This window comes from Cibotium barometz, chromosome 12, assembly GCF_041138505.1.
Source record: "Cibotium barometz isolate CiBa-2024 chromosome 12, ASM4113850v1, whole genome shotgun sequence".
NCBI lineage: Eukaryota > Viridiplantae > Streptophyta > Polypodiopsida > Cyatheales > Cibotiaceae > Cibotium > Cibotium barometz.
Window position 1 is genome coordinate 17,222,703 of NC_141057.1, and position 139,736 is coordinate 17,362,438.

General features: G+C 40.0%; 2 protein-coding genes across 3 annotated transcripts in view; one reads left to right on the forward strand and one right to left on the reverse strand.

Annotated features, from left to right (window-relative positions):
- Positions 1-24,836: 24,836 nt before the first annotated feature.
- LOC147633143 (agamous-like MADS-box protein MADS1) lies at positions 24,837-121,641 on the reverse strand. The gene is made up of 8 exons (XM_086805688.1): positions 121,604-121,641; positions 121,177-121,498; positions 93,782-93,860; positions 41,205-41,266; positions 41,021-41,120; positions 40,796-40,837; positions 40,641-40,704; positions 24,837-25,138 (listed from the first exon to the last, which is right to left on the reverse strand). Exons 2-8 carry the CDS (start codon positions 121,458-121,460, stop codon positions 24,837-24,839), a joined length of 933 nt encoding a protein of 310 aa, XP_086661814.1. The 5' UTR covers positions 121,461-121,498; positions 121,604-121,641.
- A 15,942-nt stretch (positions 121,642-137,583) lies between these two features.
- Positions 137,584-139,736, forward strand: part of LOC147633144 (MADS-box transcription factor 23-like) — a 73,958-nt gene continuing 71,805 nt past the window's right edge. For both annotated transcript variants that reach the window (XM_086806167.1, XM_086806168.1), the window contains exon 1: positions 137,584-138,071. In XM_086806167.1, coding sequence (XP_086662293.1) covers positions 137,722-138,071 — 350 coding nt within the window. In that variant the 5' untranslated portion in view covers positions 137,584-137,721. The remainder of the gene's footprint in view (positions 138,072-139,736) is intronic.

Sequence of the window (139,736 nt, forward strand, 5' to 3'; positions counted from 1 at the left end):
TGTTCCCCTTTCCCTCTTGTTAGTTCTTGTGTGAGAGAGAGTGTGTGTTGCAAGGGTGGAAGATCCCTTGGCCCTTCTCCTTGCCATGTAGCTAGTGAGAAGGTGTGAGGTTGTGTTGCAATAGAGAGGTCTGTTTGGTTGAGGGTTTGCATATTGCTTGGAGGAGGATGGACAGAGTCCTATGGTCTTCTCTTGGGTTCATTGCATGTGGGATGTCGAGAGAATTCTATGTGCGAGAACCCTTAATCTTATCATTGGGATTATTCATGGAAGTGAAGGTATAGTTGTGTTACTTGTTTCTTTGTTCATTTTATTCATTAGGGTTTTAGGTAGTGATCTTTGTGTGTCACTTTTTTGTGTTTTTTGTTGTTCTCTTTATTTGGTGTTTTCAAAATGTTTTTTGATTTTTTGGGTGTTTTTTATGTGAATACTTGCATGAAGTGTAGGTAGTTTAAATGCTTGTACAAGTGTGTTTCCTTTGGTATAGGGGATTATGCACACAGTTATCAACTATTACAATGAAGCATACAGCATCACGTTATCACTTTACCAAATTAAGAATTACATTTTTCACTATTCAACTTATCAATGTTCACAACACAAAGCAAAAACTTGAGAGCATCACAAAGTGAAAACTTGATAATAATGACTTTGAAGATGAATACATGATAACCAATTTAGCATGCACTCCTCTAAGGAACTATGATTGTGTATGAAGATGAGTGTGCATGGATGCATGTATATGCAAGATATGATAAACCAAATATATGCACAAGGATGGAATGGCCTAATTTTGGAGTTGGTTCTCACAAACATGAGTGACCTCAAATCAATGTAGTCTAGATTATTGTGATTAGATCAATGTGTTAATGGATTCAATTGTAGATGTGTGTAAAGCTCAAGTGGCTGCTATAAAGTTGAGTGTAATTGTGTAGCTCTTCTGAATAAACCAATATATTGTGCACTTGGAAAACTCTGTGAAGCTTTATACCCCTGAGGGCTCATGCTTGTGAGGTTCACACCCATGAGTCTGATGCTTGTGAAGGTTCACACCTGTGAGGCTCATGCTATCAGGTTCATGCCCATGAGGCTCATGCTTGTGAAGGTCCATGCCCGTGAGGCACATGCTTGTGACATTCATGCTCATGAGGCTCATCCTTGTGAAGGTTCACATCCCAAGAGCCACACTAAGGAGGCTGAAGGCACAACTCCACTTATTAACACCTAACATGCAGAAAGATGGGATCAACCCAATGATTCATTATGGATTGGGAAGTGTGAGGAATACACCTCAGGAGAAACATTGAGGAGATCGAGAGATATGAAGCTCACATCAAACTAGAAGTCCAAGGACAGAGAACTCACACTTTTGGAGAGGCAACACAAAGAAGTCCGAGAGGCACGAGGCTTGTTAAATTTGGAGCAATGTGACGAGCTATGGTGGATCAAATGTAAGAATCAACATAATTAGCAAGTGATTAGATGATTAAGATGAGATTAGTGAGAGCAATTAATCTAATAGCTTAATGTAGGCATGGATACTCAAAAACCAATAATTTCTCATTAGGCTAATACCTCAATTTATAGGTTTTACATCCACAAGATGCCAAGCATCTAATCCCACTGATTTCTCCTTGATTTGTACCACCTCCCCTACATTTGGGGGCACCTTTTCCTAGAATCTTTCCACACCCTTATATTCACTCATGCTACCCTTGATTCTCTCATCAGTAGATTCCTCTCACCTTTTCACTGCTACCCACTTAATTACAGACTCCCTTTTAGAGTCTCTTTCTAAGGACTTGTTCCCGCACACCCCTATTCACCTACATATTTTAACACCTCCCCTCAAGTGAATAACTCTAGCACACCTAGACCCTATAGCAAGTTTCCCTCTTACTTGGTAGCCCACGACGAGTGCCTCAAGTCCCTAACTCATAGTCCTTGACACTCTCTCTCTATGTGTCCAAGGCTACTACAAGTGCCCATGACCTTGACTAAAGTGCTCACACATACATCTACCACATGGCCTACATCATTGGTGGCCCAGAGGTGGTTTTACTCTATTGGGGTAGGTTACATTGGGTTGTGGGGTTTCTCTCTCTTCCTCTCTTAGAAAAGATGTCCTGACTCTTCTACTTTAGGAGTCTCCATGAAGTTTGCCGATGTCGATCCCTCTTCATTTGGTTTGTTGTAGCAGTCTCTAGCCATGTGTCCTGGCTTCCCACAGTTATGGCAAGTGAAGGTCCTTCCTCCTCCCCTGTCTCTTCCTCGTCCTCGACCTCGTAATAGTCCTCCTCGGGTGTAGAATGCTCTCTCCTTTCCAGTTGTTGGGTCCAACCCTTTCTTCTCTTTGACTTTATTCTCTTGCTCTAGTAGAGCTCCTTCTATCTCATGCAGCTTCAAATATGGTACATTCTTTAAGGTTGCCACAATGTTCTCATACTCTCCTTTGTCCACACTCTTCAAAAGCACTGCTAGTGCCTCATCATCCTCTACCTTCTTACCAATGGCTGCCAGTTATTGCTTAATGCTTTTGTATTTGTTCAAGTGTGTGGTTAGAGGTTTACTTTCCTTCATATCAAGTTTGTAGAATTGCATTAGCAGATTTATCTTTGATTTTTTTTGCTTGAGTGCCAAATAATTTATTAAGTTCATCCTATGCATACTTAGCTTGTTGTATCCCTGCAATATGGTGAATGATTTCATTATTTAAGCTGAGTGCAATGAGTCCTAATTCTTTCTCATTCTTGCTCTTCCACTCATTCTCCCCATGCTCCTCTAGACATTCATCTCTTCCCTCAACTAGCCCCCATAGATTCTTCCTCATGAGTAGATACATGGTCTTTGTTTTGCCATATATGGAACTGCTCCTCGTTAAATTTAGCTATTTCTTGTGTATTTCTCATGATGATGTGAAGGGGGTCTTACCTCTTGATCCAATTCAAGATTCAAGGGCAGTGTCTACCCTTTTACAACTCCAATCTAATGTTTAATGATGATTACAACAAGTTTATCAGCATGAATTCACCAAAAATTACATAAAGCCAAGGGTAACTCACATATGTACTAAATGGTTGGAATATCAAACCATCTCCAAATTGCAATCTAATGTGATAGGGATCTGTATCAAATACCCAATGGTAAATTTGAACCATCAATTGTATCAAAATATAATGATTAGTGCTAATTAATCACTGATTAGTAAAATAATATTCTATTTTGTGTGTAGAAAATAGAGTGTACGGGGAGGCTAGATCTGGTGCCTTAGAGTTCAAATGAGGTCAAATCCTTTAAAATACACCAATAGCAGTTAGTCTAGTAGAGGATCAAGCCAAGAAACAAAAGATTTGACCAAAAATTGAATGCTTAATCTCTGTTTTACCAAAGTCACTTGCAGACTTGATGCAGAGCTTGATGCCACTTCTCCTTGAGGAATTTCTCAAATCTGAGATCACCAACTTGTAGAGCACCCTTGAAAATCGTTGGGGCTAAGAGGAATTAGACCAATTTACCTTGTGTAAGTGTAGATCTCCAAATTGCTTTAAAAAAGTGGCACCTGTAAAATCACAAATTTCGGGAGTTCTATGCAGCGATCTGACAAATTGAAGTGATGTGCTGAATCGTGGGGAGTATAGTTATGTGTGGCTAAGAGTTCTTTGCTTAATTTTAAGGCTGGAAGGAGAGGGGGCTCCTCCACCAGCTGGGGGTGCAGAGAATGGTTGAAAAGAGAGTAAAAATAGGTTTGAATCCTAATCATGATTAGTAAAGTAATTAGTAGGGTAATTAGGCTCAAAAATCAGATGAATCCTAAGCTTGGCTCTAATACCATGTTAAATTTACAGCACATGTGATGAGCTATGGTGGATCAAATGTAAGAATCAATATAATTAATGATTAGATGATGATTAAGACAAGATTAGTAAGCAATTAATCTAATAGCTTAATGTAGGCATTGATACTAAAAAACCAACAATTTATCATTAGGCCAATGCCTCAATTTATAGGCTCTACATCCAAATGATGCCAAGCATCTAATCCCATTGATTTCTCCTTGATCTGTGCCACCTCCCTTACATCTGGGAGAGACTTTTTCCTAGAATCTTTCCACACCCCTATATTCACTCATGCTACCCTTGATTCTCTCATTAGTAGATTCCTCTCACCTTTTCATTGCTACCCACTTAATTCCAGACTCCCTTTTACATCTGGGGGAGACTTTTTCCTAGAATCTTTCCACACCCCTATATTCACTCATGCTACCCTTGATTCTCTCATTAGTAGATTCCTCTCACCTTTTCATTGCTACCCACTTAATTCTAGACTCCCTTTTACAGTCTCTTGCTACTAAGGGCTTGTTCCCACACACACACCCATTCACTTGCATATTTCAACAAGGCTTCCATCCATGAGGCTCATGGCCGTGAAGAGACCCGTGTGAAGCTAGGTAAGACCCTAACATATCCACTATACCAGATGCTAGTGTGAAGTAAATGAGGAAATTGAGATTCCTTCACTTCAATGTAATAAGACAAACTGCCCAACCACAAGAAACTAATGCATATGTGTAGTAATAACCTACCAACCCACCACTCTAATCAATTAAAACTCTCTACTAGTGGATGGGGGCATCAACAAAGCCTTTAGTCACAATTGTCGACGCACAATAGGGGCCTATAGTGAGTAAAAAAGAACATCAATTAATAAATAGATGTTAGATGAATATTAAGCCTAAAATGAGTAAAAAGGAAATTAATTAATGAATAGATGTCAAAAGAACATTAATTAGTCAATTTTCTTCTATTATGGGGCCTATTAGTCATATGAAGGTGGCATTTGTAAGCTAAGAGAAGGCTCATCAAATTAAACATTGCCTACGTGAATGTGGAGTTTCCTTTTCCATGCTTAAATGAAATGCCCTCCACACCTTAAATGGCAAAGCCTCCACATTAAAAATCAATCTCATGACCATCTATTCTGAAAACAAGGACATGCATGCTATGCACAAACGTCGTATCCACATTTTTTTGCCTCGTCGTGCCTAGGTTTTTTTTGGCTACCTTCCTTACGCTAAAATCACACGAACTAGCATTACTGTTGATTCAGGAGATGGTAGTGATGAATTGTTCCTTGTCTTTTTTTTCCTTGATTTTTATCCAACCACATAACCCCTCTCACTTTATCCTAGCCTAATCCACCCTCATAGGCTAATCCAACCTTATACTAACTATATGTTAATTTATACGAACATCATAATAGTTTAGATCCTAATTAATATTGCTTAGCCTAACACTAGTTAATTACTAACTTAATACTACTAAATACTAATTTAATTCTCCTAACTGCTAGTTTATACTAACTAGTGCTTCACACTAACACTATCTAGAATACTAACCTAACTAAACTACTTAACTAATCAATAATAGCAACAACTAACCCTAGCTACTAACAAGAAAATTAACCCTAACTCCTAACTGTGGATGACTTCGTCGGTCCTCGTCTCGCTAGGGAACTCGAGGACTACCGACACAAATACGAGGATTGGGAGAAAGGGAACATGGCGTGGATCCTCTCAGGGAAGTATACCCGCCAAGGATGAGACAACCTCACTAGCTAGACATGCAAGACCTATGCTCTACACTGTACCGTGCTCTTCGACCACACCGAGCACCACGGTATCCCTACAGGTCGTCTCTCACTCACACTACACCTACCACTGACCACTCACTCACCTCACTCACACAACAGGATAGAAAACCCACCACAAGAGTGTAACATTGTATACCAAAATGCCAAAAAGAATGATACAAGAGAGACTGTGCTCCAATAGAGAGAATTTCATAGACCAAAGAATGTGCTACTAGAGAGAATGTCCTCTCCATCAAAATGTAGTACGTGGTCGAGAAAGTGCTCCCCTTAACTAGAGAGAATGTGCTACTAGAGAGAATGTCCTCTCCATCAAAATGTAGTACGTGGTCGAGAAAGTGCTCCCCTTAACTCCTCCTTGGGTATCTTGCCCTGCCTTGGGAAAGAGAAAGGGGTGTTACCTCCATGAGTACCCTCGGAGTTGGCCATGCACATCATCGTAAGCGCCACTGGTAGTCAGAGGAGCCGATGGCTGGAGATGTCGGAGGGCATCGACGATGATGGCAGTCAGAGATGTCAGAGGGCACCTGTCGATCATAGTAGAGGTGATGGTGGTGGGAGGCTCTTGGTGGAGTGTGGAGGACCTGGCTTCCTGTCCACAGGTCTCCCACTACTACTCATCTCATCATCCCGGTCAATGCCATAGAAAAAACAGGTGGCTCTCTGGCAAGCTAGACATCGGGCAAAACATCCAACAGGCGGGCTCCCAGGCATACCTCATACAGTGATCTTTCCAGGCAAACCTTCTGGAGAGATATACAAATAATAAAAATGATTCGATTCGACTCCTGGACAACTTCATCGAGCAAGCTAGCCGTGGAAAAAATGATTGAACTGAGAGCTTTTGGACACTTTATCCAGTAAGCCATTTTTGTATATTACCTGTCTGTATTACCATTGCAGTTCACCAAGCTATCATTACTTGTATTACCACTGTCCTCCCCGGGCAAAGCATCCGGTGGGAAGGTTACTCTTATACCAACAAAAAGCACAAAACCAATTTAAACAATAATCACCATTGGCCACTTTGTTCAGGCAAAACTTTCGACACGAAGTTCAGGCATACAAAGATACAAAATGAAACCTGGCCATGGCCAGTACATAAAAGGTCCACTTCTCATTAATGGAAAAGATCCACTCATGAGGGAAAATTGGGGGGGGGGGCTCTAAGAACTTCACTTGAGAATATTCTTTCCAGAGATGGGGCCACGATAAAAAAAAGAAGCAAATCTACTCGAAACTCTTCGGACTTGGCATATTTAGAACCTACTCTTTGAGAGCTTTCCAATGGTATATAACATGATGGGGTTTGGATATGGGAACGGAAAGATACCGAGAAGATTCATTTCTTCCAGGAATGTGGTGGAAGATTCTTGGGAAGAAAGGAATCTTCTCGGGATAGATTCGTTTCTTGTAGGAATCTTTCGATAGATTCTTGGACCGAGAAGAAAGGAATCTTCTCGAGATAGATTCCTTTCTTGTAGGAATCTTCCAATAGATTCTTGGACTGAGAAGATTCCTTTCTTCCAAGAGTCTTCCAATAGATTCTTAGAAGAAAGGGATATTCTCAGTATCTCTCCGTTCCCATATCCAAACCCCATCATGTTATATACCATTGGAAAGCTCTCAAAGAGTAGGTTCTAAATATGCCAAGCCCGACAAGTTCCAAGCTGATTTGCTAAAAATTTTATGTGCCCCCATCTTTGGAAAGAATACTCTCAAGTGAAGTCCTTTAGAAGGCCCCAAAATGATCCCCGATTTTTCCTAATGTCTCATTAACAGAAAAGATGCACTTCTCCCAAGCATCATTAGCATGTGCCAAGGCAGCCTCCAACAGAACTTGCGCTTTAGGAGAATTAACTTATAAACTTCCACAGAGATGGCCATACCAAGGGCTCTACAGCCAAAGGGTTGAGGAGAGTTACACATGCTGTGTTATGGTACATCATAGCGGCGATGAAGAAACGAGTGTGCCCTTCAAAGTTTCTCTGCAACCTATCTGCACCCCATGCTAGAAGCTCTTTGACACATTCAGTTAACCCATCTCGGTCTGTAAAATGCAAAGGCATGCTCCCAAATCTGAGGCTACTTCAAGATTATCTGAAGGCAGGGCAGGTGCCCACTTTTTGCAGTGTAGTGAATGCAAGTCCTCCCATGGGATGCATCAAATATGAGGACATTAGCTCCCCCTTCCACCCCACAGCTCAAGGTAAGCTACTCTTCCATGCTTGCAAGCAAACAACAATGGTGTCTAGTTGTGATGATTCAAGGAATCCACCATAAGCGTGTGTGGCCCATGATATGAGAGAGTTGGCTGGTTGGTGGGGTGGTCGGTGAGGGGGGGGAGAGAGAGAGACATTTTTCATTTTTTTTCTTGTTTTGTTTTTTTTAAATGGGGAAAATACTAGACGAGGGGGTTTTTTTTTAAATGGGGAAAATACTAGATGAGGGGTTTTTGTTTTGTTTTGTTTTGTTTTTTTTTAATTTTTTGGTTTTTTGTATTTAAAAAAATACTAAGAGAGGGATGCTTTTCTTTCTTTTGTTTTTGTGGAAAAAATGCTGAGGGGGATTTTTTTTATTTGACCGGTGAGAAGAGGGGTTGTCAGTGAGTTGGGGGTGGAGAGAGAGAGAGAGAGAGAGAGAGAGAGAGAGAGAGGGATGAGGGGGGTCGGTGGAGTGTGTGAGAGAGAGATGGTTTGTGGGGGGCGTGTGCAAGAGAGAGAGGGGGTTCGATGAGGGAGAAAAAAAAGGGGGGGTTGGTGAACTGTAAGAGAGAAACATTTTTTGTTTTTGGTTTTTGTTGTTTTTTTAAATATATATAGAGATGGAGACCCGATACTTGGTATCTCATGAACACCAGAGCGAGTTGAGGTAGGTGTTTCGCTCGAACCACCACCCTTGGCTGGCCACACTTCCCCACAACCCGCGCTATGAAAGACAAGGGAACCCCATCTTTGATTGTGCATTAATTGAGGGTTTGAAGTCTACACAGATCTTGATCTTGTTGGGCTTCTTTTTTGGAATCACCACTATAGGTGACAACCACTCGGAGTGCTTAATGGGAACAATGATACGTGCCTCTTCTATCTTGTCCAGCTCTTTCTTCCCCAGTTCATGATATTTTGGATTCATGTGGTAGATGCCCTTCCTGACTTGCCGACTGCCTTCTTTTAGTGGAATTTTGTGAGTGCAAAACTGGTTGGTTATACCCCTGGAATATCCTTGTAGGTCCATGCAAACACATCTTGCAAGTGTTCTTTGAAAAAGTCGGTGATTATCTAAAGAGTGGGAGGGTCCTCCCAGAACCAAGCTACCACTAAGATGGGATGTGGCTCCTTGGTTGTGCCCAAGTTCAGCTCTCTCACCTCCTCGTGGTGGTGGTAAGTGGTGGGTGGAGGAGGAGGAGCGATGCCTAGTGCTGCTTGTGATAGAGAGATAAGGGGTCATGGGCTAGGGTGATGTCCAAAGGGAAGTCACCAATGCGTTCCTCTGTCCACCCAGTGGCAAGGGTTCCTCCCTAGTCTTGAGGTGCTCTACCCGCCCACCGCTCCTTTTTGTGAGTGCATCTAGGAGGGGTTATAGGTGCCTATGATGACTCCTCTTGACAGACCTTCTTTCTAGGTTATCTTGAAAACTCTGGCTCCCCTAGACCTATGACCTCGATCGCTTCCTATTCAAACACAAGTGTTGAGGAAGAGGCCAGAGCAAGCAAGGATTGTGTCCAATCCCATACTATTGTTGCTTCTGAGAGCTCTTCTTGTTGGGACACCGCTTGAATAGGGTCTGCATCGTCCAACTTGATTATGTCCACCATATTGCACTGGAACCCCTCATAAGAACTTAGCCAATTCCATAGCGGTTCTGCCTCCTCTCCTTCTGAGCCGAATGGATCCCAGGTCTCCTCCAATGGTAATCCTTGCCATTCCTCCCGCTCTTTCTTGTCACTGGTTCCTTCCTCTCGAATGCAAATCATGTCATGTAGGGCGCTGCACCTTACACTCTCATCGGGGCCTTTTTCCAAGGGCAAGGTCACAGTCCCCTCCGGGTTAGGGATATGCAAGTTGTCCAAGCCCCAATCATGGATCACCTGAGCTGCCCTGAACTAAGGCCTTCCAAATGAGCAAGCTATAGGCCCCTCTAGCCGGTGGGAGGTCTAACACCACAAAATTCATTTCAAATACTAATCCCTCAAAAGTGGTCAGAACTTGCCTGACTAGTCCCAAGGGCATCACTTCCCTATGGTCTTCCACTCTGATGGTGAAGGGATCTCGCTTAGGAATTCGGAGACCCAAGGCTTTCCTAGTAGCTTCAGGCATGAAAACCACCATCCACAATGGCCCCTATAATTTGAGTTCCTCCCACGGAGACTGTCACCCTCGGGCTTCGGTGATCAGCTACTTCTGGGATGGTGAAGCATACCCTTTCTTGCTGCATGGGCTATTTCCCACTACTACTAGAATTGGCTTCACCCCTCGTTGCATTTGAAGGGCCACCCAATGCTGGACCAAGCCTAGGAGTTGCTCTCCTATTTCTTGGCTCAAACCATATAATTTAGGAAGGGTGATTTCCACCTTTGCCCCTGCCAACATTGTCTCCCAATGTAAATTACTAACCTTGGGTTGAGTAGACTCCTCATCCGCCTTTGAAGGTGTGGTGGTTGAGGGAATGGCCAAGGTAGGCACCACTTCCTTCTCCATGGGTGGTGTTTGAGTGAATTCCTCCACACGGCCTCCTTATAAGCTTGCTCCACAATGGATGGGTAGACGATACCATCCGGGGAGGAGTTGGTGTCTTTGGGACTCCTTGTTGGGATCGGGTGACGGCTGCCCCACTATTGGAAGAAGGGTGTTGGGTTTGGTTGGTGTGACAAAGGAACTGGGAAGAAGTCAAAGCACTATAGGTTCGGGTCACCATGTAGTCTTCGGCGAAGGGATTAAGCGGGGTGGCACCTTGCTTAAGTTGTTGTTGCATAAGTTGGAGTGCCTTGAGGTAGTAGCACGCCTTGTCCTCATGGCCCGCCTTTGAGCAAAATGAGCAATATTTCTTGGTGGGACCTTGCTTAAGTTGTTGTTGCATAAGTTGGAGTGCCTTGAGGTAGTAGCACTCCTTGTCCTCATGGCCCGCCTTTGAGCAAAATGAGCAATATTTCTTGGTGGGACAATCACTTGGAAGATGGCCTTGGGAACTACATACTGGGCACCACCACGGACTTGTCTTGGGATCTTTGGCCTTGAGCTGCTCAATCTCCATTGTCAGCGTTGCCACAGGCGTGCTATGACCTTTTGAAATCTTTGAGCTCCTTCTTGAGCTTGGCTAGCTTGTCCAGGGAAGCGGATGTATAATCTACCACTGGGGCTAGAGGAAGAGTTGGAGGAGCTAAGGACATGCCACGGATAAGTGGGGACCAAGAGGAGGTACTATGCTTTGCCATGAGGCGAGCATTCTCTACTTGTGTAGCTCTATCTTGGAAGTCTTGGAGGATGCCTTGGGGTGGAAAGGTCTCTCTAATCTTCATCGTTGTTTGAGTAGGGAGTGCGCGAAGCACCCACAGTTCTTGTTGCAGCATGTAGTTTCCAAGATCTTGGGGTAGCTGAGCGACCAAAACTTTAGCTCTTGTGACAAGTTGGGCCACTGACTCCCCTGCCTTCATGGAGAGTTGTTTGAGATCTTAAGTAATGAGGTCGAAGTATTTCACCAGTCAAAAGGTAGCCAAGAACTGTAGCCTAAGGGTGGCCCAATCTGGGAAGTGATTTGCGGGGAATTGATTGTACCATCGATCTGCACTTTTCTCTAGTGTTTTTGGGAACAAGACCAAGCGTACATCATCTTGGTTGATCCCTCTTGAGTCACACATAGTGGGAAACTGCCACACATGGTCTTCCACATCTTCAATGATGGTACCTTTGAAGGTTGTTAGTTTAACTTGCATGCCGTTAAGGACAGTAGCCAATGGCTCTAGTGCTGGTGGAACCACCATAGGGTTAGAAGAGGAAGATGCTGAGGGAAGAGTAAGGAAACGAAGAACCCTACAAACGACTAGTTCGAAGAGGAGAACGAAGGGCTGAACTACCTTCAAAAGCTCTAGTCTTGAAGGGCATTCACAACACTCCTCTCACCATGAACAAAAATCACCAAAAAGGAAAAGGAATTTTTTTTGAGACTATCCTTGACCTCTAGGAGAGTCCCCATCGTGATTGTCAAATTTTGTCTTAGTTGTGGATGACTCCACCAGTCCTTGCTAGGGAACTTGAGGAATACCGACACAAACACCAGGGTTGGGGGAAAGGGAGAGTAGATCCTCTCAAGGAAGTATACCCGCCAAGGATGAGTTGACCTCACTGGCTAGACGTGCAAGACCTATGCTCTACACTATCTACCGTGCTCTCCGACCACACCTAGTACCGCAGTATCCCTATAGGCCTCTCAGTCACACCACACCCACTAGTAACCACCCACTCACCTCACTTACACAGTGAGATAGACAACCCACCACAAGAGTGTAACAGTGTATACCAAAATGCCCAAAATAATGATACAAGAGAGATTGTGCTCCAAAAGAGAGAATGTCATAAACAAGAGAATGTGCTACCAGAGAGAATTTCCTCTCCCGTCAGAGTGTAGTACACGGTCGAGAGAGTGCTCCCCTTAACTCCTCCTTTGGTGTCCTCCTCCTAGCCCCAACCCTCATGAAGATCTTCCTTCGGGAAAAGGGAGATGGTGCTTAAAGAGGATCTCACCCTATCTTGGGAAAGGGAGAGGGGTGTTTCTCCATGAGTACCCTCAGAGTTGGCCATGCATGTCGTAAGTGCCACTGGTAGTTGGAGGAGCCGATGGGTTGGAGATGTCAGAGGACATCTGTGGTGATGACAATTAGAGATGTCAAAGGGCACTAGCAGTCAGTCGAAGGGCATCGGTGATGACAGCATTGAAGGCAGACAAAGGGCATCGCTGGTGACAATGGTCAAAGCAATCAGAGCGGTCGGAGATGTTGGAGGAGGGCACCGGCGGTCGAAGGGCATCGGAGGTGGCGGCGGTTGGAGAAGAGGTGATGGTGGGAGGCTCTTGGTGGAGCATGGAGGATCTGGATTCCTATTCACACTAACACTAATCACTAACATAAAGATTAATTCTACTTGCTAAATACTAATCAATAGCACACTAATAGAAACTAAAAAACACTAATTATTGATGGAAGAGAAAAAACCTTTTAACAAAGACACTCATAACCACAAAACTCACACAACCTTATCCTAAGCTACAAAACCAATAAAATTCCACTCAAATCAGACGAAACACCCTCAAAATGCCACAAATGGCCCAATCTATCTAAATCAATCCCCACACATGGGCCTTTAACCATGTGGCCAAGAGAAACAAGCCCTACAAATGAGTCAAAACAAGTGCTAAGGAAAACAACCATGCTCCCTAATAGTGGCACCAATGGAAAGCCCAAACACACAACACTCACTAACAACAAGAAGCTAACCAAGTGAAGAGTACTCACCTTTTGCGTGTCGTGGGGAACTTAGTAGCTTATCCACCATCTCATGGAAGAGGTAACCACATGAATGCAAGCTATCACTTGTGAAGACCCACCTCCTATCCACCGCAAAAGTTGTTTATGTAGGGCTTGGCACTCCTCGTTGTTGCAAGACCATTCTCCAACATGCAAAGATAATAGCTCACTCTCACTCTCATACACACTCACTCTCACCTAAGAATTACCAAGAGAACAAGAGGATAGGGTAGAGAACTAGAGCATGCACGGAGCAAGCGCACTCAAGGGAATGTCCCTTTCTCATTAGTTAAAGTCACCTATATACAGGCCACTTATTGACCATGGGTGTTCACACTCACTGAATTTGGGTGCCCAACACTTAGAAAGTAACCTAATGAGAAGTAATTAGAGATCTGTCATGAAGTGCATAGGATGCTGGCTTTATACAAGCCATGCCATTTCTTTTAAGTACAACATGAATTGTAAATTCAAGATTAGGGCATGCTACATGCATCTAGAGTCCTGATTTGGGTAGACATGGCATGATTTAACAACCAATTAATAGTTCTTGATATCCGTTAATGTGTTGGGGGAGTCTTGCCTCTATAGCTCCTCGTCTAAACACACCACTATAGGGAGGGCTCTATAAACTAGCACCACAACACCATCACAACACAAATCTAGAGCACCAATTAACTCAGTTGATATCCTCTGACCTTCAGCTACACAGTTGGGCACCTTAAAACCCCTCAAACTAATTCATCTTACTCCTCTAGTTGTCCTTCGATGTTAGATCCGACCTCCAATAGCTCTAATCTTCACTCCTACGTCCTCAAATGACCTTTTCTGACCACCAGTTGACCAAAAACACTCCCAACTGACACTTAGTTGATCAACTTTTGACTATAAACTGAATTGGATAGCTTGCTCTGCTGACACTAGCCAGAAGTGCTCTCCTGAATTAGCTCCCTTCCCCCTAGCCATATCATACCTAACTTGTCTTCTTAGAGGCTAGTCCAGCCCCAAAATCAGATGTCATCTCCACCAGTCTTGTCCTGCCCTCATAGAAATTAGCTTCCATGGCCTCCCAAGGATAAGTGGGTAAGCTTCTGACTTGGCTGGCATCACATGTAGATCTAATTCAGCTTTCTGTCCCAAAACATTCACTTGAAGCTTCTTCACAATCCCTAGGCATTTGATCCTTGTAGTGTTAGCCATTCTAACTTTGATTTTAGATATAGTGCTCCTACCTTCAATCTCAAAGCTTCCATTATCTGCTGGGTCATCACACATACCTGTGCACCACCGTCTATATACACTTTTGGGACTCTGTGTTTATTCACCTAGGCATCCATGATTGGAAGATAATCTTTATCCCCTTTCACTTGCACTACATTAGTCTGACTTCCTCCTTTCTTTCTTTCCTGGAGCCTCTTGTGATGACTAAACTTACTCCACATTCTCCTAAGTCTGGGGCATAACTGTAAGAGCTGGCAGACTAGGTCCCTTTTGCTGAAGATCTTTCATCAAATCATCATATGCTTCGTCATGACCACCTAAGGGAAAATCTTGTTTACTTTTATGTCTTCTAGACCTAGTTTTCTTCTTACTTTCCTTGGGATGATCTTTCACCTGCTTCCTTTTCTTCCTTCTGGAAGGTCCTGGCTCATCCTCAACCTCTATTCCTCTGGTTCTCTTATTGGCTAAGATGTCAGTGCCTCTTTATACATCCTAATCAAATTCATCTCTCCCTGTCTAGGTCCTGGCTGTTGAGCCTGTGGTACCTGTTTGTTTGGCATTTCCTCTTCCCTCTTAACATCATGTCTATCTTCTCTCCTAGGTTCCAAAGGATAGATATCACCTCTCATCCTCCTAGGGTAAGGGCAGTGAGCAGATATATCACTACAACACATCGAGAGTGTAGGAGCATTTTTGGAAGGAAAATATCGGGGGTTTTTAAGATGCTCAATAGTGATCTCTCGCTGCTTTGCAGCGCTTTCTCGTTGCTAAGCAGTGCTGCCCAACAATGAAATATCATTGCTTAGCAGTGCTTTTTTGCTGCCCAACAGCGAAATGACATTGCTCAATAGTGTTTATAGTAGTGAAAAAACGTTGCTATATTGTAGAAAATATCTCGCTTTTTTGCTACTTCATTTGCGACCGCATAGTTTTATCTTTTGAATACAATAAACTTGTACTCTAAGTTTTTTTTAAACAGATTTTTGCCTTGTCTATCACTTCTACCTCTCCTACCCTATCCTCCTCGAGAAAGGTATGTCTACTATTTTTATTTATCTCCTATGCAAACAAGCTATCAATTCTACCTCTCCTGCCCTATCCTCCTCAAGCTCAAGAAAGGTATGTCTACTATTTTTATTTATCTCCTATGCAAACAAGCTATCACTTCTACCTCTCCTGCCCTATCCTCCTCAAGCTCAAGCAAGGTATGTCTACTATTTTTATTTATCTCCTATGCAAACAAGCTTTCCATGAAACCTATCTTTTTAGTATTTTCTATCTCTTTTCTCTCTTTTAAGTTTTTATTTTCTTCTTTTTTCCTAATTAAGAGCTCTCCATTAAAGCTTCACGTGGTAAGAGATCTTGATTTTTCTTAATACCTTTTTTTTTTCTTGACTTGGTTTAATTTTGTAGGTTTCCAACACATACAAGCCTCACAAGAGATCTCTTTCTTGTATGTTTGTTCTTTCATGCTTTTACATATTTATAGGGTTTGTAAGTTTTAGGGCTTTTAAGATTAGGGTTTGTTATTGATACATTTTTTCTTTATTTTGGTTTGATTTTGTAGGTTTTCAACACATATAAGCCTCACAAGGTAAGAGAACTATTTCTTGTATGTTTCTTCTCTTATGCATTTACATGTTATAGGGTTTGTAAGTTTAGAGTTTTCAGATTAGGGTTTGTTTTTTTTCCCATGCTCCATGCTCCATGCATGCAGATAGTTACCTATGTATGCCAGTAGCATCTTATGGAAGCTGGTAGTAACCAATGCATGCAGGTAGCTTCCAAAGCATGCCGGTAGCAACCTACGCATGTTGGTAGCAACCAATGCATGGCAGTAGCTTCCTACGCATGCCGGTAGTATCCAATGCATGTCGATAGCATCCAACGCATGCCAATATCTTCCTATGCATGCCGGGAGCTTCCTACGCATGCCGGTAGCAACCTGCGCATGCTGATAGAAAAAATAATGCATGCCGGTAGCTTCCTACGCATGCTGGTAGTAACCTACGCATGCCGGTAGCAACCTACACATGCCGGTAGCTTTCTACGCATGCCGGTAGCTTCCTAGCTTCCTATGCATGCCGGTAGCTACCTATGGAAGCCGGTAGCATCAATGCATGCTGGTAGCTTCCTACGCATGTCGGTAGCTTCTTATGCATGCCGGTAGCTTCCTATGCATAAGAGTTTTAAGTATTTATGTTTTTTCTTGGATGGCAAATAACTGGAGGCGTGATGTTACGTGAAGGAGGAGTCGATATCCCAACAATATTTGTAAGTATATATTAGCCTCAAATTGTATCTTATCTTTTGTAATTAAAGAAGGTTATCTTAAATAACAACTTTCTAAAATGTTCATTTATTTGTATGTCTATAGCTTGAAGTAGTGGACTGCCCCCCTACGCAAGATGAATATGATTTTGCATTACAACGGGGTTTGTAAGCTCTATTTGATAGGGTGCAAGACGAAGGATATATTGTTATTACTAGAGGAGATGCTTGGCGAGCATGACAAGTAAGTACATTCCTAAACCCTAAACCTCTTTATTTTTGTAAAACCGATTCTCACTTGTATTAGTTTTATTGTGTTTTAGGATCAGGTAACTAGAAACGGTGGCGTAAATGTCCATGCCTGTAGCAATGGAAATGTGAGAAGCGAAGGGGCTCGAGCTGCAAGGAACAATCATAATTTCACAGCATGAGATCTAGATAGCCCCTAGCTCCATAGGTTTTATTACGCTTTGTGTTATATATGAGTTTTTTTGAATCATACACTTATGTAATTCCGCTAAGTATTGTAATTGAATTTTGACATTCCTATACCATGAATTGCAAATGTCTTTTCTTTTTGGTATTTGTCAATTTTTACATTACATTTGTTCATGAAAAGGACCTGGAGCCAATTGGGGAGTCTTATGCAGGCCCAATTTTTTTTAATTCATTAGGAAGTGAATGGGGTCTTCTTGGGCCCTTTAATTTGCCCAAGCCTAATCAAGGTGATTAAGGAATAGCCAAATGGGGGATTGCCATGTGGACTGAAATGTTGGGTTTTTAAGAGAGGTGTAAGAGTGGTCAAAGGGTGCACTTTTTTCCCAAAAGGGGGGAGGGGGATAATTTTATAATTTTCGGACCTCCATAACTTCTACATACAAGCTCCGATTTGAGCGGAGATTACAGATCCGTGATCTACGCATCAAGAGCTTTCCATAGATATGTTACATGATATGGTTTTATCCGCTAGATTTTAAATTCCATTTTCCCTCCAAAATTCAAATTCGAATAAAGTAGCCGTTTTGAAGCTTCTAATTAGAAAACGTTTCTTCTTAAGAGAAAAGTTTGACTCCCTTAAACTGCCAAATAAAAGGGCCCAAGAAGCCTTCCATTGAGGTCCTAATGATGCAATACTTTCGCTACCTGAGCAGTGAAATAGCGTTGCTAGTTTCGTTGTTGAGTAGCAAACCCATTGCAGCAAAAATAGCAGCGATATAGGCCTAACATCTCCATACCCTTCTAGTTATAAAAGCTCTACTATTTTTGCTGCTAAACCCTCATTCTATTATAGTGTATGACCCCTCTCCATACAATTGAAACACTAAACATTCAAATTTAGTCCTCCTCTTCCCCTACCTCTTAAACCATCTCTGCCTCCTACCCTAGGAGCATTTCTGCCCCCTTGCAAGAGATTTAAGTTAAAATTTTCCATTTGCTGAGTCATATGGTTGATTCCCTACATGCATTGATCTGTGACCACTGGGACCACTGGAGAACCTCTACCTTCCTCTACTCTTCTCTCCCCATGCATAATTGGTCTTCCTTCAACATGAACCTCTCTTTGCTTCTGAGCCATCCTCTATAGCTTCCAGTCTTTCTCCCTAGCAATCCTCAAGGCTTCTTCATCAGCTCCACTTTCTCCCTAAAATATGCATGAAGAGACTGAATGAACATTTCCTTCTTTAAGAGGAAATGGTGGATGCTATGTTCCCAAAGAATTGTCCCATCTTCCCCATAAGTCCTTAAAGTGATCTACAAACTTGTCAAAAACATCAGATAAGTTATGCTTTAAATTTTGAATCTCCTGTAAGGCGTCCAGGGATTCATTTTGCTTGTAGTGCTGCACCAAATCCATCTTAATGTCCTCATATGTTTGACCCTAGTTTGGCTGGTATCTCCATGTATGCAAACCACCTTTTGAAATCGCCTTTCAGCAGCATGGTTAGCAAACTCAGCTTGTATCTCGCTTGTCTTCATTCCTCTTGTTACCAAAGGTGAAGGTTGTAAGCTCCATCCTTGCCAAGAACTCCCCTAGATCTTCATGAGCATGACCATGAAACATAGGATAGGTCATCATAGTAGCTATCCCTGCCACGAACTCCTTTGGATCTTCACCACCATGACGAGCATGACTATGAAACATAGGATAGGTCATCATAGTAGCCATCTGCACTATTGAAAACTTTCTTCAAGCCTACAAGTAATCTAAAGGGTGCTTTCAAAGTCCTCCTAAGTGGGGGCACCAAAAAAATGATGTGTCGGGGGAGTCTTGCCTCTATAGCTCATCCAAACACACCAGCACAACACCAGCACAACACAAATCTAGAGCACCAATCAACTCAGGTGATATCCTTTGACCTTCACTTGACATAGTAGGACACCTTAAAAACCCTCAAACTAATTCAGCTTACTCCTCCAGCTATCCTCCCATGTCATATCCAGCCTCTAATAGCTCCGATCTTCACTCCTACATCCTCAGCTACCATTTTCTGACCATTAGTTGACCAAAAACACTCTCGGATCTGACACTCATCTGATCCACTTATGACTATAAACTGAATTGGATAGCTGCTATACTGACCCCACTCAGATATATGTCCACCAAGCTCCCAAAAAAGCCCTCCAATATCAACAAACTTCAAAATTCCTTACTTCAAAACTTTACTGATCTTATCAGCTCTTCCCTGTTGACTTTCTACTTACTCTAGAATACCTTCCCCTTCTATTCTACTTCAAAACTTCACTGATGCTATCAGCTTTCCCTTGTTGACTTCCTAATGACTCTAGAATACCTTTCCCTTCTGTTAGTAGTAGCTGATGCATCAACATCCAGTGTAGAAAACAAAGTATCTGCAAAATATGTACATGATGATTGGGCTTTCATTGTGCAATGCAGTTATGACCCTTTGCATAAGGATGTATGCATGGCTATTATAAATGTATGGCTATTATAAATGTACATGTCTAGTATTTTGATAGTGGTGCTAGTAAGCACATTACTTCTCATGGCATTTTGTTCTCATCACTTGAATTTCCTCCACAGGGAAACATTGTAACATATGCAGACAACTCCTTATATCTTATTAAAGGAGTTGGTAAAATTTTTCTCACTGCTGCAAATGGTGGATCAATCACGCTTTCTGATGTATTATATATTGTACCATGGATCTTGTTATCTATCCCTCCCATTACTAAGGCTAGATTAGTGGTTTAGTCTGAGGATGACAGATACATTGTTCATGATCCCAATGAACAGCAAGACAATGGTTGCTTCTAGTACTTTATCTCATGGACTTTACAGGATAGATGCATATGAAAGACAAAGGCATGTTGTATGTATAGTTTTTGCCACAAAGGTAATGGGTGCTACTAAGCTATGGCATGCTTGCTTTGATCAATTAAACTTTGATAGTTTGTTGTGTTTGCATAAACCTGACATGGTGTCTGAGTTGCCACATGTTGAAGCCCCTATCAAACATGTTTATGAGGTTGTATTCTTGGAAAAATGCAGTGCGCACCATTTCCCAAAGGCGATTAGTTAGAGCTGTCCAAAAATTGCAGCTTATACATTAGTGATGCATGTATTCCTATGAGGACACCATATGTTAGGGGCTACCTCTATTTTGTCACATTCATTGATGATTATTCTAGACATACCTAGGTATGTCCACCATTGAAACAAAAACAAGAGGTTTTTACAAACTTCATGATTGAATAATATTTTTATTTTCTATTTTCAAAAAATCAAAGGTTTTTATGTGCTTTAGGTACTTTGTTGCTATGATTCAAAATGCTTCTACATGTAAGATTAGTACTCTACATATTGATCGAGGGGGAGAGTGTATGTCTAAGGGAGGGAGTGCCCTATACACCTCAGCAACATGGTGTAGCTGAATGTAAAAACAAGTCTCTCATGGACATGGCATGTTGTATGGTCAAGAGTCAGGAGTTACCTCATGGTTTCTAGCTAGAAGCAATCTTGTGTGCAACATATGTTTTGAATAGGTATCCTACAAAGGCTTTGCGTATAATTACGCATTTTGAAGCTTGGAATGGCAAAAAACCATATGTGGCTCATTTACGCATTTTTGGTTGTCTTGCTTATGCACTTGTGCTTGATTTAAGGATGTTAAATGTATTTTTGTGGGGTACAACTTAAAAAGTAAGGGTAACCATCTCTATCATCCTGTTACCAAGTGGATTCTTGTGGGGTAGAGATGTTGTATTTGTGGAAGATTCTGCCCTTGCTTTCATGTAAAAAACATCAAAATGTATGTTCGCAGGACATATTCGACACTCTCCTTCCATTTTTCAATGTAGGACACATTGATGTAGATCATTTGGGTAATAAAAAAAATGCTGAAAATCAGCCCACACAAGTTACAAATCAGCATGTTTTCAGCCCACAAATCAGCCTATTGATGAGGCAAATGTAGATGATGTAGTTGTTGAGAAAATTAAGGAAATTGAGGAGTCTAAAAGTATGCCAAAATGGCTGGTTCAAACACTATACGATAGCAAATTGGCCCTACTTTGCCTAGTAGAACACATGTAAGCTCTCATCATGCATCTCTTGTTGATGTAGGTTATGTTCTTAATGCTAGTTTATGTGACGAAGAGGAACCTACCTCCTTTGATGAAGCAAAGGAGTCTGAAAATTGGATGAGTGCTATGTAATCTAAGTATGATTCGATACTCAAACCTAATACAGGGGATTTGGTAAACTTCCCTCTTGGTACGAAATGGGTTTATAAGCTCAAACATAGAGTGGATGGTAGTGTTGAGAAATATAAAGCTAGGCTTGTTGTTGCAAAGGGTTATGCGCAAGAGAAAGGCATTGACTATGGTGAAACCTCTGCACCACATGTCGTATGACTACCATGCGGACTATTATTGCATTTGTAGCACATAAAGGTTAGAAGGTACGTCAGTTGCATATCAAAACTGCTTTCTTGAATGAAGATTTGCATGAGGAGGTTTATGTATCTTAGCCTCATGCTTTTGTTCAAGAAAGTCAGGAATGAAAAGTATGCGAATTTAAGGAAGCTTTACATGGTCTGAAGCAGCCTCTTAAAGCATGGTACAAAAAAATACATGCATACTTAGTTGCACATGGTTTTTACAACAACCCAACTGACAGTACCCTTTATATTAACGAGACTAAGGATGTTTTATTGGTCATTGTCTTATATGTTGATGAAATGCTGCTCATAGGTCCTAATGATGATCATATTTCAGCTTTATATATATAAACTGATTTAGAGAAGTCTCTTGAGATGTCAGATCTTGGACCATTGCACTATTATAAACTGATTTAGAGAAGTCTCTTGAGATGTCAGATCTTGGACCATTGCACTATTATTTATGCATTGAGTTTATGGAGCGTAATGATGGTATTGTTATGCTACAGAGGAAATACATAGATGCATTGTTGAAGAGTTTTAATCTTGAAGACTGTAAACCTATGGCTACACCTATGGAGCTAGGTTTACGACTAAGTCTTGAAGATGCAGGTGACTCTTTTAATGCTATTTTGTATCAAGAAGATGTTGGATGCCTTACCTTTTTATGTAGCACAAGGCTTGGCATTCACTAATGTGGTCTCAATATTGAGCAGGTTTATGCACAGCCCAGGCATAAAGCATTGATAGTCTGTCAAACGGGTGCTCTGTTACCTTAATGGTAGTAAGAACTTTGGGTTATTTTATCCCAAGGGGGTAAATCACAACTGCATGCATTTACAGACTTATACTGGGCTGGATGTCTTGACACACGAGTGTCCACGAGTGTTTTTTGCTTTTGCCTTGGTGATTTATGTATATCATGGCTCAGTAAGAAGCAACCCACTGTACTTCTAGCTGTGAAGTTGAGTATAGAGGATAGTGTTTACAACTACAGTTGAGTGTGTTTGGCTAAAGCCCCTTGCTAATTTGGGTATTGGTGAGTCCTCAGCCACTACCATCTTCACCGATAGTCAGAGTGCTATGGTAGTTGCAAGGAATCTAGTTTTTCATGCTTGCACAAAGCACATTGAGGTGCACTATCATTATGTCATGGAGAGATGCTTTGTAGGGGAAATCAGCTTAGCTGATGTGCCAACACATGACAACTTGGCAGATTTTTTCACGAAGGCTCTCCCACGAGAGAAGTTTGAACCTTTTCGCAAAGTTTTAGTAAACTCACTTCCCTTTGGGGACCAGTCTGAGCTCCTTATCACAATCCAAAGAGCTTGGCACATCTTTATATATCTAGTGATAGCTCACCCCTTGTTCACATCATCACTCCCATGGGGGATTTGTAGCCATATTTGGTAGTGATGTGTGTGAACACACTAGGAGGTTTTTTAACCCCGTGCTAGTGTACATCCATCTTGGGGTATACTTATCTTCTTTATACAACACATATTTATTATTTATCTATCATCTTATTGTGTGCTCCCTTAAGCTTCTCCATTGTGTGTGTGTGCGCATTTCTGCAACCCTATTTCCAACATTAATACCTATTAATTACTTTATTTATATTAATAGAACTTGCATTCCACGTCAGATTCATAGTTCTATATGTACAAGAGGTAGGCATAATTGAGCTATACTCTACTGCATTATTTGACCTATGCATAATGTCATACATTTAATATAAGGCATTGGACCTTATGCATAAGTATTAAACCTATGCATAAGGTCTTATGTATATGGCCTAATAAACTTAGACCTAATATATAATGAAAAAGATGCTAAAATAGAATGGCCAAATACCGAGGCAGAGAACTTACGTTCGTTAATATTACCCTCGATTAAAGCCTCGATGTGTTGTTTGATATACTGATGGTTTAACTAGCTTTGACCTATGCATATAAACTCTCGATATTTTTATCACTGGGCCAATGCAAATATTTGCAATTGTTTGAGGGAAATCTCTAGAATATTTCTAACGTATTATTTTTAATGCTTTTGCTTTTCAAAGTTGGAGGAGAAGACCTATAAGAATGTGGGTTCCACAAGTTCATAACCATAAGAGGAAATGTGGAGCACCATGAATGTTATAGTTGAAGGTGTGGATTGATTTATAGGTGTAGAATAAAACTTCCAAATGTGGAGCACCATGAATGCTATAGTTGAGGGTGTGATTGATTTATTGGTGTAGAGTAAAAGTCCCAAATGGAAATCTAAAAAGGGAAGATAAGATAAAGCATGGATAATAAATGTCTCTTATGGTATTTTCCTTTCCAAACTACACTATCTTCACACAACACTTTCTGCAATGTGGACATACAAATGTCTTTTTTGTCTTCTTGAGGTTAAGCAGAGGTGTGAATGAAGAAATTATATTTTCTGATTGAAAGTTTGTGACTCTACTTTAGTGGTTGGTAAAATTTTTTCAAAGAAAACACACGCGTCCTCTTCAATTTTCATGAAGTTGGAAAATCTAGATCGTGACTCTAGTTTAGTGTCTGGGAAACTTTTTTGGGGAAGAAACCATTCACACTTCTGATTCAATTTACATGAAATTAGAAACCATACACTTTTTTGGGGAAGAAACCATTCACACTTCCGATTCAATTTACATGAAATTAGAAAATTCTGAGAAATAGTCAATACTTTATGAAAAATGTACACAATATTGTTGCAAATTTTTTTTTTTCCAACCGTTGAGGAATCTCAACTTGCCCTTCTAAGTTTTGAACTAGCTAAAGGATAAGTTAGCCCCAAGGGAAAGAGGAAAGAAGTTAGAACGATAAAGGAAAGTGCAACGGCTTTACGATAAGTTAGTGCGGAGTTCGAAGCACGTGTGCGAAACAGTACGGGAGCAATACTGGAGAGAGAATGAGAAACCAGCGCGGGAACATGGAAAACCATGCTTCTGGTCCTCAGGAGAGAAAATGGCAAAACCGGGTGGGGAAAAACCGGCCCTTATTCACGAGGAGCAGTTTTGGGCCAGTGACGTAGGCACGGCTTTTTGAAATTTGGAGTCGGGCCACGTGACGGTGACGGCATGTTGATTTCCGTACAGAGATTATTATTATTGGTCTTTAAGCCGCAGCTTGCTCTCCATAATCGCCGCCCTCTCGTAAAGGCTGCCTTCTTTATACCCTCAAGTGTCAGTCTGTGCTACCCTCAGGAAACCCTAACCCTGGCTAGGTGTAGCATCTCCCTCCACAAGGGTCTCCGTGTGGTGGCGTGTATCATTTTCTCTTGTACTCCTGCGGAGAAGAATGGCCGGTTCTGGTGAGAACTCCAGGAGCAAGGAACTCCTGCTGCACCACCACCTCCACCACTGCAGTAAGCCAGCCCGATCCCCTGTTCGCCGCGGCAAGATGCAGGTCAGAAGATTCGCGAACACCACCAGCCGTCAGGTCACCTTCTCCACGCGCAGAAATGGCCGTAACAAACACCTCACACGCTTCCTTCACGGACCAGTTCCGCTTGCATCGCCTCACACACCCTCCCGCCGGCTGAGCTTCACACCTGATACTCTCCCTACTTCCTGCGCAGGATACCCGACGCAAACCTTTGCTTAGATCTTAGGATAGATCAGCCCTGCTTGGACTTTTTGAACAAAAATGCCTCCTTGTCTTGCCTGTGCTTGACAGGTATTAGGGCTCACAATGACCAATAAATCGTTTATAAAGGCTTGTAGTGGGCATCCCTATTCATAGATCTCGTATATACAAATTGAAAATAACTTGTGCCCAATTTTCTTACTTTCCATTGAGAAAAACAAAGCTGGAGCAATTATTAGAGATGCACAGACACAGAACAGAAACATGCACGCATGTTGAAAACATGAAATCTTTATTATATACTAACTTCAAATCTTTATACAAAAGATTACGGTTTAAGATTCTTAATAAAGTTTCTTTACACCAAATAGTTGGTTGTATTCACTTTAAGATTCTTAATAAAGTTTCTTTACACCAAATAGTTGGTTGTATTCACTTAACCTACACTGCTAGCCATTGGGGGCTGTAGCGAGGGTGTTAAAAAATATACAACATCGCTTAAACGATGACGAATGCGTCGCTTAAGCGATCTAACGTCGCTTAAGCGATGTAAAAAAATTATTTAAAAAAATATGTTGCTTATGCGATGCTTTTTTTGAATCTCTTATGTGATGTTGTTGAACGACGATTTTTGCGACGCTTGTAGACTGACTAACGTCGCTTAAGCGATGTAAAAAAATTATTTAAAAAAATATGTCGCTTATACGATGCTTTTTTTAATCGCTTATGCGATGCTGTTGAATGATATTTTTTGCGACGCTTGCAGGCTGACTAGCGTCGCATAAGCGACGTTACAATTTTTTTTTTAAATTCCTCGTTTATGCGATGTTTTTTTTGCTATCGCTTAAGCGACGCTACGCATTTTAATACTCTCGTGCTCACCGAGAACCTCATTTCTCTTCGATTGCCCGACGGGGAGCACGAAGAGGTATGTATGTGTGTGTTTGTATGTATGTATGTGTGTGACAATTGAGAGCGTGCGTCTCTCTCTCTCTCTCTCTCCATATATATATATATATATATATATATAGAGAGAGAGAGAGAGAGAGAGAGAGAGAGAGAGATAGAGAGAGAGAGATGCTCTCTCTCTCTCTCTCTCTCTCTCTCTCTCTCTCTATATATATATATATATATATATATATATATATAGAGAGAGAGAGAGAGAGAGAGAGCATTCGTATATATATATATATATATATAGAGAGAGAGAGAGAGAGCGTGCGTCTATATATAGAGGGAGAGAGAGAGAGCATTCATGTATATATATATATATATATATATATATATATATATATATATATATATATATATATATATATATATATATATATATAGAGAGAGAGAGAGAGAGAGAGAGAGAGAGAGAGAGAGAGAGAGAAAGAAAACTATATTAACGTCCTTTAGAGGCCACATCTGACCTATAGGACTAATCAGATACATCCATGTGATTACATTCCACTTCGGGGGCAACAAAATGAAAATAGAGATAAAATTAAAAATAGTTTAAATTCCCTACATGACCGTAGGAGAATCCTAGATAACATGAAGGATTTCTCTAGCAGCTACTCTTCATTACTATCATGTTTGGTTGTCGTGAAATCTGCAAAATAACAGCTCTACCTCTACAGTAGATTGCCCATTTTTCTTGTTTCCTTGCTTCGTATACTTTATTGAGTTCTTGTTTCCTGTTTTTTAGTTGTGTGGCTGTGAGTTCATCCGCCATCCACACCTTCGTTCCCTTAAGTGACCTTAAATTTTGTCTTTCATATCTGCATACCTCAAAACCACACGTTTTCCTTTGATTACCACTTTGAGGGATCTCCAATGTCGATGAAAGGGATAGCTCTGCACAGCTTTCTTTGTAGAATCTCGCATTTTGGGACATAAGTATCATTCGCAATCTCCTCGTCCTCTAATACCTCCACCTGTTCCCAACCCTCTGACAAACCACCCACCCTAATTTCTTTTGCAATCCATTGCTGCTCGTTCTCTTCATTAATCTATGATATTACTTCTTTAATGAGAATTTCTTTAGGCTGTGGGTTAAGTAAATTTACCTGTGTGATTTCCTCCCTGTTTTTTTTTCGTGTTGTTGTTCCTTAATCTGTTTCTCAAGGGTTGAAAGATGTTGTTTTATCTGATGTAGTTCATTTTGCAAGGCTGAATTTGTTTGCTAAAGATGTTGAATCATGCTCAGGAGGTACCACTCCCATGGTGATGGTTTTTCATTGGGTTTGGTAGGAGGGGAGATAAGGGTTTCGGAGAAGGTTTTCTTGCTGGACATGTCAAACTGCAGAACTCATTGAAGTATAAGATTTGTCTTATGTTCCATATGAACTTGAAAAGGTACTTGAATTCAGGGAAAGGAAACTTTGTAGTTGCTTAATCCCTGAGGTTAAAATTAAGTGGAAAGACAAGGAAATTAAGGATTTGACTTGGGAGTCAGTTGAGAACGTTTAGCGCAGTTTTCCTTCTTTTCATTGCAAGAGTGCAATGTTTTGAGAGAGGGGGAGTATGTTATGTGCATATACTAGGAGGCTAACCCACCCTAGGCCTGTGAGCATGAGAGCATGGGAACATGCTCTAGTGGGGCAAGGGTTAGGTCTAACCTTGGGTTGAGGTTAGGGACATGCAACCAAGGGTTAGGTCTAACCTTGGGTTGAGGTTAGGGACATGCAACCAAGGGTCACACATGGAAATTGCTGGATTGTTTGAGAGGTTTCTCTTCACGAACCCCACCCCCATGAGGTGCAAGCCCTTACCTGCTTGGAGGTGGGTTACAACCCTACCCTACAACTAAGGTGCGCAGGTGGGCAATAGGTGCACAGGTGCGCATGTGAGTAGCAGGAGAGATGGGCAACGGGAAAAAGAGAGAGAGAGAGGGAGAGTTATGTTTCTGCCTTGGGGGCCTAACCAGGGGCGGGTGGGAAAGTGGAGCGGAACCAGGAGCAGCAGCGAAGAGAAGGAGAGAGAGAGAGAGAGAGAGAGAGAGAGAGAGAGAGAGAGAGAGAGAGCGTTCGTCTCTCTCTCTCTCTCTATCTCCCTCCCTCCCTCTCTCTCTCTCTATATATATATCTGCCCATGAGCTTATGGTTTGTTCCAGAATGCTCCCCAAGAGTTTTGACATACAAGACTCACCATGATAGTGCGATAGTTAGTGGGCTGATTTGCATCTCCTTTCTTGAATAGTGCTTTGATCCAATTTTTTTGCCAATTTATGGGCAGCCCTTGTGTGATGGCTTTATTAAGAAGCCCACATATCCATTGCCGTGTCCGGTTACCTGTCCATTTAAGCATCTCGTAATTAAAATGGAGCGTGTCGGGTGCTTTACCGGTTGGCGAATTTTTTTATGCCTTTTGTAACCGTCTTGAAATCTAAATATTCTCCTATCCGAGTGTTATTGCACATGTCTGGCATTCCTTTGGCATCTTTATGTACATACAATTGTGTGACATATGTAAGCATGTCCTCCGGGCTTATGTCTCCTATATATCTTGTGTGTGGTTGCTTGTTGGATATCCCATGCAGGTGGCTCCCCATTTGTAATATTCAATGTTAAGTGGGGGCTGATAGTATGCCGTTGTGGCTTGCCGGTGTATGTATGTATTGATCCAGGCAATCAGCCATAGCCTGTATTTTCCTGTGCATTCCATAGCCTCCAGTGAGCTTGTTTTTGACTGCATGATTCCGCATGCGACCTGACTTGTATCTCTCTGTGTTGGGTTTTCTATTGGGTTTACATGAGCTGGTATCGTCCATGGGTAAAACGACTGACTGCTTTGATCAATTTGATGCTCCCACGTTAGTAACCATTACATGGGTGTAGTTTAAATTCCATGAAATCCCCATACTCACCAAAAATGAAACATACACAAGTATTCCAATGTTCTTGTTGATTGTGCTTGTCCTCTACGTTAATCATGCCATTGTTTGAGACGATCCAATGCAACATTCTAGAACGCCAAACTTGATGGCACCCAAGCTTAGTTGTGTTGTGTGTCACGACCCTGTGTTTTTCTTTGGACAGTATGCAGGTGTGCACGGGGACATGGTGGACAGTGTGAATGGCATCAGATTGGAGTTAAAAAGGAAGCCCATGTGTGGACAACCCCAAGTGTGAAGGAGGCAAAGAGACTTTAATTTAAAAAGGTTTTATAACCTTTGGTGGGCAAAAATTAAAGTTATAAAGGTTTTAAAACCTTGGGTGGTGTAAGATTCCTCCCCAGCCTCTCAAAATGTCCAGCATATTCCCCTGTAATCAATTCCCTTTTCTGAAATATAAGAGATCTTGTCTCTGCCTGTTTTGGCATAGAGAGAGAAAATATTCTAGAGAGAGAATATTCAGATTATGAATATTTTTGGATAGAAAAATAACTCATCTTATTAAAATAAGTTCCCCTGAAACAGAAATTCAAAAAGAACTTTCCAATGTGCAATTAGAATTAATTGAAAAAATGGATATGAAGGACCTTAGTCTAAGGGTCTAGATTTTCAGAAATTTTTGGATTATGGTCCAATTAAGGTTCCTATGGGCCAATAGCATCAATCCATGTGTAGGGAGAAGATAAATCCTATTTGTAAAAGAAGATACCCAAAAATGAGTAAATGCTCAAATAAGATGAAGAGTTGAATATGTACAAGGTCTATTAGTAAAAAACTATGAGTAATATCAAAAAAATGAGATAAATTGAGTATCCAAAAATGAGTAAATGCTCACATAAGATGAAGAGTTGAATATGTACAAGGTTTATTAGTAAAAAACTATGAGTAATATCAAAAAAATGAGATAAATTGAGTATCCAAAAATGAGTAAATGCTCACATACGATGAAGAGTTGAAAATGTACAAGGTTTATTAGTAAAAAACTATGAGCAATATTAAAAATATGAGATATTTTGGGTATAATCATTCCATTTTGACACATATGTAAGGAAGGGGAGTCCATTAAAGGAGGTGCATATTTCACATACTTGAATGAGTTTTAAACTAAAAAATAATGTGATATTTTTATCTCTCCTCTCTCTTGAACCAAACCAAATCAAAAGGGAACCAAACCGAATAAAAAAGGAACCAAACTAGGTCCAAATCTAGTCCAAATTCAACCAAACTGAAATTGGAAAATTCTAGAAATCAATTAGCTTTGGTTAGAGCCTCCCTCTCCTATAAATAGAACATGAATCCTTTGAAAAGAAAGAGGATAATTTTACTATTCTAGAACTATGCTGAAATAATGCTAATATTTACTATTCTCTAAAATTCTCTCCAATTTGTAAGAAATTGGAGCTTCCCTCTTTCTTCAATCTCCATTGGTGGCTCCTTCAACATACTAAACCAATTGATTGGTTGGGGGCCTCTACCATGAACAAAGAATCAAGCAATTTGTAAGGTAAGTGGTGAATTTTGATCTTTTCTATAATTTCTCAATATTTCTCTCTTCTCAACCCCTCTCAAGCTTGAGAAGCTTAATTGGAATGGTTTTTAAATGCTATTGAAGTTAACTGATGAATGGTAGTGAAGAGTTACATAATTTGATGAATGCTATTGAAGTTAATTGATTAATGATAGTTAAGAGTTACATAAATTTCCATTTATGTTTAATTCAAATGGTTTTTATGTAATTTCTCTCTCTCACTCAAGAAATGGTCATACTCATGACCCATTCTCAATCCAAATGAAGCTTTTCATAAAGTTTTTTCTTAATCCAAGATTAATCTATACTTGAGGTCAAATTAATGGCTTTTTTCTATACTTTTAGTTTATGTATTTCATGAATATTGATGATTCAATCCATTATGGATTAATGATCCAATTAGGGATCATTCTAATTATTTTCTTAATGATAAGCTTTATCCCTTAGAAAAATCGAGATTTATCAGTCATAGCAGCGGAGCTATGGCAAAATTTTTATAAAAATTACGCATAAAATAATTTCATTCAAATCATGAAAAGAGGACTTCCTACCATATTCTAGGAATTATCATCCTAGATTAATTGAAAGATATTCATTGTAAGCCTAGAGAAATTGATTTTTATATTATGCATAATTGATTTTCATGCATAGAGGTATGCATAAAAGATTATTATTTTAACATAAAAGTGTTACTTTTATCATAATTAGATTTCATGCATAGAGGTATGCATAAAAGATGATTATTTTAATATAAAAGTGTTACTTTTATCATATTTGAAATTCATGCATAGAGGTATGCATAAAAGATGATTATTTTATTATAAAAGTGTTACTTTTATCATATTTGAATTTCATGCATAGAGGTATGCATAAAAGATGATTATTTTATTATAAAAGTGTGACTTTTATCATAATTGAATTTCATGCATAGAGGTATGCATAAGAGATGAATATTTTATTATAAAAGAGTTACTTTTAGCATATTTGAATTTCATGCATAGAGGTATGCATAAGAGATGAATATTTTATTATAAAAGAGTTACTTTTAGCATATTTGAATTTCATGCATAGAGGTATGCATAAAAGATGAATATTTTATTATAAAAGAGTTACTTTTATCATAATTGAATTTCATGCATAGAGGTATGCATAAGAGATGAATATTTTATTATAAAAGAGTTACTTTTAGCATATTTGAATTTCATGCATAGAGGTTTGCATAAGAGATGAATATTTTATTATAAGTGTTACTTTTAGCATAATTGAATTTCATGCATAGAGGTATGCATAAAAGATATGGGAAGTGAGAAGATGTGATAAGATGCATATGAGATGCGTTAGGATGTGATAAGATGAGTTAAGAAGTGATAGGATGTGTATGGGATGAGGTAAGAAATGTATGTGATGGGATAAGATGTATATGGGTTGTGATAGGGTGAGATTATGGATGTGAATGTGGAGGTGGATGTATGCATGTAGATGTGAATGTGAATGTGGATGTATGGATGTGAATGAGGATGTGGATGTAGATGCATGGATGTAGATGTGGATGTATGCATGTAGATGTAGATGTATGAATGTGAATGTGAATGTGGATGTGGATGTATGCATGGAGATGTGGATGTATGCATGTAGATGTAGATGTATAGATGTGGATGTGAATGTGGAGGTGGATGTATGCATGTAGATGTAGATGTAGATGTATAGATGTGGATGTGAATGTGGAGGTGGATGTATGCATGTAGATGTAGATGTATGGATGTGAATGTGAATGTGGATGTGGATGTATACATGGAGATGTGGATGTATGCATCTAGATGTAGATGTATGAATGTCTTGTGAAGTTCAAGAGCTGTTCACTGATGGATGCGAAGTGGATGGAGGAGGTTCACTGATGGATGCGAAGTGGATGGAGGAGGGTGACTTAGCAGATTCACCTCAGGATTTGCAGCTTTATCTTGATGCCTTTGAGTTGGAGTCGACTCTTGTTACGGCTCATTCAGGTTTAGCAGAGCATAGGTCTGGAGCATTGCCTGATGCTCAAGAGGGGGGTAGCACCTCCGCTCCCTTATTACAGACAGGCTCAGTTGTCATCTAGGGAGTCGCTTGGTGACATCTTTGTATTCAACCGAAGGTACTAAGGCAGCTGACAGTACATCTGCTTATGGGACCTCTATGATATTGTGTACTAGTCACATGAGATGGTAAAGTTGGGTATGGTTCATAGTCGGCCGCACCTTGAACTATAACTACAACTATGGATAACTCTATGGAGGGCATAAGTCTTGTGAGCAGTCCTAGAGTTGGTTTGGTTCATGGCTATATGGATGAAACTCTATTTGTGCATGTATGCATACACTTTTTGAGGTAGAGGTATTTTTGTATTCTGGTGCCATTGGATCCTGGTACCATTGATAATACATTAGGAAATACTCTGGACTGTGTGGTGTGATGCATGTATGTTGGTATGATACATCAAGTGCTTTATTATGTTCATGGATGCACCACTGGGTGTGACTCTTGCGGGATGGCCATGAGACATATGTGGGACAGTACTTAGTGGATGTAGTGTTTGGATGCATTGAGTGCTTTCATATGCTCATGTTTTACCTTCAGTCGTGGGTCCTGCGGAATGTCCATGGGCGTAAGGCTTGTGAGCAGCCCTTAGATTGTTACTTTAGATTAGTAGAGCATCTTGAGGAGCATATTGTTTGCGAATGCATATATGTGTCATGCATATGTTTGTCATATGTAGAATGATGCATGGTTTTGTTTTTGGCTAACACAGTTAACGTGTTTCCATTTGATTTTAGACTTTTGTTGTAGGTTTTGAAGGAACAAGCAAGAGGTGTTTGTCACTTTGGCGTGACAGTGTGGCCTATTGTGCAGGATGATTGTTTTATCACCCAGATGCATTGGAGGGCCATTGCTTTTGTCACGAGATGGCATGCAGTTTCTCCTCTTCCACGCCCACCGAGGAGATATACCCCGTCCTCCCAGACACACTCACGCACACCCTCCCAGGCACCGTCACGTCAAGGCCCACAGCCACCATCACGTACTCCCTCAGAGCCACCGTCACGTCAGGACTCACAGCCACTGTCACGTAGACAATCCCCCAGTCGTGACTCCACCCGCAGCAGTAGGAAGAGTGAGAGTGGAGGATGCGGCGGGTGCTTTGGTGGGGGAGGTAGTAGGGCACATAGTGAGAGAGGAGATAGAGGGAGAAGAGTTAGAGGAGACAGTGAGGATGAGGAGGAGATGAGAGAGGTGGAGAGAGTGATCTGCTATAATGTGACGGATAGGGGCGGGATAGTGATGGATGCGAGGGGGAAAGAGGTAATGGAGTACATGCGTGGGGTAGTATCAAACTTGTATAGAAATTGTTTTATTAGATTTAAAGATCAAAATAGCCGATTAGTTTGGGACGTGATAGATGCTGTACATAGTCGGTACCCCAATCCCCCACATGCGACATTCTCGGATGTATGGGGAAGGACGCGAATAAGGGAGAAGTAATAAAAGATCTCACCTTAAGAAACTCGCGTACGATGATGGGCTAAATGTAGCTGCGGGTGGCTATCCTGCCGAGAAACATGCCCTGCGCACAAACGCGAGTGGAAGGAGGCAAAGAAATGAGCAGAGGCTGGCGTGAAGAGCAGGCAGCATGTGGAGGCACGACGGATCCAGATGGAGACCATTGGATCTTCGCATTTCGGATCTGGCGGCGTCGAGTCATGGGAGGCAGAGTTCGTAAGTATCTTGCCACTTTCTTTGATTATTTACTTAATTCATTGATTTTATGATTATTTTAATCTTACAAATTGTGTTGATTATGATACAACGACGGGTCACGGGGAGGAAGCCCACAGCCCATGATACTGGGTATGCTCGCCGGCATAGCAGACGTGACACGTGGGCCATCTTCAGAGCCGAGGGACGTATTACGGACGCGCAGTTTGAGATGGCCATGAGACCATACGGTCGACAAGTACTTGAAAACTTTAAACGAATGATTTTGGTTTATTTAATTACATATATATATACTTATATACTATATATTACTTGAACAGGCACAAGCTGCTGATGATCCATCCGCCGCCACTGCAGAGGGTGGACGTGAGCACTACTCATCGGACATTCCGACCGATGTGAGCTCATCTGATCATGGAGGGAGCACCGAGTCATCATCTGGGTCTGAGTAGTACTCAGACTTATAGTATCACATTCCATATTGAGGATGTGGTCGTATATATATTTTTGTAACTGAAGCCATGGGCTACTTCGACATATGGACTCCCTTGTGTATATGTGTACACATAAAATTTTGATAGTAATATTGAATCGTGAATCGATAGTATTGCATTCATGTCTATCTTGAATCGTGTATTGACAATGTATGCATTCATGTCGTTCTTGTCTTAAATCTTCCTTGTGGATCGATAGTATTGCATTCATGTCTGTCTTGAATCGTGTATTGACAATGTATTCATTCATGTCGTTCTTGTCTTAAATCTTCCTCGTGGATGGTCCAATGCACCAAAAAAAAAAATCCAGAGAGTGTTATTGGGTGCTGGAATGCTGGAACAGCATTCAGGTACCAAATAGCACTCTCTGGATTTTTTATTTTGCTCTCTGTTTGCGTGTATAGACGCGGATAATCTGTGAAATACGCGTGTATAGGCGCGTCAAATCTTTAAAAGCCGCGTGTATATACGCGGATAATCTGTGAAATACGCGTATATAGGCGCGTCAAATCTTTAAAAGTCGTGTGTATACACGTGGATAATCTGTGAAATACGCGTGTATAAGCATAGCTAAACTGACAAAACGCGTGTATACACCCTCCTATCAGCGCGTCTAAGTGCAGCTAAACTGACAGAACGTGTGTATACGCCTGTGTACCAGCGCGTTTGACTATTCCTATACACGCGCTTTTACACGCATGTCTCTGGCCGCGATGATACCGAGCCCGTTACTTTTTTTCCACAAGTCATTTTTAGCGGCTAGGAGCGCGGGTATGAGCCCGATCCCTTGTAGTGTTTATGTATATACATAGAGTATGCATGCATAGAGCATAAAGAGTATTCTCTATACATACTCTATGTATGCATGCATAGACCATGCATACTCTCTATGTAGCTATAGAGCAAGCATGCATACTCTTAATGCAACCATAAAGCGATAATTCATATTCTTAATGTAGTCATTATGAAAGCATGCATAAAGAGTATGCATGCATGCTCTCTATTTTCTAATCCTAAACCCTAGCACCCAAGGGTATCAATAAGAAAAGCATAAAACATAGAGTGTGCATAAAAACATAGAGCATAGAGCATAAAGAGTATGCCAGATCTAAGGCTGATCTAAGGCTGCATAGAGCATGCATACTCTATGTTCACGGGGTTCACCTACAAATATATAAGTATACCACGTGAGTTCAAATGAAAGGGTTTTTTAATTCAAAATTTTAAATTAAATTTATAGAAATACATCTACACAAGGGGTTTTTTTAATCGATTTTGAAAAAAACCCATAATTCCATAAAGAAAAAGGGATCATTTTATTCATGAAAAATTTACATGTAAGGAGTTCTTTAAATACACACATGATACATAGGGTTTCTTAGTAGTACACCCCCGAGACTCTATGCATGTATACCTCTTTATGCATACTCTATGTATACATAAAGAGGTAGTAGTGTACCCCCCCAGACTCTATGCATGTATACCTCTTTTATGCATACTCTATGTATGCATCCATACACCATATATATACTTTCTCTAGCCATAGATCAGACATGCATCCTCTTTATGATGCAACCATACAGCAAGCATGCATAAAGAGTATGCATGCTCTCTATTCTGTATGCATGCATCGAGTATGCATAGATCATGGTCTCTATTATCTAACCTAAATCCCAACATCCAAGGGTGAAAAAAAAGGCATAAAAAGCAAAAACATAGGGCAGAGAGCATAGAGCATAGAGCATAGAGCATAGAGCATAGAGCATAAAGAGTATGCAAGCTCTAAGGTTGCATAGAGCTTACATACTCTATGTGCATAGCTCTTTATGCATACTCTATGTATGCATCCATAGACCATGCATAATGTCTATGTAGCCCTAGAGAAAGCATGCATACATAGAGCAAGCATGCAAACTTTTTATGCATCCATAGAGCAAGCATGAAAACTCTTTATGCATGCTCTATACATGCATAAAGTATGCAAGCTCTATGCATGCATAGAGTATGCGTAGCTCTTTATGCATGCATAGAGTATGCTCTATGCACGTTCTTTGTTCTCTAATCATAAACCCCAACATTGTATGGACAATACTGTGGTGCTTTCTTGGGAGTACTAGGGAACTAGTAAGGCAGGAGAGAGTCTTTTTGTTTAAAACCAAAAGTAAAGAGAAAAGTGACGATCTTAGGCTTTTTTTTTTCCGTCAATATATATCGAAATAAGCATCGGTATTTTTGATAGTATATACATCGGTATTTTTAACGACGTGTACCAACTCATATATCGACATTCTTACCGATAATTATTCTGATAGCGATGCAATACCAACGAATAGGGGCTAGGAGAAAAAATATATATATCTTTCCTGAAAAAAACCATTAGTAAAGCACCAAGCGCTTGTTGTGGCTCACATGTTTTGAGTCACATTTGTAGGCTCACACGTTTTTTGTATGAACTAGACTCACATACTTAGATTTTATAAAATAGACCTACTTGGGACATATGGGAAAGTTGGTGTGCATTACCAATAATTGTATGTAATAATTATACTTTGATATTGTAATGAAGCAGAACTAAGATCCAAAATATATAAATAATGGGCCATGGGCAAGACTATTATAAATAGGGCCTTGAGTTCATTGTAAGAATCTTTTTAGTCATTCATATCTTGGACACTTACATGTACTCTTGGCTTCTTTCATGGTGGAGATGGCCTTTCATGGTCTAGGGCTCATGGGGCAAGCTTGATAGCCATCCTCATGGTGAGAGGTTATTAAATCACTTAGGCCTTCTGCACATACCTTCTTTGCTACATGTGCATGTGCATTTCTTCTCTTTTCATCATAATCACATGGATTTCTCATATGTTTTTGATGCTCATCAAATGGATGTTAGATTTGGACTTTATGTGTTAATTTCTTTGATATTTGGTCTAGATCCATTTCAATTGGTATCAGAGCTTTGATTTTGATCCACTTTCTTGATTTATTTATTTTTAATCTTTTGCATTTCTTGATTTTCTTGATCAAGAAGATGGAGAAATTTGACAATTGGACTATTCAATCTCTCTTAATATTTGTTTTTTCTAACCTTTTGGAGCTTGGATCTTGATTTTGGGAGCTTCTAATGCATTTTAGGCAAGATATTGCAAGAAAATAGCACATGTGTTTTTGGTAATTTTCTTATTTTTTGCATGATATTTATGTATACTTTCTTGGATTTTCTTGATGTTAATGGGGAGGAGGGTGGACATGAAAAATTTAAGCTCATTTGGCCAATGTCTAAGGGTTTTGTGTGAGTTTTGATCCGAATTTGGGACCGGGACCAAAATTTTGGATAAGTTTGGACCAAAATTGGAAAAATTTCACTAATCCTTATTAGTGATGTTAATTATAACATTTTCTACTTTATTCTTCTTTCTTGCTTGATCTTCAGAGCTTTGGGAGCTTTAATTTGCAGTCTTAAGCTATAGCAAGAGATTAGGTTTTTGATTAGCCATGACATAGGCTTCACATAGACTAATTTCATGAAGGATCATGGTCGTGAAGGTTGATGCCTGGTACGCAGATTTTTGCTTCCATTACATGTTTTCTGTGGTTACTTTGGGCTTCCATAAGCCTAGGGTTGCATTAGAGAAGTTCATGGCTTATGTTTAGCCACGACATGGAGCTTATGAAGACAACCAGTCGTCGTCGCCCGCTGGACTACCATTTTCCTGCGTTTCCTATTGTCATTTTTGGGGTAGCATGGCTAATAGGCAAGCTAAGTTAAGCTTAGGTAAAGCCTAAGCTTTCTTTTAGCCCATTATGAGATTCACATAGGTTGATATATAACGATTTTTGGCCGTTGAGGACTAATTCGTGATGTGTGTTGTTCGTGAATAAGGGAAGATCAACATTCACATTGGATGGCTACCAAGCTTCAAAGATGCAAGGATAATGTGTAAGCTAATCCTTGATTTCATCAATGCTTCGATTTTTCCCTCTCTTGCATATTAGGGATTCCATAAAAATTAGGGGTTCTTCACCAAATGTTTGAGAAATTCCTTCATTAATCTCTTTATCATGCTTGGCTACATCCAAATTTGTGATCAATTTTTTCATGTAGAGATTTCATGGGACATTTTGATTTTCTTGAATTTTTTAGATTCTTGGAAAATTAAGGTTGGCTGATATCAACCTTTTCATGGATATGAGAACTCATAAGGGAGGCTAATTAGTGCTTATTCAGCTCCTAATCAAGTCATTACATTAGCTAATTCCTCAATTATCCATTTCTCAAGTGTTGCATTTAGGATTTCATAACAAAAACCCTAATCTCATCTAATTTATCAATTCCTCATGCCATTCACATACAATGGGAGCTAATCATTGTTCAAAGATGATCATATGCAATGACTATGCATCAATTAGTCTACCACTCTAAATCATAATTGCTAGACTATTCCTTGGCTTAATTTAATGAAATCTAAGCCCTTTGAGCTCCAAAATCATAAAAATCACCAAAAAGCTATGGTTTTTCACTTCTAAGATCTATATGAAAATAGAATGCCCTATACATATACACTTCAAATCAAAACTAAAAACAACAAAACTAACACATTCAAGGTTCCAAACCTTTATGTTTTTGGATCAACAACAGACAATATTGGGTGATCCCAATAGCTTGGAATAGATGGATAACAAAGCTAATCCCTAGACTAGTCCCCAACATTAACACCAAATATATTCAAGTCAAGAGATTACCTTAGCCTTGCCAAAACGTTTGTCATTGGATCTTGCCTTAGAGCTGCAGATGCAACTTTCTTACAAGGTGTGCTACTTCATCCATTGACATTCTCAATTTGTTGCAACACCAAAATAATCCTTGCCAATGGGATAAAGATAGGGCTCTCTATGCCTAGATGGAGGCAAAAAGAGATGGCCCTTCACAATGGTTCTCTCTCATAAAAGGCGAGTTGTGAAGAAAAAGCTATTGCAACTACAAAACCTACACCAAATCCTATTTAGCAAGCATCCATCAAACATGCAAGATTTAATATCATACATACAAGCAAGAAAAGGAAAGAGGAGAGCTCACAAGTATTCTACTTTGAGAAAATTCTTGTCGATTGCTTATCATCAAAGATATACCTTATATATAAGTGACTAGTTTTCACACTAGGCCTACTAGACTCAAAAGAGGTCCAACCTCTATTCTAATCTTAAAGCAAGTATGTATACAAAGTCCTTAGACTTTCCTTATTTGACATTTAGCAGCACAAGATAAGGCCACTTTATATGTTCCAATGCCATTTTACAAAAGATAAGCGCTGGTAAGATGACAAAGCACCTTAATATAGGTCAACTATGGCATGGTTAACAAACACATAAAGAGAAGACTGATCACATGCTCAATCACTAGCTCTGATCACATGCTCAATCACTAGCTCTAACACAAAATAAGAGAATGGACCTAAGGAGGCTTGAAGGTAACATATAAATCCATAATTGAAAATTAGAAAAGTATTAAACTCTAGCTAAGAAATGATAATTAATGACAATGGCACACTACTCAATGAAAACTCATAATCAGGTTTAATTAAGCCCATGCTTATACAACATTGAGAAAAGGTCTTGATCTATTTGACATTGAAATAATCAAGCATGCTTTTTTTCTCTTTTTACCGAGGTTTATTTTAATTCACAAAAAAAAAAGAGCATGATTTTTTTAGGTTACAACTGTTTTTCCATATTGTCCAGCAGGTAATCACACCAGCTTCTTGCATTCCCGACTTCACCTCGGCATATTATTAAGCTTCAATCGAACGCAAGAAATTTATCAACCTTACCGCGTATGGGCATTGGCATCACCTTCGATCTTAACATCTCATTTTCGCGTAAAAGAAGCCCCTCCTGGGAAAAAAAGCAGAAAGTCGCCAGTAAGAAAGCAAGAAACACATCAACATATCTTCCATTAACGTCAATGAACTCCTCAAAATTGCACCTTGTCACGTAGCTCTTCAACTTCTGTAATCATCAACTGCGTCTGGTCAAAAAGCCACAAGCGGTGATTAGATCGTGAATATAAACAAGTATCTAACTAAGCTTGATTAGATTACCTTTCTCATTTCAGTGAACTTAAACAAGTATCTCATTAGGCTTGATTAGATTACCTTTCTCAGATCACTGAACATAAACAAGTATTTAATTTAAGCTTTGATTAGCTTACCTTTCTCGCCCTTACTCTCTTTAAACCAGCTTCAAGCTGGCTTTCCAGCTCTTGTAAATCCTTCATGCGAAAGCTTTCTAGGTTTTCCCCTAGCATGTTTCTAAAGTTAAAAATCCAATTCAGCAAAGGTGAACGGTAATTATACAAAACCAGAGCAGATCTAGTTCAGAAATAAGGGCACCACCTATGCTTTTCCTCCATGAAAGCAAGGTGCTCCCTTATTTGAGCGACCTCATACCTCCAATACTGCAGTGAGAAATAATCAGAGATCAGAGATTAGAATTAATCATTAAACATTAGAAAAGCTGCTTGCCTCTGACATATCCAAAAATCCCTCACTCATCTCTAATCACTCACATTCAGCTTAGCCCAGCACTTGTTCCATATTTGTAAAAAAAAAGAAAGACTTCTAAATTTGATGGCAGAAGGGCAAATTTCTCCAAGATTTAGTCATAATTAGATTAAAGCGTGAAGAAAATTCTTGTTTGAAATTTTTAATCCATGGTGTTTATAAAAAAAAAAAGATGACGTAATGTTGGGTAAAAATGATTCGCAAAATAGTGACTCTCTGCAAGTGAGCTATTCAGACTATTTGCTGGTTGGAGGGAACACCCAGCACAATCATCGTGAGAGCTGGACCATGCATTGAAGCATGATTGCATGCTATTATTGTCACATGAATACTATGGATGTAGGTACATACTCATGGGTGCTATTTAATGAATCATAGCTCAAAGCAAAACCTTTGTACTTTTGGCGAAAACCATCATGTCCACTGGCATGATACAAGCATTGACATGCGAACCCCCTTCTACACGGGGATTCGCATGGCCGTAGTTAGATTTCGGGGTGATTGCCAGCGTGGAGGTTTTTTCCAGCCACGCTCGCGTGGCCACGCTGGCAGCTACCAGTAAAGAAAATGACGGGAAAATGACGGCCAGCATTGCTTTGAATGCGTGGGTCCACCGTCGCATGTCGTTGCCTGCTGCCACTAACCTCGCACTTATTCCCTGTAAACGAAACAGAAAGCCCCGAAAAGAAAACAGCCAAGCTAAAGAAGAGCAGGAACTTGGAGACATTCTTCCTCTCCTACCCAGCAGGTTCTCCAGCATTGAGACCTCCGTGCACACGTGGGGAAGGGCGTCGGCATTCCCTGATTTTCTCACGGCATTGGGCACTGGTGGATGTGGCTCTGTATATGGCGGCATGCTTCCTGTTGAAAGAAGCAGTTCCTGGCTGAAGTGACCACCATAGGTCGCACCAGCCATCAAAACATAGTACGCCTTGTTGGCTTCTGTTGGGAGTTCTCGCTACAGCGTGCCAGCTCCTCTGTTGAGCTGGCAAACTCGCTACAGCCGATTTGGCTCGTGTGCAGGTTTATTTTAGCTCATTTAGCAACAATCGATGGGCACCCTTGTTCCCACGCATGGTCTTTTTGATGTTTCCGGAATACAATGGAGACTGGTACACAATGAAAGGTCGAAGTACAAAGTGCAAAGGGAAGCTCGTATTCTATGGGCTCATGTTGGCGAGTTTGTGAACATAGAAGCACAAAATCCTGACTTCCCTACAACGTTTACGAGGTACTCCCACCATCATCGCACACCAGGCTCGCTAATACGGCCATTCAAGGATTCATGGCTTGAGAGCACCATGTAAGTGTTTATTTTCCATTACCTTATTTAAATGATTAGCATGCAAGGCTTTAGACTTATACCCAATTATCATTGCCAATAGATATTGGTGTGCTTTTGGGACACGTTGTGCTTCCAAACGTGTATGCCATGTGCATGAACAATTGGGTGGAAAAGATGTAGAGTGCAAGAGTAATGTGCATGAAAATGAGCTTGACGATGGGGAGTGGTTGTCCTACCATCAATGAAGACAGCGTAAAAGCCTCTACCAAATTAAATGCCAATTTGATCAAGAAAGAGACTAAGCCAAGGCGGCCACCCAAGGCAGCAGGAGAGCGCATTCGAGGGTGTCAATGCCATTTCATGGTGAATCGTCTATACTTGGATCCTAGCATCGCAGTTATATCTTATATTAATCCCTTTCACACAAATAAAGAAGATATCATTTGCCATGGGGAGCCTTGTAAGAATGAGGGAAACACCCTTCTTCTCCTCTCTCCATGGATTTCATTGGAAAAAAAAGTTTGGGTTTCTAACTTGTTGTTCAAGGGCTTTACTCCACAACAAGTTTTCGATGCACACATTCAAAGTTTGCATATACGACAAAGCAAAGAGCCCAAATGTCCAATGGTAAGGGATGACTACTTATTGCTCAAGATATACTCAATATTGAAAGGAAACATGCTATGGAGACATATCAACTACATGATGATGATGCAGAGACTACAAGGCGATGGTGTACACAAAATGCGGATATGATATTTGTTTACCAGGAGCAAAATCTTCAAGTACAGAAGGAATTCTTTTTAGGGATCCAAACCCCATGGCAAAGAGAGATTTGTGACAAGTTCGGAAATGGAAATTTGTTGGCTATGGACTCCACATTTGGAACGAACAAGTACAAGGTATGCTTCAATTCTTGTCTGTTTTCTGCCATGTTCAAGTCAAGGTACTTGTACTTACTATACCTAAAATGATGTAGTTCCATTTGTATACAATTCTCGTATTTGACACACATCGCAATGGCATCCCAATTGCATGGGTTCTTGCCTCAAGTGCCACCTTTGAGGCTGTGCGATATTGGTTGACAAAGTTTCGAGATCGCATGCTTGATCACCATACATTAGGAACTCAATGGAGTCTTCTTGGGCCCTTTAATTTGCCATGAGGTTATGGAAACGTTTAACTTTTTGACAAATAGAAGCCCGCCATGTAAGCAAAAACCATTGGTTTGTAAGAGAGGTGTAAGAGTGGTCAAAGGGTGCACTTTTTCCCCCAAAAAGGGGGGGGGGGGGGGGGGGGGGCAATTTTACAATTTTCGGACCTCCATAACTTCTACATACAAGCTCCGATCTGAGCGGAGATTACAGATCCGTGATCTACGCATCAAGAGCTTTCCATAGATATGTTACATGATATGGTTTTATCCGCTAGATTGTAAATTCCATTTTCCCCCCCAAATTCAAATTCGAATAAAGTAGCCGTTTTGAAGCTTCAAATTAGAAAACGTTTCTTCTTAAGAGAAAAGGTTTGACTTCCTTAAACTGCCAAATAAAAGGGCCCAAGAAGACTCCATTGAGTTCCTAATGAATCGTGGCAGCCAAATGCTTTCATGGTGGATGATGCGGAGAGGGAAATTGATGCACTGAGGTAATTTTCCTAACATAATGCATGGTGCTTGGACAATGCTTTATGACCATTGCTTGGATTTGTACCCTCAATACTTGGATTTGTACTCTCAGGGTCGTTTTCAATTTGCCGGTGTACTTGTGCTTATGGCATGTACGTAGGTGTTGGCTAAAACACCTCATTCGAAAGGTGAAAGATTGGCCAACACGTGCGGCCATGTTTCGGATGCTTGGTAACATCATGAATATGCGGGGAGGGTCCTCGTCTTCATATGAGCTCACCAAGGATGAAGCTAGGGAAATGATATGCAAGTTCAAGGAAGATTTTCAAAGTGAGAAGGAGTTCCTCCACTACTTTGAAATGCAGTGGCAGCCTAAAATAGGTGACTATGAGCTATTTTTCTTGCTTCAATGTGTTCCCAATGTGTTATGTTCTCTTATGGTCATATATGCTTACAAGTCTTCATCATGTTAGACATGTGGGTGTGTGTGACAAGGACATTGCCACATTCCAATCAAGACACGAATGGTGCAATCGAGGCGTACCATGGAGTTTTGAAGTACAGATTTCTAGGATCTTCTAAGAAAATGGTGGGGCGTCGAGTGGATTGGCTTCTTTACAAGCTAACCACAGTTTGTGTACCTCATTATTGGTACATACAAGTTGTGAAGGAAGGGGGGTTTAAGAGAAACAATGCCATTGAGAAGGTAGTGGAGAGCTCGCGTGAACGAGCTCTCAAAATTCCAGATGATTATGTGTCATTCATTGGTAGCAACATGAAGGCAGATGCTTATGTTCGAAGCCTCTCCAATCCAAACCAAGTGTACACTGTCTACAACTCAGATTGTCAATGGGCATGTTGTACATGCCATTGGTCCGAGCTTGGCAACATATGCAAGCATCAAATCAAGGTGATGCTCATGGCCGGTGTTCAGGAGCAAGGTATGGTGTCACATTGTGTGAGCATGTATGAAGATAGTGCCTTGGAGATGGTCCCAAGGAGACTACTTGAGATTAAGCCTGATGACCTCAACATCGGAGTGCCACTTTTGAGGATGATGCGAGCTTGGAGGAAGGGCACAATTGTGAGGATGCATCTTCAAAGTCTACACAGAGGTCAAGCTTGAATCATTTACATGACACTTTCCAACAACTTGTGGATTTTGTGCAGGATGATGCCGAGCTTATTCATGAGGCTACCACTAGCATGAAGAAGACACTTGGGCAACTACATACATTGAAAGCACATACATTGAAAGCACAAAGAGAGGAGGGCTACCACTAGCATGAAGAAGACACTTGGGCAACTACATACATTGAAAGCACAAAGAGAGGAGGGCATTGAGCTTGCAAAGTCTTTTGTACGAACTAGAGATGGCTTTGGGAATAGCTTGAAGAGAGCAAAGTCTTTCATTGAGAAAGGGATCAACAGGAAGAAGCGCAAAACAATGGATGACAATCAAGTTGGCACCTCCTTCATTGCTACAGTTAAGGGTAGACGCCCCTCCATGCAAGCCAAATTGGATGCACGTGCAGTTAAAGAGTCGATGCAAGCAACAATCGAGCTAGATGGCAATGATGCCCAGATTACATGATGGCATCTATATGTATGAATGTATAACCATTGTATCATCAAGCCCATATTACATGAAGGTGGATTTTCAAATCTATATAGGCTCTCTATTGTGATTTACAAATTGTTGTTCTAAGGTTTGGTAATGTACAATGTAGGCTCTCTCTATCTCCCTTGTCTACATTCTGAAAATTGAAAACTGATCTGAACCATAAAACTAAAAACTGAAAATGTCAAAATGTCATCAAAAAAGTAGGGTCTTCAAAATGTCATCCAAAACGTAAACCCCATGGCAAAAAGTACATAATGTCATCATAATGTCAAAATGCCATAAATAGAGATAGGCAGCCCTTAAGCTCATGTGTTCTTCCCTAGAATAGTCTCCACAAAAGCGTCGTCGTTCAAATCCAAGCCTTCATTCACATGAGGTTGTGAATTTCAATATAAGTAAATTTGAATTTCAATATAAGTAAATTTGAATTTCTCCTTTAATTATAGTAATTATAGGCATATGCTTAACATATACATATGTTTTTTAAGTTTGTTTGGTGGTAGTATAAAAAGTGCATGGTTGAAAAGAAAGACCCTTTTGCACTGAGTCATTGACCTAGTAGATGGGATACCAATACTGTAGTCGACAAACTTGATTATTACGAAACTATTCAAAAAACGTCTTAGGGGTTGGAGTTAGAACATTCAGCTAATCTACCTTTGATGTCAAATGGTTCAAAGGGGTTGGAGTTAGAACATTCAGCTTATTTACCTTTGATGTCAAATGGTTCAAAGGTGGTGTGTGGAGGCATTGAATATCAAAATGGTGGTATGTTATACAAGTGACTCCTCTATCAAATTGTGGTATTTTATATAAGTCATTCTTTTATCAAAATGGTGGTATATCTATCAAAATGTGTCTTTCAAGGTCAAGATGTTGAGGAGACATTGGAGGACGTAGAAGTGAACCATGACACATCATCAACCATTCAACATGACAATGAGAATGGCCATGTTTAAGATAAATAAGAAACCATAGTGGAGCATAAGCAAACTTGCACCAATATTGCATCATCTAGTAGTGAAATAAAACTTTTATAGACATCAATGATTAGTCAGGTGTTGATATAGAGACGGCATGGATGGTTTGATATAGAGACTGAATAGTTTGTTGCAAGATGGAAACGATGAAGAGAATTGCTTAATACTAATATCATGGATTCAATTTATCAATTATGTTTATTTTATACAACGACCTATAACAGTTACACCAGCACCTTTGTCTATGCTCCCTTCAAATTTGTTACTTAGTTTCATTACTCATCCATGGCCTGCCCGATGACCTTGCACTGCGATGCATCGCCCGCGTGCCCCACGACGCCCACTGCACCCTCATTTGCGTCAGCTCACCCTGGCGCAATCTCTTGAGCAGTGCCTGCTTCTACCACCTCTGCCAAAGCTTGGGCTTCGCGGAAGCTGCGTCTCTGCTTCTGATTCGAGTGCAAGAACGGCGTCCCCACTAGTTAGATTTGGGGGTGATTGGGTGGACCCACGAATTCAAAGCAACGCTGGCCGTCATTTTTTTACTAGTAGCTGCCAGCGTGGCCACGCGAGCGTGGCCATTACTTTTTGCCACATAAGCTAGAAAAAACCTCCACGCTGGCAATCACCCCGAAATCTAACTACAGCCAATTCGCATGGATGCAAAGTACTCCATGGGTGGGTTCTCAACCTAGAGGCTATAAACCACCAGGTTAATGCCTTGAGGACATCACTCAAGGTTTGTTAAATTAAGTGTCATACTGATCACTTAGTGGAAGTTCACAATGTGCCCAACCATCCTGCACACATTTTCACCATAAGCATGCATAGACTTGATGTAGCATAACAGGTTTATAGAACCGTTCTATTGGAGATTACAGGTTTGTTGCAAAGTACATGAGTTTTTTTGAAAGCACTACTTGGTAAGTTATTGCAAGTAATCATGTCTAATAGTCTATCCCAAACTATGAGCGAGAAGCTCGACAAGAATAACTTTCAAGCATAGAAATTCAAGATAACCAATTTTCTTATGAAAAATTGATAATGGAAGTTCATCACAAGTGATGAAAAGGACCCAAAAATTGATAAAGAAAATCCTACCCACAACAAATGCAGGCATATAAAACATGGAATAAAAGAGCCAGAAAGATGTTATACTGGTTGTATGTCTGTGTGATAGACTCTATGATTGTGCATATAGATACACAAATGCTTAAGAAGGCTTTGGACAACACCTTGGTGAAGTTGTACAGTACAAACACAACCTCAAAAGATGCAGCTAAAGCAAGAGCAACATGATGTTAACCATAGACAACTCCAGTATAAATGATCCAAATTTTTGGACCGTTCGGGGTAAATTAAAAATTTTAAAAAATTCTTGAAAATTAGTGAAAATTTAGACAAAGATTATTTTAAATTTGTAAAAAATCTGGGATTCGTGATTGGCATGTGGTGGATGCCCGTGACCATTCAAATTTCTTTAAAAATCTATTTTTTATCCATAAAATTAAAAAATCCATTAAAATTATAAATTTTTATTGTATTTGAGAATTGTTGAGTGGAATTGGAAATTTCGTGTAAACGATGGGATTCTCAAGAGAAATAAGAAATATTCTAGAAATTATTTTTAGAAATCCTATTTTGGCAAATCTAATTGCTAAATGTTTTTTGAAAAAATACACGTTTGGAATGCCATAAGATAGGTTTGGTGGAATTCAAAATTAGCGTATTTTGAGGCCCTGAAAAATTAGAAACAATTCATGGTAATTCTTTTTTCTCGCAAATTCTTATTTTCGAGAGTTATTTGGTATTCTAGTATGTTTTTATGTACTCACACTAGATAAATGCGAGTTATTCGCATATTATTAATGCGAGCATGCCTTGTATTAATAATTTGTGCGTTTGGATTGATTCTAGATGGTGTTTTCATGATTTTTTGCCAATATCTAGCCACCAAATGCTAATTGAAGCATTTTTCTTATGTGCACTTGATTACAGTGAATTAATTTGCTAGAACTTTTGGTCAAAAGGGATCAAGAGAAGGGTAAAGAAAAGTATAATCCAGATTCACAGAGAACTCATCTACCATGGCTCATATTAACTTTTCGGTCAATGACATAAGTTATCATCCCAATTTTGGAAAGGAAGATCTTAAATTCCATGAAGAAGAAGAGGAGGCGGTAACAAAGAGTGAATTTTGAAAGGTGACACAGCGTCTCGAGACTATAATAGCAAAGTGCCATGATGAGATGGAATCACTTAAGGTGCAGATCTTAACTCTGCACAAAGCTCTTCTAGCCACCTCATCTACTCCTACCAAAGCAGTTGCTCCCTCTTTTGCACCAAAGGTGTATGGTGGGGAGAAGAAGGAGGACACAAGAATGTGTGGATACCTTGCTTAATAGGTGGACTACACATTTTACTTTTCACCCTTTCACTAATTACGCAAAAACTGCAGATGACACAGGGATTGTAAAAGGGGAAAGTTTTGACTTGGTGGAAGGATCTAAAAGAATATTCTATTCCCACTACTTGGCAAGGATTCAAAGATGCATTCAAGAAGGAGTTTTTCCAACCTGAGGATAAATTTGAAGTTATTGCCAAGCTAGTTAAAAATAGCACGGCTAATCAGTCTTTTGATAACTATGTGTAAAAGTTTAGACAGTTGGCTGCTAAAGCCAAGTCTGATGATCATACCTTATGTGGTATTTTCATCAATGGTTTATCTCGTGATTATCAATACAAGGTGAAGAAGTGCAAAGTTAAAACACTTGAGGATGCTATTTAGGCTGCTCAGGTTTTTCACAAGACAATGATCGGTGCCAATTCATCAAAATCAGCTGAATCAAGTGAAAAGAAATCCATGTTCACTTATTCAAATATTGGACAGAGGAGCAGAAAATTGGTTTTCACACCAAAACCTAAAATGGTGATAACGCCAGCAAAAAACCAAAGTTTATGATAGTGAGAAAAATATCACATAATTTAAATGTGAAGAGAAAGGACATACAAATAAATTTTATCCTCTGAATGGAGCTTCAACAACTTCGATGCCTGGACAAAAGGCAACATCAAAAAAGTTCATTCCGAAGAAATCCATACATATTATAGAACTTCAAGGTAAATTCTTTGAAGTTAATATTACGCATCTTGAAGGAACCCAATGTTCAAATTGTACTTTCAATAAAGACATTTATAGTCCAAACAAATTATTTTGTGTTTATGAATTAGTGAAAGGACATCAGGTTTCATATTTTGTTTGATCCTGATAATATTCACGATTTTATTGACAATATTGTGGTGCAAAGGATGAAGCTCAAAACCATGTAGAATGATCACATGTACAAGGTCAGGATGGCTGGAGGAGAACAAGTCCAATTTTGGGACAAGAAGGTGTCAAAACTACCGTTGGACATCCAATTGTACTCAGATAGGCTTGATTTCCATGTCATAAGCTTGGGTCATGTAGATATAATTTTGGGAATGAAATGGTTTCATAGCAAAAATAAAAATGTTTCTATTGATTGGGTCAAACAATGGAAACCTTGTAACTCTTAAAGGAAACATTGTTGTACCCAAGGAAACTATTATCAATGAGCTGGAATTGATGGAGGATATTTTTAACTATGAACTTTTCTAGTTGGCTATGGATCCAGTGTCTTCATGTGTTCATTTTGATGTAAACATTGTTTCTTTGGATGTTTGGGAAAGTGTTAAGTTTCATTAAAAGATAATTTCAAGATGTATTTCCTGATGAGTTGCCTTATGGAGTATCTCCTAAACGAGAGGTGGACCATAAAATAGAGCTATTACTAGAGACGAAACCTGTTAGTATTCCTCCGTATCGACTTAGCCAATCTAAGGAGAGCCAAACAACTAGCTGAATATTTGAGGATGGGTCAAATTATACCAAGTAAGTCTCCTTGGGGTGCACCAGTTCTCTTGGTTAAGAAAAAGGATCAAGGTACATGGAGGATGCGTATTGATTACAACCGTCTTAACAAGGTTACAATTAAAAATAAATACCCATTCCCTAGATCAGAGATCTTATTGATAGATTGCATGGAGCTAAGTATTTTACAAAGCTTGATTTGCAAACCGGCTATCATCAGATCCGTATAGCAAAGGAAGATGTGCCTAAAACTGCTTTTAGGACAAGATATGGCCATTATGAATTTTTATTATTACCCTTTAGTCTCACTAATGCACGAGCTACTTTCCAACAGATGATGAATGATATATTTTGAGATCTATTAGAAAAATGTGTGGTAGTTTTCTTAGATGATATTTTGATATACAACAAAACTTTGGATGAGCATGAAAGCCATCTTAAAGAGATTCTAGGAAGGCTCAGGAAAGAAAAACTGTATTGTAAATTATCTACGTGTGATTTCTTTAAAAAAGAATTGTTATACTTAGGTCATAAGATCTCTCGGAATGGCTTATAGAGTATAGATTTGGATCGGATCCAAAAGGTTTTGGAATGGCTAGCAGTTAAGATCTTTCTTAGGTTTTGTGGCATTTCTTCGAAAATCTGTTAAGGATTATTCGAAGTTGACTGTACCTTTTACCAATCTTCTTAAAGGTAAAAATAAGAAGTCCAATTCTCCAATTGTGTGGAATGATAAGCTACAGGAGGCTTTCGAGATTTTAAAAAATAAAGTTCGAGATACTGTGTTAGCCTTGCAAGATCCTAGCAGACCCTACATTGTTGAGACTGATGCTAGTTATTTTGCGGTAGGCACAGCTTTGTTCCAGGATGGAAAGCCTATGGTCTTCGAGAGTAAGAAACTCAATGATGCACAGAGACTAAGTACCCAGTTCAGGAGAGAGAGTTGTATGCAATCATTTATGCTTTAAAGGCATGGAGAAAATATCTTTACGGGTCTCAGTTTATGGTCTTGATAGATCATCAGTCTTTACAGTATATTTGTGAATCAACCAGTCTTAAAGGGTAGAAAAGCCAAATAGGCTGAGTTGATGCAGGACTTCGATTTCATGATTAAATACATGAAAGGTAGCTTGAATCGCATTGTTGATACGTTGAGTCGAATTGGTGAAGTTAATGAACTTTGCTTCACCGAGATTACTTCTAACTTGTACGATTCACTCAGGGAAAAATACATCTCAGATATTTTCTTTGGAAAATATTAAAATTTGGCAAAATCAGGGTCCACCAACTCTAAAGTAGATCAAAATTTGGTGAAAGGAAAAGCCAACCAATTTTTTATTCAGAATCGTCTTTTATTCCGAAAGGATAAGGTTTGCGTGTCGGATGTGTCGAAAATTAAGTTGAGGATCCTATTTGAGTGCCATGACGCACCACATCGACATGACATCCTGGCATACAACATACCTTGGATTTAGTTAGGACATTTTATTGGCCAAAAATGAAAGATTTTATTCAAAGGTATATGGTCTGATGTCATCAATGTTAGATAAAGAAGGTTGAACGTCTTAAATCTGTTGGGTTATTACATCCTTTGGATATGCCATCTAGAAAGTGAAAAAGTATGTCCATGGATTTCATTACGGTACTTCCACGTCCCAGCAAGGGTCACGATGCCGTTTGGGTAGTCGTGGATAGATTAACAAAGATGGCTAAGTTTTTACCCACAAAGATAACAGTTAAAGCTTAGAAATTGGCTTACCAATTTGTCGAGCAACGGTTTAGACTATGATCTACCTTATGATATTGTGAGCGATCGGGACTCTAAGTTCACAACTAATTTTTGGCAGGAAGTTTTCAAGAAATTGCAAACAACTTTTGAGTATGAGTCCCTCTAATCATCCACAGTAGTCTGATGGGCAAACAGAGCATGTGAATTAGATTGTAGAGGATATGCTTCATGCATGTCTCTGGAAAACCATCAAATTGGAAAAAGTATCTTCCAATGATGGAATTTGCCTATAACATTTATAAATATACGGCTACTGGTTTTAGTCTGTTCATGCTTATGTATGCGTATCAACCAAGGGCACCTATTGATATCGGTCTTAAGGACATCGAGCTTGATGCATCGAGGGATTTCTTGTGTGATATGTAGGAAATGCTGACCAAAGCTTAGGATTCTATCAGGAGTGTCAAGATAGGGCATGGTTTTATGCTGATAGAGGACGCTCACCTCGGTATTTTAAACTAGGAGCGTTAGTTTATTTAAAAGTTCCTAAAGACTCTCAGACCTTATCAACAGAAAAATGCTCAAAATTATCTTCTAGATATTATGGTCCATTTCGAGTTATACATCGGATTAGCACGGTTGCGTATGAACTAAAACTGCCTCTACATGTTAGAGTTCATCCAGTCCTTCATGTGAGTAGATCGAAAGAGAAACTGGGAGGTGAGGATAACATAGTTACTCCTCAAGAACTCGTTGAAGTCGAAGATTTATCATATGTTCCACATGAACCAGAAAAGGTACTTGAATTCAGGGAAAGAAAACTTCGTAGTCGACTAATCCCTGTGGTTAAAATTAAGTGGAAAGATAGAGAAATAGAGGATTTGACTTTGGAGTCGGTTAAGAATGTTCAGCGCAGATTTCCTTCTTTTCATTGCAAGAGTGCAATGTTTTGAGAGAGGGAAAGTATGCTATGTGCACATTATATATGCATATACTAGGAGGCTAACCCACATTAGGCTTGTGAGCATCAGAGCATGGGTTCGGGCTAACCTTAAGGGTTGAGGTTAGGGTCAGACATCCAAGGGTCACATGGGACACACTCAAGGGATGCTCTCTTATGTAGAGGATTGTATCTACATTCTTGCCATTTCATACTAGAGCTGAGTGCTGTTGGATTAGAGTCATACCTCTTGGTGGTATGGGACATCAAGGTTAAGGTATGAGGTACTTCATTGTAATTCATGCGTGCATCCCTTGGGCTCGAGGGTGGTTGGGTGGATGAGTTTATGCATGATGATTATCTAGAGAGATCGTAGGGTTTTAACACACAGGATGATGATCATTGGATGCATGCTATGCAAGATAAGTATAACTCTATACTCAAGAATGACACCTGGTATTTGACAGATCTACCTCACGGTGGCAAGAAGGCCATTGGTACTAAATGGGTTTACAAGTTAAAACGCAAAGCAGATGGTAGTATTGATCGCTACGAGGCCAGACTTGTTGCAAAGGAGTATGCCCAATAAAAGGGCATTAATTATGATGAGACCTTTGCACCCACATCTCGTATGACTACCATTAGATGTCTCATTGCTTTGGCAACACGTCATGGATAAAATGTACATCAGTTGGACATTAAGACTGCATTCTTGAATGGTGATTTACGTGAGGAGATATATGTATCGTAACCTCCTAGTTTTGATGTAAAAGGAGAAGAGTCTAAAGTTTACAGGTTGAAAAAGTCTCTTTATGGCCTTAAGCAGACTCCTAGAGCATGGTATGAGAAGATTCATGCATACTTGGTTGCAAATGATTTTTACAACAGTCCAACAAAGAGTACTCTCTATGTAAAGAGGAGTAAGGACACATTTTTGGTCATCGTTCTATACGTTGATGACATGCTGCTCACGAGACCCGATATAGATCAGATTTCAATCTTTGAGGCTGATTTGCAATCATCGTTTGAGATGTCAGATTTGGAACTCTTGCATTATTATTTGGGAATTCAATTTATGGAGTGCAATGATGGCATTGTTATGCTGTAATCTAAATATATATAGAAGCTATTGAAGAGGTTTAATATTGAAGACTGTAAACCTATGGCTACACCTATGGAGAGACAGGTACTCGACTTAGTCTTCAAGATGCAGGAGACTGTTTTGATGCTAGTTTGTATCAGTAGACTATTGGATCCCTCCTTTATGTATGCAACACGAGGCCAGATATACAGTATGCGGTCTCATAATTGAGCATATTTATGCATAGCCCAGGTATGAAGCATTGACAGGCTGTCAAGTGGGTTTTACGCTATTGGCAGGGTACTCAATATTTTGGATTGTTTTATCCAAAGGGGAGTGAGTCACAGCTGCATGCTTTTAGTGATTCAGATTGGACTGGATGTTATGACACACGAGCGTCCACTCGTGGATTTTGCTTTCACCTTGGTGATTCATGTATATCATGGCTCAACAAAAGAAGCACCCTACAATGGCCACTTCCAGCCTGTGAAGCTAAGTATAGGGCAACTTTTACAGCTACAGTTGAGTGTGTGTGGCTCAGACATCTTATGGGACTGATTTGGGTATTGGACAATCGTCTAGTACTACGATTTTCATTGACAACCAGAGTGCATTAGCAGTTGCAAGGAACCCAGTGTTTCATGCTCATACTAAGCACATTGAGGTACATTACCACTTTGTTAGGGAAAGACTCTCAGCACTAGAGAGATCAGCTTGGTCTATGTGCCTACACATGACAACATGGCAGATTTATTCACGAAGGCTCTTCCTCTTGAAAAGTTCAAAGCTTTTCGTAAAGCTTTGGACTTACTGCCTTCTCAGGATTGATTGGCCATACCCTGTACATGTTCACATTATCACTCCAGGGGAGATTTGTAGCATTATATGGTAGTGGTGTGTGAACACACTTAGGACCGTCGGGGCACTTTTTCCCTCACTAGGAGGTTTTTTTCTCGTGCGTATGTGCACCCTCTTATCTACTCATTTTGGGGTGTGTACTTATCTTTTGCATCTAGCACACATTTGTTTATTCTAATCTAGTGAGTTTGTGTGCTCTCAAGCTTCTCTATCTTGTGTGTGTGCATTGTTGTAACCCTAACCCTAATTCCAACAATAGCACCCTGTTTACCCTTTCTAACATTTCCAGCAGTTGGCTTTTTTACTATAGAGTGAGGATTTGAAGCTTAAGGGTCTTCTTCTTTTGGACTGGATCTAGTTGTCATCTCACTGATGTGGGTTCTAGACACATACTTGTGGAAGTAGCCGTGAAAGAGACCTCAGACTTTGTTGTAGGAGAGCTGCCTTGGAAAACTTGGAGGATTTTCTACCTAGAGAGCTTTTGCCATTGTTTTTCTCTTCTGCTTTTGGACCCACTTTCCTTGATGTGAACTTCACTCTAGCCATTTATCACAAACATTCCACAAGCTATGAGAAACTATGGACAAGATACAAGAAACGCTTTTACCAAACGACGCGTAAAAGCATGTTCCAAAAAGTTCAAAGGGACCCATTGCGCACCATTCGAGACAATGACAGAAAAAAGGTGTGACCCCAATGGTGCAAAATTGGGGCGTCTCAAAAGACATATGCATGCTGTAAGGGACATAGGATCAAAAACACTACAAAGCCACTACCCCCCTATTTGACCTACGTGCGTCGTTAGGTTAAAATTCATGTCGCTGTCACCTGTGTGCACTGTGCGGCCTTTACGGAGTGAGATATAAAGCTGGCTAGCCCTAACGGCACGCAAAGGGTGGTCCTATCCAATCAAAAGGCTGATATGTGCACCGTTAGGTCTAAATTCATTCCACTTCACCTCTGCCATTATCTAGATCGTCCTCTCTCGGTCTTGAGTCTCCAATTGCACGCAACTGTAGCTATTTGTTGCAAAGTACAACGATGGAGGTATCATAAGCAGAATTGCACGAAACTAGACCATGATTTGCGAGCGAACGAGATAAAGGGCATGATTTAAGGCCCTAATCCACCTTTTGATTGTTGCTACCACATGGCTAGTAACAGTTGGGGCCAAGTGGTTTGTGACCATTCTTGCCGCGTCATTTGCCCGTTGGTATGCCACAATCGTGTTTCATGAAATCCAAGAATCTTTTTCGATTCTCGTTGCACAAATGTCATAATCTCGACATCTATGATTTCTTGAGGAGTAACTAACTGGTCTCCTCCACCCAGTACTTCCTTAAGTCTACTGACATGAAAAACGGGATGAACTTTCACATGAGAAGGCAAGTCCAATTCATATGCAATTGAACCAATCTGGCATGTAACTTGAAATGGTCCGCAGTATCAGGGGATAATTTCGGGGATCGGCCTGTTCGTAAAGTCTCGGAATCTTTTGGATCTCACAAATACACCATCGTTTCTTCAGAGAACTCCCTCGGTGAACGATGTTTATTAGAATAAAATATGTCTCTGTCTTAAGCACTACTAATAAATTCCTTCGCAACTTGTAACATTTCTTGCATGTCTTGCAAAAAATTACGCGCCTGCATCATGCTGAAGTCCTGAAAATCCCACGGTAACATGTGATCTAGGTTGAAATCCATACATAACCATAAAAGGACTAAAACCTGTACTCATATGCTTAGTACTATTATATGCAAATTCTAATATGGAAAGATAATCCTCCCATGTACCCTGTCTTTTGGAGACATATGCACGAAGCATGTTCTTCAAAGTCTGATTCACTCTTTCAGTCTGGCCATCAGATTGAGGATGATCTTAGGAACTCAGATTCACATTTGTCTCCAACTTCTCAAAAACAAGCCTCCAAAAGTCACTTGTAACTTAGAGTCCTATGTCGTGCAGCAGTAAACCGTACAATCTAAGCAATTGCTCGATAAACTACCTTGCTAATTGTGTAGCTGTAATAGTCTTGCGTGCAGGTAAAATCTAACCATCTTTGTCAAGCAATCCACCACAACCCAAATAGAATCGTAGCCTTGACATGTTCTTGGCATCCGGTAATAAAAACCATTGGGATTTGCAAAGAATGCAACATCCAAGCCTGTCTAAAGCATTTAGCTTTATTTACTTGCCAAATCTTAAACTAGAGAACATAATCTTCTACATACTCTTTCATATTTGGTCAATAGAAAGTGTGTCTCACTAAAGCTAATGTCTTGTATACCCCCCCAGGGTGTCCAGTAGAAGGAGCATCGTGACCCTCCTTAAGAATCTTGGAACTAATGTCTGGGACCTTCGGAACAGTAAACCATTTTGAATCGTCCATTTTGTCGTTACGGAACAGTAAACCATTTTGAATCGTCCATTGGCCTCCCGCAGTAGCCTAAATGGTAAGCCGCTTAGTCACTGAGTCTTGGTCAATCAATGAGCGCCCATCTTGAATCCTCTGCCAATATGGAACAAAATAACTATCAGTCCTATAAAGCCCTCTCAATGACTGAAATAAGTCAGTGAAAGTCTTAGTGAATGACAAAGTATTCACCTCTTTGGTCCGACTAAACGCATATGCAACACTATTCATGGACTCCTTTCGATGGCGTATCTCAAAATCAAAATCTTGCATTAACCATAGCTTTTCGTCCTCTCAAATCATCCGCACATCACACACATACTTGATTGATGGATGATCGGTCAATACCAGAAACTTGGAGCCATATAAATAATGCCTCCAAACCTTGAGAGTGTAAAGCTTCTTCTCAAGGGTTGGCCAATGAGATTAAGTGTCATCCAGCTTTCGACTCTCGAAAGCAAGAGTTCTATCATCTTGGAATAGAGTAACCCCGATTGCATAGTCACTCGCGTCAGTCCTCAAGAACATATGGCCGACTAGGATTGGGTAGTGCTAAGGTAGGAGCTTCCTTGACTTTATCTTTCAAAACTCTGAAGGCCATATCCAAGTCATTATTCCAAGGGATAGGCTGATTGGACTTACGTCCATGATCTTTCAACAAGTCAATCATCGGTAGTGTGAGCTGAGAGCACTCCTGCACAGATTTCCAACGAGAAACAACAAAACTGAGAAAAGAACGAAGTTGTCTCACCGTCTGCGGTATCAGTCAAGCCAAACCTCGTGGACTCGGTCATAGTCAATGCTCAACCCGTCTCATGTGATCTTGTGTCCAAGTAAATGATTTATGTCATAAAAAACTCACATTTACTAAATTTATCATGCATTTGATTCTGTCTTAAAATAGTCAAGACAATCGTGAGATGTTTAACATGATCATCAACAGTACGACTGTATACTAAAATATCATCTAAGAACACAACCACAAACTTTTCCAAATGTTTACTAAAAAGAGCGTTCATCATTTTTGCCAGAAAGTGATTGGAGCATTAGTCAACCCAAAAGGTAATACGAGAAACTAGTAATGGCCATACCTAGTCCGAAAGGCAGTTCTTTCAATGTACCTTTCATGAATACATATCTGGTGGTAGCCGGTACGTAAATCGATCTTTGTGAAATACTTCACTCCGACTAAACGGTCAAAGTAACTTTAAATTCACGAAAATCAAATTTAGTTACGAAATCTTTGAAAAGATCGCCATCAGGAGCCGGCCAATCTTCGTGTTCGGAAGCGGGTTCCAACTCTGAAGGTTGGGTCGACATCTCAAAATGGAAAAGTCAGAGAAAAGCTTGGCTAGAAGCAAGAGATGCAAGAGAACTCAAGGAGATGTGCCCACTCTAAGCGTATTTTATTAGCCCCCAAAAACGTTTGTTTTTGCTTTGAGGCTTTCATTTTTTTTAAAACTCACGGAATGGCTTTTGTAAAAAGCCACCCATAAACCGTCAAAAGCCACATTAAAAAAACCACTTTTCCTCGGTTTTTTCTTTAATACAAAACATAGCTTTTTATGTGTTAGTATGCTACATGTTTTTTTTTTTTGGTTTCGCTACGGTTCGACATAAAATTGAAAGGAACTGACGGTTAAAAAAACGTGGATTGAGAAAAGCTGTCGACTGCCGGCACATGCGCACAATAGCGAAGGGAAAAGACGTCACCCGACTGTACGCCCTACGGACCTAGCTGCCTGTTTCCCATGCATAGCGGACAGTCTACAGCTTTCTCTCCCTCCCCCTCTTTCTCTCGTGATTCATATACCCGACAAGGTCTTTCATGCTTCTTTCCTTGCCAAAAAAAAAATACTTTTCACTTGTTGTTTATAGCGACCCATTTCAAGACCACAACCCAATCGGGTTCCAACAACAGGAATAAGGCCCGTTACAGAGAGTGTGGTGCCCATGCAGGTGTGGTGCGCTGGGCCAATGAGGGACATTGTCATGCAACCCGTCTTTACACACCGCCATGTCTCCCCCTCTCCGCCAGGCCACGCTGGCCTCCACGCCATGCCCGCATTTAGCCTGTGCGTGGGCAGCGGGACATGGCTGCCCAAACTTGGGCGCAACTCCCTCCACCCAATCTTGTGGATTGGCACTTCTTCATTGCTGGGCTTCCCGCCAAAGAGCAAGGATAAGAATCGCTGCAGACCGACGATTTCCAGCATCAACATCTCTACGTTTCTTCTGCAAATCAACATCTCGAGGTAAGCCTACGCTTTTTCTACAGTTCGATTTGCGTGATAAGCTTTGTGTGTTATGTAGCTTGATTATGTGTTATGCATAACCGTGTCCCTCATTGGCCCAACGCACCACTAATGCATGGGTCTGCATTATGTGGCTCTACAACGAAGGTACAACTTCATTAGAGTGATAAATTATGTGTTACGTAGCTTGATTATGTGTTATGCATTATGTGGCTCTGCCATGGGTACTCAATGTGTAGTGCTCTTGCTTTAATACTTTGTAGGCTACTTGACTAGCATCTAATTGATCCCTTTATTTTGACGTTCCAGTAATCCCCCAATGGATTCCCAGAATTCGCAAGACAGTGAGTACACGCCCTTATACTCCCAATATTCACAAGCATCCTACTTTCCTTTGTCCGCTCTTTCGGTGGTTCACCGTTTGCGTTTACACCATACCAACGGCCCAACCCAATCGGCTACCAATCTCTGCATCAAAGTCCGCAACCCTCACAAGCAGAGATGGACATCTCATCTTTGACTACAGAAGGGAAAAGTGATGTGGATGGAGTTTCTACTTCAAAAAAACTTTCAGTAAAACATACGAGTCCAACAATCAGATGATGCAGAGGTGCAGGATGTTGAAGTTTCCAACAAAGCCCCTACGACCAAGAGAGGTAGAAAGGCCTCTACACCAAAGACCAATGTAGATGAACAAACACGGAAAAGGGAGGTTTGGAAGGATGCATCGGTTGTTCAACTCATTCACATTCGGGGCTCAATGCACGATGAGTTTGGAAAAACTCATAAGCAAGGGGTTGATCTATGGTCTAAAGTTACCACAACTTGCAGGGCTATTCCCAGAGTGTGACAAAGACTCTGAAGGTTGCAGAAAGAAATGGGGTCGTGTGTATGCCGACTACAAGAAGGACAAGGCCCATAATTCAATCTCTGAAAATGATCGTAAGGTAACATGTCAATGGTTTGATATCACTGATGAGTACATACACAATCGGGCAAACGTGGTTAGCTTCACCCATGCTTCAGTTGTGGGTGGTAACACCGACGGCCCAATTGGGAAAGTACACGAAGGAGAGGGCACACAATCCTCTATGAAAACAGAAGCACCCCAGAGCAATGTCCCCAATCTACGACCACGAAAAGATCGAAAGATTGAGGATTTCCTTCTTGACATGGCCCGCACTACCAAAGTCATGGTAGATCAGCACAAAGACTCTCTTGCGGATCGCAAGGCAGCAGAAGCCCAAAAGTTGCAAATGCTTGGCCAGCCTACTTCAGCTGTGACTGGCCTTTTGGATGTAGTGAAAAGTTTTCAAAAGGAGTGATTTCACTTTGTTATCTCTACAAATTATGGTGTTTTAACATGTTTACTGTAAGTGAATTTGCCATCAAGTTTTCAACTGATTTCAAGTTTTAACATGTAACACACTAATGTTATGTAATCATAAGAATTTAGCCATTCTTCCATGTATTGCAGGGGATGGAAGACGAGTTAATTCTCGTACTTTATCATCTCAATCATCATTTCTTTGATTGCAACAATGATTGAGATGATGGATTCATATTATGATGAGGACGATTTATGCATGCAACATGTATCCATACTGAGTCACTGCATGGTTCGAGTTTGGCTTGCACGGCAAGCTCGGATTGCTAGAAGGAGACATTAGCGGCGGTCATGTTGGGCTTATCTTAGACCCCAAACTTTTATGGAGCGTGGTTTGCTTGGAGGCTACTCAGACAAGTGGGTCTTGCTGAGGTTACAGCTTTGGTACAGACCGAGACCTCAGCGGTTGTGTAGAGGGTACAATCATCAGAAACAACACCGCTTGATTCATCCCATGTTAGGGACGCTGCAAGGAGAGACAATCTTGTTAGAGTTATGTATAAGGAGAGACAATCTTGCTTGGAGGCTACTCAGACAAGTGGGTCTTGCTGAGGTTATAGCTTTGGTGCAGACCGAGACCTCAGCGGTTGTGTAGAGGGTACGGTACAATCATCAGAAACAACACCGCTTGATTCATCCCATGTTAGGGACGCTGCAAGGAGAGACAATCTTGCTAGAGTTATGTATAAAGAGAGAAATGAAATGTTATATTAACGTCTTTAAAAGGCCAAAGTGACCTATGAGACCAAAGTTACAACCATGTGACATCTGATACACTGTCTGGAAAAGAAAAGAGAGAGAGAGGACAAATATGAGAATTGTATTTGGTGATCAAATGACTCGGCTGATGAGAGTGACAATAGTGAGTAGGAAGGATGAAACAACGCTTGGATGTTATGACTTTGGACACAATGTTGGTATTTTTTTTTCTCTAAGACATCATATTTTGTTGGCTTTATTAAATATCTCCCAAATATCTTTTGGATTATTTAATTAGGATGTTTATTTGGTTTTTAAATTTCATATGCCTACTGATTCTCATTCTTTTTTATAGATGGGAGGAGGGGAGGGGGTAAGATAAATGTAGTTCATCCCCTCCCCTCCTCTCGAAATGAGCAGGGTGTAGCCACAGTCACTCTGGTGATGGGTTTCAAGTCCCCAACTCTCTATTTGTATGGATGAAAATTGATTTTGCAGGGTATTGATGAAGTTTGGGAGCATCTTATAAGTTACGGGTAAGTGATCATTGATTACCAATTCATTATTCCATATTATAGTAAGACAGTAGGAGCACTTGCACTTGCACTTGTATATCGTATGTGTTGAGCACCAAATTGGGAGTAGGCATGCAATGACTCAGACTCTTTACATGTTGTATGTATACGCAGGTTAACATGCAAAAGTTGAGATGCACGTTAAGGAACGACGATGTGTAAAGGAAACGCCCATGCATGGGCAATCATTTTTTCAATAACGTAGCATGGGCAGTTGGTGTGTAATGGGGTATGCCCATTCAAGAGTGCATAGGACACTTCTTGTGACTGCCCACATGTTGAGCGGTATTGTGACACCCTTAGGCGGTCCGTAAAGGGCCTAAGAACCATACGCTAAATTTTGAAATAAACAGCAAGAAAACAATAGTCATCTCGAACTCATACCTCTTTCTTCTCTACCTACCAACTTGCACGCTCTTCAAGGCATGCTGTGATACCACTGTCAAATCCCCAAGGATCTCCTCGTAGAGCAATCCTAAAACACGACTCGAAACCTGCAAAACAAAGCCAAACAACGTGAAGAGGCTGCAGGCCTAACTCACTACCCAACCATGACAGTCGTGGGCAATACCCACAAGTCTCGGTTGTCCCCACCAAGCCACGAGCTCAGCTAACTAGCAAGATGCACTCGATGACGTCCCATACCGCCACGGAGCTACCCATTGTTCCGAGCCTCGAGATTGCTACCGGCCTCCGCTACATGAAGCAGGTGCACATCCACACTAGATTGCGGAGCTCTCGCAAAGACTCGCGAGACTGACTAATTGACTGATCTTGGCCACCCTTTTATAGGCTCTTTTATAAGCTGAACAAATGTGTTGAGTTGTCCATTTTGTTCTTTGCCATGAAGGGATCACTTGCCTGATTGATTGTACATTCACATAACTCTTTCCAGCACTCCCAACTGCATTCAACTATTTTCCTTCAAAGTTCAACAAAATCTTCTCGCCTTTGCTCCACCCATGGATACATCAGCTAACATGTCACCTGTTTGACCTGACCGCTTTAGGAGCCTTTCAAAGCTCTACATGCCCTCCATGAAAACTCATCTTTGATAACAAGGCTTCACATTTTGCAATACACTCATCGGACAATTCAAATGATCCTACCTCTTTCCTGCATGTGACGGAATAAGCATAATCTAAATGCAATCTGAGCAGTTTATCCAATGTTCTAAGCTCTTGCATGTAAGGTGCAAATGTGAACCCTTTCAAGAAAAATTGACAGCACACACTACAAGGGATCGGACTCGTACCCGCGCTGCTAGCTGCTAAAAATGACTTGTGAAAAAAAGTAGCAGGCCCGTGTATCAGCGCGTGTATAATCGCGGCCAGAGACATGCGTGTAAAAGCGCGTGTATAGGAGTGTTCAGACGCACTGATACACGGGCGTATACACGCGTTTTGTCAGTTTAGCTGCGCTTAGACGCACTGATAGAAGTGTCTATACACACATTTTGTCAGTTTAGCTGCACTTATACACGCGTATTTCACAGATTTGACGCGTCTATACACGCGTATTTCATAGATTTGATGTGTCTATACATGCGTGTTTTACAGATTATCCGCGTATATACACGCGACTTTTTGCAAAGTTCACGCGTTTATACACGCGAATAGAGAGCAAAAAAAAAAATCCAGAGAGTGCTATTTGGTACTTGAATGCTGTTTCAGCATTCCAGCACCCAATAACACTCTCTGGATTTTTTTTTTGGGTGCATTGGACCATCCACGAGGAAGATTAAGACAAGAACGACATGAATGCATACATTGTCAATACACGATTCAAGACAGACATGAATGCAATACTATCGATTCACGATTCAATATTACTATCAAAATTGTATGTGTACACATATATACAAGGGAGTCTATATGTCGAAGTAGTCCATGGCTTCAGTTACAAAAATATATATACAACCACATCCTCAATATGGAATGTGATACTATAAGTCTGAGTACTACTCAGACTCAGATGATGACTCGGTGCTCCCTCCATGCTCAGATGAGCTCACATCGGTCGGAATGTCCGATGAGTAGTGTTCACGTCCACCCTCTGCAGTGGCGGCAGGTGGATCATCAGCAGCTTGTGCTTGTTCATAAGTATATAAGTATTTATATATGTAATTCAATAAACCAAAATCATTCGTTTAGAGTTTTCAAGTACCTGTCGACCGTATGGTCTCATGGCCATCTCAAACTACGCGTTCGTAATACGTCCCTCGGCTCTGGAGATGGCCCAAGTGTCACGTCTGCTATGCCGGCGAGCATACCCAGTATCGTGGGCTGTGGGTTTCCTCCCCGTAACCTGTCGCTGTATCATAATCAACACAATTTGTAAGATTAAAACAATCATAGAATCAATGAATTAAGTAAACAATCAAATAAAGTAGCAAGATACTTTTTACGAACTCTGCCTCCCATGACTCGACGCCGCCAGATCCGAAATGCGAAGATCCAATGGTCTCTATCTGGATCCGTCGTGTCTCCACATGCTGCCTGCTCTTCACGCCACCCTTTGCTTGCGTTTGTGCGCAATGTGGCAGGTTTCTCGGTAGGATAGCCACCCGCAGCTACATTTAGTCCATCATCATACGCGAGTTTTTTAAGGTGAGATCTTTTATTACTTAAGATCTCCCTTATTCGCGTCCTTCTCCATACATCCGAGAATGTAGCATGTGGGGGATTGGGGTACTGACTATGTACAGCCTCTATCACCTCCCCAACTAATTGGCTATTTTGATCTTTAAATCTAATAAAACAATTGCTATGCAAGTTTGATACTACCCCACGCATGTACTCCATTACCTCTTTCTCCCTCGCATCCATCACTATCCTGCCCCTATCCGTCACATCATAGCAGATCACTCCCTCCACCTCTCTCATCTCCTCCTCATCCGAACTGTCTCCTCTAACTCTTCTCCCTCTATCTCCTCTCTCACCGCGTGCCCTACTACCTCCCCCACCAAAGCACCCGCCGCATCCTCCACTCTCACTCTTCCTACTGCTGCGGGTGGAGTCACGACTGGGGGATTGTCTACGTGACGGTGCTGTGAGCCCTAACGTGACGGTGGCTCTGAGAGAGTACGTGATGGCGGCTATGAGCCCTGACATGACGGTGCTTGGGAGGGTGTGCATGAGTGTGTCTGGGACGACGTATGTCTCCTCGGTGGACGTGGAAGAGAAGCTGCATGCCGTCTCGTCGGACTCGTTTGCATAGACGACAGTGGAGTGTCCTGGATACTTGCGGTAGGGGTATAGACACCAGGCATGGAAGGAGAGGGATGGGCATACATGTACTCTGTAAGCTCAACTGGACCAGGATGGCATCCAAAATGATTTAGCATCTCCATCAGCCAATTGCTGTACGCAAATGGATCGGATGAAGAACCTGGATCCATAAAGAATCTGCAAAAATAAAAGTATATACATGATTGCATCAAAGCACAAATGCAAGCTAGCACATATGATTTTCCACCATCAAACTGACATCACTATCTAGAGAATTCACATCTTCAACAACACTCAGAACTATAGAGTTATCCTCCTACAACTCTTCAAAAACTACATCACTATCACCACAACATCCATCTTGTGTGGTTATCTTCAAAGATTGCACACATTATTGCATGCATGACGATCACCATCCTCATGTATATCATGGGCTGTCTCTTGACTCACACAAATATAATCATCCAAGCCACCTATCAGCTCTAAGACCATAGAATGAGGAAACACAGTCGTGTGTATACACCCGTCCAGAAACGCGTGTATACACTCGTCCAAGAATGCGTGTATATGCGTGTGAACTGTCTGTGCAGACAAGATACACGCAGATATACACGCATTCCTACACGCGACCTGCGAAAATTTTTTTTTGAAAGCAACCGACCTCTGACAAATCGCCCTTATAAAAGACCCACTGTCGTCCCCTGTCACAATCGTTCACCAGATGGCAACCAGAGAAGGAGAAGGACGGAGACAAACCCATAAAGGAAAGAGACAATACCATAAACAAATCTGAGGAAAGAGACAGGACAAAAGACAAACTGACTCACCTCTGAAAAAGTGAGTCTTCTTTTTAGTCGGTTTCCTTCACCCGTGTGTGCTCCTTGTCTGCTCCTTGCACTTAGGTTTAGTGCTCTGTTGGAAGAGGGGACGACGAAGGAGAGCAGATCTATTTTTTTAAAATGTTTATTTGGGAAAGGCGGGTTACTTTTAGGTTGAACAGGTCGTCGTGTGTAAAAACGCGTGTATTTTTGCGTTTATAATAAATCAGCCGCGTTTATACACGCGATTTTTAGAATGTAGCCGCGTTTTTACATGCGATTTTCAAGATGTGGCCGCGTTGATACATGCGATTTTTAAATGTAGCCGCGTTAATACACGCATTTTATTGAATGTAGCCGCGTTAATACACACGATTTTTAGGATCTAGCCGCGTCAATACACGCGATTTTTAGAATCTGGCCGCGTTAATACACGCGTTAATTGCGTGTATTACCGCGGCTAGATCTTAAAAATTGCGTGTATTGACGCGGCTACATCCTAAAAATTACGTGTATTAACGCGGCTAAATCCATAAAATCGCGTGTATTAATGCAGCTACATTTAAAAATCGCGTGTATCAACGTGACTACATCCTGAAAATCGCGTGTAAAAACGTGACTACATCCTAAAAATCGCGTGTATAAACGCGGCTGATTTATTATAAACGCGAAAATACACGAGTTTTTACACGCGATGACCTGTTCAACCTAAAAATAACCCGCCTTCCCCAAATAAACATTTTCAAAAAATAGATCTGCTCTCCTTCGTCGTCACCTCTTTCAACAGAGCACTAAACCTAAGTGCAAGGTGCAGACAAGGAGCACACACGGGTGAAGGAAACCGACTAAAAAGAAGACTCACTTTTTCAGAGGTGAGTCAGTTTGTCTTTTGTCCTGTCTCTTTCCTCAGATTTGTTTATGCTATTGTCTCTTTCCTTTATGGGTTTGTCTCCGTCCTTCTCCTTCTCTAGTTGCCATCTGGTGAACGATTGTGACAGGGGGCGACACTGGGCCTTTTATAAGGACGATTTGTCGGAGGTCGGTCACTTTCAAAAAAAAATTTCGTAGGTTGCGTGTAGGAACGCGTGTATGTCTACGTGTATCCTGTCTGCACAGACAGTTCACGCACATATACACACGTTTTTGAAGGGTGTATACACGCGTTTCTGGACGGGTGTATACACGCGACTGTGTTTCCCCATTCTATGGTCTTAGAGCTGATAGGTGGCTTGGATGATGGTATTTGTGTGAGTCAAGAGACAGCCCATGATGTACATGAGGATGGTGATAGTCATTCATGCAATAATGTGTGTGCAACCTTTGAAGATAACCACACAAGATGGATGTTGTGGTGATAGTGATGTAGTTTTTGAAGAGTTGTAGGAGGATAACTCTATAGTTCTGAGTGTTGTTGAAGATGTGAATTCTCTAGATAGTGATGTCAGTTTGATGGTGGAAAATCATATGTACTAGCTTGCATTTGTGCTTTGATGCAATCATGTATATACTTTTATTTTTGCAGATTCTTTATGGATCCAGATTCTTCATCCGATCCATTTGCGTACAGCGATAGGCTGATGGAGATTTGAACGCCATCTTGGTCCAGTTGAGCTTACAGAGTACATGTATGCCCATCCCCCTCCTTCCATGCCTGGTGTCTATACCCCTAACCGCGAGTATCCAGGGCACTCCACTGTCGTCTATGCAAACGAGTCCCTTGTATATATGTGTACACATAAAATTTTGATAGTAATATTGAATCGTGAATCGATAGTATTGCATTCATGTCTATCTTGAATCATGTATTGACAATGTATGCATTCATGTCATTCTTGTCTTAATTTTCCTCGTGGATATCTTCCTCGTGGATGGTCCAATGCACCCAAAAAAAAAAATCCAGAGAGTGTTATTGGGTGTGGAATGCTGGAACAGAATTCAGGTACCAAATAGCACTCTCTGGATTTTTTTTTGCTCTCTGTTCGCGTGTATAAACGCGTCAACTCTGCAAAAAGCCGCGTGTATACACGCGGATAATCTGTAAAACACGCGTGTATAGACGCGTCAAATCTGTGAAATACGCGTGTATAAGCGCAGCTAAACTGACAAAACGCGTGTATAGATGCTTCTATCAGCGCGTTTAAGCGCAGCTAAATTGATAGAACGCGTGTATACGCCCGTGTATCGGCACGTGTGAACACTCCTATACACGCGCTTTTACATGCATGTCTCTGGCCGCGATTATACACGCGCTGATACACGGGTCCGCTACTTTTTTTCACAAGTCATTTTTAGCGGCTAGGAGTGCGGGTATGAGAGCCCGATCCCTTGTAGTGGTAGCCTTACAAATTGATCAAATAGATATTGATGTTTATTGTTTGGCAAGGATGGATCTTATTGAAGATGAGATCGAACCCTAACCAATCCATCACTGTATCGTTCTAAATTGATGACATTTCTATTGTATATGTTGTCTTTTAATTATCTCATGATTTATTTTTGAATATATTTCATTGTTGTAAATGCATGTAGTGGGATTGTGTAATGATATATACTGTAATGTACTATGAGATGGTTTGAAGAAAATAGTTTTTAATTTTGTAAAAGAATTTAGTTTTTCTTAATAAAGCGTGTATTGATACGTGTATTGATGCATGTATTAATGCGTGTATATACACGCGCTTATACACGGGTTTTTGAAACTAGTATACACGCGAATTTAGATGCTAGTATACACGCGCTAATAGATGCCAATATACACGCGAATTTAAATGCCAATATACACGCGCCCAATACTATTCAAAAACATGCGCGCCCATACACGCGCCCGTAATTTATCGCGTGTATGGAACGCGTGTATGGCAGCATTGTCTTGTAGTGACAAGATCCCAAACTACTGTTGGTGACTCTTTCTTTCTATCTCTTGGCTGTTGAGCTAAAGATCCATGCACATCTCTCTCCCTAGATGGAGGTAGACTCAAATTTGAAGATGTGTCACAGCAGCAACCATGGCCCTGTCCCTTTGTGCAATAGAGACATGGGAAGAGTGCATTTGCACTTGAGGGTTACTCCAAACATACACTGGAGAGTCTTCAGATCAGCACTCATGTGCCACTCAACTATGAATGAGCCTATGATCTCCCACTACCACACATTCTCCTTTGTTCTAAGCATCTATGATGCTTGGAATCTGTGTATGAGCAAAAAGCCATTTCAAAGTCTCATGGATCTCATCGGGAACCTATGTTGCACCCAACCACCAAAGCTCCTTCTCAGATTGGATATTAGAGTGCAAGATGTCCTCATTAACACCCATTTCCTAGTCCAGTGCTCTATTCATCAATCCAATGTTGATTCTCTCCATCTTGTGGTGTTTCAAAACCTGGGCCTCATCTAATTTTAACACGAAGATAAGTTTACCACATGTGTTTTCAACAAACATCTCGTACGCCTTCACCGTAGCAGTCTGTGCCTTCCTCAAGTCAGCCCATATATTGTTGTACTCATTATAATGGAATGATTTTACATTATTTTGCAGTTGCTTTGTCTTTGACTTGAGGGTCACATGCATGCAATTTGTGATGTGCTTATTCTCTCCTATTACCTCTATAATAGCCAGGTTCTTCTTCTGCCTCTCCACTGCAACATTGTATGATCGAGGCAGCAGACCAAAGACATGCAGTCGATCTGGTTTAAGGCTGTTGAAAAGCAATTTTGAAATAGCCCGATTGCAATCCAACCCCAAAGTCTCCAATTATTTGAGTCTTCTCTTCCGCGCACCTCCATCTCTCACTAGAGTAGCTATGCTTTTGAGATTTTTCTAACGTGCCCTATAAGCAAGTGGAGTGAGTTTCACTCTTTGTAGTTCTTTCAATTGCTTCTCTAGGTGTTTCATATGCTTCTCCAGGTCAGCTATATGTTTTGTTTTCTCAATCGAAAGAGTGTTTTGGTCTGCCAAAGTTCTCTCTATTGACCCTGTGCGCACTGATGGTTGAACAGAGTTGCTCTCTACCTCGTGTTATGGTCATATCATGCTGGGGAGCTAAACAATAACGGTAACCTAACAATCCATCCTTTCCATCACCTATAAACGTGGAAACAACGTGAAGACTTTCAAATGTTGGAGGCTTATCGGTCATTGGATCAATTGGATATAGATGCCCTTGCACCAAGAGGTCAATGCTTTTCTTTCCCTCATTCCCCAATCTAAAAGCCCCATTCACATCCTGCAAAGCTTTCCGTTTAGTACTTCTCCATGTCGCATAGTCTTCATCAAGCTCCAATCGAATCTGGAATCTTCTTTTCTGAGGGCATTGCTGCTGATGTTCTCTGTATTGTGTTGCAATCCTTGTCCCATTGATTGGTTTTCTTTTGTGCTTTTCTGTGTCTCCATGGTGCTACGGTCGACCATGGATACGTTGGGCCATGTTGTTAGTGGGAATGTTGCAGTGGGTTGCTGAAGGCGATCGAAGGTGTTCATGCATGATGTGTTAATCGTACGTAGGTCTTTCTTTTGAATCAAGCAAAACCAAAAAGAGCTAAGCGAGGAAAGTGACAAGAGTGATGTAGCCGCCAAAATGGACAAAAAGATCCCATTAATGATTGAGAATGAGGGAAGATCTTTTTGAAAATTCCCAAGATATGTGAATTCAATGCTAACTCCACACATTCTAATATCTAGCACAGCCAAATGTAGCGGCCACAACTTCCTCTATTGGAAATAGTTGTGGTTAGATTAGTGTTCTAATCACTTTCCTTACAAGGCTCTTTTTTATCGCTATTGGTCCTAATGTGTGTCAAGATCTAGAGATATCTGGTATGTGGATTATGGCGCTTCTAACCAAATGACCAGTCATAGTGAGTGGTTTAGAGATATGCAGAAAATGAAAAAACCAAGTTATATAGAAAAACATAATAATATTACACACACCCATTGCGCATGTTGATGTAGTGTCAAATATTCTATGTAGGATGGTAAAATAAAGTACTTGTTGGTTATATTTTATGTTCTAAACATTACAAAGAACCTCGTTTCTATTGGCTAGATAATTAAGTAGAGTCTACAAATGAGATTTAATCCTCAAGGATGTTTTGCGAAAGACTTCAAAAATCATTCCACAAAACTTTAAAAGTCATTACCACTTGGCAAGATGTCATTACATTCATTCCACAAAACTTTAAAAGTCATTACCACTTGGTTGCAAAGGGTAACAAAAGTGGCAAGATGTTTACTTTGGCTGTAAACATGCCTAACATGAAGGCAACCATTGAAACAGATTTCATTGTAGATACTAATATATGGCATAAGTACATTGGTTATATGAATGAATATAGAGCAGCTAAAGTCTATGCAGGTCCAAAATATTGTTGTACATTTATCAAAATTTAAGGTTGATGGTATACACAAAGTATGCGAAGAAGGCTAAACATGCTTTCCCACATGAAACGAGCATCAATGGAAGGCCATTGGATGTTATACAACAGATGTATAGAGACCGACCAAAATTGCAATAATTGTAGATTACAGGTATTATATTACATTCACACTAGGAAAGTGTGTTTATTTCATGAAGGAGATAAGTGAGATGTTTTCTCGCTATTAGAGATTTAAAACCTTGGTTGAGAAGAAAAAAGGTATGCAAATAAAATACCTAAAATCAAGTGGTGAGAGAGAGCATTTTTTCAATGAGTTTAGTGATTTCTTGAGAAAGAAGGGAATCTATATCTTCTCATTGATCTATCTAAGTTATTTTTAACCGTATACATCTATTTACATCCAATTGTTTTGTTTTCTGTAGGCAAAGGCACTAACTTCTATGTTGCATTTGCATCCAATGCTACAATCTTCTCATCCATGGTATCATTTTTAATTTCGAACTGTGTGCTTAGAACAAGTGGGCTCTGACTCTTGTATTGCTTTAATCATGTAAGCATAATGATGGGTTGTATACCCATCATATCTAAATCTATCAACTGGGTGTCTAGCCCTCATAGACCTGTGTATATCCAAATCATTATGAGATGTCCTCAAAATAGCCCTGGTTCTCCTTGCACCAGGACTAACCCCACTGATGGAATGCTAAGCTCATCATCAAGGCTCTGCTTGGAACTACAAAATTCACCATCCATATATGAATGACATGCTGATAGATCAGGCACAAAAGGTTGATGTACCTTTTTTTTCCCCTTTGCATGGTGCATGTGTATCTACATCTATTCTCAATCTACCTGACCATGGACTAACATTGGATCCACTACTAGCGGACTCTCCCGGCCGACTAAGCACCTATGATTGTTGCTTGACATATGGAGCAGCATCATTACTGTTACAGGTGCATCTTCTATTGCCTTCCTTAGTGCATACCAGCTACTTATCCCATCAAAGATAATATCTCTACTTACTCATATCTTACGAGTAATAAAGTTATAATATCTATAACCTTTTTGCTCCAAAACATAATCAATAAAGAAGCATTTCTCTGCCTTTGGATTTAACTTGGTTCTCACTTTATTGAGAACATGCCCATATGTAATACATTGAAACACTTTCAAGTGAGATATATATGGTTTTATGACTTTAAACTTCTGTTCAGGCATCGTACCATGAAGAACTATAGTGGGCGTCCTATTCATAATGTAAACAGTGCGGTTGCTACTACTTGTGTCTAAAAACAGTCTGGCATATCCTTTAGAGATATCGAGGCACGTGTCATTTATGTAATGTGCCTATTTTTCCTTTCTTCAACACCATTCTATTACAGAGTGTACCTATATCTAGTGCACCCCCCCGAGCATTCAACCCATCTAACGGTTGTGAGAATGGAAACTCTGAGAGCTCTCATTGCTATGTTCGCAGCCGAAAGGATATGAGAGCAATTTACATCCAAATATTATAGACAGTTTATGCAAAGCCTTGTATGGCTTGAAGTAGGCACCCAGAGCATGGTCAAAAAAGATCGAAGAGTACCTTGTTACCATTGGATTTCATATATCCAATGTAGATTTTTTACTTTATGTAAGAAAGATAAATAGAGGGATTAATCATTTATGCGGATAACTTAATTATCACTAGTAATAGTGATACTGGCATACATAATGTCAGAATGCTTTTGAAGTAGAAGTTTGAGATGAAGGATTTGGATTGAGCTGTGTTATTTCTTGGGTGTAGAGGTGGTGAGATCACCTCATGGAATTTTCTTATTACAGAGACAGTATGGCTTGGACATATTGTCCAAGTAAGGTATGACAAGCTATAAGCCTATTTTACAAAGCTTTTTACAGATACAGGTAAACTTTTGGAGGACCCCACTGTGTACATACGCATAGTGGGTAGGTTGATCTACATGACCATTACTATTCTGGACTTGAACTATGCTGTTAAACTTATGAGTCAGTTTATGCATGCCTCCAAGAAGCCACACTTAGATGTAGTTAGACGGATTCTCAATCACATAAAGTCCACAGTTGATTATTGGCTTTTCAATGAGACTAGCATAAAGATACAACTTCATGGGTACACAGATACTGATTGAGTTGGTAGTGGATATCGTAGATAGGAGATTTACCAACGGCTTTATATTTTCTTTTGGAAGACCTGTTGTAAGTTGGAGCAACAAGAACATCGGGCAATCGCCTTGTCGAGTAGAGAGTACATTGTTATGGCAACTTGTGAGGTAGCTTGGTTTGAGAAGCTACTTGGTGATATGGGCGAACCTGTGGATAGGGACTACGTCATTTATTATAAGTAGCATACAACTGACCAAACAGCCAATAACCTAATCTATCATGCTAGGACGAAGCACATTGAGGTGCATTATCACTGTTTGAGAGGAACAAGATACAACAAGTGATGTGGATTTGATATATATCAACACAGAGGAGCGGGTGACTGATATCTTCACTAAGGAATTAAGTATAAAGAAGCTTCATTTGCTTAGGAGCTTACAGAGAGTGCAGTGTGTGGAGTTGAGAGTATTGAGGTATCAAGTTCAACTAGTGCTACACACATTTATGATCCACTTAGGTGATAGCTTCCCACTTATGCCACTAGCACGGTTAGTGAGATTATGGTTGATATGCCGCCAGTGGATGACAGGTTCTGTGATAGCTATATTTGGATTACTAGAGTGATATAGTTATAGCATGATCTCATATAGTCAGGTTCTCACTATGGACCGGCCTTGTCTATTTTAGTAGGGATTTCCGTACTCTTATCTCTATGATATACTACATTGAGGGAAGAAGAAGATAGAAGAAAATTCAAACATCTATCTCTCTCTTATGTCTCGTGCGCGTGAACTCAAGCTCTCCCTCTATCCCACATTCATGCTTATGAAGCGAATCAATCCTTATCTTTGATATATGTCCATGGAGCTCTTAAGAAAAAAGAAAGGAAGCAAATATGATGCAAGCTTAGTAGAGTGAATATTCAATCCCACTGGATGTTGTGTAATGGTTACTTCAACCATGTGGAGGGTCGTATTAAAAAAAGAAGAGTAAGAATAATCCTTCATGCTAGATGTGAAGAATATACTAGTAGATGCTTCGACTTTCACAGATTTTGTTTTATGAATTGAATTTCCTTTTTTAAGTGACAACAGTACTCTATATAAAGATAATAATCTACCAATCTCATTTGGGTAGATCTACCATGTACCAATTCCACATTATGCTAACCTAACTCAAAGCTTGGACTGTTATACCATGTAAGAAACCTAAGTGTGCTTGCAACACAATTAACTCCTTTGATTGGTTGCTCCAAAATATGCATACTAGTACATGACCTCTCTCTCTCTCTCTCTCTCTCTCTCTCTCTCTCTCTCTCTCTCTCCACCCACCTATGTTAGGCTTCGGCTCTTTAGTTGGTTAATAGCCTCTTACGAAATGCTCCTCCGTGATTTCTATCAATGTTTGTGAGTTCATACAAGACCTAGGGAGGCTATTTATAATGGATTAGAGTAGGCAACTATGGGCAACTAGACGACATGACACTTATGTGTACAGAAGTATGCCCACCGGCTTGCCATGTCCATTGGAACTAGATAGTATCCACAAGGCAACATTGAAGTAACTTGCCACATCATCTTGACGATGCATACAAGATAACACCTCGCCTAATCAAGTAGGCACACAAGACCTCCGGCTATCTCTAGACCTTCTCCGAGAAGATCTCCCAACATGGAGATGCCTGCCACATCCAAGCACACTTATTCTAACACGTGGATGTATAAGGGGACACTATGGTTAATTATTTGACTTCATGATAGATTAAATGCCTAAAAATAGGAGATTTGAGTGGATCTACCAAGGGACTATCGTTTGGTGGCATAAGGACAACATTCGCAGCATTAGGCAAAGCTCCCATAGGGAGCTTCATTTTAACGAAGTCTTATCAAAGCCCCCTAGTTGCACAACATTAAATGAAGGTGAACCTAATGATTATTCAATCGTTGGCAAAAGGCCCAGGCTTCGTTTTGAAAGTGAAAACTCAACTTTGTCGATTTTGGGTGAGTAGAGAAATGTAGACTTTGTTAACTAGAGGCTTTAAATAAAGGGGTCCGCTTGTGGAAACTTTCCCTTAGGAGCAAAAGCAGTGACAACAAAAAATTATATCTACAAAAAATTATATCTACAGGCAATGTCAGAAAAAAACCGTCCTTTAGTGTATTTTTCAGAGCTCAAATTGAGAACAACCAATTGTAATTTTACCCAGTCTTAAAGTTAAAGATTCAAAATTTTAAAATTTTGGTTATATAACCGGTTAACCTATTGCATTTTTTCAATAAAAATCGGTTGAGCTTGAAGGTGATCCTTTTTTCTAATAGTTAGGACAAAAGGTTATTTTTGACAACGTCTGCGAAATAAAAAATGCACATTAAGGCTCTTGGTTGATCTAACTAGCACACCTATCAAAACAGATTTATGTGCATTAATGAATGGCAAAAAAACTACTTAAATGCACTTTTGTTTTAGTTTTAGTTTTTTTCACACCTATCAAATGCAATAATGAATGGCATACCTACATGTACTTTTTTTGTTTTAGTTTTAGTATAAATACACACTTTTTAAAGGCACGTTTTGCCGGGTAAGAAGAGACCCCCAAAAAATCTCTCTTGCAAAAGAGGGGCAACTCTTTGTTTTCTTCCTTGTGAAGGACATGGGTGGAAATGGATGGAGAAGGATATGTTGTTGAAGATTCTTTACTTGAAATAGGGGTACTCTTACCACCTTGTTTTTCACCTCTTATCCGTAGCTCAAATCATGCCTAGCGTGGGTGGAGTTTATTGACTTACTCGCATGGCTGTGATTTGTGATTTTCATTGTCTAACCTAGCAGTTAGCCTTCTTGGGGACCCTTCTTTGTGCCTTGATTGGTGAAAGCTTCTGCTAAGGCATCTATTGATTGGGACACAGAGATCCCCACTCCCTATGTATAGTATATCACATGTGGATATGGGTAGCTATAGAATGACAGAGTTACAACATGGCAAATTTGGCACTTAATCCAATAAGTTAATATTTGATTCTCCATGACTCATTCAAGCACGAAACTCATTATTGATGTTGTCCATGACTTTTTGAAGGGAAGAAGGATTGAACAATGAGATGACGGTTTAAGACACATCAACTATGGATGGGGATTGGAAAATGTGTAAGAGAGAGGTAAGCCCAAGAACCCTTTTTTGTTGCTGCTACTTCTAGATCTCTTTATGAAGCACACCTTAGATATCAACGAGGACTATGTGTGATTTGTCCTCAGGGTAGCACACCCTACACTCTTCATTGATTTCTGAATTTGACAAAAGGTGATCCAAAAGACAATCATCACAGTGGTAAGAAGTTTATGCTAGACAACAAGGTTGCGGGGTCTTAAATACCTATCCATACAGGGTTGGATCTCGATACACGTAGGGAAGCAGCAGAAAGGAGATGGAAAAAGAGATCCTAATCTTTCGCAATGATAATCGTTAAGGGGCTTAACGCCAGGAAGAAAAGCCGAGGGTTTTGGAGCTACAACAGAAAGACATTTAGGGTCTTAGCTAATTCAAGAACACAATATCTATATAAGAGAGCCAAAAAAAAAAAAAACAAGATTTTAGAAAGCTCAAGGTCCACTCTGGGGATTTTCAAAAGGGGTGAACCCTCTAGTAATAACAGCCCATGCTTTAGGAAATACTTGGTGGTAAAGGTGCAAAAAGGGGGGATGAAGAGGAGACCTTAATCAGCGCTTACGGGTCTAGGCAAGAAGAAGTTTGTGGAGTTAGATGAAAGGACTGCAATCGAAACAATATGTTGTTTTACCTGAGGATCCTAACATGGTGGAAGCACAGCAAGACTGGACAAGCTCTACAAATATCTTGCCTGGGTTTGAGAAGGGTGATATGGTTCTCTAATCTGCAGGAGATGGGAGCTCTTACCCAGACATTCCTATTTCAATCTACAATTGAAAAACTCCTCCTCTAGGCTAGACCACATTTATGCATCTTACAAGGGCAATTGTCTTCCTCAAAATGTCAAGATGCTAGTTAAGCAATGTTCTCTGACCCCTTTGTTGAGATGATGGAATGTACTCCACCCTCATGGTTGGGATACCATAATGTTTGAATTCCTAGAAGGAAGCACATACTTTATTTATCCGTCCTAGCAGAAGAAATGATCAAAGTTGCATCACTTATGTGAGTGCCACATGGACATGACTCTCAGCATTAGCAGACTGTATGGGCAAAACCAGATTAGATTGGTGCTGTTTTTACAGCCCAATATGCACCCAAAGGTTCCCAGGACATACGCCCATATGTGGGGTTATGATAATATTTTTGGGTTTGAAAAGTGATGGCTGAATAGAAAACTGTTATGTGCACGGAAGCTCTGTGGCTTCTTTCAGCCCTAAACACCTTTCATAGGAACACATAGATGCAACTGGCTGACATGCTGTCGGCCAGCAGAAAAGATGCATCGACCAGCTCAGTAACACCTCGAGTGCCTTGCCGACCCATTCGTGCATCCTTGGGATGCCTTCTGGGATTCTCCTGTGCCCTGCTCATGCCCTAGGTCCTCTGTTTATCTGCTGCCTTTCAGAGGTTAGCCCTAGGATGAGCATGTCCATGTGCACATGACAAAAACAACCAGCCATCAGAAACCTATAAATAGGCATTTAGAGAAACAAATGAGATCGTTCATATGCTGGTGCAAGGGCCAGTCTTCGAAGTGAGAGGGTCAATTTGTGGGTCAAAAGAAGAGCATTCCCAGGCAGCCAGTTTGATCGTGAGAATAGCTGAACATTAAATAACCCTTTGTCCTGCATCTGTAGCAATAACACACCGTAGGATGCAGCCGGATCTCTGCATTTTATCCATTATATATATATTCATTCCTGCAATATATAGTAGATTAGGTCGAGTCAACCAAGCTAGCTTTTGTGTACTTGCAGCTCATGTTCTTAGCATTAGCAAGTAGCATAATCAGCGTTTAATTAGTGTTAATCTAAGCACGCTTCTGCACACATGTAACAATAAGCTTAAGTTTGATAGCAAGGACGGAGACTTTGTATGGTGCAAATAATAAAGTAGGGATGTGAAGAAACCTGTTAAAGAACTAAGGGCTCTGACACCAAGATCTGGAAACACACTGGAAAGAGCTTCAAGAAGAGGGCAAGCATAGCAGTTTTCCGCAGAGATCAGAGGCTACGACTATCCAGTGAAGCTGAGTGGGAGGTTATTGAAGGGACAAGGGTTCAAAAGAGCCAAATTCCTCTCCAGGAAGACCTTTCTTCAAGCTAACACTGCTAATGCTAAGTTATTCGTTAATGCCTTGAAGGACAAAAGGGTAAAAGAGGCCATTACCTCTGTGCAAGCTGAAAATTATGTAACCTGGGCTGATGCAAAGCTAATGGTTAAAAAATATAAATAGATCTGCTAGGTCTCACTCTTAAATCTCATGAGGATGTCACTTATAAGAGGGGCTCAATGAAACGTGGCCGCAAGGTGTGCAAGTTACTAAGGTTGTAACACAAGGGGAAACCCAATGCCTGGAGAGACCTATATAGTTTGTTTTTTTTTTTTTCTGAGAAAAGATCCTTTCATTAGTTTAAAAAAAACGCCCACTGGGCTACAAAAACTCTCCTGCTCATAAGAAGGCAGAGCAGAGATCCAATCAAGGCAGCTAGGGAGACTCCCCTAGGTGCAAAAAGGTACAAAGATCAGTACAAATAACTGAGAGCTAGATCATACAATAGGAGGGGGGAAAAGCCAAACAGGTGGCGTGTAATGCCAGCGGGGGGTTCCCGCATGTAGTGTATAGAAGGGGCCGTTGCGCCAAGTGGTGTGGAAGGCCTAGCGCCGCATCCGAGTCGCCCCGGGATGCGGTCATACTGTCCGCACAGGGTGTGGATCAGCTCCTGCCAAATCCCCCGAACGTCTCTACTGGTGGCTCCAGTCTCCCCTCAAAGGCCCTAAAACACCGGGCTCTCCAGGTGAACCAGATGGTGAGGCTGCTGAGGAGCTCCCATCGTAAATCCCTCTCCTGTGTCCAGACGACGGACGAGAAATCCGGTGAAGGAACAAGGCGAGGTTGGCCCCTAATGAATCTGATGGCCTGGCTGTCCTACTCCGTCTTGTATCCCAGAGCAGGCCTTGACGATGTCGACCAAGCAACGGCACCCCACGTATACATGCCCTCTGGAGAGAGGGGGACCAAAATGCGTAGCATCCTCAGCCAAATCTGCTGCGCCTGTGGACAGTCCCATAGGCAGTGTCTCTGTGTCTCCAAAGGGTGGCCGCATCGGACACAGGCCGCCGGAAGACCGCTGTAGACAAGCCAGGTGTCAACTGCAAAGCCGCTGAAAAGTCGAGATCCTGCGTGCCTGTCGACTAGCCCAGAGCCTGGCCCAAAAATCCTCCAGGAGCTCCTGTGAGAGTCCCTGTAGTAGCTGCCAATGCTCCGCTGCGGCTGGAGAGACCATCCTCCTCGCAGTCAAAATATGCCTCCTCAACCGAACAGTGTACTGGAAAAAGGTAATCTCTGTGGCCTCGGAGGACGCATAAGGATCATGCCACTCGTACTCGCCAGGGTCCCGCTGGAGCCGGGCCAAGGGGCGCGCAGCATATGCCCAAATGCAGAGACCTATATAGTTACATGAATAGATACATGAATCCCATGAGGCTTTGTCCAAGTTAGGAAAGGAGAAGAGCCCAAGACGTCTTGCATTGGAAATAGAGTTCTCCTTTCTTACTCGAAACATCTAGAGCATTCAGTAATGAATATCCTAAGTAAGTTCCAAAGGCATACATATCCCTACTTCATAACATTTATAATATTTTAGTTGGAAAGGAGCTTGCTAAGTAAACAGACCACAAAATAGTAGTTGTGCGAAAGTTAAGACCTGAAAAAGAGTGCATTGGTCATTTATTTTAACTCCCAATTCAAATTTTGCCCTGTCTCGGACCCATCTCTCACCCACTTGTAGCTTCATCTGGTACTTACTTTAAAGAGATATTTAAGGCAATGATCTTTATTTATTCCTTTGCTATTTACTATGTTGACCCCATCACATGACTACTTGTCGGAAGCTATTTAACGATGTTTAATGCTGAGCAACAAAGATTAACACTAATCACATGCACATGATGACACAAAGAAGTAGAGAGAAGGAGAAGAGAGAGACTGTTGACCCAACCTACTACTATATATTACTAAATGAAGTAAGTATTTACCAAGTGGGCTCGCCATCACTATCTGTAAGAGAGGGATTGTGCCGCAAGATGGTGAGGAAGGCCTCGAGATGCTTCCTCATGCAGTCTGAGCCACCTTGAACCTACCCCCACTTACCTCGGAGGGTATGAATGATATCGAGCCAGATGCTCCAGATAGACTCTGTTGGTAGGGTGAGGGTGCCTTCGACGGTTTCATTGCATCGACTTTCATGATCCTTCCAAATACTTCAGGGCTCTTTTCCCTCATCGAGGGCTTCTGTGGGCTACACACCCACGATGTGCAGCCATAGGTGGAAGGAGAGTTGTTTGAGTATGTAGCTAGAAGCAAATTTCTCGATAGCTTCTTGAGTTGTATGCGTTCGTAATGCCTCAGCTCAACAACTCGGACCAAAATTCTCCTTGATTACCCGGACTCGTGGTAGATATGTGAAGGAGTAGATCCAAACCATTGCAAGGGTGATCTGAGGGAGGGGACCAAGGAGTGGTTGATCTCTTGGGAGGTTCGTATGGAGATACACACTTTGGAAGCACATACCATGGTGTCCCATCTGGTACACAATATCTAACAGATTATTGTTATGGATATGTGAGTGGATCGAGTTATAGATGGGTGTTTTCCTTAAAGGGAACAACCCTGACCTATAGAGAAGAATTTATTGTAGAGACTATTGACTTCGACGGCGAGAGTCTCTTTTGGTTGGTTTTGCCAAAGGGATCTTGAGTTTGTTAGATGAACTCTTGAGAATGGGATGTACTTTGGTATTTATTCCATGACTCATGTGTTTCAGTTGCCTGGTGTATACTAGAAGAGGATTTGAAGGATCAATAGGATGACTTGATGGTACTATGCACTTTCTTGATTTTATTTTGCCGGGAGAGTTGTTATGATCGATAGCTCCTTAGTGCATCCAAGAATAATATTGCCTAGTCTTGGATAGATAGATGCCGATCGGGAAGCCTCGACATAGGAATTTCATCAAGCCAATTGCTTCGATTGCAATCTGTCAACTGAGTGCTAGTGTCCAGATTTCTAAATATTTGTAATTGCTTATTACTTTTCTGTATGATCGCTGATCCTGCCTATTTTGAGTTACCAACTATAACTTTAGATCATGGTAGCGTTCCTTGAGACTATCCTCTCGAGTTTTGAATTAAAGTTCATAGGGTTTACATGTGGTGGCCATGCTCAGGATCTGGCCAACCTTATGTAGGTGTGATTGCCTCATGTGCAGTGTGTAACTAAACCGGCTTGGTGTGAACACTGTCTCGTGAACAAAATGCTCGTCAACACTTAAAATGTACTAGCCACAAATGCAGAAGATAACTGAACGATACATCAGTGCACAAGACAAACTGCAATGCACAATACACCACCACTGGGGCCGCAAACGGGCCAACCTCCCCCCCGCCTCCCTCAATACTAAAGTATATTATTGGAGTATTTAATCTGTGTACAAAGTTCCAAGGGCTTTCCAGCCAGGTAATCCACTGCAATGCAAATATGAAGACAAGTTACCCAAACAAAAGTGTGTCGGAGTAGATTGTGGATGCCGGACTCGTTGGATGAGTTAAAGCGACCTGACCAACCAGCCTCAATACAGCTAGAGCTGAGTGAACGCATAACCGTCATTCCCAGACCATGAACAAACATGCGCTCTCGTAACTAGATCTTGGCACACTCAACTCGCAAGGACTGTGGTGCAAGTCCTCGGGATATGAGTACACAAACAGGTACTCTTACAGCACCAATTATGCGATGTCATGTGCAAGACATGCACCGGCTGAACTCAGAGGCTAATCCTAAAGAGGCAACAAGATAAAGAAGAAAGATGAGAACCAGATTTTGGAGCAGTACTATGTTATTGGCTGGAGTATCTTGTGGAAGGACACAGGGGGCTGTCGGCCAGGGAATATCTCTGTCGGCTGCAGCATATATTTGATTTTATTGTCCAGGAGCTGCGGCCAGTCCATGAGATATTCTCAAGCCTATATAAGGCTTATGTGCTCATCGTTTTCAGCATTCAGCCCCTTGTTGGCTGGGTCATAGAACTAGGATTTGTTTAGGTGTTACCTTTCCATGCGAGGCAGTCAAGGGCTGCAAGACAGATGTACCTTTTTGTACCATATGAAATACTGAATTTCCAGCTCTCTCCCTTCTGTTTGCGTTTTCGTATCAGCATGTTCTAGATGGTGTTTAGGGCTGAAAGAAGCATCTTAGAGCTTCCGCATGTAACATGCGAACAGGCACTCGGTAAAGAACTGGTACTCAACAGGTACAATGATGTCATTGCAGGTACTCAAACAAGTACACAGGTAGGTGTAGATGCAGTAGGTACAGCTAGTGTAGATAGTACAGCAAGTATAGTTGCTGACTCAGCATGTACAGAGCAGGTACTGTATGTGGAAATTAAGGGAGGAGGCTACAGCCATGCTGGTGTTGCCATGGCTGCAGCAGGAGACGTGCAGGAAGGGAGATGGAGAGAATCGCGTTGCAGATGAATCGTTGTTAATTTATTGATCGATTGGTTACATTTATATAGAAGTAGAAGCACCCATTCATTTGCATCACTTCGTGATGGGCGTTCACACTCGTATAGGGACACGAGCATTAATTCCAACACTCCCCCTTAATGCGAATGTCCGCATGAGGGTGAATGAGGAAATGTGATGTGTGCATTATGAATCCATGTGTAATGCTATCTATCTTTACATCATGAGTCGATGATGATATAACTGCTTTGGTAATCGCAAGGCATTTGTTTTGTGATTATGTTGATATGCTTTTTTTTGTTGAAGTTGATCTCCTTGACAACCACAAGACACATGTTCCAATATGATGTTGAGACATTGTGCTTGGTAGTAACTGCAACATGTGTGTTCCGATATGATGTCGAAACACAAGTTCTTCCACTCTCAGACTTGCCATCCGTATTCTCCCCCTCAAGTTGAGTAGTGGAATTCCAAGTATTGCATTGGGTACACGTCAAAAGAGAAATTAATATATGAGTATGAGTTGAATTATCAAAATATATATGTGATATGATGTTATTTACAAGTGTGTATGTACAATTAAGTTTAATTTGTCATCACTCAGAGGCTGATTCGTTTTCAGCTTGTCGAAGACCAATGTTTAATTTTGGCCGCATGGATGCTGTAGACACTCCAATGGGCTCAATTGCCTCTTTGGGCATAGTTGTTTCCCTCTTGGGGATTCACAATTCTTTGTTTGGGTTGTTGTTTCATGCCACTTTGGGCGTTTAGGGTGGACGATTATATCACCCATAATTTTGTTTTAATATCATACCTCGTGGGTGTGGCCAACACTCCAACGGGTTGATGCCTCTTTGGGCTAACTTTTGGGCTTATTTGTTTGCCCAGGTCTTATATTAGTGTCCATTGTAGGACGGACCTCTTTGGGTCTTTTTACGGGTCACTGCCCATTGGTAGGTCTTTGCCTTTTTGTGGGTCTTTGCCCATTTGTGTTGTTTATTTGTTTGTTTGTTTCTTTTAATCATTATTATTATTATTTGAAAAGTTTTTATCATTTTTGTATAAAATGTTATGTGTGCACGCAAATAGCCTGAAAGAGTAGGCATGTTTGCGCTCACGAATAGCCTGAATGTTTGCGCTCACGAATAGCCTGAATGTTTAGGCATGTTCGTGATGTGAGTAAATTATTAAATATAAAATTAATTTTTAATTGATTATAAAGAAAATATAATTATTATTTTTTTTTTTAACTTTATGTATTTGTTGATTTGTTATTAGTATATATATTGTGATTATGCTAATGGGAAAAAAACACAAATAGCCTTAGAAAGTAGGCAGGTTTGTGTTCACGAATACCCTTAATATTTATGTAGGTTCGTGTATTTGTTTAAAAAAATATATAATTATTGTTAGTAAAAGTGTGTGATAAAAAGGATTTAGAATATTTGATGATGGTTTTTTTTTAATTATAATTGAGATTTATTACTATGCTACCTAGTTGAAGATGCTAGAGTCTTGAATGGTACGCTACCTGGTACGCATCTCGTCTGCTGACGTGGGTGCATTTATCAAAAGGTCGAGGCTTCAAGGTGGAGGACGCGAAAGCCTGGAAAGTGGAGAGCCGTGTAGAGAGCCTTGTAGATTATAGTGGGTTGCAAGGTGGAGGTTGGTGAGAGAACAAGGCTGGTTGATGCTTCTCGTAAATGTCTGGTTGGCACAGAAGCGTAGAAGGATGGCTGGCGGTGTAGAAGCGTAGAAGGATGGGTTGGCGGATCAAATAGGGACAGGTCAGAGAAAAAATGGTTGGCAAGCCAACATAGGCGCACTAGGAGGAGGCGATGGCAGTTGGTGGCGATGCTGAAGGCGGAAGCATGCAAGGCAGGCACCACAAGCACTCCAGGAAAGAGGCGATGATACCATGTGGAAATTAAGGGAGGAGGCTACAGCCATGCTGGTGTTGCCATGGCTGCAGCAGGAGACGCGCAGGAAGGGAGATGGAGAGAATCGCGTTGCAGATGAATCGTTGTTAATTTATTGATCGATTGGTTACATTTATATAGAAGTAGAAGCACCCATTCATTTGCATCACTTCGTGATGGGCGTTCACACTCGTATAGGGACACGAGCATTAATTCCAACACTGTAGATACAGGTTGGGTACAGTCGGTACACTGCAGGTACAGTTCAAGTACAGTAGGTGCGGTCTGGTACAGCAGGCGCACTGCAAGTACAGTGTGTGCAGTCGGATGCAACAAGTACAGTCGGTGCAGTCAGGTACAGTAGGTGCACTGCAGGTGCAGTAGGTGTGGTCAGGTAGAGCAGGTACAGTACAGGCTACAGCAGTCGGGAATAGCAAGTACAGTGCAAGTGCTCTAGGTGCAGCTCTACAGTCGCAATGGGAGCTCTTGAATAATCACGAGTCAGCAGATAATAGGTGATCCTACCAAACACCTGCTCCAAAGGAAAAGAGAAAGTGGTAAGACAGCAAAGAATCTTCTTGCCAGAAAAACACTAATCATGAGTCAGTAGATAGTGGAGTAAAATAAGTGATGCCACCAAACACCTGCTCCAAAGGAAGAGAGAAAGACACCCAAGAACCCATCCCTAACAAAGGGATTGATCCACAAGAAAGAGAAAGTGGTAGACACCCAAGAACCCAGCCCTAACAAAGGAATTGATCCACAAGAACTTGCTACATTGTCTATGGACACCTTGTTACCAATTTTAATGAATGTCAATAGAGAAGGTTATAAAACCTTTAGAATAAGAAACAAGGGCTTAAATGAATGCTGCTAGGTATTTGCAACTATGATTGGGTGTATATTTTTGGGTAAAGCAGTTATGCTTCTTTGTTTCACAGTTGTTTCACGGGGAGAGTTCTCAAGATCTTCATGTGCGCACATATCGATGATCGTGCTATGGTTCTCAGAGAGGGAAGGCATTTTTTATAAATCATAGGTACGAGCAGTTACTCAATCCTCGTAGGATAGGTAATATACTTAGCTATGACAATTGTCTCTATGATGTCAAATTTTCGGATTCCTTGGGAGTTGGATTAAGGGATTGTTGTGTTCCTCACAACTTTGTGAAACATGGGTTTTAATAAATGTAGTCTCAATTGTGGTCTAAGTCTCGAGAAAGACTTTAGCCACAGTTGTGGCAAAGCATAGATAGGCTTGTGTGGAGCCTTTATGAGATACAGCTGGTAGGACTGCCAAGGTGTCAAGCAGTTTACACCCCTTTTAGGGGGTTTGTACCAATCATGTGTGTCCTATGTATAGGAGATCTATGGGGTTATTACATTCTCTACGGTTATTTCTACTCCGACTTGTTCTCAGATCTCTCTTAAACATTCACTCAACTTATACTCCCACATCCCCCATAGATCTTCATGCAACTCAAATTCTTGTATATCGAAGAAGTTCTGTTTAATCTCTTGCTTCAAAGCCTCTAACCGACACCAAGAATAGGTCTTCAGCTTGAGAACATATTCCATGTGTGCCATGTTTCCTTGGAAAAGAAAACGCACACCTTGATGGACTGGTTGCCTACCTCAGCTTGACCGAATCTCCATGCAAAACTAAGGCTTCATGCAAGACCTATGCATAGAACCCTAATGCACATGCACAATGCTGATTGTGGTTGCAAGCCATACATGTACAACATGTCAGGCCCCACAAGCCACACATGTACATCATGTCAGGCTGCTCCATGAGCCATACATGTAGTCATGTACTGTCATGTCAGGCTCCATATGCCATACAGACACACCATGTCAGGCTCCACCAGCCATACATGTATGTCATGTTAGGCTCTATATACCACACATGAGCAGTAGAAAACAGAAGCTGTGAGGAATTTTGTGACATTTCCCCCGGCTTCTTGGTAGTTGACTGCAACTTAAAAGCTTCCAAATACACCTTTAGAAGCTTGAGATAATCCGCAAAATAATCCTCATCCATCCATTTTGCATCCATAGCCGAATAGTTTTTAAATTTCACAAGATACCTGTGTACTAGCTTGCTACCTGCATGCTTACGCACTTTATGAAAAACTATCTGTTTAGGTTGCAATACCTCCTCAAGTTCATCCACCTCTGGTGGATCTTCCAAAATTGGTTCCATAGAAGGTGGTTCCACATATGGCCTCAGCTAGCTGACATGAAATGCATTATGCATTTTCTAGTGATCGGGTAATACCAATCTAATAAGTCACTTCATTTATCTTCTGCAAGATCTGGAATGGCCCATAATACCTATTCGAAAGCTTAGGAAACTGGCCTTCTTTGCCTAGCCGCTTCTGAAGACGTGCTTTCTCAAACTTAAGTAATACCCAATCACCTTCCTTGAAAATAACCTCTCGCCTGTGCTTGTCAGCTACCTTTTTCTGTTTAGCTTGAGATCTTTCTATGGCTGTCCGACCGTGTGCAAACGCAGTATCCAAATCTCGAACATACTCATCTGCTACAAAGATTTCATCTTTTGTTTGTAAGATAGATGGAAGCACCACCTTGCCATAGACTCTTCTGATCATAGAATTGCTCTTTGAAAGCACTCCATGTACGAGCAATTGTCCTATCCAAAAGCTTTGCCATCCACCAATCACTTGCAGTCTCTTTAAGATGCATACCCACATGCCTGAGCATAGATTTCTCAGTGAAGTCCTCAGTGCAAAAGGCTATTTCGAATTGCCTTATGAAAGCAAGTGGCTTGGTGGTATCCAGCTTTCCATTATAGCTCTCGAATTTGATGTCCTTGTCCCCTGGCTTGAACTCTTTGGCCTTCTTGCTATGACACAGCATCCCGTCGCTCTAAAACTTCATCCTCTTTGTCATGTCTACGATGGCGACGGTGTCCAGGTCTAGGGCTGATTTCCCGTGCAACACCCTCCACTCTGGATGGAACTCTGGGAGCAAGAACATATCTAGAAGGTGAAGATATCATCGACAATGCATGAAGATCTTTTGCATCTCTCATATGGACTGAAAACCCCTCATGCTTGAGCTGCATGTCAATGTACATCATCTCCTCCAGCTGCATGCCCCCTCATATATGTTATATGGACTGCAAGCCCCCTCATAACAATTGTTCGGGCTGCATGCCCACTTACATCACTGGTTCGGGCTGCATGCCCTCTCACATCAGTGGTGCGGGCTGCATGCCCACTCACAAAATCATCAGAATTCCCTTCACGAGATAACCTGCGAGGTTGCCGTGTGAAGACCCACTTGTCCTCATCATCAAAAACAACATCGCCACGGCTTTTCAAATAAGCAACAACCGACTCTTGAGGTTCGTCAATCCCCATTTGTTGGACACTTGCATCAAAAGTGACCACATCAGCCTTGACATGAGACTTTGATTCAATAACCCTCTGTACGTCTGGGTCCCCTTGCAAAGAACGGAGCTCTTCAAGCTCATTCATCAAAGCATCAATATCCAGCTGATCCTCAGCCCTAGCAGGCAACGGTGGTAGTTATCTACCAAAGCCCCAACATGGTCCCTGTCTCTATCCTCTTCCCGCATACGGCGAATACGGGTGATAGAGTCCTCCACAGAATGATCTGACTGGCTGGCCATAATGTATCTACCACAGTCTCAGAAAGAAAAGAATTTCCGTGCCTCGGAATCGCTCTCTACCAGCTTCCCAAGTATGATACTGAATAGACTGCAAGGGTGCAACAATGCCCCTACACAGACAGGAGAGCCACGAAGTCTTTCCACATGCTCACTGCCACTTAAACCAAAAGTAATCTCTTTCGAGGTGCGACAGTAAGACGAGGACTACCTCTGAATCCCAACCTTCTCTCACGGATAAGGACTCCTTACAGCCATATTCAACATCATATAAGGCACAAGCTTTGCAAAAAGCCAAGCTTTGATACCAATGTAACGGAAGGGCAACTCTAAAACGGAAATCTTATCTATCATGAAAACTGAATAAACACATAAGCATGCCAAACAAAAGAAAGATGACAATTCTGCACAATACACCACACTAGGGGCCAGAAAATGGGCTGACCCCTTTATGGTTAGATTACCAAAAAGGAGTCTCCTTCAAAATACAACTTCAGAGGTGCCCAGGGATTCTCCACTGGCTAGCACCTATCTCTTCCAGTACAGTATGAAAGCAAAATAAAAACATATGCTGAATTTGATGGCGATCCTCAGCACAAGAGAGCATTCCTGACATCAAGCACATGCACGACAACCATGGACAGCCCATAGCACTCCCACATCAGCCCGGGACAACCATGCATCTTCACCTTTCTCTTGTATGGCTCACAAAACAAGTCGACCAGCCTTGAAGGACTGTTTGCGGCAATCGACCAGCAACAATACACATGCCTGAAGGTCTCCGATCAATAGGGAACCCCTCCCCCACAAATCGGCCAACTTTTATGCCCTTTCTAGTGCCCTGACCAGCAGCTTCTTAGAGCTGTAAACAGCAGGCCAGCAGTAGGAAAAGCTCCTAGAGGTAATCGACCAGCTTCCACCATACACCTGGATGGTTTCCGTCACGGTAGAAGGCGGTAGAGGGCTGCCAAAAGCTGCAAACCTGATCGATCAGCTTCCATGCACACAGAAAAGCACATCCTCCAAATCTGAGTTTTCTTCCAGTAATAGAGCCTCTCCTCTGAAAATAGTTTAATCGTGTGCTTTTTTGGTCCAGAAGGGGGCGCCTACAAGTGGTTGGTACAAAACAGGTCCGGTGCCCACCTCATGGCTGCCACATGTATTAAATAAGTCTTGTCTAGTGTGTACAACTTATAAGTTCACTTATAAGTGTGTGTGTGTGAACTTGCACCCATAATTATTAGTATGTGAAATCATAAAGCTGTAAATTGGGTTTTTAGGGACACTTACCACCTGCAAAACACATGTAGACCACCTGTCAATCCCAAACAAGTGTGCACATACATGTCCATAGGGTGCCCAGGCATCCTAGGTCCCATGGACAACACAGGCAGTAATCTCAAGCATTGTCCAAGCAAAGAAGACAAGTCATCCAAATATAAAATCAAAGTCATGCACACACATGAGTGCAGCTAGACTGGAAGAAACACCCATACGCTCAGTTGTATGAACTAAAATGTCTAGGGCTCATGATCCTTCCAGAACCTTCCCAGAACATAAATAAAGAAGACCTTCAAGGAATCACGTCATGTCAGGCTCCATGAGCCATACATGTACATCATGCCAAGCCCCACAAGCCACACATGTACTATCATGTCAGGCTCCATGAGCCATACATGTCAGGCTCCATATGCCATACAAAGACACCATGTCAGGCTCCACCAGCCATACATGTATATCATGTCAGGCTCCATATGCCACATATGAGCAGTAGAAAACAGAAGTGTGAGGAATTTTGTGGCATCATACACACCCTCCAAGGCCGTTTTGAGGGGTGATTTGGAGCGCATGCAGTAGTGACGTGAGACTTTCTTCTGTGCCTCGACACCCGGACCCTTCCTATTGAGGGAGAACAGAGGAGCTTCGTGGCACTACGGGCTCCAGTGTGGCCTTTACCTCCGCCCCCAGTTGTAGCCTCCCTCTGATAGAGCGGCCAACCGAGGAGGGAGCCCCCCATTCCTTATCTCTATGTATATTTGGACTGCTTTTTAGCAGTGTTGTATTCAGCAGTACAGCTGGTTTTTCTTTATGACTACTAGAAGGATCTTTCTTTGGGGGAAAAAATATTGCTGGTTGTGATTCAATCTCATTTCTTGCTATTTTCCCCTAGATGGAGAAGAAAGATTATAAAAGTTAAGAAGGAAACATATAGGAGGATAGGAAAGATGCATGGCGTAAGTAGGCAAACATGTGGATGAGTGATTAAAAGTCTATTTCCAAATTTCTATCAAAGATTGTCAGCTAATTCAAAGCAAACTTTCTTTTGTGTCGATTGTGGACGAACTAGTTTTATCTTTCAGAACTTGTACCCTCCTTTTTTCATGCGGATACACGAACTTGGGAGAAAATAAATTTAAAGGACTTGGGAATGTCCACGTGAGTCAGCTGGATCATTTGTAACAAAGCTGTATGGAGGTGAAATGGTGGGTAAGTTTGGGTTTGGTGCTGGGTTTTGACATAGAAACTTGTTTTTCTCAAATGCCCCAAGGCTCTTGCCCTTCGGGTATTTATCAACCCCTTGTGTTGTGCCATCCCAAGCAAGCTCATTGGAAAGAGCTATTTTTGGGGAACTACACTCAAAATTTAAGTATAATCACAGAAGCCTTTCTTTAAACTATTTTGAGGTGTAGATCCATTTTTCCATTTCAAAATAGAATTCTATTTCGAGGTATGGATCTTTCTTTGAACTATTTCGAGGTGTAGATCTATCTTTGAACTATTTCGAGGTGTAGATCTATCTTTCCATTTCAAAATAGAATTCTAATCCTACTGTTTGCTGCAAAGGAAACAGAAGCTAGGCAGTTTTACAGTTTTTTGGACTACAGGCTTGGAGGAGAGGTCAACACATTTTTCCACTAGAAAAGGGAAACACATTTTTCTAGCTTCTAGTGGACTAGAAGCTAGTACAAGAGAGGCTTCCAGTGACTTCTATGATTTGTTGCCAAACACCATCCTGAGCATGCCATGTGAGGCTTTCAAGAAATTGAAGTTATGCACATTTCTGTCTGCAAAAGCCTCCCACGGCCCCGCACCCTCAGGGTGTTCTCACACACACACACACACACAGAGGTATCCCTTCTGAGATCCAGACACCCTCGACCCCAGAGAACCTGGCCTTCCTCTTGTCACGTGTAGATCCACGATATCCTTCGGCAGCATGGAGAGCTTTCATCACAGACAGGAGACTTCACTGATACCCTACATGCATTTCTGGAGGATGGTATCATTGTGAGTCTTGCACTACCTTTCCCCATTGTACACACTGGCACCTTGTATATGCCACAGAGGTACTTATTCTCACTCCTCATTGACACATGTTTTCAGCATAAGTAGAGTGTCTGAGCTCGTTTTTCAGTTTTTCCTTGACATACAATTTCTCTTGAGTTTTTCTTCCATGACTTCATTTCTCATGAAGATATTGTACTACTTTGTTGGTCTCATAAACCCATTGGGTCTGCTGAAGACATTAAGCACTCTCTCTCTCTCTCTCTCTCTCTCTCTCTCTCTCAAGTGCAAGAACTCCATGCAAGGCATCATTCAAGCAATTTTTCATCTTGAATATATTCCTCCCCCTTCTAAATTTGCTATCCTACTGCCACCTCCAACATTATGGGCTGGAAGACATTTTGTCATTTTGATTCTCCCTTACTTTGGTTAACTGTTTTCTAAGGACTGATCACCCTTAAAGGGCCTATAGTGTGAGAGAAACCTCACACCCAAACAATGTGTTCTCTCCATATGTATATATCTAGAAGGAATTGTAGAACCGCGGGGTGAGGGTGTATCAATGTGCGTGTGTGTGTGTATGTGTGTGTGAATGTCTAAAAAAAAGCAACTTATTGATATAACTATGTCAAAGTTGAGTTTAAAAGCTTCTATTGTCATTTAAAATTTCAATCGTGTCCTTGGTCGTGTGATCTTTTTATGTGATGTTTGCAGTTGTGATTGTGAAGGATTTTGCTAAATAGCTAGGTATAAAGCTATATACCAGTGAAGGATTTTGTATGAAATGCTATGCTCCTAACAAGGGAGTACTTTCTACTCTAATGGCTAACAATATTATTATTTTTGCATTAAAATGCTAAGCATCATAAAGTAAGGAAGGAATATGTATCTAAAATCCTTTTCATACATAGAAATCAAAATTATTTAGTGTACTTGTTAAAAGGAAACTAGGTACCTCAACATCACGATCTAGAATGACACCACTTGGTGGCAAGTGTGAACACTTCTGATATCTTTCAAGAATCTTTCTCATGCTGGAAGAAAGAACAATCTTTTACACATACATCTCTCTCTCTCTCTCTCTCTCCCTCTCTCTCTCTCTCTCTCTCACACACACACACACACATTCGTGTGTGCCCCTTTGGCCTCCTGCTATATATATAATAACATGCGTGCTAGTGAGGAAAAAAGTTTAATTTGAAACATTTATAATTTAAAGCTGACATAGTGTGCATTATGTCTTGAAGCATAGGGCTTAAATCTTGTTTTGAAAGGAATTCTCTAATCAAAAAGTTGTGTCTCGTTTACATTTCTTAAGGTTCATGGCTTGCGTTTAATATTTATTTCTCACTCGAGGTTTTAAGCTAAAGAAACATAATAAAGAATTGTCATTGTTTCATAGTACTCCTATTCAACTAAGCACATTTAAATTTCTCATTCTAAAGAATAGGATTATATCTCTTAAAACTATTTATGGCAAAGCTAACCTTTTTACAAGGAAAGAAAGAATTACATACCACTAAAAGTTTCTTCAAAGGTTCCCTATGATTAAGTCTAGTGGTTTGAGCTTATGACACAATTTAAAAAAAAATATTGGATTCAACGCTTGGAGACATTACACTTACTTATATGGGGGTTTGTGTCTCACGTAGTTGGGTCAGATGGTTACCATATCCACATATCATACATTACAATAAATGTATTGGAAAAAGCAAAATAAATGTTTCCTCGATCTTTATCGCTTTAAACATGGTACTTACATCATCTCCATCCCATAGTTCAATAACAAATGTTGCAAGATGTTTTGTCTAATTGACCTAGTAGCCTACTTGTCTTGATAGCCGGCCCACTATCTAAAATTTACTAAATATTAAGAAGGGTGATATCCGCTTGTGCTATGTGGCATTTGCATGCGCACGTGTGTGTCCCATTGTGTTTGTTTGCATGTTTTTCTAATAGCAAAGCTCACCATGTCTCTACCCATAGTTACTCAAGTGACCTATTATAGCGTAAGGCTACCTTATATGAGCATTTGGCCGCCCCACTAGTAATAAGAGGTGTTCAATTAACAGATATAATTGACAAAATTTATTTGTCGATATAGAGAAAGTGATGACACATCACATAATAAGAAACTAGGGTATATGTCATACTATGTAGGGAGTGAAAATTAGGGCATTGATACTTCCATATTTTCTTTCATGTATTTGTTGTACAATGATATTTGATTTAGAATTCTCTTTTTCCTCCCTAGCATCATGGAGTGGGTGCCTTGGTGAATTGAAGTTGAGCAAATTCATATTCATAGGTAAGCCCTTATGAATAATATATGGGATTGTCTTGAGTTGTTTTTAACCCCGTTAGGGTGTTGGAACAATGTATACCTAGTAATGAGAGGTGTGTTACCCATTTTAAATGTAGTACATGCATAATATAAATGGTTGGCCGGCCTGGGCAATGGTCTATTACGTGTATGTCAAAACAAGATGCTCTCCTTGGAGATCTCTCTTCCTATAATATAATAGAGATTGCATTTAAAGCTCTCCGCATGGGAATGATGGAGGAGGGAGGGCCACCCCTGTAAATTGTAAAATAGGCAAAATTTTAAGAAAAAAATTATCACCAAGGTAAGAGAAGAGATGAAAGAAAGAACACACGAGATCAAGGTGGTGGTCAAGAAACACTTGAGAGAGCACATCACAGAAAAAGAACACAAAGACAGTTTAAAAAAGGCTCTTCAGATTCGTGTGTATCAAAGAAAAAGAACTAAGACAGTTCAAAAAAAGGCTCTTCAGATTTGTGTGTGTGTGTGTGTGTGGGGGGTTTACCAGCAGAGGCTTGTTACATGGATGGATGGAGTAACTACGTGAGAGAGAGTAGCTATGTAGATGTAGAGCACTGACAATTATTGGCTATGAGCTAGTAGTAGTAGTAGTATTTGCCTCATTTTCAAGATACGATAATCATGCAATAATCAATTACAAACACGATATACATGCAAGTTAACCACATATTGCTATTTGCATGTGCGAACTCAAAGATCAAGTCACAACCACCTTGGAGAACAAACTGAAACCGATGATACCAAGGTAAGAGAAGAGATGAAGGAAGACAACACGAGGTCAAGAAAGCACACGTCAAACCACCATCGCTGATGATTTTTGTAAACCCAAACAAAAACCCGATCTTTAAAAAAAAGAACTAATAAAAAAGGTGATTGTACTTCTGCTTGACATGACAGATTGGCTATGTGTTTTTTCATGTATGTTTCTTTTCTTGTGATGACATTTTGGTGATGTTATTGACACTTTAACTATGTTTGGATGCTACAAATTTCAAACACTTTAGGTAAGTTTTATCTCCTCTTGAGAATTGACTTTTCTAAGAGCAAGACATCAAACAAAGAGCCCCAATTTGAACCCTTTTGCTACATCAGAGAACAAAAGAATGAGACTCATGATGCAACGATACACCTTTTATTTTCTAGCAATATACTATAAGACAATGAAAGGGTGTTACTCATGGGAACTAGAAACCTCAAAGCATAATTAGGGCTTCAAGTTGCAATAAATTCGGAGCCTCGAGTTGAAAATGCAGTTGATAAGAGGTGTTTGCATTCGGGGCCAAGATGGATGCACTCAAGACAAGGAACACGATATATGATCTTTCTCTTGTGTGGGTAGTCCTTTGTATGGTGTTGTAGTAGTGTTGTAGTAGTCCTTTGTATGGTGTTGTAGTAGTGTAGCTTCATACCATTATGTACTAGGACTTGCCATACATTCCACAACTTAATTGTTGGTACTTTAACCTCATCCCCTTGCTCTTAGTATTCCAAATCTATAGCTATGGAGATGAATATTTCCTAGTTACCCTTTCACTCTAGTAATAACACTCAACCATTTTCAGAGCTTCTTTTTCACTACCATAAGGCCAATTGCTAAGCTCCTTTCTCATCCATGAGGAACCCTAACTTTTTTTCTCCATTTTTTTTGGCTAGCACACCCACTAACCCTCTTTTAGTCCTAAGACATGGAAAGACTACAAGGAAAATAAAGCTTGCACAAGGATAGAGCTAGTGCCACACTTAGCTTGGAAGAGGTTGCTCATGTATAATTAGATTTTGTAAGCTTGTATCCTCTCTTTGATGAGATTAAGAGGATGAATTGTTTATTGTTGATAATGTTGATGTAATGAGGTCACTTACCACCAAAAATCATACTTGTCTATTAAAAAAACCTTGTGCATTGCTGATAATGGGTTTCTATTATGAGTCCTTCACAAACAACACTACATCAATGTGTTTATGTGATGAAATATACTACCCTATCTTAGTGGAACATAATATCTTAGTGGAATTTTCTAGTTTAGACACCTTTGTATAATAAATGAGATTAATTTATTTATTTTAGATTGGTTAAATTATCATACCTAATGGATATTGCACCTGTTGGCATAGATCCAGGATCGTCCTAGAATCAGCTCTTCTTCCATTGTACCTGCAAGCATCACAAACACCTTTCCAACCAAGGAATTATTACTAATGGAAATACTAACATTTAAATACCCCTCAGCCTTTGTGGTTGTTAGGTGCATACTACAAACTTCCGCATCTGTGGGTTCAAGGTATGGTCTTTATAAGGCTATCCAAGTATCATACAAGATTAAGTTGTGGCTGGACCCTGTGTCTAGCTCCCTCCATGGGAGTGCTTCTTTGTTGTATGTTTTGAGAAAGTATCTTAGTTCTACTGGGTAGTATGCTTAGTGAGGAAAGTCAATCAAAGATGAAGAAGGCACAAATTCACACAGTGTAAAGGAACGAAATGAAGACAAAAATTTGATTTTATAGCATAGCTGTCGGACAAGGCGGCTACGTTTAATGAAGGAGCCACGTGTCATTTTATAATTGGTTGCGCAGTTCTTACCGTTTCACGGCGTGAAACTCTTTGCACTCTTTCACGGCGTGAAACACCAAACAATGGTTCACGACGTGAACGACTATAGGGTAGTTCACGGCGTGAACCATTTTTCTGCAGTTTCACGTGGAGTTTATAAGATCGAATTTTTATCTTTCATGAAGTCACATATGCATATGATGATGCATTGCTTACCTTGTCCCTTTAATTTTACCATGAAAACCAAGGGTTCACCTTGGCACTTTTGGACATTTGCTGATGTAGCCTTTTTAATTCTATTTAGGAGCTTCTTATTGTTCCTTCCATCCAACTAAATATTTATGTTACTATGTCTCGTTATGTACGGCTTCCATTTGGAACACCTTTGCCTCTACCTTCACCTGTCTTGTTCCATTATGTATTCAGAGTAGGTATGGTTGTTGCCTTGGTCATTTTCAACTCAGTTGGCTGAATTTTCAACTCAGTTGGTTGAATTTTCTTTGTCCTCCACACAAGAGCAAGGGGGTGTTGGCTCTATCAGGAAGTTGATACTGCAAGCCCTCACATTTCTTTGTATATTGATTCGAACCTGTTGTGGTTTTGGCCATGGGCTTTGATTTGGGTACCCATATTGTTGTATTGCCTTGATAGTAGCCTTGTGCTCACAGAGTAGGTCCTTTCGAACCCATTGCTGATGACAGTCATAAGGTCTTTGCAAGTGCTTGGAGTTATGCTACTTAGTAAATGCTAGCAACAACAATGGCCGAATTTTGAATTGTGTTTGTCCCTGAATACATTTATTACTCATTGTCTCCTTCCTCTCTGGTTGATCCTTGAGTTGACTCTTGAGCACCCATTTATGTGTGCCCTTGTATGTTGGGTATTGTGTAGGCAAATTCAACACAATGGGTGCATATTTTGTTTTCTGAGGTATTGCCTCTGTAGTGATTTGTTTCCCTTGATTTGCCTCTGTAGTGATTTGTTACTTGCTTGCTTTCAACCTCCTTCAATCGCCTACCCAGGCCCGTCGAGGTGGGAGCTTAACCTTTTTGCTTTTTTTTTCTTTGCTTTTCTTTTTTATATCTTTTGTCTATGATGATGTCAATTGATTGTGTAAATTCTAAAATATTTTTCTGCGTTAGAATCAATTGATTGAATGCCTACCATTTTTGGGTTGCATATAAATCCATTGAAATCATTCAATACTTGATGTGTTTCAAATAAAATGAAAAAACTCCATAAACCACGACTGTAGTCTCACGTCCTTGCAGTCTCACGTCTAGTCTTACACGTCTTGGACTCACGTCTGCTCTTTCATGTCTTGGACTTTCACGTCTGCTCTTTCACGTCTTGGATTTTCACGTCATAACAATTCACGTCTGATAATTCACGTCTGCTCTTTCACGTCATAACAATTCACGTCATATGTTTCACGTCTTGGTTCTTCACGTCTTAGTCCTTCACGTCTGATAATTCATGTCTGCTCACTCACGTCTTGGATTTTCATGTCTTGGACTCTCACGTCTGCACTTTCACGTCTTCATTTTTCACGTAATAACAATTCATGTCATATGTTTCACGTCTGATAATTCACGTCTTGGACTTTCACGTCTTCATCATTCACGTCATGACAAATTACGTCATGGTCTTTCATGTCCTGGTGTCTCACGTCTGCTCATTCACGTCATGATGGCTCATGTCCTGACCATTCACGTTTGGTCTTTCACATCTTGTAAATTCACGATATTTTCACGCCTAGTAACTCATCACTAACATACTATACACTCACAGATTAACATACTAACACTAAATTACTAACCAAAAAAAAAATCTTTCCACCAGTCATTCGACTGGCTGTATATAATGGTACAGATGTCGGTTTCGGAATCCGAAGCACGTGAGCAACCATCAACAATGCAACCAAGCAATTCTACGGGGTCCCCAACCCGTCACCGACTACAAAGTGCAAGCAAATTAAAGATCAACTTCTTGGGCCCTTATGGTGGCTAGTCATTCGACGGAACCCTCATCAGAAAGGAAGTCACCACACACCATGGGAAGGTGACTCTCCAATGCCACAGGCCCCCAGAGTGCCTCCATCTATTAGAGGATGCTGAAGTCAAAGCTAAGCTCGACAAAGTCGGCCTCGGCAAAATGGCAGAGGTACTACCCCGCGTAGTTGACACCGACCTCTGCGCCGAGTACCTAAAAACATATGACAAGTAGACAAAGAGAGGAAGGATTACAAAGGTAGATGGCACCACAGAAGAGCTACTCATCACAAAAGATTTAATCAGCGAAAAATCTAAAAACTTTCACCATCTTCATGGTCTCTCTCTCTCTCTCTCTCTCTCTCTCTCTCTCTCTCTCTCTCTCTCTCTCTCTCTCTCTCTCCCCCCCCCCCCAACACACACACACACAGAGGAGTATCGTGTCTCCGCACATGATCACTATTTTGCATGTTTATGTAGCAGATTGTTTCATTTTTCTTCTGTTTCTAATGATCTAGTTACATCATGGAACCTCATGGAACAATTGTTTATCATTTCGGTCTCATAGACCCTTGGGTCTGAACCTTGATATCATGGGCAATGTGGCAGTTCTTGGTTTCCAATCAAGAATCATTTAGGAATGTAGTACGAGCTTAAACATCATTGGGTATTGATCAACAATAAAATTGGGAATCCTTGATATTTGTCTTGATGCCAGTGGGTACACCATTAGCAATAAGGGCAAGATTTGTTACATAGACTAAGAAGTAAATGCTATGGTTGTCTCCCAAGCACCTGAATGGAGGGTGACTTCACTAATCCTTACCGAAAATAGACCCTTCTGACCAAGGTGAGACCTTGTGCTTTCGGAAGAACTTGAATGGACTCTATATCTATAACTCTTTTATATTTTTGACTTATATTAGGACATTACTCAACACAACATTATATTTTTGGGGATTTATAATGTGATTTTCATTTCTCATAACTCAATATCAACATCGTTGAGCATCGATGAGAAGGTCATGTCCATACCATTATGGAACTCGGAAAATCAAGGCTAATTGACTTGGAAAACTGGATGAGACCCGGTTGATAGCATCACATGGGCTCATGGTCAAAAAGTTACGCATGAACATAGTTGTTTCTCGTACCAGTACGAACGGGTTCGTACCATACGGTTTGATACCATTTGATATCGTACGGTACAAGTTTTTTTCTTTTTTTTTCTCCAAATTTTTTTTTCCTTAGAAAAAAATTTTCAAATGCTTTAAAAAAATATAGAAACCTTGCTTAACGAAGATCCCAAATACTCGCAATACTTCGGAACTTTCGTGTCCACTCAGTATTCCATATGGGGTTGTTGATGACCTAAAAAATCTGGCGAGATAGACTCGTAGTGTACACTTGATTGGTAGGATGAAAGAATCTTGCTACATCACTTGGAGATCCCTGGTATAGGTAGGCTACACAGTTAGATTCTCAAGTTATGTACGAGGGAGAAGATTTAGACATGACCATTTTGATCTAGAGAGGAGTCCCTAAACCTATCACCCTAGATGCACTGCTTGTATTTGTGCTGGGCGACCTTTGGTATTGCATTACCCATCCAGGTTCTTTTTTGGAGACAATCGGGAGATCCAACTGGGAGAGACACATATCCATGTTCTGGTTTCTTAAGCATTGTAGACTCCTCTCCTCCCAACCTTCCCTTACATTCAGGCTTGAAGCTCCATACGTTGTACGTGTAAAAAATAGAACCGTATTTTATCGCACGATATATGAAAATTTCATATCGTACCAAAAGTTCTCATACGGTATCGTATTTTCGTACCATGATAACTATGCGCAAGAAACAGTGGTTTGATAGAAACCTCAAGCAAAGAGAACTAAAAACGGGGGTCCTTGTCCTCATGTATGGTGTGGGAACCAAGAAAAAGGAACTTAAATATCGAGGCTTGGGACCATTCGGAGTATCGAAAATCACACCTCAAGGGTCTGTCCGAATAGAAACGATTGATGACATCCAAATGGAGAGCTATGTCAATGGGAGTAAACTGGAAAAATATTTTGGACCATTAACCCAAGAGATGCTCTTGCAAGAACACCTCTTAAAACAACAGAAACAGCTAGCAAAAGAAAAGCTAGTAAGCATAAGACGAAGCTAAGGCTAGGTAAGTCAAAGCTAAAGTGTAGAAAGGCTAGATTCATGTCAAGTCTTTGTGAAAAGGATTGTTTTCTTAAGAAGTTAACATGGATTCTAGTCCTATGGTTTAGTTGAGTAAGTAGATTGTTATCTTGGTTAAATTAAGATACAGGTACAACTCTCCCTGCCTTGATGCTGCCCTGTTCTTGTGCTTGTGTAGCCAGACGACCGGCGGAGACATTAGTAAGGCCCAGAGTTGACACATTGGGAGAATGAGGTTTGCCGATTGAGGCGAGTGATTGTGATGCTGCCTAGTTCTGAGGACCCAGGCTAGTGCAGTGAATTAGCCCACCCTAGTGCATAGACATCCCTTTGAGGAGCGGGAGGATCGAGCAACGGAGCCTGAGAGAGCAACAGGCCGGCTTGAGTCCTCGCTAGCAGCCGACGATGAGGTGTATGGTCTCGTAGGGTTTTGCCCAGCATGTAGAGGCTGAAAGGCTGAATTCTAGATCATCACCAGTATAAAGGAAAAGAATAAGAGAGCCGGTTTGGCTTTGTATAGAATTGATTCATCTATAAACCTTTTTTATAAATCTTGTCTTTGGCATTATTGTAGTCTAAAAAAAGGCCGTTTTAACAAACCTTGTGAAAAGGGCCTTAATTAAGGAGCATGTTTATTTATGTCAAACAGTGTCGTAGGATTAATTAGAAAACAAATTGATGCTTAGTAGGGTAGAAAGTGGGAGGATGGAATGCTCCAACGGCACCATCCCTACGGACGGGTGGACCCGATTAGTCGGGTAGCTTTCCAAGAGATTAAGTAAAAGCCCTAGCTAGATAAATAGGTTCTCAAGGAACTCTATTCTAGGAGACTAGGCCAGTGGCTGTGCCTTCCATGGATGAGAAAAAAAAGTGCTCTAGGAATCAAGACTAATAGTTGTCCAAATTATGATCAATTACCCTACGGGTGATTTGATGTTTAGAAGATCACTCTCCCCCTGCGGGAAGGTCTTACCTATGAATAGTATCCTTGAATCTCTACATGGTCAAGGTGTCGATTAGTAGGAAATTTTCTCCAAGTTAAGACTTAGTAGACTATCTTAAGTGTTTTCCCTATTTTGGAAGAGAGGAACCTTACAAGTGATATCAGAGCCGATCTTAGTTTCTAGGATTTGTTTTTCAAAGGTTAACTGCCAAGGGATTAAAACAAATGATTGTTTATCATATGAGGACGAATCAATCATCTCTACTGGCCATAGAAGTGATTTGAATATCCTCACATGTTGAGACAATCATCCTATGAAATTGTGCTTGTATCTTGGGGGTGCACACGCAAGATATTTGTACAATAAATTTGAGAAAAAAGATTGGGGAGGAAACCTTCTGAGGAAAAACATAGGGTGATCAAATTAAGAAACTAGTGAGAGAGTGAATAACTAGAAAGATAGACCAAAACTTTTTTTAGAGAAATTTTTAGGATATATCTCATTAATTTGCATATTATAAAATATTTAGATTATAACTCCATTAAGGCTTGATTAGTTGACATGTGAATGCCATCCATTGGATGCTTTACACTAGGACGATCATCCAAGATCTTGAACCCATCTTACACAAACATGGGTCTAATTTCAAATGTGGAATTCCCAGAGAATCATGCTCCTAGATGTGGTAATCCCAAGATACTAGATGTGTAATTTTCAGAAAACTAATCATCTCAGACGTGTTAATCCTGATAATCTTTGGATGTATCAATCCCAAGGCACCAGATATGTAATTCTCAAAAAATGAAGATCTCAGATATATTAATCGAGAGTGCCTTTAGATGTGGCGCTATTATAAGTATTTGATAGTTTTGAACTTTTCATGGATACAATGAAAGAAGCAAGTTCACCCTTGCTCATCTAAAAATAGTAAGAAATGCCAAATTAGTTGGAAGCACTATTGTTAATCTAACCACTAGAACCAGAATCAGTTATAGGATACCATGAAAGTACACCTTCGTGAAAGGTTTTGTCCTCCACGATTTTGAGAGGATAAAATGAAGGAATTCTTGGAGCTAACCCAAGAAAAGAAGACCCTAAAAGAATACCACCAAACTTTTGTTAAACTTCTTCGATTTGCTCTAAAGATGAATGAAGTAACTCTTCTTTATCGATTCATTTGGAAGCTTAATCTACCTTTAAATAACCTCGTCAAGAATGCAAAACCATCCTCTATTTCAGAAGCCATAATTATAGCCAGACTATGATAAAGTTTTTTTATATAGAAAGTTCCGAGAAAGACATGAGTCCTTCCATGTTAATCAAGAAGAGGTCTTCTAATTCATGAGGAACGTCAAGACCACCCTTGGCTACAAGGAATTATGAGCTAGAGCAAAAATTAGATCAAGAAATAGAGATAGCAGAGTTAAAGATAACCGAATTCAACAAGTATTTCTTTGAGTAAATGGAAGAAGATTGGTACGAGATTCATGTGAAGTAATATGCATGATGAATAGAGGTATTCTATAAGACAATACTAAGATTATGAAATTGCTATCATAGATTAGATTACGTAAAGGATTGATTCCCTTACGTTTTTCCATAACAATTTGTTAAGTACCATATTACATGGGGGTATAGAATAAGGAATTCGAAGGTTCTTATCATCTGAGAGGTATATGGATGCATGAACTTAAGATAATAAGACCAATTTACTTTAGAATAATAGACCTTTTGGTGGCACAACAAAACGAGCCAAATACATGAAATAAGGGACTCTTTAAGAACAATCCTCTTCTATGAGTAAATAGAAGAGAATTGGTCCAACATTCATGTGAAGTAATGTGCATGATGAATAGAGGTATTCTACAAGACGATACTAAGATTATGAAATTGCTATCATAGATTAGATTGCATAAAGGATTGATTCCCTTACGTTTTTCCATGACAATTTGTTAAGTACCATATTACATGGGGTATAGAATAAGAAATTCAAAGGTTCATATCATATGAGAGGTATATGGATGCATGAACTTAGGATAATAAGACCAATTAACTTTAGAATAATAGACCGTTTGGTGGCACAACAAAACGAGCCAAACATATGAAATAAGGGATTCTTTAAGAACAATGTTTAGATAAAAGAAGATTTCTACCATGTGGGGACACCACTTTAGATGAGATAGGAGGATTTACTTAGATACTACCCCAGCTCGCGAGATGAGGACATCTCGAATCTTTTAAGTGGGAGAGATTATAAGGTCCCTCCCAAGCCATGTATGTATGTGTCTCTTTTAATATAGATTTCAATAAGAAAAGAGAGTGCACTTAGAGAAGAGTGAGACAATAAGACTAAAAGTATTAGGAAAGTGTTAGAATAAAAATATTAGCTCCAAAAATCCTAAAAGAAATAAGAAGACAAGAATAGTTCTATTAAGAGATAAGTATCTCCAAAAAAACAAATTCGAATTTAGGTGATAGGAGGTCATATTTAGAGTACTTTTAAATATTTAGAATCTATGCATACTAAAAATATGAAAAAACAATGTGTTTCTAAAGATGGCACGTTTGCAGCTGCTATATACAATTGTTTTTGCCTATTCTACTTACGCTAGCTTGTAGACTAGGTACCTTCCGGTTCTTTTCACTGGTTATACAATCATATTCTCGGTTTTTATCAGAGAGTTATGGCCGAAACAATTTGCTAATTCCGTGAGGTTCTCTACACAGGAAAAACTGTAAGAAGGCAGCAAGTAGCCTCAAGGTAATCCTAGAGCTTGAGACATATATATCCCTTCATTCTTATCTAATATCTTAGAAGAGAAGGTTAGATTGCTATGGTCGTTCGGAGGAAGAGACCAAAAATCCATAGCTTTTCTTTTAAAGAAAGAAAAGTATGTCGTAGCCCTGCAAGAGAAGGCTATTTTACCATAGACCTTCGAAAGAGAGAAAAGTCACAGTACGAGTAAGAGGAGATAAAGCTTGGGCATGATCGAATAATTTCAATCGTATAAGAGAAGGTATTAGAAGACTCTAAAGCTCTTGTTAATGAGCAAAGATAACGATAAACGATAAATTTCTATAAGGTATATACATATTTTGTTTTTCAATTATATATCATTCTTAGGGATTGAGGTATGGCTCCGACTTCTCTATTAATTGTTAATAGTGATCTATTTGATTAATTTACTAGTTAAAGTTTATATTCTTTTAAACAACAACATATGCCTTAATAAAGAATGTCTTATCGCAATCTCAAGTTGAAATGCTAAAATCTTTGTGAAAATGATTATTTTCTTAAGAAGGTAACATGGATTGTAGTCCTATGGTTTAGTTGAATAAGTGGATTGTTATCTTGGTTAAATTAAGATATAGAGACAACTCTCCCTGCCTAGGCCAGTGGCTGTGCCTTGCATAGATGAGGAAAAAAAGCGTTGTCTCTAGACTAATAGTTGCCCAAATTATGATCAATTACCCTATGGGTGATTTGATGTTTAGAAGATCACGCTCCCCCCTGCGGGATAGGACTAGGTCTTACCTATGAATCGTATCCTTGAATCTCTCCATAGTCAAGCTGTCGATGAGTAGGAAATTTTCTCCAAGTTAAAACTTAGTAGACTATATTAAGTGTTTTTCCTATTTTGGAAGAGGGGAACCTTACAAGTGATATCAAAGCCGATCTTAGTTCCTAGGATTTGTTTTTCAAAGGTTAACTGTCAAGGAATTAAAAACAAGTGATTGTTTATCATATGAGGACGAATCAATCATCTCTACTGGCCATAGAAGTGATTTGAATATCCTCACATGTTAAGACAATCATCCTATGAAATTGTGCTTGTATCTTGGGGGTGCACACGCAAGATATTTGTACAATAAATTTGAGAAATAAGATTGGGGAGGAAACCTTTTGAGGAAAAACATAGGGTGATCAAATTAAGAAACTAGTGAGAGAGAATGATTAGAAGGATAGACCAAAACTTTGTTTATAGAAATTTTTAAGATATATATCATTAATTTATATATTATAAATTATTAAGATTATAACTCCATTAAGGTTTGAATAGTTGACGTGTGAATGCCATCCATTGGATGCTTTACACTAGGACGATCATCCAAGATATTGAACCTGTCTCAGACAAACATGGGTCTAACTTCAGATGTGGAATTCCCAGAGGATCATGCTCTTAGATGTGTTAATCCCAAGATACTAGATGTGTAATTTTCAAAAAACTAATCATCTCAGACGTGTTAATCCTGATAATCTTTGGATGTGTCAATCCCAAGGCACCACATGTGTAATTCTCAAAAAATGAAGATCTCACATATATTAATCTAGAGTGCCTTTAGATGTGTCGCTATGATAAGTATTTGATAGTTTTGAACTTTTCATGGATACAATAAAAGAAGCAAGTTCACCCTTGCTCATCTAAAAATCATAAGAAATGCCAAGTTCGTTGGAAGCACAGTTGTCAATCTAACCACTGGAACCAGAATCAATTATGGAATGCCATGAAAGTACACCTTCATGAAATCATTTGTCCTCCACAATTTTGAGAGGATAAAATGAATGAATTTTTGATGCTAACCCAAGAAAAGAAGACCCTAAAAGAATACCACCAAACGTTTGTTAAACTTCTTTAATTTGCTCTCTAAAGATGGATGAGGTAATTCTTCTCCATCGATTCATTTGGAAGCTTAATCTACCTTTAAATAACCTCGTCTCAAGAATGCAAAACCATCCTCTATTTCAGAAGCCATAATTATAGCCAGACTATGATAAAGTTTTTTTCTATAGAAAGTGTCGAGAAGGACATGAGTCCATGTTAATCAAGAAGAGGTCTTCTAATTTTAGAGGAACGTCAAGCCCACCCCTGCCTACAAGGAATCATAGGCTAGAGCAAAAATTAGGTCAAGAAAAAGAGATAGCAGAGTTAAAGATAATCGAACTCAACAATTATTTCTATGAGTAAATAGAAGACGATTGGTGCGAGATTCATGTGAAGTAATGTGCATGATGAATAGAGGTATTCTACAAGACGATACTAAGATTATGAAATTGCTATCATAGGTTAGATTGCGTAAAGAATTGATTCCCTTACGTTTTTCCATGACAAATTGTTAAGTACCATATTACATGGGGGTATAGAATAAGAAATTCGAAGGTTCATATCATATGAGAGGTATATGCATGCATGAACTTAGGATAATAAGACCAATTAACTTTAGAATAATAGACCTTTTGGTGACACAACAAAATGAGCCACACGTGAAATAAGGGACTCTTTAAGAAGAATCATCTTCTATGAGTAAATAGAAGAGAATTGGTGCAAGATTCATGTGAAGTAATGTGTGCATGATGAATAGAGGTGTTCTACAAGACGATACTAAGATTATTAAATTGCTATCATAGGTTAGATTACGTAAAGGATTGATTTCCTTACGTTTTTCCATGACAATTTGTTAAGTACCATATTACATGGGGGTATAGAATAAGGAATTCGAAGGTTCATATCATATGAGAGGTATATGGATGCATGAACTTAGGATAATGAAACCAATTAAATTTAGAATAAAAGAACTTTTGGTGGCACAACAAAACGAGCCAAACACATGAAGTAAGGGACTCTTTAAGAACAATACTCTTTTATGAGTAAATAGAAGAGGATTGGTGCAAGATTCCTGTGAAGTAATGTGCATGATGAATAGAGGTATTCTACAAGAGGATACTAAGATTATAAAATTGCTATCATAGGTTAGATTGCGTAAAGGATTGATTCCCTTACGTTTTTTAATGAGAATTTGTTAAGTACCATATTACATGGGGGTATAGAATAAGGAATTCGAAGGTTCATATCATATGAGAGGTATATGGATGCATGAGCTTAGGATAATAAGACCAATTAACTTTAGAATAATAGACCTTTTAGTGGCACAACAAAATGAGACAAACATATGAAATAAGGGACTCTTTAAGAACAATGTTTAGATAAAAGAAGATCTCTACCTAATGGAGACACCACTTTGGATGAGACATGAGGATTTACTTAGATACTATCCCAGCTCGCGAGATGAGGACATCTCGAATCTTTTAAGTGGGAGAGATTGTAAGGTGCCTCCTAAGCCATGTATGTATGTCTCTTTTAATATAGATTTCAATAAGGAAAGAGAGTGCACTTAGAAAAGAGTGAGACAATAAGACTAGAAACATTAGGAAAGTGTTAGAATAAAAATATTAGCTCCAAAAATCTTAAAAGAAATAAGAAGACAAGAATAGTTCTATTGAGAGATAAGTATCTCCAAAAATAGTAAGGTGCCTCCTAAGCCATGTATGTATGTCTCTTTTAATATAGATTTCAATAAGGAAAGAGAGTGCACTTAGAAAAGAGTGAGACAATAAGACTAGAAACATTAGGAAAGTGTTAGAATAAAAATATTAGCTCCAAAAATCTTAAAAGAAATAAGAAGACAACAATAGTTCTATTAAGAGATAAGTATCTCCAAAAATAGAAATTCAAATTTAGGTGATAGGAGGTCGTATTTAGAGTACTTTTACATATTTAGAATCCATGCATACTAGAAATATGAAAAAGCAATGCATTTCTAAATATGACACGTTTGCAGCTATATACAGACGTTTTTGCCTGTTCTACTTGCGCTAGCTTATAGACTAGGTGCCTTCCAGTTCTTTTGATAACACCATATTGGGGAATATGGGAATTTCCCATAAGTTTGGGACACGTGGTCAAAACTTTGGATTTGCCATAACTTGAACACCGTTACTCCAAATTGTGCGCTTTAAAGCTTAATAGATCCCTCTTTTCAAGCGCTTTCCAATGATAGGTCACATGATAGGGTTTTGAGAAACTTATAGACATGTTAATCGGGTCCCACCTTTTTAGTATTACAAAAATGGGACTTGGGAGATTCCCAAACTCACAAATATGGTGTTTGATTGGTTATATAACTATATTCCAAGTTTTTATCAGAGAGTTATAGCCGAAACAATTTGCTGATTCCGTGAGGGTCTCTACACAAGAAAAACTGTAAGAAGGTAGCAAGTAGCCTCAAGGTAATCCTAGAGCTTGAGATGTATATATCCCTTCATTCTTATCTAATATCTTAGAAGAGAAGGTTAGATTTCTATGGTCTTTCGGAGGAAGAGACCAAAACTCCATAACTTTTCTTTTAAAGAAAGAATAGTATACCGTAGCCCTGCAAAAGAAGACTATTTTGCCATAGACCTTCGAAAAGAGAGAAAAGTCACAGTACGAGTAAGAGGAGATAAAGCTTGGGGATAATCGGATGATTTCAATCGTAAGAGAAGGTATTAGAAGACTCTATTCTCATATGTCAAGTTCTAAAGCTCTTGTTAAGGAGCAAAGGCCACGATAAACAACAAATTTCTATAAGGTATATACATATTTTGTTTTTCAATTATATATCATTCTTAGGGATTGAGGTATGGCCCCGACTTCTCTATTAATTGTTAATAGTGATCTATTTGATTAATTTACTAGTTAGAGTTTGTATTCTTTTAAACAACAGCATATGCCTTAATAAAGAATGTCTTATCGCAATCTCAAGTTGAAATGCTAAAATCTTTGTGAAAAGGATTATTTTCTTAAGAAGGTAACATGGATTCTAGTCCTATGATTTAGTTGAGTAAGAGGATTGTTATCTTGATTAAATTAAGATACAGGTACAACTCTCCCTGCCTTGACGTTGCCCTGTTCTTGTGCTTGTGTAGCCGTATGGCGAAGATGTTAGTAAGGTCCGAAGTTGACACATGATATCCCTCATACCATTGGAATAATGAGGTTCACCGATTGAGACGAGTGATTGTGAAGGTGCCTAGTTCTGAGAACCCAAACTAGTGCGGTGAATTAGCCCACCCTAGTGCGTAGACATCTCTTTGAGAAGCAGGAGGATCGAGCGGCGGAGCCTAAGAGGATGACAGGCCAGCTTGAGTCCTCGCCAGCAGCCGACGATGAGGTGTATGGTCCCATACATGTAGAGGCTTAAAGGCTGAATTCTAGATCATCAGCAGTATAAAGGAAAAGAATAAGAGAGCCGGTTTGGCTTGTATGAAATTAATTCTTCATGTATAAACTTTTTTTATAAATCTTGTCTTTGGCATTATTGTACTGTGAAAAAAGGCTATTTTAACAAACCTTGTGAAAAGGGTCTTAATTAAGGAACATTTTTATTTATGTCAAACAGTGTGGTAAGATTAATTAGAAAGCAAATTGACGCGTGATGAGTAGGGTGGAAAGTGGAAGGATGGAATGCCCTAACGCCACCATCCTACAGAGGGGTGGACCCGATTAGTTGGGTAGCTTTCCAACAGATTAAGTTAAAGCCCTATGCTAGATAAATAGATTCTCGAGCAACTCTATTCTAGGAGACTAGGCCAGTGTGGCTGTGCCTTGCATGGATGAGGAAAAAAAGCGTTCTCTAGGAATCAAGACTAATAGTTACCCAAATTATGATCAATTACCCTATGGGTGATTTAATATTTAGAAGATCACGCTCTCCCTGTGGGATAGGACTAGGTCTTACCTATGAATCGTATCCTTGAACCTCTGCATGGTCAAGGTGTCGATGAGTAGGAAAGTTTCTCCAAGTTAAGACTTAGTGAACTATCCTAAGTGTTTCCCCTATTTTGGAAGGGGAGAACCTTACAATCATGGTCACATCACTAACCAGTCCGCAGGTTTCACATGTAGATTCAAAAATCTCGACATGGATAGGACCCCCATCCGCATAGAACTTTTGGACAAGTTTTGAAATGATATGTGGTTTCATCTAGGAAGGTCGAGGTTCTAGCGTAGAGCCTAGTTCCCTGACCATCCCCCTACCCATCTCTGATGTGCCATATTTAACAAGTCTACCCTTGTAGCCACATTAATGTCCATAGCTGGATCGTTTCTAGGTCTCTGAGAAATTGCTCCCCCCTTCCTAGACCTCGTCCCCTACCTGTATTGGCTCTTCTAGGTATCTGGAGTTCATGGACTGGTCCAGTTGTGGTACCCTGGTGGAATTCCCCATTAGTCGCCTCTGTGCGTCTTTGTGTAATTAAGAGCTCTATGTCTTGTAAGAATGTAGGGTTATTGATCATTAACTCAATATCTTTCTTGATGTAGAGTCGGTCCTCTACTTCTACAGCCAAGTTAGCTTTGTTACCCTCTTCTTCTCTGGTTGTAAACCCTTCCTCCATTCTAGATTCCTCATTGATGGGTTTCATGTTCGGATTTTTTCCATCACTTCTACTTGTAACAATTTTAGGTTCTTTCTCTCGTGATTGGAGTGGGTTAACACTTCTCGTCTCCTTTCTCTCAGGCTTCAGCTCTTGCCCTACGAGTATCAAGCTCTTGTTTCCTTAAGCTCAATTCTCGGAGTTGTCATTCTATCTCACTTCATTGGTGGTCCAATTCAACTTCCTCGATGGTGGAAAAGAATATTTGGCCCGTCCTAGCTACACTTCCCGCATCTCGTCTAATTCGAGGGGTGCCAATATTTAACAGGCTGGAATTCAACGCTTGGAATGGCACTTCTTGTCTTCAACCGAATCCAGTGCTAGTTGACGGACCCATACTCGGAGATTGGCTTTCTTCATCATAACTAGTTTGGAGACCAAAAAATCCCCGAGCAATATCAATGATCCCACTGGACTTTGGTTGGGGAGTGTGGTTTATCTTCTTCCCCAAACCCAGTGTATCTTAGCCCTTCTTCCATGCATTCTTCACTAGTTTTCGTGGTGGTCAGGTTTCTCAAAACACTCAAGTGCGTATTTACGAAATGTCCTGATCCCACACTTCTTTGGTAGGAAGCTCCTGGATGGTTTGATGCACTATCGTTAGGCATAAGATCATCTCCGATGAGTTTTCCAGATCTTAAGTGCATGTATGTATGATTTGAAAAGCTATTAATCAACCCAAACTGATTCAATTTCTGATTCTATCGCTCTGTTCAGGGGGCATAAATTAGCAGAGAATGTTTCACGTCGTGAAACAGTAGTGAAACAACAGGATTTGTTTCACGTCGTGAAAGAGCAGAAAAATGGTTCACATCATGAATGGTTTTCTTGCATTTTCAAGTACTCAACAATTTTCCTTCTTAGGATTAAATTCCTTCTTTTAGTTAAATTCCCTTTCCTTAGCCGACCCTCACAGCATTAGTATTGTCAATCCATCATTTTGGCCTTCACGTGAACCTGCAGGATTTCTTTCACATCGTGAAACAGTAAGTGTTTCATGCCGTGAACCACTTCAAAAATGGTTCACGTCGTGAATGGTTTTTTTGCACTTTCACGTGCTCCAAATTTTGGCGGGTTGCACCGTGTCAGAGGTGTCAGGATAAGAGTTTTTATTTTTGAAATATAAACCCGTGATTGCTAGCAAAAATCCCAACACTGATTGCGTGAGCGATTCACGAGCGTGAAACTGCAAGGAAATGGTTCACGTCGTGAATAACTTTCCTGCACTTTCACGTGGAATTTTTCACGTCAGCAATTTGTGGTTTTGGATGCATAATACCTATCCAAATGATGAAAAATAGATTGTGCCAATGCTAAGGAATGAAATGCAAGTTCCTGGCTCAATCAATGGTCCCTTATATTTTTGATTTTTATGATTTTTTTAATTTGAAAAAAGAAGAAAACACATCCAACCTGCTTCTTCACGTTGCTGTTTTTGGTGATGCTAACTTCAAAATTATCAAGAGTAACCAATGAATCCTTTCCTAAACTAGTACTCTCCACAAAATTCGCAGCTTCAAAACTATAACTTTTTTCTCAACCACACACACCTTATCCCTTAAATTTCCACACAATGCACTACCAGAATGCAAAGGCAATAATGAATACTATGCGATGGGAGCTTAAACTCAAAGAGTATGAAAGAAACAAAGGTGTTTCCCCGATAGCAGGCGCCAAAACTTTTATGGACTTCCACATAGAGAGAACTCTACACATTCACCTAATGGATGAGCAATAGAACACAACCGTCGTGGAGTACTTACTAATGCTTCGATCTCGAGTCCCTTGAGATGTCAAAGCTCACTTATCAAGCTCCAAACTCCAAGCTCCACCTCTACACTGTCACCGTGGAGTCGCTCACACCATCACATAGACCAATCACACTCTCTCTCACTCTTTCATACAATCATAGACACACAAGCATGAAAGATGCACAATGCTAGAATGCCCTTACTTCTCACTCTCTCAAGTCACAAGGGAAGAGCTCTCAATAGCACAAGGAGAATTGTGTCCTTTTCATTATGAGAAAATGCCTTATATACAATTGGCCCTTATTTATACTTGGATGTCCAAAACTTACTAACTAGGCCTTGGGTGGCCAATATCTCATAATGTACACCCTTTATAGTGCCTTTGCATGACACTTATTAATGTCCTCAATTGAGGATCATGATGTTAATCCATATGGGATTAACACCAAGTAAGATATATGCTTGTGCGGGATGTGTAAGCATAGTTGTCAATTCTAGATAGTTAATCGAGGACAGGCATAAATCCTACTTGGTACTCTACCAAGTAGGATATATCCTTCGATGACGTGTAAACATAGTTGTGAATTGTAAATAGTAAATCGAGAACACCCTATTCTCTTTAGGTTCCAAGGCTAGTTAAAGAGAACAAACAGTCTCAGATGGCTATGAGTATTCTAACATAGTCTTTGTCGAATGATATGGTTGGTTAGGCATGTTTAGACTAAGTCGTGGGCTAGCCGACATGGCTGACCTTTGTCCATGACCTTGGGCACTATGTATAGACTAGTTTAGGAGCCTTTATTAATCATTGTGATCAACCACTCTTATAAGCAAGACATTCTTCGTCTAGATTCTATCTAGATCACTATCAAAACTCCTTAGCTAGAGCACACGAGTGGACAAACAACCATCAATTTGTAGTCATAGTTTACGAGCCCAAATATTATTTACTCACCCCATTATTTCTTAATTCAATGCTTTTGTATTGTGAAGATTCTCTGCTTTCTCTATTGTGTTTTCTTATAGGAATGTAATGCAAGGGGCACATGACAAAGAGATTACGAACGTGAGGTCCTATACACCAAGGAGACCATTGAAGGTTTCATGACCTCCCTCCATGGACAAAGAGACCCCATAGCCACATAAGAGAAGGAAGCCCATATGGACAAAGGGACCCCATAGCCCCATAGCCACATAAGTGAAGGAAGCCCATATGGGCAAAGGCATGATTAGAGAAACTCAAGGAGGAGAGTAAGAAGATTCACCAAGAACTTCAACAAGAGTACTAAGAAGGAAATCACAAAGAAGATTCATTTGAAGGTTGGCATTAAAGCTACCAAACTTGCAACCCAAGTGGACAATGTCGGATTGAGAAAAGATATTGATGCCATCTCCAAGTGGCTAAGGACCTTAATGATACCCCCAAATGAATGGAGGTATCAAAGAAAAAAATCCAATTAAAAAAAAAATCCTGATGGCGTTCTTGAAAGAAGATAAGTGAATTCACTTGTATGCATTGCATGTAAGAATCATCAGCCTCCCCGTATAAAAGTCCCCAAGGAAAGATAGCAAGAATTTGTGTCAACAAATTGGAATTACTCAAACCGCATTCATGGATGCTTGGTGGGAAGGTGAGGACCTCCTTAGTGACAGGATCTTGCTCCTAAGGCTCAAGATTATGTAATCCTACTTGGCCTTCCTTGCAAAGAGAGCAACCTCTTGTTCCATAAAAATATATTTATGTGATGATCTCATCTCTTTGTACGTAGAACAATATGGTCTAGGATATGAGAACAATGAAGGCCAACAAATGGGTTATACATGTAAAGATGAGTGCATGATCATTGTTGATCAATGCTCAACATAGCAATGTTGGGTGTATGTGGCCTTAGATGCACTATTGGAAATTGGGGGCCACTTTTCCAAGGAGGTCACCCATCCTAGTAGCGTTCATGCCACTGCGCACTTAACCTCCACCACTCTTTCCAAGCCATGAAAATTGGTGGAGGAGGGATGAGAATGGTCCTAGTCTTCTATCACTTAGATGATCCCATTGGTTGGGACTCTATGCAGGTGGAATATAGGCGGCCACAAGCCACGGCCCTCCATCTTCACATTTTTACATCAAACTGCAATGAGACTATGTGGTCCAACCTTTAAGACTTCATATGGACTTACACAAGAAGGTAAATTAGCTCATACATGGACTTACACAATAAGGGACATGACTTACACAAGAACTTTTATCTTTTACATAAAGATACACAAGTCCTAAGATGGGGATACTAGAGGTGTGTAGATAATAGATATGTACGAGAGTTTGTATACATGTACCACACCCATGCCTCTATGCATGATGGATTGGAAGAGAGGGAGGGAACGAGGCTTAGGTGGAGTGGATCCTTGTTTAGGTCGCCCCACTTGCATGACTGTTGGGGGGAGGGCAGGGCTTAGGAAGAGTGGCATGCTTATTCATACCACCCCACTTGCATAGAGTACTCACATTAGCCCAATGATATGAGGATAACTATTTTATGTGGATGCATTCAACTTCTCCAAGGTTACAAATATCGTACATTACAATGAGTTACATCCCACATGAGACATCTTCCTTTTTATAGGATATGTTTCAAGATGAACAATCTCCATACGCATTCAACTTCTCCAAGTTCGTACATTACAATGAGTTACATCCCACATGAGACATCTTCCTTTTTATAGGATATGTTTCAAGATGAACAATCTCCATACGCATCTTTCTTTGCAAATTTTGTGGAGTTTTCCATGTAGATTTTTTTTGGGAAACTTCAATGTATTAAGAATTGGGATGTAGATGTTTATGTATGAGTTTCAACAGAATCCAATTATACTTTTGCAGATATAGATCCCATGAAGTTGGGGCTACAATGGTCATCACATGTCTATGGGAATGTCACCACACATGACAAAATCTTCATGGACATGGGAGACATGCGTAACTCTATTGATTAACAATGGGATTTCCCGTTGGCCCACCTCAAACAACCTAGCATGTTTCTTGCTCCATAGGAACGGTTCAGGTACCATGCATTATTTGATAGACTCTCATACTCTTGTGTAACTGCATATCTAAGAACTCATCATCCCACCACTACCAATTGGAATGGACCACACATACCTCATCTTAACAATGCCTTGCTCCTCTATGCAAAACACCCTGGATTCTTCCCACATCTACCTTTATTTGCATCCACTTTAATCATTGCCTAGAATTAGCTACCATACAACAAACCTCAACCGCTCCTCACCGCTCCCAAACACGATCACACCATACCTTACATATATCTAGTATAACTCAACCCAAGCTAACTTCCCACAAACTCTTTGCTCCACTATTAAATACCCAGTGGGCTCACAATGTCAAAATGGATGGTATAACGATGAGTTCAAGGTCATGCAACTTCATGTTCTCTAAGAGAAGAGGTCTAAAAGGATCTATGCATGCAAAATATAAAGATCTTCACCAGCCAAAAGAAGTGTTCATTCTTAGCAAAGCACAAGTCCGAACAATGGTAAAAAGAAAAGCCTATAATTATGATATAAATATTGACAAACAATGGTAAAAAGAAAAGCCTATAATTATGATATAAATATTGACGAATTGCACACACACACACACACACACACACACACACACACATATATTACATATCACAATATAGATGTGTTAAGCAAATCTTCCAAGATTTTTATGCTTTATGTTAACATAGTTTTTTTTTTAAATTTTTATATCTTGATAACCCGTTCAAAACTAGTGATTTTAAGCGGACTAAAATAAAATTTGTGTCAAATTTTCCTTGTAAAATTTTTTGACATGTTTTGAGGACGTTATAAATAGCCATTGGACTTTAAAAAATCCTTAATGTCTTTCCTTTATTAAACTAGAAAAACTCTTTTTGATTGTGGACACACCTCATATGCATGGTGGTTCTTGGAGGAAAAGAAGACACCCACACCCATCAAATATCCTCTTATATGAAATAACTATATAGGACACCTATACAACATCCCAAATTAGATTCCACCTAACTTATCCCACACCCCTCACCCCTCCTTGGATGGTATATTTATCATTACCAATGTTACCAAGGACTTATTGAAACTCCACAATGGTAGATCGAAGGATCATGAGGACCTTTACACCTAGATCCACCACCTTGGCTGCTATCCTTGCATAGAGGTTTAATAGGGCTTTGTCTAAAGTTCCCATCAATAAGAAAGGAGACCCCATGGTCCTCAGAACTACCAAACCACCATGTTTGCTCATACCTTGTCCAAGATCCATAGTGTAGTATTAGAGACAAAGATTGGTAATTAGGCAAAGAGATAGAGAAAAAGAACGAAGATAGCCTTGATTTAGAAGGTACCATTTGATATGATTGTATCTTTTATCCCTCCCCCCCCAAAGAAAAAATACCATGATTGACAAGACTATGGCACATCCTGACAAGCTTATTGTTGCTTTGTGAACTTCCAAAAGACCTTTCAATCCATCCCTTCCCGATGCTTATAGAAGCTCCATTTCCCACATGCAATAATGAAAGAAATAATGAGAAGATTTTGAAACACCAAGGAGCCTATTTGAAGAGATAAATAGAACTATTAGATTTTCCACTCTCCTTTTGACACTCTCAATGCTATACGTTGTTGAGACCTTATGCTTCATCCAACAATTTTACATGTGTGTCTAGCACACACAATGATACCTATAGATGACATTGTCTTTATATTGATCTCAATCACAAGTCTGCAATCACAACAAGATGCATTATAAGACTTTTTCAGTTGAGAGGGATAGCTCACAATGAATCACATAGAGACCAAGATTATATATTTTTAAGACCTCCTACTTGGTCGCAACAAATAATTCTTTCACATGATAAAAATGTGGTGAAGGTGAGTCAATCACATCAGTAGGGTGAAATTTTTGTAAATCAATTCAGAAGTGAGTAGAGTTTTGACATCTTGAATGTACTCTTCGAGACCTTTCCAATGATATATAGCATGATAAGCAATTTCGCATATTCAACAAGTTCCCAAATTTGGTGATGACATGACGCCATACATGACGCCATATCATCACCAAATTTGAAAACTTCGTAATGTACCACATCATCACCAAATTTGGAGACTTCTTGAATATGTAAAATTGCCCATCATGCTATATATCATTGGAAATCTCTCGAAGAGTAGATTCCAGATGTTCAAACGTAGCTCACTTCTGAGTTGATTTATAAAAATTTCACCGTACACCCATTTTTGTAAAAAGAGAATCTGTAGATATTCTTAAAGGACCCAATTTGAGTCCAATTTTTTCCTAACAAAATTTTTCTAAAAAACAAGGTTTGGTAATCACATATGGTCAAAAGTATTTAATTTAGACTATACCGACATAAAGGATCCCAAATATCATTCGACATAAAGAATCCCAAATATCATTCGAAGCGTACTACTACAACAAAACACTAAGAGTCAAACCTATTTATGGTCTTTTTTATAAGTTTCATCTATTCAAACACAAATGCAAAGGTTTTTAAATAAAATAGAATAAACATTAAAAAAACATGACGATAATGCCTAAATAAAATAAAATTGGACTAAGCATGAATTGTTTGTACTAAGAAGTGGAGGTAGAAACATGGAGATGTGATTCTCTAATTAACACAAATAAGATGTGACTATGCCTAGTCAAACATCATGATATCTAACACTAAGAAGTGGAGGTAGAAACTTGGAGATGTGTTTCTACAATCAACACAAACAAGATGTAAATATTCCTAGTCAAATACTGTGATGGCTAACATAATATTTTAAATGATCAATCAACACAATGTCTTTAATGCTTGGATATTACATTACCAAGTCTGAGGCACTAAGACTTCACAAAGACTATGGTGACACACTACCAAAGATACAAATCTTCATTAAGGAATCTATGAAGGGGTGAAAAAAAAAACTAAACAAATAGTAAACAATATTAGGTATTGCCTCCAAGATCATTTTGGTACAATGAATCAATCTACTAGCATAGTGCTCCCAGCACCAAATGATCAACAAACTTAAAGTAGGCTTGGCCATAGAGTTACTATTTGTTATTCTATAGACAACCCTTGTCTTGCTTGCTTGTCCATTTTTCACATTTTACCATTATCACTTCTGAACATTGGCCAACAACAATATGCAACCACCCCTATTCCAACATCTCAATCATGTTAGCCTAGCTGGAAATATTGGTTGTGTCTGTAATTGTGCTTGTGGTGGAAACCAAATCCATGACATTTGATCCCATCACCTTATTACAATTTAAGATCAAGATATTAAGCTATAAGTAATACATTCAAAAGATTTTATGATTGTGTTAAAAAAAATCATCCACCCTAGACAACTCCACCAACCCAGTTCAATCTTTTATGCAATAATTTTTAGCACTGTGAGATTAGTGATTATATAAGCAATATCTTTGTTTATATTATTCTTCTTTGGCTAATTATGCCTCACTTTGTAGCTGTCAACACCACCATATGATCCATTTTTTAAAAAATTTCACATTCACACCTCTATAGTAATTACATTCTTATCTTAACTAGACTCTCACGAAGGCTTTTACCTAGGTATGTCTTAACCACAAATCGGCAAACTTATGGACAACTCCACTATCAGCTCTTAAGAGTCTTTTCCACATCCCAAATCTCTTGAGAACCCTTTTTAGAACATCTTGCAACTCTCAAGTAATTTTCACTACTTTAAAGTGAGTCAAAGGATAAGATGCCACGTGGCAAAATAATAGAGTACATTGAAGTTTCTTTGAATAGTATATGTTTCTAGATTAAAACCCCTAATATTGCATGTGTGATGAGATATACTTTGGAGTGGTTTTACTTTTGTAAGAAAATCCTCGAAAAAAACACACCTTTTAAAGCATTCTAATGCTTTTCAAACATACACACTCTCTCTGACACACACGCACACATACACAGTACGCATGTGCACACACAAAAGCTTATAGAGCATTGGGAACTACTGTCAAAAATACAAGCTATGGAGAGAGAGGGAGAAGGAGAGAGACCTGCCCAATGGGGTTCAAGGTCTTCCAAGTTCCATTATGAGACAACGAGAATGTGAGCAGATTCGTGCAGTGACATTTTTCAAACTTCTTGTTAACCTATGTGATCTATTGAGACTATTGCCTCTCTTGTAGTAGGTATCACTTTGTTCCTATAACCAATGTATCTTATTGTAGCTGGTGTTTATCTTGAAAAAGTGGGGCTGGAGAATGAGAAATGCAAGCATACCTAGAGCTAGCGAACTCGCAGAGCTGGCCTGTGGTGGAGAAGATGAGGAGGGCGATCTCCGAGTCGCAGAGGACGGAGAGCTCGTGGGCTTTTTTCAAGAGGCCCTTCCTGCGCTTGGAGAAGGTAACCTGGCGGCTGGTGGTGTTCTCGATCCTTCTGATGTGGATCTTGCCACCGGGAGGCAGCGCCGTGTTGTTGCTGCAGTCGGTCTCTATGTGGGCGAGATTCAGGTCAAGTAGTGTGCTGGCCGGTGCTTGCAGTGCGATCGCGAAGCAGGCGGCCATGTGTTAAAAGCCTGCGAACGTGTAACTATTCACTCTCTCTGCAAAAACGCTTAGCCCATGCAAAGTTAAGGCATTAGCCCGCCGGCCCGAACGACACAGACAGAGCTACATACAGCACATAAACGAGAGAAATGAAATGGCACCTGATAATATTGCCGTTGGTGGCTGCTGACCAATGGGTGAGCGAAGCGGAGATCACACGACACAAAATCTACTATTAAAAAACTCAAGTTATAGGTCATCGTGGCCGAGCAGTGAGAACCACGTGCTCCTTTCCCAAAATTGTGCGGTCCCCAATCTGTCTGCGTATGTGGTGGCCCCGTAACAAAACCGCGGTGTTTCCAAAACCATGGTGTTACCCTTTGCCCTATCCCGGATTCCCGATTGAACGCTACACACCTTACTAAACTTTGGGAGCCCTTAAAAAACTGCACTAACTGATCAAGACTACGTTTGGGCATCTCCTCCTTTTGAAGGCAGATCCTACCCATCTTAAAAATCATCCCTAGTTACACAAATTAACTAGGACAAAAAACATGTTCCCTAGTTCCCAACTTAGTTTTGTAGCTCCGTGTGTAGTTTTATAGCTATTTTTAAGACAAACTTGCAAGCCTTTTGTTTTGTTCTTTGAGTGGTTTTGGTTTTCAACTTCTCGTTGCCTTCTCACAAAACCTTAATGGTGGGCTAGTACAACCCAACAAAGGGGGTTGGCCTTACATAGAATTCTCCATGCAGCCACATAACACCATGTGCATTCTATTTTACAATTGGTGGAAGAGTCTTGGGGGAGCTCTCTTCTTTTTGTGTGGTATACATAGGATACAACCTTTTTTACTTGAACACCTTTATATACATAGGGTTTGACAAAAGTAGTTGAACCAACGTGATCGATTAAGTACAGGGATCCCTAAAGCACTAGTGTGGTCAATCAGAGTTCCACCATCACATTACCATTGAGGGTCCCCTTTCATGGTGGGGCTTTAACTATTGCTCCTAAGGGAACTCTAAAACCTTTTTTTTTTGTTTATTTAGACCTAATAGTAAGTTAGCCAGAATTTGGAAACCATTAAAGAACAACGACCAACCTTGAAGCAATATGTAAAATAGAGTTTGATCACAAAAGAATTTATAAAACTTATTATCTCAGATGGGTGTTTACAACCTTTGACATGGGTTTTTAAACCAAAAAAAAACATCCATTTTCCACACTAAATGGCTAATATCACCTAGTTCGCCACCAACATGGTCGAGAAATTGGGTGGAAGTAGCTATGAGGATTAAGGGGGAGATAACAATGTTTTATATGACATGAAAGATGAAAGAGAAGAATGTTTTCCCAAATATTCAACAACACTGTATGCACCCAATTATGATACTCAATTGGGAGTAAGCGAAAGTCTAAGATACATTTAGTATAATAAAAATGATGGTGCCTTAACTTTTATGATTGATAAGAATGGTATCCCCCCCCCCAAAAAAAATATCCAAATCATTGTTCAAGCTATGAAAAAAAGAATCCAAATAAAGTAACTAAAGTTTTAAAATTCAAAGCTTGGTCAACATGTAAAGTATTTAAAATACCAAAAATAAAAAATTTAATGGTATGATTATGGGATGAAAGAAAATTGGATTCGAGATTTCCATTGAATGATTTTAGGGAATGGATGCAAGAAAACAAATGGATCTTATTGCGCAAGCTAGAAACCCACTTGACAAATGGAGTTTAGAATTCTATTAAATGAGTTTAAGGAATGGTATAAAGAAGAAAAACAAATGGATCTTATTGAGCAAGTTTGAGTGGATGCTAGAAACCCACTTAACAAATGGATTCTAGAATCCATTTAAATGAGTTCAATGAGTGGTATAATCAAAATGGTTGCATTAAGGATTAACACTAAACAATGTAAAAATAACCCAAACAGTTTGTTGAATGATAACTTTCTCCAAGAGAGTTGAGCGAGTGCCAGTGATACAAATCGTCTCACCTCTATTTTTATTATTGTGGAATCATACAAGATATCATAAATGTAAGATTCAATCAATTTCATACTTGCCATTCAATAGTTCAAAGTGGTCTACAATTCTCCAAATGCAACAGTCAAAAGAAATAAAAGTTGATTATTTGCTAGCGGCTCAATAAAGTTGTCATGTTGATGATACATTTGTACTACCACAACATTGTGAGTAGGTAATAATTTTTATAAGCAAATGTGTATTATTTTTCTTATATATATGTTAGAACTTTGTTGGTATAGAATGGAAATAACACAATAGATCTTAGAATATGGAGCAGGTAATCTATCAACCAACTTTGTTAAACTCAAAATTGTGGTACATAGTATAAGTTACACCTTGAAGCAAACACATATTTGAAGATAAAGATGTGGAGGAAGAAATGGAAGATCTTCTCTTAGATCTCATGCATATATTCAAAAATGTATGAAGTGCTCTATGGGAGTAATTAATTGGTGGGAAAGATAGTAAAAGGGTGCACGAGATGATTTGAGAGAAAGTGAGAAGATGAAAGGTCTATGGCCATAATCTATAGATGGAAAAGTAATCCTAGCACATGCACCTTGAGATTTTTTCGAGAGGGAGGAGACAAAAGAAGGTGATGTGCATCCTTCCGCACACGAACAGGTCATATACATTGCCTTAAGGGTGCCTTCACAAAGAATAATAAGTTGAGTGAGTTTAAGTCTCGTGATTGGCACAAGTTCTAAGAGGTATAAAGGATTTTAAGCTCTTTTATTTGAGACTTTCTTAATTATCACCGCCCGTGAAAGTGTCTTAACTCACTAATGTATGTTTATGGATGGTGTTACTTTGTAGTTTGTGCTTTTTATTGCAATCAAAGATTGTGTAACCAAAGGCATTAGGATTTCCATGAATAAGATCAATGGATTAGTAAATAAGATGAATTTCTTAAAAGGAGATCAACTTACAATTTATTAGCAAGAATCAACTTGATCGAAGTAGTGTAATTAATTGAGATCTAATATATATTCTCACCATCTAAATACACTTATTGGTAGATGTAATAGACGAGGTTACAAGAGCATATACTATCCATAGTCGATTCTTGCATGCTCCCTTTAGGCTTGCCCTTTATCTTATAAAACCCTTTAAGGTCTTCATAAATCTTTTAATATTTTCAAAAAGTAGATTAGCTAGTTCAAAAATCACACACACACACACACACACACACACACATATATATATATATATATATATATCGCAGAGTTTCTTAGTTAAATAGATCTATGTATGCCTCGCCCTTGGCACAACAAAGATGATAAGTGTATAGTTAGAGAGATACCACAAAAAAATGGGATCACTCGCAAGATGGATGAATCATGACAACATAAAATCAATAAATTTTGTATCTTGGATTCTCTAGAAATGCAAAAGTGGATTGATGGGTATAAAGAGGAACACATGGAAAGAACAAATACTAGATATATTCTCACAAGAAGACATAGATATCTTTCATAACCACTCGAGCTTAATGCACTTCTCCCCATAGATATGTGACTTATATAGCTAAAGAATAATCTTAGGCAAGCAAGGGATAATGGTGAAAGGATTAGTGAGCACAATACAGAGTTTGTAAGCGAATGTGACATGCATTTAAGTAAGCTGAAGCATATACATAATCCTATTTAATTATTTGTCTCGCATAGTTGATGGTTTTTTGCTTAAATGTTTGGAAAGCCCAAATACACCACACTCACTAGCACAAGACTAACCAAGTGGACTACACTTACCTTTATCTTGGAAAGCTTAAATATGCCACTCTCACTAGCACACAACTAACCAAGTGGAAGGCCTAATTACACCAAGTAGAAGACTAACTAAGTGGAGTGCACTTACCTTTCTCTTGTCTTAGGGAACTTGGATGCTCTTAGAGAAGAGGCAACCATGTTGTAGGAAGCTAGCACTTGAGAAAACTACCTCAAGTTATCACCACGTGAGTTGTCTATATTCAGATTGAGACTCCATAGCTTGAAGATCTCCAATATTGCTTCAAGACAATAGCCCCCTCCTCACACACACCCTCGCACTCTCACACTTTCACACCCACACACACAAGCATAACACTATAAAGAGGTAAGAGAGCATAAAGCTAGAGAGAAAGAGCACATAAGAGGCAATAGATTACTTCTAAATCCAACCCGAGGGAATTACCCTTTGTTGTATCCCAAGTTCACTTATATATAAGTCACTTATTAGTCTTAGTGGGCATCCAGACTTTATTAACTTTTGGGTGCCCATGTAGACTATAATAAATTTTTCCTAATGTAGATAAAGAATGTGATGCTTGTTTAGACCACACTTGAATTCTCTAGGGGATTCAAGGATGTTTAAAGCCTAACCAAGATATCTAGTGCCTTGTTTAAGGAGTTTTTAAGGTCAAAAGTCTTTAGGCTATGTTCTTAGTATAGTCTAACTAGGATCTAAGAATGCTATATATAGATTCCATGGTCATGGCAAGGTTGATTTCTTTACCATCATCATCACAAAAATAAGACATGTGAGTATTGGGTATGGTATCTATTGTTGCTAGAATCTGGAGCCAATTTTTATCTTCTTTGCTCTCGAGAACACTACAACACGTCGGGGGCACAATATCATTTCAGCAACGCTTTTTTTTGTCGCGGGACTACATTCGCTACTGTGCAGCAAAAGCTTCTAGCAACGAAATTTCATTGCTATACTGTGATTTTCTTGCAGAATAGAGAGGATAGCAGCAAAATTATGCTGCAAGAAATTTTAGAGAGTTGTTGGATGCTGAATTCTGAAAATACATGTCACATGCACACAAAAAATGATATATAGTTTTAAAAATTCATCCATTAAAACCTCTGGAGCCATGTTTCAAGCAAAAAAAAAAAGTTAAAAACTTTTGAGAAGCGAAACAATGTAAAGATGATGAATCTATCCCATCTTGTAATAAGTCCATATGTGTTGCTTCATCAATGTCTATATCTAATGGAAGCTCAATGAAAAGACGGGGTTCTATATCAATATCAATATCACTATCATGATCCAATGAAGCATTGTCATGAATGATGGGTGACTCATCATCTTCTTACAATTGATGTTCCTCATGCTCTTCATCGGCCTTATCCAAAATGTTTTCTTCATCGTCTTCTTCCAATGAGCCAATTAGATGCTTTGAAACGTACCTCACCATAGTGTCTCAAGGTCCTCAATCAAAGGCTCAAGGTACACATCCATGTTTGCCACCTTATATTTTCCTGGTGTACAAGGAGAGCAAGAATGATATGACCTTTCTTGATTGCCACCCATGGAGGGAGGTTATAATTCACCAATACAATAGGCCAAGTAGACCATGATGTGGACTTTAAGCCAAATGGGTTAACACCATCCATGCCTAAGCCAAGACGTAAGTGACAAGGCTCATCTTGAAACTCTAGAACTCTCCTATGGTTCTCCTCTATGTCATCATCCACACTTGGTCGTACCACTTCCTCATGGTGAAGACCATATGTTCGCACATGCTCAATTGTTATACAACTTTGTCATATAGATTGGCCCTTGCATCGATCACATACACATCAAATTTTCTCTCTCAACCATGCCTCGAATCCAACTTTCAACCCTTGATGATCACTGTCAGACATCTTTAACTTGGCCAAAATTGATTTAGGGTTTATACGAAACACACAACAACATCTAGGGCTGGAAACATAAATTTACCTAGGTTTTCGTTTGCTAAACAGCGATTATAGCAGCATTTTTTCGCTACCCAGCAGAGCGAAGCTAGCAACAAAATTTCACTGCTCAGCAGCGACCCGCGAAACTGTGACTCCCGCCTAAATTGTCGCTGAACGGGTGTCAATACCTACTTACTTCCCTATTGCTGCACATGTAGAGCTACGCCTGTAGCACGAGTTTTCCTCCCACCTCTACTCATCCCTCAAGGGTCTTCAATCAATCAAGTCTCCCTCTCCAAGGTCAACTCTCTTCTTGCTTTCTTCCCTCTTTCATGTTTTTATGTGTTCTTCAAAGCTTTCATGGAAAGCTTGGAGATAGGGTTTAGGTGAGCTTCTCTCCCTTCCCTCTCTCTCCTTTTCTCCCTTCCCCTATCTTTCCTCTCCCTTTTCCTAATCCTAGCCTAATCCATAGAGCTCTAATAGAGAGCTTTGATGGAGAGCTCTCCATCAAAGCTTTCTATTAAGCATTCTATGCATTATGCAAAGGTTTAGGCTTAACATAAACTAGTTTTTTCGTTCACTTATGCATTAAGAGTAGGGTTTAGAGTACTCACCTCTTTTTCACTACAAGGAAAAGCGACTATAGGCACGTTTATAGACACGTGTTGACAACGTGGTTTAACATATTATGGGCGCGTTTATAAGCGCATCTAAAATTGTGTCTACCGACACGCGTTTATAATAGAGGCTATAGATGCGTCTATAGACGTGCTTATAGACGCGCATATAGACTCGCTTATAGCCATTATTATAGACGCACTCTGAAATTAAAAAACATTTCCAGAGAGCTGTCTGTGTAGATGTATAGCTGCATTTTCTATACATGCAGCTGCATTTTCTACACAGGCAGCTCTCTGGTTTAAGTTTTGCATACTTGTACATAGAAAAATCAAGATCAACAAAGATATCAACATAAAAACTTAAATTAAAGATAGATATGCACAAAAAGATTTGTGAACACACTTCGAATATTGATTAAAGAAGATGAGAAATTATATTTTATATCAAAAAATTTATCCATACATGATCGTAGCCACATAAGGCTTGAATAAAAACATAGATACATAAAGAAGATGAAAATTTTCATCTTATATCCAAGAAGTTGTCCATACATGATAGTAGCCACATGAGGCTTCAAAAAGAAACATAGTTGCATAAACCAAAACTATACATGAAGAAAAACTAGCGGGAGACTACTCGGAGGAGTCATCACTCGCCGAGTCTTCTTGTCCACCTTGTGCCTACACAAAGTGAAGATATATATAAATAAAAATAGAAAGTATTATAAAGTTCAACACATATTTTGTAAATAAAAATAAAAAGAATTACCTGCATTGGTGTTCTTCTTGCTTGATGGTATTGTTCATCAAAGATGATCCCTTCATCTCGTGAAGGTAATCCCATATATCTCTTCTACTGTGGCAATGGTAGCCAGTCTGTGGTGGGGTAGGATCTCTACCCATAATGTCACGCTACATCACAAGACAAACATTACAACAATTATAACACAACTCAAATAGAGAGCATACAAAGAAAAAACATGAAGTTGCACTATACATATAAACTTGGCCTCCCATGATGCACGACCTCCAGATCCGAAGTGTGATGATCCATATCGCTCCATTTGTATTTGCCGCGCTTCTCTTTGTTGTTGATTCACTACTCCTTCTAAGAGATCCTTCTTGGCTTTCTTCCACTCGCCTTTTATGAGCAGTAGATGGCTTACCATGTCCATTTTGACCGGCATCTATTCGGGATTTCTCCTCCTTTGCATGTCTCCTTATTAGAGACCTCCTGTTCTTAATTATGTCTTTGATTTTGTGTCGCGCCTATCTACTGTTAAACCTTTGGTCATGAGGGTTATGATGCTTTCCTGTGGACAGCTTTAATGCAATCATCCACTAGGCTCTCCCTTTGTTGCTGCTTAAAATGTATAAAGCAGTCATTATAGTGTGCAAAAACTACTTGGTGCAAGTAGTTTACCACCTCCTTTCCACGAGAGTCATCAACTATGCCACCCACATCTGTGATATCATAATATGATATATCACTATGATGTGGTGGTGACTCTGAAGAAATATCCCCACCCCCAAAGGACTGCCCTAGGCATCCTTCCACTCTCAATGCTAGTGTGGCATGAGGTATCAATGTCCCTCTCATGAGAGCCATGATAACTGTGAGGTGTCACAGCTCCTGAAGGTGGAGGTGTAGGAGATGTAGCACTAATTGGGGTTGACGGATGAGAGGTGAATGTAAAGGTAGGTGAAGTGCTTAGCAAGGGAGTCTGTTGGGCTGTGGGGGGCTGTGGGCGCACCTGATGGTAAAGGGATGCCTGCTGTAGGCTACCAACTGCTCGGGGGTGGGAGTATAGCAAAAGATGCCCTCCACCTCCCTATAGCAAACCGTCGTTCAGACTCAATGAGAGCCTCGACCTGTGGGTCCATGGAACAAGAGGACGAGGACCTAGGCCACACTATACAAACAAAGAAAATATTAAGAAAATGAAGACTTCCTAGCTCTTTAAATCAATTGACCCTTGGAATCATCTCATTCTTCAAAACACAAAAAATAAACAAATATTAAGAAAATATTATGGAATGAATACTTCCCGGCTCTTTAAGTCAATTGACCCCGGAAATCATCTTATTCTTCGCTACGCAAGTCTTATGCAAGGTAGAAAAGCCTTATGCACGCAGTATGTTTAAAGTACTATGCATAAGATTAAAACACTATGCATTATGTTTAAACTACTATGCATTATGTTTAAAGTATGTTTAAAGTACTATGCATAAGATTAAAACACTATGCATTATGTTTAAAGTACTATGTGTTATGCAAGCCGTTACATAAGCCTTGCATAAAGCATTATGCATTAGGCCTTATGCATAAAGCATACATGAGGCCTTATGCATAAGTTCTTAAGTATAAAACTATGCATGAGGCCTTATGCATATAACTCTTATGCTTATGCATAAAGCACTATGCATAAGGCCTTAAGCATGAGGCCTTAAGCATAACGCTATGCATGAGACCTTATACATAAATCTTATACATACGGCTTATACATAAAGCATTATGCATAAGGCCTAAAGCATGAGGCCTTAAGCATAACACTATGCATGAGGCTTATGCATAAATCTACGCATGAGGCCTTAAGCATAAAACTTTGAATGAGGCTTTATGCATAAAGCTTATGCGCAAACCTACAAAACAAATCCCTAGCACCCAAGGGTGCAATAATAATAGAGGAAAGGTTACTAATTTGTTAATGAGGACTAATGTTTTTATTTATTATGGTTCTTTTTTGCAAACATATTCAAGTGAGCAAGGTTTTGGGCATAGCCTCTCATATACTAAGCCCTCTTTCTTTGTGCTTTGTGCTTCTTGTCTTTGTGTTTTTGCACCCTTGGGTGACCGGGAATTAGGGTTAGGTCAATAGGCTAGGGCTATGCATAGCCCTCTTTATACATAGGGCTTATGCATAAGGGCTACGGTATGCACAGGGCTACGCATAAGAGCTAAGCTATGCATAGCCCTCTTTATGCATAGGGCTTATACATAGGGCTATGCATAAGGGCTAGGCTATGCATAGCCCTCTTTATGCATAACACTCTTTATGCATAGGGCTTTGCGTAAGGGCTAGGCTATGCATAGTCCTCTCATGCATAGCCCTCTTTATGCATAGGTCTTATGCATAGCCCTCTTATGCAATAGGCCTCTTATGCATAGCCCGCTTATACAATAGGGCTTATTCATAGCCTTATTATGCATAGCCCACTTATACAATAGGGCTTATTCATAGCCTTATTTTGCATAAGCCCTATTATGCATAATGAACTAATGTTTTGATTTTATATGATAATCTTTTGTAGGTCTATTCAAGCGAACGACCTCTAATGGCATAGGCCAAGTGTACGGTTCATACGGATTCGGCTAGTAGAGGTAAGCCCTCTTTGTTTATGTTTCTTTTATTTGTGTTTTTGCACCCTTGGGTGTCGAGGATTAGGTTAGGGTTTAGGTATGCATAGGCCTATACATATATGATCCATATGTATAGGCCTTATGCATAGGCCATATGCCGTATGCATACGGTTTATACATAGACTATATGCATAGGCCTTATGCATAGCCCGTATGCCGTATGCATACAACTTATGCATACAGTTTATGCCTACAGCCTATGCATATACTGCTTATGCATAGGCCGTATGCATAGGCCGTATGTCGTATGCATACCGCCTATGCATAGAGATGTGGGGCATTGTTATATGCCATCTAAAATGCTACTTATGTCAGATTAGGAGTGGTTATCCTCGAGTAGGTGGTTATATTAGAGGGGGAGCCCTCAATCTTCTCACTATCCTTCTCTTGCAAAAGAGGAGTTGCCTTTGGCTTTAATAGTGGGTAGCGTGTGGAAAGTCCTCAGAAAGCTATTGTCTGAAAGGGGCACTTTCGCCCCTGCTTGTCTAAGCAGTATTGTAGGAGGTCGTAATAACAATGTCCTAATATCATAGGTTGCATTTTTTGTCTAAGCTTGTGTTGTTGTTTTCTCTTGGTTAGCTTGACATATGCCAGGTAAGTGGCCTTATTTATTCAACCTCATGTTTATTGCAGCCTCGGGTGCTGGATTTAGGAAATGGACTTATGCATAGAAATATGGGGAATCGTTATATGTCATCTAGAATTTTGCTTATATCAGGTTATGATGAGTGGTTATCTGTGAGAGTAGGTGGTTATAGTGGAGGGGGAGCCCTTGATCTTCTCACTATCCTTCTCTTGCAAAAGAGGAGTTGCCTTTGGCTTTAATAGTGGGGAGTGTGTTGAAAGTCCTCAGAAGCTATCATCCGACAAGGGCACTGTCCACCCTGCTTGTCTAAGAAGTATTGTAGGAGGTCTTAACAATGTTCTAATATTACATGTTGTATTCTTTGTCTAAGCTTTAAGTATGGCTTGGGTTAGAGCAATCATGTTTTGTTGCCTATGCATGTATGTAGCAATAATGTCGATCAACGCGTCACAAGATCCTGATGTGGCCAATCTATTGTTCATAATAAATGAGCGATATGGGTAGCAAGCTTGGTTGAAGTTTACACAAACATAGGTATGGTTCAATCAAACCTTTTCACATACATAAAGTTAAACCTTTTCACATACATAAAGTTAATCTTTTATGCATTCTATTTGTCTTATATTTTAATCTTATATGCAAGCGGGCTTGTAGTCGGGTCAATCGACGCCATGGGGGCAGATTACACCACTTCGCTGATGAGCCTACACCACCTTCCTCTACTAGAGCCACCCCCGCTCTCTCACGTCTGTCTTCACCACCATGACGATGACGTAGTAGGGAGTTTGGGGGATAGTAGACATGCTAATAGGGGGGAGCTGGTTGCTTTTGCTTTGGTAAAAGAAACACTAGGTCTCTCGATGCGTCTCCCCGCGAGACAGGGGGACTCATTATCTACACATTATGAGCCAGCCCCAAGAGACCAATTTCACCGTTCGATCCATGCCTCCTACTATACACCATGGATGCGGATGGTGCGCTCGTGAGATGGATGCACAAGGTAAGCAAGTCATGAATCGTATGCATGTACTTGTGAACCTAGAGTTCGTGAACTCCTTCTAAAAGTGGAAAGCACAAGATGAACTTTCTAAGCAATATGTTATCGATGTGCTTAAGTCCGAGTTCCCCGTGCCACATACGGGTCTATGCTTCTCCAAGAAGTGGATGAAGCGACGCACCAAGCTTTTACTCTCTAATAGGAGAGAAAATATCAAGAGAGCAGGGAAAAATAATTTGGAGAAGCCTAGCTTGTGTATGGCCGAGGAGTGGAGGCACACATGCAGTTTCGTGAGAAAGCACCTAGGTGCTTTTCAACAAGCAATGGCGAGTGCTTCTCGACTACGGAAGCGAGGGACTTCACACTTCAACTCCGACGGGAAATCCTCCTTTCTTTCTCATTTCATAAGTATCATTTCTTCTCTTCTTTCATTTTGTTTTGTCCTATATTATTTTCTTGAAAAAAAATATATATTTCTTAGTTGTTTTTTCTTAGAGGGAGATTATTGGGCGTGACACAACAAAGGAGGAATATGACTATGGGTATAGAAACCCTGTCCACAAGACTCAAGCTGATGAGGTAATGTGTGCCTAAACCATTCTCTTTTCTACATCTAATTGTATTTCCATGCTTTCCTTACCTTACGCTTGATGGCATTTATGCAGGATGAAGGGGAAGAAGAAGAGGATCATCCACATTATCAGCGTGAAGCAAGTGAAGAGGACGAGGAATGAGATGAGGACACTCGGAATCCGATAAGGATTCCAGTTAGACACCCACCTCTTCATACCACTTTTGTAAAAACTTTATATATATATGGCAAAAGGCCCAATAATTTTCAAAATATAATAAGTTTTTGAGCTCAATTGCATTCTCCACAATGTATGTGTTTCTTGTATTTGTGTTTGTGTTATAAATCTGATTTTGTGACTGTTTTTTTTTTAATATAAAAAGAGCTGGGATAGACTGGGAAGTCTGCACTCCCCAATCTATCCCAGCTCTTTTTTTTAAACTGTGTAGAGCATTCGCTGCTCCGTAGAGTAAGAATAGCAGCGAAAATATCGTTGCTCATCAGTAGCGATATTTTGCTGTTCCAAGTAGCGAAATAGCATTTAAAATATCGCTGCTTGGAATAACAAAATTTTGCAATATCGTTGCTCGGAACAACGAAATATCACTGCTATAAGCAGCGATATTTTAAATGCTATTTTCGCTGCTGAGCAACAAACCCGTTGCAGCAAAAATAGTAATTTTTAAAGTAGCGAAAATGACTTGACACCTAGCTGCGCATCTAATTATAAAAGCACTGCTATTTTCGCTGCTAGAATCTCATTCTGTTGTAGTGGAAGATCTATGTAAAAAATACGAGAAAAATAATTAAATAAGGTTATATATATGTTTCAACATGCCAGTGTATCCTCTTGCAAACCCTATGTCTTGCTCTCTCATTCTTTCATCCTTTTCCCTTGCTTGCCTCCTCTAAATGTATTCTCTAGCTATTTAAGTGAAATATCTCTGGAGACAAGTGAAATATTGGGTGGGTATGGAAGGTATCTATGGCTTCGCTTTGAAAATTCCTCTAGCATTCGTTGTTTTCACGTGTGGCTCTTTGTACCTAGTAATCCACTTTTGAATTTCTGGAGGACTCAAGATATAAAAAGTTATTCATTATATGTCGTAAAATATTCTTAAGAATGATTCTATTTCCTTGTTGTACCTCTCCAACTATATGCTTATCATCTTTGTTGTCCCAAAGTCGAGGCACTTGTCTTGTAGATCTATTTGATTAAGAACCTTTGAGATATACTTGAAGTAACCGAGACGACCTTCTGCTATGCTCCCTTTGGTCTTTGTCTCATAGAACCCTTTAAGGTTTACAAAATGGTTCTAAAAATAGCATCTATCGACAATACCTCATATTGTCTTATCGCCTATATACAATACCTGATATTACAACCTTATCTACTACGTGTACCAATAAAAGCATTGGGATAGTGAGACTAGATGTTAAAAAACGCTTCTCAATTAATTACACTGCATCTATCATGTTAATTATTTCTTGCTCAATAGATTGTAAGTTGATCTCCTTTGAAGAAATCCATTTTACTCTTCTAGCATTTGTTGTTTTCATGTGTGCCTCTTTATACCTAGCAATCCACTAGAACTAAACATATAAAAGTTATTGATTATATGTCATAAAGGATTCATCCATCTTAAGAATGATCCAATTTCCTTGTGGTACCTCTCTAACTATATGCTCATCATCTTTGTTGTGTAAAAGTCAGGGCACTCATCTCATGGATCTATTTGACTAAGAAACTTTGTGATATATACCATTGATTCTTGAACTAGCCAACCTTATGCCATGCTCCCTTTAGGCTTCCTTGCCCTTTGTCTTACATAAGCCTTTAAGGTCTTCATAAATCGCTCGTAAAAGAACATCCATCGCCTATGGACAATATACTTGATATTGCAACCTCATCTGTTATGTGTACTAACAAGTGCATTTGATAGTTGAGAATAGATGTTGGAAAATGTCTCTTAATTAAGCACACTGATTAAATCATAATACTTAATCAAAATAGTTACTAACATCTACACATATAAAAATAAAATGAAGTATTTAAGAATTCCATAAATATTGAAAGAATTGTCTAAGTTTAGTCACCTAAATTTCTATCTAATATATGGAAAATTGATGGTAAGTTACTCATGTAAACTTTCAAAGAAGTAGATACATCTTCTGTGGTTAGTCACATCATGTTGGTCATAAATTATTTTGAAAAATACATGCACACTTCGAAGCTTTCCATTTAGAACCTCTTTTAATGCTCCTAGAAGTTTGAGTGCTTTATGTAAGATCTAGGTATTTGTGTCTAGTAGGAGTGATGAGAAAGTTTTGTAACTTATCATGATCGGTTCAAATTATGATAATTTGTAGTATGGATATGTGCACCATTATACAAATTATGTTAGTATTTTTTGTCAAAATATGAAATCCAACACAACAATCCAAGTGTGGATTTTCACTTTTGAAACATAAAAAAGAATGCAAACACACAATTTAATCTTTTGATGCAAGGAAAAATGCATATAGTACTCATATTTATATAAAATAAGTGAGTATTCATTAATTATAAAACTTATAAAACACGTTACTTGGAAAGAACATTATTTTGTCTTCTCTTTAAATTCTAAGAGACCACGTGCATCATTGAATTAAAATGAACTTTCCCAAGTTCCAATAAAATATGTGGTCCATGCTCTTTTTTTCCTCTTAGGCTTTGAGTGGTGACTTTCGAGTTTTGTGCTTTTTCTTTTCAAAGTTGGAGGACAAGGCTTGCAGGAATGTGGGTTCCACAAGTTGACAACTACAAGAGGAAAATTGTCAAGGATGATTGATTAAAAAGAGAGTATGTGGACCATGAATTCTATGGTGAGGCAGTAGGATTGGTTCTAAGGCATAGGATGCAAATCCCCAAAAGAAATCTCCAAAGAGAAGCTAACAATATTGCATGGATATTAGATGTATATATATCATGGTATTTTTCTTTGTAAACTATATTATCTTCACAAGGTACCTAACATTTGAAAAGAGCACATGGAGACATGGCAATGCCTTTTTTCTTTGTTTTTTGGTATAAAGCGAAAGGGAGCCACAACTAAGAAAGCATCTTTTTTTGCGAGAGGAGATCTTTCTCTTTGATGGATGTTTCTTCTAATAACGATGGATGTTTCTTCTAATAACTATGTATGATGTTCACTCCAATCGAGCTACTTTCACTCGTGGGGCTCGACTTGTGTTTTTTTGCCATTTTTTATTTCTAAGGGGAGATCATGACTTCCTTCCATGCATGATTCCTCTAACAACTATGCATGGTGTTCACCAATTTGGCAAAATCAAGTTTCACAGGGATCATCTCATGGCTTTGCTGTTGCCACTATTTGCAAGTCGGGTACCCAAGGTCGAAATTTGAAGGCTTATCCTGATGCCTTTCTCTTGGGACCAATAATTATATATATATATATAAAAATCAGCAAGGACCTCTTTACATCAAAACAAAACCAAGTGTCATCTTACTATCCCTACCCCCCACATATCTATTCACTTTTGTTTAACAGATTCCTCTTATCGTAATTCCTAGCCTTGAGTTTGAAGACCATAAACTAGGTTGACCTTCAAAATATATATGTTTAAGTGTAAAATTTAGAGAAATTTTCAACATAATGGCAACCCTATTTTCTAAGGAGCCTTTGAAGGCTTCAAATTTCAGCACTGGTACTACTATGCGCGTGTGTGAGGTGTTCCACGTGTCGACAAAGAGACGTGAGTTGTAAACAAATAAATTAAACGGGTGGTTTGTCCTTTGTGTGGGAGAATGAAATTTATTAGGCAAAGGGGTAAAAAGCAATAAAGAAAATTTTGAACTGATGGTGCTCTGTGCGTGCGAAATTCAAAGGATACGTGTGGAAGGTGGTACGGGACTCGTGAGCTAGTACTGGGGTAGGTAAAGGCAGAAAGTGGGAAAGAGGCCTGGTACGTAAAAAACCATGGTTTATGGCAAGAAAATGGCAAGACCGGGCGGCATAATGACACCGGCAAAGGTTTTCGGACAGGGGCAAGCCTCTGGAAGTCAGGGACAAACCGAGCACGTGGTCCATGAATTTTTCCTTACAGAGATATTAGCTTTTTTATTTGGGCGGGTTTCCTTTATGAGAAAACGATGATGTCGAGTTATTGTCATGTCCACAGCTAATTGACTAGCTACAGCTTGTGCACCGGCTGCTCACAGTGCCTTCTGCATAAAGCTCCCCCCTTTTGCAAAGGCTGCCTTCTCTTTACTACTCCATGTTCTACTAAGAAAGCACTAACCCTAGATGCAGTCGAGGGCAGCTTCTGTGTAAAGAAAGAGCTGTGCTAGTGTATCGTTTCTTCTGTCGTTCCCTTTGTGAAGAATGGCCAATTTTGGTGAGGGCGCCAGGAGAGAGATAATGGTAGAGCAAAATGCCAATGGCGAGGCCCCGCGTGAAGACGTGGACCTTGCCCTTGAGGACGCAGAAGAGCAGAACAACGGATGCAAGGATCTCCTGCTGCACCACTCCAGTGCGAAGGCCGGACCCTGTGTTGGACGCGGCAAGATCCAGATCAGAAGAATCGAGAACACCACCAGTCGCCAGGTCACCTTCTCTAAGCGCAGAAACGGCCTGTTGAAAAAAGCCTACGAGCTCTCAGTGCTTTGTGACGCCGAGATCGCCCTCATCATCTTCTCCAGCACTGGCAAGCTCTTCGAATTCGCTAGTTCGAGGTACCCTCCTCCTTCGTTATTAAGTTCTGGTGTTCCTCACATTTGTTCTGATGACTAAGCGCTCCGCATTTCTCATGTGCAACGCGTTACAATGTTGTTTTCTCCTTAATTGTTCCGTGCCCGCGCTCGCACAGAGAGAGAGAGAGAGAGAGAGAGAGAGAGAGAGAGAGAGAGAGAGAGAGAGAGCGCTCGGCCTTATCAATGTTCTAATTTTCACTTCTTAAATCATTCGCGTGTGGGCGTGGAGAGAGAGAGAGAGGAGAGAGAGAGAGAGACGCCTCGACCATATCAGCCACCTTACACGCCGCCTACACGGGCCAAGCAAGCCTCCTCAACGGCCACCACTTCCATCCATCCCTGACACCTCTAGCTAGGATCGCCTGCAGCTTCACACCTGGTTATTTCCTGCATAGGATACCCGACGCAAACCATTGCTTAGATCAGCCCTACTTGGACGCTGATGTCTGCTTTTCTTGCCTTTGGAGAGCTCCCCATAGATTGAGAATGCATTTATAAGAGGTTGTGATGGTTTCACAACAGCGCTAGTCAGCTGTCTTATAGAAACGAGATGGTCTACCAAAGGAGATAACTTTTTGGTGTAATGTGCAAAGAACATTAGTACTGATGCTGAAAATAGCTACCTTCTTGTCTTCTATATAAAAGCGAGAGAAACTTAACGTAGATGAATTAAAAATTAACTTCCCTATAGGGAGAAAAGAGTCTTTATGACACCAATTACTAATAGGACCGTGCTATTCTTTCTTCCAAAGCATTACCATTGTTCTCTGTCTCTACATGTGTACATCTGCATGTGAGGAAGCCTACAACCCATGCTTTAGTTATCGAAGCTCTTTCAAGCTCAACTCACACATTGTGTGAAACACACACTCTCTATCTTGTACGCAAGCACACATGTTGACATATTGACTTGCATCTCTATGCACAAACATTCCTTCCATGTCCTTCTATCCTTGTTTCTTTGTATAATAGTGGCCTTATTTCTCAATGTTCCTTCAATTATGCATATGTTTTGTTGGCTTTTGCTTTCCTTTAGAATCACTAAAGGAGAGCATAGCCTTGGAATTCCAAGGAAAAACACTAACTTGAGTCAAAATTATTCTTTGCTTTTACTTGAAGATGTGATCAATGACCTATACTTAGATTTTCAAATATGATATTCTATTCTTATAGATGTTAGGTATTAGTGTAACAATCACTACAATTCTTACATACTCGTAAGATAAAAATGTCAAATTTTTGGTATCGTAACGCCACATGACATTATCCACATGAGATTATCAACTTGTACTCACATAGTACTTGTTTGCTATGTTTCTCTTTTTTGAAATATCCAACATAATTAATATTATGTGTAGATATTAAAGCTATATTTTAATTATGATGCACATTTAATAAATAAATCTTTCATTCAATGTTTTTTCTTTTGAAACTTAAATAATGTTATAATATTGTGGTATAATTTTGGTTCTTGATTGTTGTCTTTTTATTAGTTATTAATTTTGGAACTTATAGAACTTGAAGATATCATATTGGGAATATTAATGTGGGGATGCCATTGTGTTGATTTGTTAGGCTTATAGTTGAGAAATACAAGATTCACCATTCATTCTTGTGCTTAATTATTAGTGTATAGATTATGCTTAA

Excerpts from the sequence above, each read along its gene's own strand:
- LOC147633143 (XM_086805688.1), bottom strand. The coding sequence starts at position 121,460 with ATGGCCGCCTGCTTCGCGATCGCACTGCAAGCACCGGCCAGCACACTA. Across the intron at positions 93,861-121,176 it reads TGCGAGTTCGCTAGCTCTAG|CATGAGAAAGATTCTTGAAA; the intron begins GTATGCTTGCAT and ends TCTTTCTTCCAG. Across the intron at positions 40,705-40,795 it reads TTGAAGAGCTACGTGACAAG|GAGGGGCTTCTTTTACGCGA; the intron begins GTGCAATTTTGA and ends TTTTTTTCCCAG.